This window comes from Muscardinus avellanarius (genome assembly GCF_963383645.1).
Source record: "Muscardinus avellanarius genome assembly, chromosome: X".
Classification (NCBI taxonomy): domain Eukaryota; kingdom Metazoa; phylum Chordata; class Mammalia; order Rodentia; family Gliridae; genus Muscardinus; species Muscardinus avellanarius.
In genome coordinates this window covers 81,310,686-81,454,864 of record NC_137792.1, presented here as the reverse complement: position 1 = coordinate 81,454,864, position 144,179 = coordinate 81,310,686, and the positions used below count along the sequence as shown (strand labels likewise).

Genomic DNA, 144,179 nt, shown 5'->3' with positions numbered 1-144,179 from the left:
GCATCCAATAGCAATCAAAGAGGTTGAAATAGCAATAAAGAGCTTACCATCAAAGAAAAGCCCAGGGCCAGATGGTTTTCCAAGTGAATTCTATAAAACCTTTATAGAAGAGCTAATCCAAGTATAAAAATATGGGACTCTCCCAAATACATTCTATGAAGATAACATCACATTAATACCAAAACCAAATGAAGACATTTCAAGGAAGAAAAACTACATACCTATATATTTGATGAAGTTGGATGCAAAACTACTAAACAAAATACTAGCAACATGCATTCAAAACCACATCAAGAAAATCATACACCATGACCAGGTAGGGTTCATCCCAGGGATGTAAGGCTGGTTCAACATACGAAAATCAATCCATGTAATTCATCACATAAACAGAACCAAAGACAAAAATCACATGATCTTTTCAATAGATGCTAAAAAATCATTTGATAAAATCCAACATCTATTTATGCTAAAAGCACTGCAGAGAATTGGAATAGAAGGAACATATTTCAACATCATAAAGGCAATCTACAATAAACCCATAGCCATCATCATATTAAATGGGGAAAAACTTCTAGAATTCCCACTAAAAACAGGAATAAGACAAGGTTGTTCATTATCTCCATTTCTCTTCAATGTAGTATTTGATATTTTAGCCAAAGCCATTACATTTTGGTTGTCACTGCCTTAGGATGCTTCTGTTGTTGAAGGAGCTGTGGAACCACATGTTCTGTACTGGGAAATTGGCAGTAGGAACCACATTGGCTACTGCCCTTGGTTCTGGCACCTGTGAAAAACCATATGTGGTTGGCTACTCCTCAGGTCTCAGAGGCAGGCTCCCAAATCTCCTGGTTCTAGAGGGTAGCACCCTTCACGTTGTATCTCTTGTTCTCCTTGTGTAGCACTGTCAGTGGGGTTTTCCTCACAGTCACTTTTCAAACCATTATCAGTCTCATGAGGCAGCTACTCACTGAGGCAGTGCATTAGAATGTCTTCAGAGACCCAGAGGTGAGGATATGTAGGGAACTCAAACCCACAGAGGACTCTAAACTTACTTGATATGTTCTTTTTCAAGTTGGTTCCTGGCTATAGTACCCTGGGAGTTTGTTGGAAGCCAGCTCACTATGCACAGCCTGGGATTCTTATCCATTGAAGTTTTAGGCCTGCAAGGTGCTAGCATCTGTGCTGACAGACTGTGCCAGGATGTTTTATTTCACCTTCTTGCCACAGAGGGAAGACTCCCTCCTCCTCCATCTGGAGGTGGCAAGTGCTGGGACATTTGGTATTTCTTGCTATGCTGTTATCTCAGAGCTCTGGATTTTATCAGGTTTTTGCCTTTCTACTGTTGAATTCTAGTGTTCTCCCATGATTGCTCATGTCATCATGCAGTTACTCACTATTGCTTTGGTTCTTTCCCAGAGAGGAACAGATGAGTGCTACATGCCTCTATTTTTTTGGTGATATTGGGGTTCCTGGAAGATCTTCTACCTCCAGGCTACACTCCTAGACCTATTTTATACTTTTTTATTTTTGGAAATGGGGTCTTAAGTCAGCGTGGTGGCTGGCCTCGAACCTGCGTGATCCTCCTGTCTCTGCCTCCCAAGCACAGCGATTATAAGTGTGCACCACCACACCCAGCTACGTGCCTCTATTTTATCATCTTGCCCCCTCTCTTGGTCAGATCTCCTGTTTAAGAAAAATATAATCACCAGAGTTTGTGTTCTTGCTCATTTACATATGAAACTGAGTAGCTTATGACAAAAACTGATATCTGCATGCTTCCTATAAAATATAGGTTTTAGTTTACTTATAGTCTTTACTTTTCCTTCTTTCAGTGAAAAATATAATAGGGTGCACGCAGTTTTTCCCTCCACTTTTTAGCAGAGCACCATGTGGATTTGACATCTCTAGACTCCAATGCATCAGCTACAGTGGGGGCAAGATAGAAGATAGAAGGAGATGTCTGGCAGGGGGAAAGTGATGCCTGCCTGATGCCATGATGCTCAGCTAAGAAAGTAGAGTACAGAGGTGAAAACAGAAGAAAGGAAACATCAGAAATCTCATGGTAGCTGACTGGAAGGCTGGTTAGCTTATGCTAAAAGTAATAAATTCATTCTCTAGGAATCCTAGAAACTCTCTGTAAGGGCATTAAAAGAAGAAGCTGGGGCTTTGGGATACTGAATGCAAACACTGGTAACATTTGATTATATTTAATAGTACCCATATAGTATTCAAAGGTTAGATGCCTGAAGAAATTTGGGTTCCAAAGCTCCTTTTTCTTTGTGGGAGTGATGTCCATCATTTTAGGCTTATTATTACTTTCTATATAAAAAAGAAAAAAGTGAGTTTTTCTTTTCATGTTCAATATTTCATTTATTAAATGTCCTGTACATGTGTCTACAGAAATATTCTGTTACCTAAGAATAACTTTGGAGGTTGAGAGCATATTTCTCTCAGCATTTGCTTCAGATCTCACTTGAGTAATTGGCTCCCAAGCTTCCAGAGCAAATCTCTTTTTAAAATATTATCTTCTGACATTCACTGATGTATATTTGAATGGAAAAAGTGCCAGATGTTTTAACTTATTCTCAACAAGTTTACAACTAAGCTGTCAGTGGTTTTCCCTTGGTTTAGAAAAAATTGTTTTATGTGCAGAAATGTGGTCCCATAACCCTTGAATGGAGTTGTGCTACTGAAAATGCTGTGACAAAAATGTTAAGTTTACCATCAATTGTGCCCATTGAGACTTATCAATCATTAATTGAGGTTCCTTGCATTATAAGTGCAGAGTATTCTTAAAGTTGGTCACAATACTCAATAAATGGTACATGACAAATGCCTAGAGTAGTGCTTGTTGGCACAGATTAAGTATTTGATAAGTGCTACTATCATATGTGGGTAGAGAGGCAGGGAAAAGAAATAATTACAGAGACAAAGAAAATATACTTTGTTGGGTGCTGGCTTTCATGGTTGCAATATTTCCTTTTCTTTTTATTATTATTATTATTTTTTTGGTGGTACTGGGCTTCCTGGAAGCCCTTCTAACTCCAGGCTACACTCCCAGACACCTATTTTTTATATTTTTATTTGAAAACAGGGTATCTCAAGCCAGCAAGTCTGGCTTCAAACCTGCGTGATCCTCCTGTCTCTGCCTCCCAAGCACGAGAATTACAAGCGTGTACCACCACGCCTGGCTGGTTGCATATTTAAATGGAAAGGAGATAAACAAAAAGTTTGGCTTGGTAAAGGCTTAATGTCTCACTCAACATTCTCACTGCTGTAATCCAAAATGATTAACCACACAACTTAGAAGAATGATTTATTTGCTCACAATATTTTTGGAGATCTTGGAATTTTGGTCCATATCAGGCTGGATTATATCAGCAGAGCTCATGGCATGGCAATGGAAAGCAGAGGGAGAGAGCCAAGGCTCTGCTCTCATATCATGGAGGCCAGAAGCAAGAGAGAAAACAAGCAAGCAAAGGGATTCAAAAGCTAAATCACAATCCTAAAACCATACCCTCAGGGACCCACCTTCTCCAGCAATACCCTACCTGCCTAGATTTCCACTCAGAAAACTCATCACAAAGGATTTATCTGATGAAATTACAATCCTCATACTTAATTATATCAACTCTGAACCTTAATACATGAGCTCTTCAGGATACATTCTATATCTAACCATAACCCCTCAAACCCTTTCTATGGAAAATTAGCCCTGTAAGATCCCTTGAATAAAAGGCACTTGTCAAATATATTTATAAAATTCTTCCTCTTCATTACCTTGGAGGATCACATGTCCTTAAGCACAATAAGTAAGCTGTGCATTCCCAAAGGCCTTGGAAGGAACTTCCAGTTCTTTTTTTCTGAAATGTGAAGTAAGAGGAAACAGAATAAAGCAGAAAGGGGGCCCTTTTTAAGGCCTACTTTCGGGAAATAATGTTAACAAAAAGTTAAAGAGAGGTCTATTTGGTGGGTTGGCCCTGGTATGCTCAGTAAAAAGGAAGGAAGGGGATTATGGTGAGAATGACTATGTAATTTGAAGTACCCAGGACAAAATGAAAATGTGGTGACCTTTAGTAAAAATTATGGAGAATTCAAGAAAGCAATAGTAGAACATTAAACCAAGGGTGAAACTATAAAATTTTATACACTTGGGTCTAGCCCTGGATATGGATTTGGTTTTCTGAGGCTGTGCACAAAAGAACTGTTCTGGACTTGGCAAAGGTAGAGTTGCCTTAAGTCCTAAGAAAATAATTGGGTGTGAACTGAAATAGCTGGCCATTAAGCTCTAAAAAGATGCATTGAGGTCAGTTTTTTCCTATAAATACTTAATTTATTAAAAGAATTGTGCTTTTAACCCGTTTATGGGGCAACGATCTATGTGAAAAGTACAAAACCATTTGTCAAATGTAATACTGAGAGTGATTTTGACATAGTTCACTGGTTTATCATCTCGATCAGTATATACTGTGCAATGGGCAAGACTAGAATTTATGAACCAAGCTTCAGGAGAGTCTGTAAACACTGTGGGGGAAGCATCACTGATGGTGGTGAATAGGTCTGAAGTTTGTCTAATAGTTTGGATTTGGAAACTGTCCCTTTGCTGTCCCATTCTGCTTTTGCTCGTAGGTCTTCTGCATGGATATACATCAGATACCCAGTAAGTACATGAATATGCTCTGTATTGTATTTCAGTGGCATCAAATCACAGCAGAACTTGAAGTGCCTCCAGGACCTTGTCATCCTCTAGATATTTCAGAAACTTCTGCTGCAGTAGCAAAAACTTCATCCTCACAATAGCATGAAGAGAGTACACTAAAGGTCTTGGCTCATTCAGGTTACTTTCTGCCTTATCCCAATCACCTTCCATGACATGATTTTGGAATTTAGTAGCAGAAGGATGTTATAAATGACATCCTAACTCTTGCATGAGGAGATAAACAGTTTGGTCGAACCCTAAGCCATTCAAGTGCTGTCTTATTAGCATAATTTTGTCCTCCTCGGACTGGGAAATCCACTTCTTCTTGAAGCTGCTGCCCAGTTCTGTGGTGCCCAGGGAAGAGGAGGTGATGGTGGTGGTGGAGACTGGGGTGGCTGCCCCACCGGGAACCCTGTTATTGACATTCAGGCTGTTTTTATTGTTGCTGCCTGTGATGAGGGAGATGATTGTCCGTTCTGGGCCAACAAGCACACGAGTTCCTAGGTCTGTCCCTGGCCTTCACTGCTGCCTTCTCCTCCTCCTCCTCCTCCTCCTCCTCTTCCTCTTCCTCTTCCTCCTTCTTCTCTTCCTCCTCCCCTATTGGCCTGCATGCACGATGCTGCTATTGATCAGGCTGTGGCGGCTACTTCGGTGGGGTTTGTGTGAAAGGGACAGCAGCCCAAGGGCAGGGGAATCCCACTACCACCACCACAGATGAGGAAGAGGAGGATGAGGATGAGGATGATGATAATGAGGATGAGGACAGAGGGGAGAGGAGTGCTCTGGTGGACAAAGGTCACTTTGTTCTGGGTTCTCCGGTTCCCTCTTCAGCTGAGGCTTGGGAATTCTTCTGTGGAGCTGGTAAGTCGGAGGAGGATGAAGAAGCTGAGGTCAGAGTTTCCTCACTGAGACAGGCCATGGTGGGAGGCTGAGTGAGCAGGTGGGGTATGGGGGTTACCAGCAGGGCAGATGGTAAGGAAAAGGGGGAGAAGAAGGACCTAGGCCCTTTCTCCCAACTCCTGGGGCAGCTTGCTGGCAGCTGGAGGTTGAGCCAAAGCGCTATGGCCTGGGCTGAGGTGGTGGTGGTGGCAGTAGCATCAGAGGTCAGTTTCTTTGCAATAATGAATCAGTTTTCTTTCTCTCTCTCTCTCTCTCTCTCTCTCTCTCTCTCTCTCTCTCTCTCTCTCTTCTCTCTCTTCTCTCTCTTCTCTCTCTTCTCTCTTTTCTTTCTCTTTTTGCAGGTCTAGGGATGGAGCCCAGGCGCATTCAACCTCTGAGCTACACCCTCAGCCCTATTTTTTATTCATTATTTTGAAACCGTGTCTTACTGAGTTGCAAAGAGCATCATTAAGTAGCATCATTAAGTAGCTGAGGCTGTCCGCAAATTGCTATCTTCTGGTCTCAGCCTCTGAAATGCTGGGATTACAAGCATGTGCCACGATGCCTGGCTACCAGTTTTCTTTTTCTCTTTTGTTGCTGCTGTAACAAATTACCATAAACTTAGTGGCTTAGGACAACATAAATTTATTATCTTATAGTTCTGTAGTTCACAAGTTTGAAATATATCTAGTGGGCCAAAATCAAGGTATTGAGAAGCTTACTGTAAAGAAGAATCCAGTATCTTACCTTTCCCATCTTCTAGAGGCTTCCTGCATTCCTTAGATCATTGTTATAATATTGTTAGATATAAATAATAATTGTTAGATATAAATCATAAACATTGCAATATTGTCAGTAGATAAATTCATTTGATTTATCTAGGTAGTAACCTAGGCCAGTGAGGTGTGTCTGGAGAACATGCGTCCCTGGGGATATAGCCTCAAGGACTGTGGCTTTTATTTTTGAATCCCCTTTGTTTACTTGTTCTCCTGCTTCTCTAGGATGTGAGAGCAGAACCCTCACTTTCTCCTCTTTTTACTTGCTATGGTTCTGAGCTCTGAAGGCCTGGTCTAACATAGAATAAATTCTGAGATACCAAAAAACTGTGAGCTAATAAGCTTCCTTTCTCTAAGTTGTGTGGTCAATTGTTTGGATATTGGTGAGAATGTTGATGGAGAAGGTGCTCCAAGAAAATCTCATGTGTTGGAAACACATCAAAGTTCAGAGGTAAAATCATGAGGGCTCTGACATCATCAGTGAATTAACTCATTTTCTGGATTAATAATTTGGACTAAAAATTGCACTACTGGTGGTAATTTGGGTGTGTGTGTGGTTGGAGAAAGTAGGGCAGTGAGGATGTGACCTTGGACTGTATCTGTCCTTAACCTAATCGCCTCTCTCTGCCATGAGTTGAGCAGCTTTCCTCTGACATGCCTTACCACATAATTTTTTCTGTTTTGGAACTATGGACTGAACCTCAGAAACCATATGCCAAATAAACCTTTCATCCTCTAAACTGATCTTGTTGGGTATCTTGGTCATGGTGATGTAAAATAAAACACTCATGGTCACTTTCTATCTTCTACCTTTCATTCAAGAAAAATGTTACATTTTTCTGGGTTTGCAATCACATCTTTTGATTCTATTCTTTTGCCTCCTGTTTCTATTTTTAAGGATAGTGGGTCCACCTGGATAATCCAAGATAAATCCCTTTCTAGTGATTAGCAACATTAATTTCATCTCAATATTATTTTCCCCTTTCCACATTACCTAACATATTTTCTGGTTCTAAGAGTTGGGGACTGTTTTCTTGTCGATCACATTAAGAAAGAACCAAACCAAACTGGACTTGTCTTTAAAACATATTATTGGAGTATTACATGCAAAATATTCCTAAAACTTAAGTGTACAGCTCGATACATTTTTACATAAAGATATACTTCTTTAGTTTGTAAATATACATTTGTGTATATTATTTATGTGGTATATCCAGCACCACAGAAGGCTCTCACATTCTTCTCATTCAATATCCTCACCCTAAAGGTAACCATTATTCTGCCTTCTATCATTGTTTAAATTATCTATTAAGCCATACCCAAACTTGGCAGTTCATACCAGCTATACCACACCTGGGTATATTTCCAAAAGAACTGAAGTCAGAATATTGTAGTGATGCATTCATATTCATGTTTATAGCAGCACAATTCACAATAGCCAAATTATGGAACCAGCCTAGGTGTCCATTAGCGGATGAGTAGATTATGAGACAGTTATATATGCACAATGGAAATCTACTTAGCTATAAAGAACAAAATTATGTCATTTGCAGAAAAATGGACAGGACTAGAGAATATTATGCTAAGTGAGATTAGCCAATCTCAGTAAGTGAAGGATTTTGTATGTTTTCTTTCATATGTAGACGATAGAGAGATACTGAGAAACAATATGGACTTCAGAAAAAGGAGAAGCCCAGTACAGTGATGGGGAAGGAGGTTAGGGGAGGGAAATGGGGGGACTTGATGAAGAAAATAGTTCAAATAATGGTATGCACATGTCTGATGATTGGTGTTGGGTATCAGGCAGGCCTCTCTCTGTCTCTCTTCACATATATCTAATCTTCAAGGAGCATTAGACTGGATTCCTTTATATACAGATTTCTGAGCAGCAAGACAGCAACAGCAGCATGCACAGGAGTTAAACAGTATCATTCCTGCTGCACTCTATTGGTCAAATAAGGCAAAATTAACATATGTAATTTCTATGAATTTATTTCCTACCCCTAGAATCTATCTGAAATGGATAGGTCCATTTGGTTGATGGTGTTCTTTATGTCTGAGGTATGTTTACTAACCTTGCCCAGCCTCCCACCACTGCCTGTCTCAGTGAGGAAAACTCTGGCCTCAGCTTATTCCTCCAATGTGATGCCCCTTCAGAAGAAACCCCAAGCCTCAGCTGCAGAAGGAGCAGGAGAACCCAGGGCTTTGGCTACCATAGCAGGCCTCTCTCCTCCATCCTCTTTGTGATATTAAGTCACACATAAGTCTCAATACAGTAAAACTGGGAGACTTTAACACCCCTCTCAAACCATTAGACCCATCTTCTAGACTAAAGGTGAATTTTAAAAATGGCAACAAACTTTCTTTCCTGCAGGCCAAAAAGGCAGGAGGAAGAAGAGGAGACAGCAGCAACAGTGGAGGTCATGGACATACCTAGGAACTCACCTGCTTGTTGGCCCAGAACGGGGAGTTGTCAACCGTCTGGTTGAGCCCTAAACTATTCAAGTGCTATCCTATTAGCCTAATGATGTCCTCCTTGGACTAGGAAAGCCACTTCTTCTTGAGGCTGCTGCCCAGTTCTGTGGTGCCCAGGGAAGAGGAGACGGCAGTGGTGGTAGAGGCTGCAGTGGTTGCCCCACTGAGAACCCTGTTATTGACATTCAGGTTGTTGCTATTGTTGCTGGCAGTGGAGAGGGTGGAAGACAGGAGCCCATTGGTGTGGACCAGGTCTTCCAAGGATGACAAGGACTATTGTTATTTCCTCTTATTAGATTGTTCCTTTCACCAGTAAAAAATGACCAACTTTGTCTCTTCTAATAAGCTTGGGCCTGAAGTCTAACTTTTCTGATATCATAGTTGCTACCCCTGCTTGTCTTCAAGTTCTATAGACAAGGATTACCTTGTTTCAGCCCTTTACCTTTAGTTTGTTACTATCTTTACTTGTAAGGTTTATTTCTTGCAGGCAGCAGATAGATGAATTCTGGTTTTTAATCCATTTTGCCACCTTATGTCTTTTGATTGGGAAGTTGAAGTCATTAGAATTTTGATTACTAACATTTCAATTTTTAACTTCTGTTTGAGGTATTGTTTGTTCTTCTTTGCTTAGTTGTTTGCTTGATGGAAATTCTTGTTTCTCTGGTTCTGGCATGTACTACTTACTTATTTTTTCCAGTTAATATTTTTGAGTATTTTCGCTAGTGCTGGTTTGGAAGATGTAAATTCTTTCATCTTCTGTTTGTTGTGGAAGATTTTTATTTCTCCATCTAATTTGAGGGATAGTTTTTCTGGGTAGGAAATTTGAGGCTGGAAGTTGTTTTCTTTCAGAGTTTGGAATATGTTACTTCAGGCCATTCTGGCTTTTATGACTTGGTTTGGGAAATCTGGAGTGATTCTAATTTGTTTACCTCTGAATGTCACTTGGTCTTTTGTTTTTGTTGCCTTTAAGTTTCTCTCCTTGGCTTCTACATTGGTCAGTTTGGCTATTATGTGGCATGGTGAACCTCTTCTCTGATGTTGTCTAAAGAGGGTTCTATAAGCTTCCTGTACCTGTGTTTCAACCTCTTTTACTATGATTGAAAATTTTCTGATATTACTTCTTTGAAAAGACTGAACTCTTTGGTTTCATCTTTTATTCTCTCTTCTATGCCTATTATTCTTAGGTTAGATCTTTTAAGATGAACGCATATCTCTTCCATGTCCAATTAATGCTGCCAAATTGTTTTTTCTAAATTATATGTTATGTGTTCATTTTTGGAGTGATTATCTTCTAAGAGCGAGCTTCTATTCTCCATGTAGTCTAATCAATTTTTTATAGTTTGTATTGATGCCTTTACTTCAATGACTTCATTCTTAATTTCTTTCAGGCTCTCTCTAAATTTTTTCAGAAATCCTGTATCATTTCTACTGTTAAATTTCTGATTTGTCCTTCTGGTGATCTCTGCAAATCTCTGTTGTCGGGTTTTGTTATTGTGGGTTTTTGTGAACTCATTGATTTCTTGTTATTCTTCCTTCTTATGATTTCATAAGTTTGTATTTGTTACTTTTGATAGATTTTCCTCAGTCTGTAGGTGTCAGCTGGTACAAGGGCAAGTTGTGTTGTATTCAATGGTAAAGTTTGAATGAGGAGGGAAGTGAAGTCGTCAGTGCAAGAATAGACTAAAGCCACAGATAGGATCAAATAGAGTGAGAGTATGAGTTTGAGTTTGGCAAGATAGTATATAGTAGAGATTAGAGATAGTGAATATATAGTAGGATTCTAGTAACCAATGTAGAGTATTTAGTATAGTGATATGAAGTGAATTTAATTCAGGACAAAGAAGAGAAAAGAAAAAAAGGAGTGAAGAAAAGAAAGTAGGTATGTATAGGGGAAGAGGCTTGTGAAGGGGGTGGGGAAGAGAACAAGCAAACATACACACACACACCCAAAAGAACAAAACAACCACAAAAATAATGCATCCCTTCAAATAATACTTAGTAGACTTGGCCTTTGTAGTCTCTCTCTGTGCAGATGCCAAATACCACCAGCACCTTTCCTGTCGTAAACCTTGTTTTCTGATTCTCTCTCAGTGTATGCAGATGGCCAGTATCAATGGAGCTGGATTCCATGTTAAGTGTAGGTCTCTATGCTTTCTATTGATGCAGAATCTGAGTTTCTTCCTGCCTGTGTAGGTGGTGGATGCTTCTGAGATAAAACCCAGTAGGAGTCCCTGTTCTCCATAGCTAGGGCTGGGTTGGTATGACTTCTCCCCATTCACCATGATTAAGGGGTCTGTGGTGATCTCAGAGGTTCTACTAGGGCTCTGAGCCTTGAGGACTGTAAGCCTTTTTGTCTCATTGTTCCTAGGTGCTGTTTGCTAATCAGAGCCTCTGCTATGTCCAACAGCAGACTCTATCCCCACTTTTTCTGGGTTGAACTACAAAATCTCAGGCCCTGTCAGTTTATTGCTGGCTGTGTGAGTCCCTGAAACTGTGCTGAATAGTCTCCCTCAGGGAGAGTGGGTTCACTTACAGTGTTGCTGAGCACTGCTCTGGATCTCTAAAGAGCATGGTAAGCATGGCTGCCACTGCTGCAAGTTGTAGCTGGTGTATGTGCAGGAAGAACTGATGGCTTACAAGTCCAGTGAGCTGCAGCAGCTTATATCAATCCATTGCTTTTATTCCTGTGGATCTCTGGCAGTCCAGCACAGTGAGGCAAGATGGTGCAGCCTTGGTGCCCACAACTGCAGCCATTGGAGGCAGGTGGAGGCAATTTTCTGATCTCTGATCAGCCTTCTGCCTTTTTTTGCCACCTTTCATTTGTTGTGCTCTTTTAAAATTTATGCTGTTTTCTTTCTTTTGTCATAACACTTTTTTTCATAGCAGTAGAGACCAAGTGTCAGTAGGACTGATAAGTGGTGCTTCTCTCCATCGCCATGTTCCTGGAAGTTCCCTTATCTGGTTTTGAATACTGGTTTCATAGAATGAATTTGTAAGTGTTCCCTTCTTCCTATATAATGAAATAATTTCAGGAACATTAGTATTAAGTCTTCTTTAAAGTCGCCTACAATTTGCCCGAGAGCTCATTTATTCTTGGGTCTTTTTATGTTGTCTTTTTATTAGTGCTTCAGTCCCATTGCTTGTTATTTGTCTGTTTATGGTTTCCATATACTTTTTGTTCAATTTTGGAATGTAGTATATGTCTAGGACTTTGTCCATTTCTTCTAGATTTTTAAATTTGTTGGAACAGAAATTTTCAAAAATAGTTCCTAATGATCCTCTGGATTTCAGTAGTGGCTGATTTAATCTCTTTTTTTTTTCCTCTAGTTTTATTTGTTTGGGATTTTTCTTTTGATTAGTTTGGCTAAAGGATTATCTACCTTGTTCATATCATCATCATCATCATCATCATCATCATCATCATCATCACCATCATTATTGTCCTGGGGATGGAACTCAGGGGTATTCCACCTCTGAGTTACATCCCCAGCTCTTTTATTAAATTTTATTTTATTAATTGGAAGCAGGGTCCAACTAAGATGCTGACAGCCTTATTAAATTTCTGAAGCTGGCTTCAAAACTGCGATCTTCCTCTCTCAGTCTCCCAAGAACTGTGATCACAATCATGTGCCATCATACCCGGCTTGTTTACCTTTTTCAAAGAACCAATTAGCTGGGCGTGGTGGTGCATTCTTGTAATCCCCGCACTTGAGAAGCTGAGACAGGAGGATTGCGCAGGTTTGAAGCCAGCCTCAGCTGACTCAAGGGACCCTGTTTCCAAAGAAAATATGAAATAGGTCTGGGCTATAGCCTGGAGGTAGAAGGCCCTTGGGTTCTATCCTTAGTACTACACACACACACACACACAAAGAACCAATTATTTTTTCACTGATCCTTTGTATTGTTTTTATTCATTGTTTCATTATTTTTTACTCTGATCTTTATTATTTCCTTCTTTCTATTGGCTTTGGAATTGGCTTGATTTTGTGGGACCTTGACATGCATCATTAGGTAATTTGTGACCTTTTTAATTTTTTATGTAATCACCCATATATTTCCTCTTAGAACTACCTTCATAGTGATCTTGAAGTTATGCTTTGTTGACCTATTTGAAATGGAGAAAATTCTTAGGCTTTATACCTGTGGATTCTATAAGATATTGGGATACATAGTTGATATTGGAGTCTCTGGTACAGAACTTGTGTCTTTGGGCATGGAAGTTGCAACCACAGTGGCCCATTCAGCATTATATTTAGTTTTTGATCTGTCTTGCTCAGTCTTCTGCTTCAGGCACTGTCCCAAATTCAGGTTTCTATTCCTTCCTACACTGGTTTCCATTTGTCCACTTCTTGTGTGAGCCTGTGTGGCTTCCATGTTTCTATGGAATTTAGTTGGTATGGCTGCTTTGGGATTTCTGTCTGCAATGTCTCAGCAACTCTATCAGACATACCAGGCTTATGGGGTGGTTGGGTGTGTCTAAAAGTCCCATATGCTGAATTCTATAAACTGTGGCAGCTATCCCACTCTTCTCTAGGCAGTTGGGAAACTCCAAAAGTCCATTAGGATGAATTACAGCAATGGAGTGAGTGGGTGTACACTTGTATATGCATCATAGCTTAAAAGTAGTTATCTCTCTCAGTGTTTATTCTGTGCAGTCAAGGTTTGCAGTCTAAAAAGTACTACGACAAGTTCCACTACTTGAGACCTGAACAGTTTAAACTATGTTAGACTACAGCTGGTGTGCATGGTCCCATGTAGCAATAAATCACTTATTGTAAGAGTCCTGCTGTCTGCCTATTGCAATCTAGAGCTCACAGTGGGTTTATGCCACGACTCATTCCTGATCCCCGGATGAGTTTGTTCCAGGTATCTGTTAACCAAGTGAAAAAAGAACACCAAAATAAGTATTGTTTCATGGGGATTTTAAAATAAGAGATAAAAAGAGAAGATAAAAGAAAAATGTGCAGAGATTTCTGATCTGCACAAAGAGCCTGGAAAATGGTATTCCTTTTAAGATGGTTCTACTTCCTGAATCCTGAAGGAAGAGATATTTAATGATGCTAGATTATTACATTGTATTTAAATGTCCTTTCTGCTCAATATGCCTGCCTTCCTAATAGTAGAATCTGTATTTTTTGAAATATTTGACTCCTTTATTCAGCTTTCAGGTGGGAAACATCCCCTCCCCCACCAAGTAGCTATATACCCAGCACTGGTGAAGTCTATTTCTCTGGATTCTTTATTATTCTACAAAATCACTATTACTGTGCTTCACCTAGTGTCTGACTCTGAGTTGGATTCCAGTGCTTTTCCTCTGTTCCCCCATCTCATTGTGCAGGTGTACAACTATTGATTTAATTCAATTTCAGTGAACAGCCAGTATGTGTTGGCTGCTATTTCTCTACCAGTTTTCAACCCCTAAATTTAGATTGTTTTGATGTTATAGTTTCTCATTATTAGATTTGGGTTATGGAATTTTGGAAAGAATACCATAAAGAAAGCCATATCATTGGATAAAATCAGGAGATAGATAATTTCAACATAACTTATCATTGGTGTTTTAGTCAGCTTTGTGTTCTTGAGACCAAAACACCTGACAAGAATAGAATAAGAAAGATTTGTTTTGTATCACAGTTTCATAGGATTCAGTTCATGGTTAGCTGATTTCATCGCTCTACGCCAGAGGTGATGCAGAACATAATGGCCAAACGGCATAATGGAGGAAAGCTGCTCAGCTTATGGTAGATGGGAAGAGAGAGAAAGTGGGGGGGGGAGTGGGGGAGGGAGGAGGAGATAAGGGAGGAGAGATAAAAGAATCCAGAAGAAGATAAATCTGTTATGGTATATCCTCAGTGACCCATTTTTTCAAACTAGGTCCCACCTCCCAGTATTCCATTTAGCTATCAATGGGTTAATCCACCAAATGGATTAATCATTAATCCATTGATGAGGTCACAGCCCTCATATTCCAATCATTACCTAGAAGACCTACCTCTGAACCTGTTGAATGGGGGACATTACAATGGGTAAATGATTTCCCCTAAGGTTGTTCTTTTATTATCTGGCTGTTCTTAGCAAATTTACGTAGCTAAAAAGTATTTTCTTAAATCAATTATGAATTTTAACATAGAACTCAAGAAAATGAAAAAAAATTGTGTAATTTCCACCTTTCCCTTTCCCAAAAATCTATAATTTTTTATGACAGCCCTTAGTAAATACAAATAGTATATAGTAATGGGTAAAAGGGAACAGCTAATGAAAGCACATTTGTTGTTCTCTAATCGTCTAATATGGATTCCCAAAGTCCGTAATACTGCCCTGGAGGATGCTGGACCCATCTTGTGGGGGGGGTGGTAGTAGACTTGGGTACAATTGGGGAAAATAAAGAGGAGATAGAAGTGCTCAGGGGGGTGCTGAGTAATTTTTCTGAAAAGGAAGTAATAATTCAATATTGACATTTGGGAATCTATGGCTGTAATATATAGTTAAACATGAGAAAAAAGTCTGGCATACTCTCTGGTCATAATATGGCTGAGACCAGTGGTCTACAAACTCTGGTTTAGAGATCAATTGCATAAGGATTACCTGGTGAGCATTTTGAAGTGTTATGTTTAGAAGGTTTGATTCACTCAGTCTGTGATCATGCATGGAAATTGGCATTAAATAAGCCCATTGGATGGTTTTCATGAACATTTATGCTTAGGAACCACTATCTTGCACTATCTCTCCTTCAGTATCAGTTGTCTTACTGTGCTGTCATTTTTTGGGGGGTACTGGGGATTTAACTGTTGTTTCAAAGTTCACTCTGAATGTGCATTTCGGTTATTTCCAGGTTTTTTCACCATTAGCAAGAGTTACAATTAACAATATTATACATATCTGGTGTACATATCTGGTGTCTACTTAAAAGTGGAATTTTCCCATGCTGGTCTCTGTAATTTTATTAGATAATTTTATTAGATAATTTTATTCCTCCCCATAATGGTCTTATAAGTTTATGCTTCAGTCTGTTACATAGAGTTTCAGTATTCCAGAATCTTACTGAAGAGGGTCATCTTAAATGTGACAGCACAGGTCCTATGTAGTGGTAGGTACTTGTAATCAGAATTCTTGGGAGGTTAACATAGGAGAATCACAGGTTCAAGACCAGTCTCAGAAACTTTGTGAGGCCCTGTGTAACTTAGATCCTGTTTCAAAGTTTTGTTTTGTTTGTGTTTTTAATGGGGCTAGGGATGTAGGTTGGAGGTAGAAGCCCTTGGTTTCAAATGAACAGATGTAATATGGGAAGTTATCAACATAGGAAGATTTAGAAAGCATCATGTCAAGGGAAAAATGCACATTTGTTTATTTTATGTGGTACTGGGGATGGAACCCAGGGGCTTTCTACCTCAGGATTACACTCCCAGACCAATATATTTTATATTTTATTTGGAAACAGAGTCTCACTAAGTTGCTGAGAACCTCACTAAGTAGCTGAGGCTGGCTTTGAAACTGTGTGATCCTCCTGTCTCAGCCTCCCAAGTACTGGGATTACAAGTGTGTGCCACCGTGCCCGGCGAAAAATGCACATTTGAAAAAAAGCTGATACTGTTTATTACAGAGATGATACTGCATATATTTATATGTAAATACATAACTATAAAATCACACAAGAAGATATATACCAATCTTGGACTACTTTGGGGGAGGAAAGGAGAAAGAAGGCAAGAAGTGGAGGTGATGGAGGAGAGCTTTAGTTGTATCACTAACATTATATGTCTTTAAAGAAAAAGATCTAAAATAAGTATTACAAGGTATATTCACAAATGTATTATGTCTATTGCTTCCTAGCTATGTGATATTAGTCAAATTATTTAACCTTCTTGACCCCCACTGACCCTGTCTGTAGTCTAATAATTGTATCTTTAAGTTGTTTTAAGAAGAATTATATATAAATTATATAATTTATATTTATGCATAACAGACACATAGCAAGCATCCCTAAATGGTAGCTGCTGTTATGAGAAGCAAGAAAATGTCAAAAGCATTTATTCAGCTGTGGTTCAGTAAAGGTACATTCCAGAGAGAGATGATATCTAGTACTTTAGAGCAAAAGCACCTTTGATTTGTACAGGGTTCTGAGTCTGCCATTGAGCAGAGAGCAGGGCTGAAATGTTGGATTTTTATTGTGCTGCTGTATTAGTGCAGGGTTTGTCTCCCTGTGTGTTTCTGTGTGAGAAAATCTGTTTATTTAGGTTTTTTGTAACAAGTGCCCTTACCTGGTATAGGTCGCCATGTGATTTGTATTCTTCTGAGCTCTAACCAATCCCATTTCTCAGAAAGCAGTCTGCCATCTTCCTAACTACCTTGTGAAAAGCAGGATTGTAGCAGAATACAGAACGTAGGTACTGGCAGACTTAGTGAAGAGGTCACCAGTCCTCTCTTCTCAGCCTTTAGCTAAATCTGGAAGAAAAATAGATTTTTCCTGTGAATGGTTTTATGGGTCATTATCAGCTTAGGAACACTTGAATAAAGTCTTACTGAGTCTCCCTGTTGCCTGTCTATTTCTAGTAGCAATATGCAGTTCATTTTTCAAAATCCAAGAGAGTGATAAAAAAATCACAAGGATGGCGTAAGTGGCATTTTAGAAAGAGACTATGGAGTACATGGGGCTAGGCTTGCTGGTACTACCCTCACAAGTGAAAAATAGTCACCTCTTCCTGTTTATTCAATCACCAGATATGGCCTGTTGACCTTCAGGTATCCAGTGTCCTCAAAAATCTTCCTCTTGTAATCAGAACTATAGTAGTAGTTATTTTATCCTCTAGCATATATGCAGTTATATTAGTAATATAGACATATTTTGAATGTAGCATTATTGATAAGCTGTTTCTAAGAATTGTTGGGGCCTGGCAATTTCTTCCAATTCTGATCTAGTGATTCTGTACCAGTCAGTCTGTGCTTGCCTGGAGGTAACTAGCTGCTCATAGATCTGCAACCTAGTTGGTTCTGATCCTTCTGCAATAGTCTCTTACATTCTGCTCCAACCTCTTTATTTCATGGAGATTCATGGCCCATTCTCCTTCATTTCTCAGCACCACATTTGGCTGATGACTCAACTGTCACTGCCTTCCCCTCTAAATATTGTGATCCAAGCATAACTTAGCAGCTAATTAGAGATTTATTTATTTTTTGTGATACTGAAGATTGAACCCAGGGGAATATTACCTCTGAGCTACATCTCCAGCCTGATTTTATTCTTTATTTTGAAACAGGGTCTCACTAAGCTGTGGAGGGCCTCACTAAGTAGCTGAGGCTGTCTGTGAACCTGGATCCTCCTGTCTCAGCCTCCCAAGTACTAGAATTACAAGTTTGTGCCACTATGCCTGGCTAGGTAGAGATTTAATGCCCAGAGTCCCTGCTTCCTTGAGCCTCCACAGAATTTTAGAATGTGAGTAGACATAAGAGATTGTGTGTTTGTAGTGGAGGTGCAGGTAAGACAACATAAATTTGTGAATGATTTCAGTGAAAATATTCAATAGCGATGTTATAAAGGTATTGGAAAACCAACAAGAAGAAAGAAAATACAAAAATCCATTTAGCATGAAAGATATTCATGTCTGCCTATTCTTTTTACTTATTATTTTTTTGCAGTACTGGGAATGGAACCCAAGGGCATTCTACCTCTGAGTGATACCCCCAGCCTTATCCTTTATTATTTATTTTGAAACAGGGTCTTAGTGAGTTGTAAAGGGCCTCACTAAGTAGCTGAGTCTGTCTGCAAACCATGATCCTCCTGTCTCAGCCTCCCAAATGCTAGGATTACAAGCACACCACCATGCCGGGCTCTGCTTATTCTTTATGGCTAATTTTTGCCATACATACAATAATAATTATGCATGTTACCAATATGAGTCAGATGAAATTGTAAATTTTATTGGTTTGTAATACTTATGTTGATTATAGACTATGTGCTTCTGCTCATGTATTCTGCTCTCATGGAAAAAATTCAGGGAATGTCACTCTAGCATTTCTGATATTAAATTCTTAGCTGCTTCTAATTTTTTGGCATCTGTTGGGCAGCTATACTGAAGAGTTAAGCGTGGGTCCAAAGTACAGGAATAATAATTATATGTAGTAAAAGGTATAGATTCTCCTAATGCAGTATCAAAACTATTTCTCAGTAATCAGCATATGTAGCTTACACTTACTGTATATGCCTTTTCACTATTATATTTACCACCATTGATTCCTGGGAGATAAAATCTGCACAAGTGTAGACATATACTAATATGATGAACTTTAAAATGTTTTCCTCCTTAGCCGGCGTGGTGGCGCACGCTTGTAATCCCCCGCTTGGGAGGCAGAGACAGGAGGATCGCGCAGGTTCGAAGCCAGCCGCGCGGGCTGGTTTAGGAGACCCTGTTTCCAAATAAAAATGTAAAAATAGGTCTGGGAGTGTAGCCCGGAGGTAGAAGGGCTTCCAGGAACCACAGTACCACCAAAAAAAAATATGTAAAATTATCTATGTTTTAAATGTGGTTTCTCAGATTGATTAATTTATGCAATTGAATTGTTCTACTCTCTTGTAAACATTCATTAACACTTTGAAAACTTGCTCACCTGCAAAGAAAAGTGTGTTGGTATTTGTAATATTATTGTTGTTTCATCAAGAATGGTAACTTAGTCAAGTTACCTTTTAAACCTTACTTTATACGCCATTATATATCAGCTTCCTTTTTCAATACAGTGGAAATGGATTACATGTATTTCAAAGGCTAAAAATATATTAAATTTAATATGTTTAAAATACCTTTGTATTCACAAGGTGTTGTCACATTAATTTGGAAAGTTTTTTAAAAATTATTATTATTATTATTTTTGGTGGTACTGGGGTTCCTAGAAGCCCTTCTACCTCCAGGCTACACTCCCAGACCTATTTTATACTTTTTTATTTTTGGAAACGGGGTCTCTTTTTTTTTTTTTTTTTTTTTCTTTTTTTTTTTTTTATTGGTGCACTGTATTCATACATCATAGTAGGATACATACTTTTGTAGACATACATGCACACTTTTCCCAGTCAGCCCCCACCCAATCCCCACCCCATTCTCTCCCTATCCCTCCCTCCCATGCTTGGCTTAGTAGTTGACATCTAGTATTATGGCAATTTATCTAAAATTAAAAATGATAATCTCACATAACAGTTTCATTTGTCTGATACCAAGCTTTTGATGACTTAAAGATAACATTTCAATATTTCTTTTTGCTTTCTTTCTTACCAGAGAATATTTTTTTCTATTTTTTTTAGGTGAAACTATCATATATTTATAAATTTATTTTTCAGAAAAAAATCTATCCTAATATGGAATATGGAGTCTAGGTACCCAAAACGATCTTGAAAAAGAACAAAGCTAGAAGATATATATTTTCTGATTTCAAACCATATAAAGCTACAATAATTGAAACAGTGTAGTACTATTCTAAAAGCAGCTCTATAAACCATTGGAGTTAAATAAAAGCCTAGAGCTAAATTCTTCCCTATATTGTCAAGTTATTTTTGACAAGGTTTCCACGAACATTTGGTGGTGGAAATGATAATCTTTTAACTAAATATTGTTAAAAAATAATAATTACATGGAAAAGAATAAAATTGGACCCTTATCTAATCCCATATACAAATATTAACTCAAAATAGATAATAGACCTAAATATAAATCTTAAGACTATAAACTTTTAGGAGAAAATCTGGGTCATAAAACCTCACAACATTGAAATTGGCAGTGATTTCTTGGTTATGATTTCAATGGCACAGGCAACAGAGGAGTATACAGACTCCCTAAAAAATAAAAAAATAAAAAATTTTATATCCAAAGACAATGAAACAGAGTTAAAAGTTACTAATAGAATGGGATAAAATATTTCCAATTGCTATATCTGAAGGTATATTAATATTCCAACTAGAAATCCTAAAAATTAACAACAATAAAGGCAAACAATACCATTTAGAGATAGGTAAAAGACTAACATAAATAATGAATCTCCACAGATAACCAATCTTAATTGTCTGTTGGATGGAAACTCTTGTTTCTCTGGTTCTGGTGTGTGTTACCTATTTCTTCTTTGTAGTTAATCTCTTTGAGTATTTTCTCTAGTGCTGGTTTTGAAGACATAAATTCCTTCAGTTTCTGTTTGTCATGGAAGCTTCTTATTTCTCCATCTAATTTGATAGAAAGTTTTGCTGGGTAGGAAATTTTTGGCTGGAAGTTGTTTTCTTTCAGAGTTTGGAATATGTTACTCCAAGCCCTTCTGGCTCTCATGACTTGGTTTGGGAAGTCTGGAGTGATTCTAATTGGTTTGCCTCTGAATGTCACTTGGCCCTTTGTTTTTGTTGCCTTTAAGATTCTCTGCTTGGCTTCCACATTGGTCATTTTGACAATTATGTGGCGTGGGGATCCTCTTCTCCGATCCTGTCTAAAGGGAGTTCTATAAGTTTCCTGGACCTTTGTATCAACCTCTTGCTCTATGTTTGGAAAATTTTCTGCTATTACTTCTTTGAAGAGATTGTTGATCCCTTTGGTTTCACTTTCTTTTCCCTCCTCTATTCCAATTAGTCTTAGGTTAGCTCTCTTAAAATGGGCCCATATTTCTTCAATATCAGATTCCTGCTGTTGGATATTTTTTTCTATATTAGAAACTATGAGTTCATTTTTGGATTGCTCATCTTCTAAGAGCGAGATTCTGTTCTCCATGTGTTTTAATCGGTTGTTTGTGCTTTGAATTGAGGCCTTTACTTCATTAATTGCATCCTTTATCTCTTTTTGGCTCTCTCTGAGTTCTTTTTGAAGCACCTCTATTATTTCTACAGTTATTTTCCTGATTTGATCTTCTAGAAATCTCTGATTTTCTGTTTTATCGGGTTCTGATGTTGTGGGGTTGTGGACATTAATTGCTCCAGTATTATTCCTCTTTCCCATGATTTCCGATGTTTGTGCCTTCTCTGGGTTCTTCCCTTGGGTCACTATGACTTCACTTAAGGTGTTCTGGATCTCGAGTCAGTAGTATCTCAGACCCCACTACTCCTTTACTGGGTTTTATCACAGAGTCTCCAACCCAGAGAGTCGATAGAGGCTGCTTTAGACTGTGGGGGGGTGCCAGACTGCACGTTCTCCTATGGTGTGATATCTCTGCCACCGCCCCTCCCCCACTGGGTCAAGTCCCAGGGAGTACAGTACTGGGATTTCTCCTCTGTGGCCCGCAATTTGACTCACTGTTCTTGAGTACGCAGATGTAGCTGTACTGGCCTCGCTGAATTCGCTGCTGCTGCCGCCGGTGGCAATATGGCGCCGCTGCTACACCCTCGGCTATGGGGCTGGCGTTTTTCTTCTTGATTTTGATTTCTACTCTGAATCCCTGCAGCATGTGCTGAGCTCGGCCACTGGGAGCTTTAGATGCTCTCTGCGCGGAGAAATCCTGCCTAGCTGTTCCGCAGTGGCTCACCTTGGCTTGCTGTAGCCGTCCCGTGAATTTGCCAGTGCCTCCGGCAGTATGGCGCTGCTGCCGCGTCTGCTGCGTCCTCGGGCGCGAGGCCGGTGTATCTCCTCTGTGGCTCTGTTCTCAGTCCGCTTTCTCTCTGGAGCCTAGTGATTTTTTGTTTCACTGGTGATGGTGTTTTCTGGCTATGAAAGGCACTGATTTTGTGTTAATGGAGATTTGTTGTTAGCCGGGCTCTTAAGCCCCGCTTTTCTCGGTCGCCATCTTCCCGGAAGTCTGCCGAAACGGGGTCTCTTAAACTGGCTTCAAACCTGCGCAATCCTCCTGTCTCCGCCTCCCAAGCGCGGAGATTAAAAGCGCCAGCACGCTTGGCTAATTTGGAAAGGTTTTGAAGTTGTTATAAAATTTAACAGTATGTGAAAGTACTTTCCTGATAGATGCATCAGGATGGGTATGGTAAAATTTTTTTAGGAGTGTATATGTCTTTAAAGAAATTCCTTTTCTCTAGATTAAAACCATGCCATGGATATGACCTATGTTTCAGTTTGAATTTTAACCAAGACTATAGGTATCATGGGTAGCCTTTGTTTCTCTTTTTATTTCCTTCCCCGAATCTTCCTAAATTCCTTTATTTCTTCTTTTTGGCATTGTAAGCACTATATGTAACAGAAACCATGTCAGGGTTTAGAAATCTATAGATAAAAGGACATAATCTCTGCTCTCAAGGACTAATTGGTCCTTGAGAAATAAGAATAAAATCTAGTTACAGTATTGGTGGTTTAGTGGTCAATGAAGGCTTCCTGGAAGAGGTAGTGGTTAAGCAGGAAGGATGAGAGATAGCTGATTAGGAGATGAAACTTATCTGCCTGGGATATTAATAGTTTTGAGGTATGACATCTCTTTGTACAAAAATGGCAGTTTAGGGAATTCCAGGGTTCTAAGTTTCTGTAAACACAAGTAATAAGCCAGCAAAAAGGGTCAGAATTGACTTTTATGGAAATCAGGTAAAAAAAAAAAACTAGGAGAAAGCTTGATGAAGAAAGAAACTGCGGCATTGCAATAAGTGAGCTCTCAGGCACTTTAAGCTGCCTGACTACCAATTCGTTAACTACCACATTGGAGGTAGCCATGAAGGCAGCAGCCTATGCTCCTGGTACAAGTTGTTAGGTGCCCAAGGTAACAACATGATACCTAATAACTTTCATTAAGAATTGAGATTATGTGTTTTTATCTCTCTGGTAGCTCCCTGAAGGAATGATACAAGGGATTATCTTTTTCTTTGCCTGTCCAAATCAAACAATTTCAAGCACTGGGGCAGCTTCCTAGGTGCCATTGAAAAAAACAGTCTATAGCAGCCTGGGGCAGTAGGTAGAAGTTGGCCAAGCAACAGATAGACCAAAAAGGAGAGAAATCTTAAGAAAAGAGAGAAATTTCTTAAGAAATTAAGGCTTTTATAAACTTCAGCATGCACAACTATACCCAATTATGGAACCAACCCAGGTATCCAAGAGCAGATCAGGGCATCATAAAATTGTGGGATATAAGCTGGGCATGGTAGCACACGCTTGTAATCCTAGCATTTGGGAGGCTGAGACCAGAGGATTGCGGTTCAAGGACGGTCTCAGCTACTTAGTAAGGTTCTTTGCAACTCAGTGAGACCCTGTTTCAAAATAAAGGATAAAAAGTAGGCCAGGGGGTGTAGCTTGGAGTTAGAATGCCCCTGGGTTTCATCCCCAGACCCGCAAAAAATGATACAACAAAAGATAAAATTGTGGGATATATACATAATGGAATTCTACTCAGCAATAAAGAAGAACAAAATTATGTAATTTGAAGGAAAATGGAGGGACCTAGAATACACTGTGTTAAGAATGATTAGCCAGTCATTAGAAAGTGAAGGCCCATATGTTTTCTCTCATATATTAGAATCTAGGGATTACTTTGGATATAGAAGGACTTGAAATAATGGAGGAGAAACTGGAGCCAGGGAGGTGATCTTAGGGAGTTGAGGGGAAAGGGATAATTAATGAAGAAAACATTTCTACTGACATTATATACATATGTAAGAATACCAATGCCAATCTCAATATCTTGTATAGGGAAGGGTAAAGGGGGGAATGGGGAGGAGATCAGGGGAAAGCTCACCAAGTACTGTGTGCATGTAGGTGACTATTACTATGAATTACATTATGAGATGAGCTATAATGTACCAAATAAAAGTATAAAAAATGAAAAGCTCTTGTACAAATTAGGGACTTGAAAAGGCCATGCATTTGCTAAAAAACTGGGCACATGTGTAGAAAAGGCATGTGAGAAGACCCTAAGCTTCTATCTCTAGCTGATTTGAGGTTGTGAAGGCAACATTATACATAACCTGGGTAAGCATTAAAGCCCTCAAAATAGAGCCAATCTTCAAAGTGTGGGAGATTTTTAAAAATTTTTATAGTTTTTAAAAATTGTTTTGGGCTTCACATGCTTATGGAAACTGTCAATATACACTAGCTGACCACTAAGCTAATGGAATATTAGTGGCCACATATGACAAGTAGAAACAAATATAACAACTGGCTCAAGCAAGCAGCAATAAGAATATAACAAAACTGAGTTAATTTTTAAAATGTGGGTTGAAGTAGTGGTCTACTTTCATTCTTTTAAATGTGTATATCCAGTGGTCTCAGTCAAAATTCCCAATGCTGTAATCCAAACAAGGACCACACAAGTTAGAGGAAGGAATATTTATTTTTTCACAGTTTTTGGAGATTTTGGGTTCAGTCTATGTCAGGATGGGTATACAGAACATAGGGCATGGAGGTGAGAAGCAAAGAGAGGGAGAGAGCAAGAATAATCCACTTTCCCATCGTGAAGGCTAGAAGCAGGAAAATAAGTAAGCAAAGGGTTGAAAAGCAAAAGCAGAGTCCCCATGGCCACACACCTAGAGCCCTACCTTCTCCAGCCACACTCTACTTGCCCAGGTTACCACCCAGTAAATCCCTTACAATGGATTTATCCATTTGAGATTACAGCCCTTATGACTTAATTATATCAACTTTGAACATTTATACATAAGCTCTTCAGGGGACAGTGTATATCTAAACATAACAGTTATCCTAGAGCAATTTGTTAAAGATACTATTCTTTCCCCCATCGAATTATTTTGATATATTTGTCAAAAATCAATTTATCATCAATGTATGGGTTTAATTTTGGACTCTCAATTTTATCTTATTAACCAATATATATATCTATCCTTATGCCAGTATCTCTCTGTTCAGATACTCTTCATATAGCTGTATCAGAGAAGTAAATTTTATTCTAATTTTTACTTAAGAGAGATATTTTCTAAATTACAATATCAATTTTGTAGAGTCTTTAGAATTTTTTAATATTGTATACAAAGAAAGAATAGGTAATTTATATTAAGTAAATGTGTGTTTGTATTATTTCTAATAATATCAATGAATGGGTCCCAAATTGATAATGCACACAAATGTATTTGTTGAAAATTTCACTTGTTTACAGCATACATATTTTTAATTAAAAATATATAGCCCAAAACTATAAATAACCTTAATACCCATCAATTGATAAATGGATGAAAAGTTTTGATTTATGCTACAATACTTACTGTTTTTTGTGTCCACCAGTCTGGATCTCTGGAGCGCATAGTGAGCTTGGCTGCCACTCCTGCAAGTTGTAGTCTGTGTTTGCGTAGGAGGAACTGATGACTTACAATTGCAATGATCTGTAGCTCCTTACTCCAGGCCCTTGGATGTTTTCCTGATTGTCTGTGAAGTTGGGTGCAGTGAGGCAAGATGGCACTGCTGAGGCACCCTTGCCCATGAGATGAGTGAGTTTCTTTTCTGGTTTTGAGTTCTGCTCTAGATCCCTGGAGGGAGTGGTGAGCTCAGCTGCCACTGCTGGAATTTGTAGCTGGCGTTTGCACAAGAAGAACTGATGGCTTAGAACCCTGATGGTTTGCAGCTGTGTGCTTCAGATCTTTAATTTTCCTTTTTGTCTCTGGAATCTAGTGCTATGAGGCAAGATGGCGCCACTGTGGTACCCACCGCCACAAGAGGAACCGATTTCTTTTCTATTGTCTGATTGTTCTTCTGTTCTTTTTTTCCCTGTCCCTTGTATCTATTGTTTTCATTTCTCTACTGATATAATTTTCTGGCTTTGTAGAATGCTGTTTTTGAGGCAATGGAGATCAGGTATCAGCAGGACTGGTATGTGCTGCTTCCCTTGTTTGCCATCTCCCCTGATAAGTTTTAGCTTAGTCTATTATGTCAGATATGATTGTTGCTAACCCTGATTCTTTTTGGTTTCCATTTGCATGGTATATCTTTTTCAATTTGTTCATCTTTAGCCTGAGGATATATTTGCCTGTAAGGTGAGTTTCTTGCAAGCGGCATATAGTTGGATTAGGTCTCTGAGAGCTTCTGGTTCCCAGTAGCCATCAGCCTTGACATGGGCTTGCCAAGATGCTGTTCCCTCCATTCTTGCTCACCAGATTAGAAGTCTGGAGCTCTTTTCAGTCCTATCCTGTTTTAGTTGCCTCCAGTTCAACCACATATCAACTGTCTTTCTCTGTTTAGTTCTGACTACTTTTCTTGCGAAGAAGCAGTCTTCCTGCTTCTTGAGTTCTAAGTCTCAGAGCAATCAAAATGCTCTGTCTTCCTCCATTCTGCCATTTTAATCCTCTTATTTTTAATAATATATATTCATAGCTACAAATTTTCTTCATAAAACTACTTTTGATGAATCCCATTAGTTTTGGTATGTTATGTTTTTGTTTTCATTAATTTCAACATATTTTAAAATTTCTCTATTCAAAAATCAGCTGGCTGCCACTCTTTAGATTTATGTCTGTACTTTCTATTCAATTGGTATATGAGTCTGTTTTTATGCCAATACTATGCTGGTTTTATTACTATAGCTCTGTAGTATAATTTGAAATTGGGTATTGTGAGACCTATGGTTCTTATTTCTCAAGCTTTTATTATTTTGGGTATTTGGTTCTTACATATTAATTTTAGGACCATTTTTCCCATTTTGTGAAAAATTATATTGGTGTTTTCATAGGGGTGACATTGAATCTGTAGTTTACTTTTATGGCAATATGGCTATTTTGACAATATTCTGACCATCCTAAAACAAAGGTGACAAACACTTTAGAGAAAAGTGTATATCCTTTTCAACCAATGGTGTTAGTAAAACTGAATATCCTCATGTTCAACATGAACTGGCTCTTTTGACATGGTCTTATCAATCCAAAATGCCTGTACTTAAGTAACTTTTGATAACAAGCTTTTCAACTTTTACATTTGTGAAAATAAATACTGAAATCCTAGGAAACATTCCTGCAGTGGTACAAAATGTTTCTGGATTGTCATCAGTGATAATTTTCAGATGGATGTTTTTCAACACTTGATGTACCTAAAATCACTTCAGTTCTTTTATAACTTGAACAGAGATCTACTTTTCTCATCTTTCAAAAAAATTTTTTTGGGGCAATGTAGTCATACATCTTAATGGGATAAAATATGGTGGAGACATACATGCATACATCACCCAATTAGCCCTTACCCAATTCCCACCACATTTCCTCCCTATCTCTCCTTCCCATGCTTGGCTTAGTGATTGTACTTTTCTCATCTTGAAGTGTTCAGTGTGCAAACTGTTTCAAGGGACCAGCTGCGGGCTCTCCTCCGCATATCTTTCTCTGGGTACAACATTGGCCAGTTTCACTTGGCCCAGGGGCTTGATGTACCCTGGGGACTCACCCTTGCATAGCAGTTTCAGTCAATAATTCCTTTTAAAATTAACTCACAGAAGGGCTCAAGATGGTGGATGGGATATAAATAAAACCTGGCACTCTGTAAGAAAATTGACCTGATGGAATTTTCCCTTAGCCTTTCTGAGGTATGCGAGCAGTTCAGGAACAAGTAACAACTTCTTATCATCTATAACAGAGTAAACAATCTCTGATCCACAGAAATAATGCATTTAGATAAATGAAGCAGCAAGCAGGGATGGGTATGGGCTGGTAGAGCTTGGCTTTATAACTGGGGGCTATTACAGAACTTTTTCCCCAATCATTTTCTGGGCCACTGAGCTTTGCAATCACAACCTAAAGTAGTGCACAGCCTGGCAGCATCAGAGTCAGTGGGGCAGACATAGCTTATGCACATATCCATCTCAGCTTCCTCCCAAAGCCACAAGTGTGTACTGTTGCCCAGGCTCGGGACAGAAACACCTGCACCCCAGACTGGTGTGGCACTCACTTCCCAACAACCCCACAAAAGCAGCTTCACCAGAAGTGGCTTTAGCCCAGCACCAGCACTCCTTGGAAGATATAGCACACCTGGATCTACTGCCCTGAGCAAACAAGTATGGAGCTAGTCACCCCCACCCACACTCCCAGTGACTGCAGAAGGAGCTTGTACCCTGTGCTGGTCCCTGCATGCTGCCTGAGTGTGAATCATTTCAGTTGGAAAAAGCAGCACACACTTGGTGGTCTGGTAAGGGCTATGTGCTATCTAGTGAAGCACATGTTTTCCTTACCAGGATTCTTGACTACAAAGTCTGTACAACATTTGCAGACAATGGAAAGGCGAGTGGAGAGTTTATTGTAAAGAGAATGGGGAAATGGGAAAAAGAGGCAGAGAACACTGTGGGCATTGAGGACCCTGGTGTCTAGCAGCTGCCTTCTGGATATAGATGTGTCCTAGAGAGGCAGTTTCCTAGGATTTAGATAGTGGTATTTTTTTTTTTTGTCTGTGTCTCCTTTTTCTGGTTGGGGTCCCAGATGCTGTTTCCTGGAATCTCTTGGGATCGTTTATCAGCAGGTACCACTAGAGTTTTGTAATTCTTTGGACACTATCAGGAGGCTTTTAGACTCATTAGCACTCAACATGTAGGAGGTCTGGTATTTTAGAAGTTTGGGAATTTAGTGTGTATATGTCTCTCAGGAAATTAAATCTTTCTATCATGGCCCTCTGGCTCTATCTATCCTTTTCTTTCTGCCTTCTCAGTAGCCTACTCCATTTGATTCAAAGAAGTGGACTTGCTGACACACAAGGGCGTCCTTCCTTCTCCCCCAACCAGGCCCCTGCTGAAACAGTTTGGACCATCCAGGTTCCTGCGTACACTGTGGAGCCCTGCCCCTTCCCAAGCAGCAGGTTCCAACAGAGCATTGAAGAGCTCCTCTGGCTCCTGGAGTGTTCTTGTGGTTAAAATGGAAACCCCATCTCTTCCCCAGAGCCAGCACCAGTGTTTTATGTACCTTTAGTGGTGTTGAAAAAGCTTCACTCGCTCCAACTGCATGGTACCAGAGAACAGCCCATACAGTCCAGATCCCAAACTGCTTCAGGGAGCACATACTACCAAATATCACCCCTGGCACAGCTTAGTCACAGCTGCCAATTCAGAGCCAAAGGTCTGGCTTAAGCCAGAGAGTACCCTCCAGAGGCAGCACAGGGGGAAGCTCCAGCTGGGCCTAGGGACTGCTAGGTGGACCAGGAACTGCTAGCAGGACCTCCTTGAAAGTGGTACAGCTTCTGATATAGACCCAGTGGCAGCAACAGGAGCCTAAGCTACAAGGGCCCAACTCAGGTTGTGGAGAGACTGAGAACCACTCAATCAATATGGCCCACCCCACCACAGATCCTACCTTGATGGGATTTCTACACTGAGTAGCATCTGCAGCACACTGCTCCTGAACAAAAGAGGGGAGTGGACCCATAAAAAGCACTGAACAAAAGGTGTTCTTAGGTCATGTAATCAGGATCGCTGGGTCTATTGACAAGGAGAGGATCTCTTCCTCCCCCACCCAATAAATTATCAAAGCTACCTGGTACAAGGAAGAATTCCAACTGGAAACTGAACTAGAAAGAAGTTGAGAGAAGACTCAAAGCTCAAATTGACCTACCAGATCCTCTTCACTAAAGGACAAAGGAACCATATATTCTCTCAAGTAGGGGCAATAATAGCCCATAACCATTTAGAACAGAAGAAGATTCCTTTTTTGCAACATCACCATCAACAAAATCAAGTCTCTATTCTAAGAATATAATAAAAGAATGATTAATCATCCTTAAAAGTTGTGTTAATTTCAAAAATCTCTCCAAGTCTTTTTTTTTTTTTTTTGTGGTACTGGGGTTCCTGGAAACCCTTCTAACTCCAGGCTACACTCCCAGACTCCCAGACCTATTTTATATTTTTATTTGGAAACAGGGTCTTTTAAGCCAGTGTGGCTGGTTTCGACCCTGTGTGATCCCCCTGTCTCCGCCTCCCAAGCATGGGGATTACAAGTGTGCGCCACCACGCCCAGCATCTCCAAGTCTTTTGTAAAGACTTTTTTCATCTATTTTTCATTTTTCTCTTAATTTTAAAATTTTTCTTTGTAGTAAATACTTTCTTTTTAACAATTTTTATTGGTGCATTGTAGTCATACATCTTAATGGAGTACAAAATGGTAGAGGAATATATGTACACATCACTCAATTAGCCCTTTCCTAATTCCCACCCCATTCTCTCCCCCTCCCTCCTTTTCATGTTTGGCTCAGTGATTGATTTGATTTGTTTATGATTGTACATCATGTATATTAGGGAATTTCCCACTACTACCTCCAATACTCCTCTGGTAAATACTTTCTTTTATTTGTCTGTTATTGGTGGTGTTTTGGTGGTCTCTCTTCTGGTTTCATTTTGTTTGATTTCTTCCCCTCTTTCCTATATTTTATCATTATCTAATATTCATTTTTTAATTCATTTAGTTTAGCTTTGAGTTTTAAATTTTTTTCCTGTTTGTTTACGTGCTACTAGTCTTGTCCTTTCTAAATAGGGCCATCTCTCCATGTGGGTGTATTTGTCTATAGGCTAGTTTGTGGTTTGGTTCCATCTAAGTCTACCTTTTCTTATACTTTTGTTCTATCGCATTCTCCTCTTCTTGAGCATTCATTTCTTTATAGATAATACCACAGTATTTTTCTTCCCCCTTCTTGATTTGGATTATCCCCATTACACTATCTTCTCCTTAACCCTCATCTAAAATGTAATAGTGTACACCTGGACATAAACTTCTTAATCTGGAGTGAAAACTGAATTCCAAAGACAGAACATCAAGAAACAAATTATCTGCTGCTAGTTCCACCAGGTGCAGAACAGGCTGGAGGATAACCCACCAAATCCCATCCACATACTCCCACTATATTGACAGCAAGCACTGGGAGGAGAGGAGCCTCTCCCTACAAATTGGAATGAAATCTAAAAAAAGTGGGTGCTTTAGATAGCATTCCTAGTATTAGCAGAATCAATAAATCCTGTCTACTTCACTTGGCAGCCGAGAGGAGGTAATTAGGCAAAGTAGACTCTGAAATAACCCATTTGTGCCAGATGAAACATGAAAATATTATACTAAGTGAGTATACCTAGTTCCAAAGAACTAGTATATATGTATGTTCTCTCTTATATGTGTAAGATAAAGAGATATTGGGAAAAAGGGCAGCATCAGATAGAAGAGCAGAGATTCCAGGAGAATGACTGAGGGTGATTATAGGAAAGGAAGGACAAGGGGAAAAAGTCATCATACAAAATTGTCAATTCCAATCTCAAAGACTTGTGGGGTGAAGGGGGGGTTTGCGGGGAGGGCAAGAAATGTCATGTGCATGTATTTTTCTAACACACTGTACTCCAAAATGATGTAAAATTACAGCATATCCAATAAAATTTAATTCATATTTCATACATAAGGAAGAAATTCTGACATTTTGCTACTTGAATTTTAATGTATAATTTCCCATTTTCTCCATTAATAATGTCTTTTTGTGTTTCAATAATTTCTTATACCATTTTGATTTTCTTCTAATTTCATTTTTATATGCTATTTTAGTTATTTTTTGGTAGTTACCCTGGGGATTATAATTAACATGTAAATTAATGACAATATAGTTGTTATTACCAACTATGTTAATACCAACTTAATTTGAATAGTCTATCAAAAATCTTTGATCCTGCCAGACATGGTGGCACACACTTATAATCCCAGCATTTGGGAGGTAGAGCCTGGAGGATCATGGTTCATGGATAGCCTCAGCTACTTAGTGAGGCCCTCGGCAATTTAGTGAGACCCTGTTTGAAGAAGATAAAGAATAAAAAATAGGGCAGGGGTGTAGATCGGAGGTCGAATGCCCCTGCGTTCCGTCCCCAGACCCTCAAAAAAAAAAAAAAAGATCCTATATATCTTCATCCCCTTTAATGTGTTGTCACAAATTATGTCTTTATATATCTTATGTCCATCAATATAGATTTATATTGTTTATGCAGTATGTATATGTGCACGTTTGTGACTGACAATTGTGGGATTGAACCCAGGGTTATCTCCGAGCTACAGGCAAAGTCCTTTTTTATTTTAAAATAGGGTCTCTCTAGGTTTCCCAGACTTTTGCTCTGTTGTCAAGACTTAAACTGCAATCTTCCTGTCTCAGCCTCCCAAGTGCTGGGATTATTGGCAAGTGCCACCAGGCCATGACTGGCTATGCAAGTATTTGGATTACAAGTATGTGCCAACATGCCTGGCTTCAATCACTTGATTTTCTTTCTTTTTTCTTTCTTTTTTTTTGTGTGGATGGAACCCAGGGGCATTTTACCTCCGAGCTACACCCCCTGCCCTATTTTTTATTCTTTATTTTGAAACCGGGTCTCACTGAGTTGCAGAGGGCCTCATTAAGTAGCTGAGGCTGTCCGCGAACTGTGATCCTCTGGTCTCAGCCTCCCGAATGCTGGGATTACAAGCATGCGCCACCACACCTAGCTACTTGATTTTCTTAATGATGGAGATTTAAGTTCATCTGCTCAGGATGAGGAAGGAGGTGTGCAGATGGCATGACTGACCCCCAGGAAGGTTTGAAGTACTGAGAGTAGAAGAGAGAGAACTGGGACTAGATCAGTCCTCATGAATTTACCTATTCAATCGCAATATGTGGCTAGGAATTCATTCAGCCCGGGTAAGTATAGTTCTTCCCAAGCTCTTGGAAACAAAGTTTCTGTTGGTGCACTGTAGCTCCCACTGCAGCTGTCTTGTCTGTTCTTCCTGTAGGTGGCGCTGTGTGAGGGAGGCTGGCTCTAGTAGGTTTACGGAAGTATGACTCAGAGCTTTTTTCTGTGACGTGTCACGCCATCGTCGTCGCCGCCATTACCATAGCCGCCATTACCGTCGCCATTACCGGGCAGAGGCTGGCGTGGTGAGACTACCGGCTTTGCGGTTTGTGAGACTAAGGGGCTAAAGGAGGCCGGGGTGGGCAAAGACTGAAATAGGACTGATACAGAAGTGAGGGGAGGACAGATTGGTGGCCCCGATCTAGATCAGTGGTTCCGATCGGCGGCGTCACAGTGCGGCAACTCCGTGAGGCAGTCGCCTCAACTTGCTATAGCAGCCATGGCTTTGGACTTTGGGGACCATGCTAATGGCTTTCGCCATGATGAGGTGATCAGATTCATTAATAATGAGGTCCTCATGAACGGGGGCAGCTCAGACTTTTACACAACCTTCCGCTCGCGGCCGTGGAATGAGGTAGAGGACCACCTTCGAACCATTGTGGTCGATCCTCAGGTATCCCGCAGGCTCAAGAGGGCCTGCACCTGGAGCGCGCTGGCCCTGGGGGTGCGAGTAATCGCGAGGCAGCGGGAGCAGCATGTGCGTCGGGTGCGGCGGCTGCAGGAGCAGATGGAGGAGCGTGACGTGACTTCCTGGTCTATGGCTTCTGAGCTGCAGCGATTGCGTGAGGAACGTGATGAGGCAGTCTCACAATTGCTCTTTACCCGGGCTGCTCTCCAGCAGGTGCTGAATGAGTGTGATGTGCTGCGTGGGAGGCTGTCCCAGGTTGAAAGATCAGCACAGGTCACCCCGCTGGCCCCTGATATAGTACCTGCGCTGCGAGCTGAGCAGCTTGGGGCTGCAGTGTGGCCCCTAAATGCAGAGCCGCAGAGAGAGGTGGGGGCTGTGGGAGGCTGTGGCAGACCGTATTTCGAGACACAGATACCGTCCTCTACGGCTCTTCTTTATATGTCGGGACCCCAGAGTTCCTGGGCCCCAGCCATGCAGCAAACTCTGCCAATCTCAATGCCAAACCCAATCCCATTCCATCCACCATCATCAATGGGATTCCCACAATTGCCACCTCTACAACCAGCAGTAGTCACAGAAGCAGGAGCAGGAGTAGTTCCATTTCAGATGCCTCCTGTGGGCATCTATCCACCTGTTCCTTGGGCTGCAGCAGGCTGTCAGGATGGGATGGCTCCTCCATGCGACCAGAGATACTATGTCCAGGCAGAAGGTCCCCAGATCCTTCAGGGTTCCGTACTCCTAGGGGACGACAGAAGGCTCAGCCTGCAAGAAGGTCCAGAGAGGCCCCAGTTGATGCCTCCCCCAGTCAATGTCGGAAACCATAGCCAGGAAGAAGGTCCTCAGAGATCCCAAGGTATACCTCCCCTGGTCAACACAGGAAACACCAATCAGGATGAAGATCCACAGAGTTCCCAGGTTATACCTCCCTTGCTTAACACTGGGAACCACAGCCAGGAAGAATGTCCTCAGAGATCCAAAGATATACCTCCCCTGGTTAACACTGGTAGTCACAGCCAGGAAGAAGCTCCACAGAGGCCCCAAGGAATGACCCTTCCAGGGGATAGTGAGTGCCATAGCCAAGAGGAAGACCTAGAGAGTTCCCAGGAGATAGCCCCCATGGGGGGCGAACAGAGCCACATCCAGGAAGAAGGTCCAGAAATACCACAGGGGATGGCCCTCCTGGGGGACACAGGAGATCACACTCAGGAAGAATGTCCACAAAGTCCTCAAGGGATGGCCTCCCTGATCAGCAGTTGGAACCACAGCCAGGAAGAAAGTACACAGAGGCCACAGGGAGAAAGTAAGCACAACAACCAAGAAGATCAAGAGAAGTGCCAACCGATAGATATCCTGGGGGATAATAGAAGCCTCAGCCAGGAAGAAAGTCCAGGGAGAGCCCAGTTCATGTTACCCCTGGAGTATAAAAGGAGCCAAAGCCAAAAAACATGTCTAGAGAGGGCCCAGGGATTAACACCACAGGGGTTCAGCAGGAGCTACAGCCCCGAAGAAGAGGATCCAGAGAGAGTGCATGGCCTGGCACCCCCAGTGCCCAGCAGGAGCCCAAACCAAGAAGGCGCTGAGAAGCCCCAGGCAGCACCTGTGTGGGAGAGCTGGAGTCAAGCTGTGAGAGGAAGCCCAAAAAATCAGCAGTCTCAACGACAGAAGGTCAAGAATCCACAAGGAAAAAAATCTGTGGAATCCCAGCAACAAGAAAAGTCAGCTTCACACAGTAGTCGAGTGAATTGGTTCTGCTCCTGTAAAGCGATGAATTTTTCATGGCGCACTGCCTGCTATAAATGCAAGAAAGTCTTTGTATCAAGTGAGAGTGGAGGTATTGACCCAGGACAAACTCACTGATTTCAGTAAGGTAAGAATGGAAATACTTCCAAGAGAAACCAATTTCTGATAAAAAGTAACTTACCAAAATTATCATAGAGAAAATTAAGTAACATAACCTGTTATCTCATAGCAAATTAACTTTTTAAAAAAAGTTAATTTTGGTTTGTTGATAATTTGAAGAAAAAATTATAAAGAAAAGCAAATAAAATAACCTGTTATAACCAATTAACTTTTTTCTATTACAGACATGCATACACGCAGATGCATATTATATTCTTATTTAAAACTTAAACAACAACAAAGTCTTCAATAAAAGGGACTGTTGAGTATCACACTAATTCTTTAAATTAGGAATTTGTCATAATTGCATTTAAATTTTCCAGATGGTAGAATTTAGGTGGCAGTTACTAACTCTTTGATACCCTGGATAAACTGGGGGAACCATTCCTTTCTATCCTTTTCTTGAAAATGCCATCTATTTAATTGGGAGCAGCCATATGATTTTATAGTTATAGGCTATGTTTAATTTTAGGGATGCTACTTTTTTTTGAAAATGTTCTTGTTCCTTTGGAAACTATTGCAGTATTCATATTTGCTTCTTTTATGTTTTTAAGTCTTTTAGGTGTGGCCCTGTTTTTGTGTCTTAGCTGCACTGAATTTACTTGTTGCTGAAAAAGCTGAACCTGTCCCATTAGAAGATCTCCCCAAAGCTGAAAGAAATAACACCTTGTTTATGATGGAGCTGTACTTCAGTGAGACCCCACTGCTGCTGGAGTCAAGAAGAGTGAGAGGAAATCAAGGAAGAAGAGGTTCTTTGGCAGTAATTAGAGGACAATAGAAAACAAAATAGTTTTTTTAGAAATTAATTTCTCCATTGGGAAAAAGAATTAACTTGGAAAAGCTTATGGGGGTTAAGGTGTTAAATTCTATATATGATAACAAGCTTGCTTAATTTCATTCAAATTATTGATTGCTTAGTGTTTGTTAGTAGTTGTAACTATACAGTATTATCAGCTGCATGTATCACAATCTTTAAAAGATTTTTTTGTGTTACTTGGGATTGAACCCAGGGGCATTCTACTGATGAGCTATGGTCCAGCCTTATTTTATTTTTATTTTTTTGAAAAGGGGGTCTTAGTAAGTTGTGGATGGTGGATTTTTTTTTTTTTTGTTTTTTGATTAGAGGATGAACCCAGGGGCATCTATCTCTGAGCCACACCTCCAGCCCTATTTTATTTTTTATTTTGAAACAGGGTCTCACTAAGTTGCTGAGGCTGGCCTCCAACTGCAATCCTCCTATCTCTGCCTCCCAAGTACTGGGATTACAGGCAAGAGCCACCATTTTAGCTCAGTTTATGCCCAGTTTAGCATAATATATTTGATGAGTTTGTTTAGATAATAAGAAAACATAATTTAGGATATAAATTGGATCAAGAGTGTCTTCTTTGCCTTGCATGTTATGTGGCCTTGGGTAAAACCAATTGAAATAACATTATGATCCATTTTTGTATTTCTTAGGGTGGCATGAAAGATAATTTTATGAAAGGACTTGAGTGATCAAACTTCTCATTTCCTTGGTCCCAAGTGAGACAGATAAGCAGTGACAAAGATCAGTAAAATGGCTTCATGAAAGTCATTTCATGACTTGAGGCCCTTGAGAGTCACAGCTGTTTTCCTGGCTGCCCACCAGCTTGCCTGAAAGATCACTGGGTTGTCCTTAAAAAGACAATGCTTGGGAGAATGTTGGTTATACAGACTCATTTTCAGTCTGGGTTGCCCCATCCCAAGTCCTTGGTGCTCCTCTTGGAAGGACTAATTGGGTTAAAAATAGAACTGGACCAGGGCAAGCACTCTTGAGAATGCTCCTGGGGCCCTTCCACTATGTATGTGAAAGGTTCTCTCTTCTTCTAAGGCAGCTGCTGAAAAGCAAGGAGGAGCCAGGGTAGAGCCCAGGGTTGGGGGTTACTCCGGCCCAACAAGATCAACCTTTGTCAAGAGTTTTATGATCCTGTTAATAAAGAGTGTGCACTTACCTGATATGTCTTTGTGTAGTTTGTACCTGAGAAGTAGCAGCTTAAATACTCATTTTTTAAATTTATCTCACAGAAGTGAAGGGAAATCCAATTTCATTCTGCTTGGATTTCCTTTCCTCTTATTGTGAATCACCAAGGAATTGGGACCACCTCTTTGTGGCCTTCTAGCCATCAAGATTTTCCCTGTTACTCTAACACTATCCAAGTCCAGATGAAAGTGGGCATGTCTGCTTCAACAGGGATGGTAGGGCAGTTTAGGGGGAAGAGATGAATAAGTTGATGCTTCTGCTTAGGATGGAGCCCTAGTGCCTGGGGTCCAGCCTCCAATTGTACCAAGAAGCCATTTTCCTAAGACCTTGTTCCCCCAAGTTTCATGAGCAGAATTTTCCCTCTTGTTTTTCTTCCCTCCAAGGTACTGTCATCTCCCTTCTACACAATCATTTTAAGGTGCTCAGGATTCTAGTAAAGCAGATAGAATGTAGGCTCTGCTTTGAATGTAAATATTTTATGACACTAAGGAGGCTGGCTACTTGCTTGGTATAGGGACTGAAAAGGCAGTAGAGGATTAAAGTTACCCTGCCTCATCAGTATTCTCATTATCCTCAGAGTTGTGAGTATTAGGAGGGCCTTGGCTCTATTTTTAACCCCTTGGAGGGGGGCACTTGAGAGGAAGGGGTCCATCAGGGTCATCAAACACAAATGGGTTGGGGCAGTATTTTAGTCAGCATTTTTACTGCTGTGACCAAACACCCAATAAGCAAAACTTCAGAGGAAATAAGATTAATTTGCTAACTGTTCTGGAGATTTCAGTCCATGTTAGAACAGCTTCTTATCAGAAATCAGGGCTATAGGTCCTCAAGACGTAATATTAGGGAGCAGATAGGAGGAGAGATTGTGTCACCTCATGGTGGCAGGGAAGGGAGGAAAGCAGGAAACTGCAGCAGCCTTGGAAAACCTATCATTGACTATGGTCTTCCTATGGACTATGGACCCTTCCCTAGCAACCAAGTCCTACCTCTAACACGGGTACCTCTAGCACATGAGGTCTGGAGACAGTTTAATTCCAAACTGTAAGAGTCAGGTTTTATTTTTTTATTATTTTTTTATTTTTTGCGGGTCTGGGGATGGAACCCAGGGGCATCCGACCTCCGAGCTACACCCCCTGCCCTATTTTTTAATTTTGAAACCAGGTCTCACTGAGTTGCAGAGGGCCTCACTTAGTAGCTGAGGCTGTCCGCGAACCGCGATACTCCGGTCTCAGCCTCCCAAATGCTGGGATTACAAGCATGCACCACCATGCCCAGCGAAGAGTCAGATTTTTTGATACTCATGTGCTGATAGCACCTGGAAATTTTGGAATATAGGACACAGATGAGAGTTGGGAATGTTCCAGCATGATTTATTTTCAAGTACCAGTGGGTCATTTTAGATTTCACTATAATTGCTTATTTTAATGGCTTTTTAAGAGACTTCTATCTATTGGCATACATTTAAGTCTATATGAAAATAGACTCACCCTTTATTCAGGTTTTATATATTTTATTTTTTATTTTTTTGGCGGTACTGGGGGTGGAACCTAGAGGCTTTTTACCTCCGGGCTATACTCCCAGACCTTTTTTATATTTTATTTGGAAACAGGGTCTCACTAAGTTGCTGAAAGCCTCACTAAGTATCTGAGGCTGGCTTCGAACCCATGCGATCCTCCTGTCTCAGCCTCCCAAGTGCGGGGATTACAAGCGTGCGCCACCACGCCCGGCTGGTTTTATATATTTTAAATGATTATGGGACTGACTTTTTCAAAGCAACCTGAATCATGAAGGCAACTAAATCACTATTTTCTTCTAGGCTGCATACAGTAAAGAAAGGGCAGTAGATTTCTATGGCAAGAGCCCGGGCTTTAGATCCAGAGAAAACTGAGTTCAGATACTTGCTCTATTACTCAGCTGTGTGACCTAAAATTAGTGAGCTTCTCTGAGCCCAGAAAAGTATTAGTTGCCTCTCCCTCCCATTGTAGTTATGTTCTTGATGCTATGCTATGGTAGTGAATATAAGGGTTTATGCTAAGAGCTACTCTTAAGAGCTTATTGCTAGATTCTCTTAAGTGTATATATATATATATATATATATATATATATATATATATACATATATATATATCCCTATACACACACATATATATATATATGTGTGTGTGTGTGTAGTGATATATATATATATACATATATATATATGTATATGTGTGTGTGTGTGTGTGTGTGTGTGTGTATACAGTAACAGTTCTTCAAAAGGGTAGTTTTACAGATGTGTTAGGTTAATTGTTGAGGCCTGACTTCAAAATGAAATTGTACTTGTTCTAGTATCTGCTCACTTTAACCTTTTCCTCTACTGAGTAACTTTTGCACATTAACAGGAATCATCACTTCCTACATTTGATTAAGTGACTATAATGGAGGCACTTTGAGACCTAATTGGCAGTCTTTTGGTCCTGGATCTGCTTTTAGAATTTCTCAAGGTGTGGTATATGTGACAAATAAGGCTGTTAGTGAGTAGAGCCATTCATTATTTTAGACACAAGAACTAGAAAAGAATCTACATAGTAGCCAGGCATGGTGGCACATGCTTATAATCCCAGCATTCAGGAGGCTGAGACCAGAGGATCATATTTCACAAGCAGCCTCAGCTACTTAGTGAGGTCTTCTGCAACTTAGTGAGACCCTGTTTCAAAAATAAAGAATAAAATATAGGGCTGGGGGGTCTAGCTCAGAGGTAGAAAGTCCCTGGTTTCTATCCCCAGTACTGCAAAAAAAAAAAAAAAAAAAAAGTAAAAGAAAACAATCTACATAGTGAGAGTGCCTTGTGTTTGATTCAGTAGACCACTCTTATGAAATATTTATATCCATATTTAGTGTGATAAAGACAGACTATATCTTGACTAAATATATCTAAAGTCTGTATGAACTACTGAGTTTTTTCTTTTTTGTGGTACTGGGGATGGAACTCAGTAGCATTCTACCTCTGAGCTAAACCTCCAGCCCTATTTTTTAGTCTTTATTTTGAAACAGGGTTTCGCTGAGTTGCAAAGGTCCTCACTAAGTATTAGCTGAAGCTGTCTGTGAACCCGGATCCTCCTGTCTCAGCTTCCCAAATGCTGGGATTACCAGCATGTGCCACCATCCCTGGCTGTACTCAGTTTTGGTTTTAAAGGGATAAGGTGCCAGGCTATAAATGTCTAATGTATGTTTATGCATTTTTTGGTGAGTAAGGAGAGGGGAAAAGAGACTTCAAAAGTTTCAGACTCTACAGGGCGTGGTGGCGCACACTTGTAATCCCCACGCTTGGGAGGTGGAGACAGGAGGATCGTGCAGGTTCGAAGCCAGCCGCGCTGGCTTAAGAGACCCTGTTTCCAAATTAAAAAAAAAACACAACTAAAAAATAGGTCTGGGAGTGTAGCCCGGAGGTACAAGGGCTTCCAGAAACCCCAGTACCACCACCAAAAAAAGTTTCAGACTCATGTTACAAAATAGGTAATGGCTATGATACATTTTTTGGGGGAGGGGTTACTGGGGATAGAAGCCAGGGAATCCTACCTCAGCCCTGTACCCCCAACCCTATTTTATTTTATTTTTAATACATGCATATACATGTTTATAGCAGCACAATTTACAATAGCCAAATTATGGAACAAGGTTAGGCATCCATCAACAGATGAATGGATTGCAAAATTATGGGATATACACACAATTGAATTCCACTCAGCAATCAAGAAGAACAAAATAATGTCATTTGCAGGAACATGGATGGACCTGGAGAATATTATGTTAAGTGAGATTAGCCAGTCACAGGAAGTGAAGGGTCATATATTTTCTCTGTTATATGGAAGCTAGGAAGGAATAGCCAGGGAGGTGGTCTAGGGGAAGGGGAGGGGAGAGAGGGAGGATCAATGAAGAAATCACTTCTATGAAGAAATCACTTCTATGAACATCATGCACATATGTGAGAATGCCAGTGTCAACCTCAATACCCTGTGTGGGGAAGGGGGGAAGAATGGGGAAAGAGCTGAAGGAAGCCCTCCAACTGCTGTGAGCATGTGTATCACTATCGCTGCGAACTAGATATGATGTGAGACTGTAAAGCACCAATAAAAGTATCATGATATAGCCAGGCATGGTGGCGCACGCTTGTAATCCCAGCATTCGGGAGGCTGAGACCTGGAAAATCGTGGTTCACGGACAGCCTCAGCTACTTAGTGAGGCCCTCTGTAACTCAGTGAGACCCGGTTTCAAAATAAAAAGAATAAAAAAAATAGGGCAGGGGGTGTAGCTCGGAGGTCAAATGCCCCTGGGTTCCATCCCCAGAACCACCAAAAAAAAAAAGTATGATAAAAATAATTAAAAAAAATAGAGCTTGGGGTGCAGCTTAGAGGAAGAATGCCCCCAGGTTCCATCCCCAGTACTGCAAAATATAATAATAATAATAATAATAATAATAATAATAATAATAATAATAAAAATAATGATGATGAACATTTTTAAAGAAAAAATCTATATCCAGAAGGTAAATGCTTTCACGAAAACTTTAGCAGATGCATTCTTCCTTAGATAACATCCTTCCCTGAGCATAGAAAACCAAGATTTTTTGGTTTCTTTTATTTACTTTTTGCAGTACTGGGGATTGAACCCAGAGTCACTCTACCTCCAAGCTACACCCTAGCCCATCCTTCATATTTATTTTGAAACAAGATCTCATTAAGTTGCAGAAGGCCTCACTAAGTAGCTATCCTCCTGTCTCAGCCTCCCAAATGCTGGGATTACAAGCGTGCATCACCACGCCTGGCCATAAGAGAGACTTTTAATCTCACCAATCCAACAACGCCCTCTGTGACAGGTTAGGGACCACCTCTTTGAACTCTCCTAACTTTGTCACCTTCTGAGATATCTCCAAAGATTCTCATCGAAGGCTGGGCTTCCACATAGGAACTGGGAGGGGATGTGATTCTAACATGCCTCACATCTACCGCTCCCAATTTTATGGTAGTTTGCTGGCCTGCCCATCACTGTGGCTTGGTGGATCAGATACACTAGGTAATGACAGATTGTGTTGGGTGGTCTCTTAGTGAACTCTAAAGAGATATACTCTCTGTGAGAAGTGATGAGAAAGTCAGAAATGGTTGTTCCAGGGGAACAGCTGCCTGTCGGTGAGGAGCCAGCAAGCCTTGGTCATCCTATTGTGGTTGACACACAATGTTCCTACACTGCACCGACACTTGGAGCATCTGCCTCTGGCCTCCTAGATTTCATGGCCAACTCACAATGCAAAATGCATTTAGTCCATAATCTTTACAGTTCCAGCATCACTCAAAATTCAAAGTCATAGCCAGATATAGTGGTGTACACTTGTAATCCCAGTATTTGTAAGGCAGAGACAAAAGAATTGCAGATACATGGCCAGCTCCAGCAACTTAGTGAGACCCTCCACAATTTATTGAGACCCTATTTACAAATGAAAAATAGTGGTGGAGATATAGCTCAGAAGTAGAATGCCCCTGGGTTCAATCCCTAATAATACACACACACACACACACACACACACACACACACACACACACACACAGATCAAAGTCCATTATCTCCTCCGAGATTCAAACTCTTCGCTGTGAACCCCTGAAAAAAAATTACATGCATACAATGTACAATGGTATAAACACTTGCATTCCAAAAGGGAGAAATAGGGCCATAGAAAAAAGGAAAGGACCAAAACAGTACTGAAATCCAGCAAGGCAAATAGATGGACATTTGCTGAACACAGACATTTGATCCTGCAACTCCACTTGTGGCATCCAGGGCACATGGGCAGTCTTATCCCTATGGCCTGGTTGATTGCACTGGCTCTTCTAGCCTGTCTCCATGGGTTGCAGATTGCAGCATTTCCTTGTGTTCATTCCATATTTCTGGCATTTCTAAATCTCAAGGATTTTCCTTGCAATCTTGGCTTCACCCTCACAGCCTCATAAATTGCCCAATTTAGACCTGTTAGCTGGGATTCTGATTCTGCCACACATTGCCTGGCTTCCAAGGCCTTCCTTTGATATATGGGCTAAGATTCCAATAACCCTTTTTTCCAGCAAAGCCAGCATTACATGAGTGCTGAGATCAACTGACTATAGGAAAGGTAATTTTGTCCTCTTTATTCACTGCCACTGGGCCTTTCTTAAAAATCCTAGCTGTCATTGGCCTGCCTCCCTCCTGGATATCACTTCCTCCTTCCTTACATCCATCTTGTGTCCCTCCACAACAACTTTTTGGGCTCCAATTTTTTTTTGTGCTTTTACTGGTGCATTATAGTCTCACATCATAATGTAAATCATGTTGACAATGACATACATGTACATGCTTTTGGTGCCCTCCTCCCCATTTTCCTACCTTCCAATATACTGGGCTTCAATTTGACACTTATCTTTCTGGCCAAACTGCAAATCTATAAAGTCTCTCTGCATTACTTTCTACTCTCAAGGTTTGGTGTACATTTGCTGAACGCAGACATCAATATATTCAGTTTGGATACTTTGCTGTTTAGAGATTTCCTCTACCAGCTTACGCTATGTCAGTCCATCATCTTTAAATTTGGCCTTACACAAAATTTCAGGACATAGGCCAAATGTCAATAAGATCTTTGCCAGAATGTAACAGGGGTAGCCTCTACTCAGTTTTCCTATGGAGTTCTCTTTGCCCTCCAAAATCTCCTGGGCATAGTCTCTACCATTTGCCTTTCTAGCTACATTCTGGCCCTTCCAATTTCCCTCTCACAAAACAGTTACAAACACAATCCATATGGTCAGATTAGATATAGCTGTGACCCCACTCTCCTGGTACAATTTTCTATCTTAGCACTATCACTGCTATAATCCAAAATCTGACCACCCATACAACTTAGAGGAAGGAAGGTTTATTTGCTCATGGTTTCCTTGAAATTTCTGAATTCAGTCCATATGAGGCTCAAGCAGGAAGGAGAGAAAGAGAGGAGAGAGAGAGAGAGAGAGAGAGAGAGAGAGAGAGAGCGAGCGCAAGCGAGCACACACAAGGCTTCACTCTCACATCATGGAGGCCAGAAGCAAGAGGCAGAGCAGGGGGAGGAGGACCCAATATATACTCTCCAAGGCCACACTCCAAAGAACCCTCTCTTTAGCAATCAAGCCCTGCTTCTAACATTGCTGCCTTATTTACATGAGGGCTAGAGGACATTCCAAATCCAAACCATTACACTTACCATTTTAGCATAAGATATTTGTGAGGATTGAGTGATTTATTTTGTTGTTACTTTTATTGTTTCTTGTATCTAAATCATAGCCACATGGATCATTTTACTAGGCTCTTTCTAAGATTATACCTCAGAATCCATCAATATTTCCTTCTTAAACATCTATGATATTTTGGGATCACAAGTTAGAAATGACTTCTGTGGAAAGCTAGTAGTTTTAATATATACTAAATACTGGTAAGTGCTAAAGCAGTTTAGATGAATCTAAAGTCAGTATATACCATTTTTTGGTCACAAGCCTTCCATGGTAGCTGGTTGGTTTCAAATTATGCTCCTAGTCTATCAAATAATTCTAGGAAAATTGATCTGATTTATTTAAAATAATATGCAGCATTACAGATTCACTTATTCTCCAAGTCTTTGTTTTTATGTTTATATCTACTAGTTTAGAATTTATTTCTCATTCTGCACAACATTACAAAAATAATTGCACATAAGGCAGAAATATATGATTACTTTTGTGGTAGGCAGCATTAAATCATAGCCTAGTTTTTATAAAATGATGACGAAGAGCACTCCGAGGGTTTTATCTGTAAGTAAAAGACTTAGGAGAGTTGATATCATTTACTTTTTGCTTGATACATATTTATTTTGATAATTTTGATAAACTATTAATACCAGGAGGGAAAAGAAATGAGCAAGTATTGAAAATTTTATTCTATCCCTACTAAAATTCCTCATATTGCTTAGAAAGTTTTGAAACTTCAGAACATATATGTCCTGCTTTATAAAAGACTCATACAAATTCTCTAAAACACACAATGTACTTAAACATATCAAAGCCAACCACTAAGCCAAGCAAAGGAAGGAAGGATGGGGAGGGAATGGGGTGGGAATTGCATAGGGGTTAAATCAGTGATGTGTACATGTATGTACACACAAATTTTTTACCCCAATATGATGTATGAATATAATGTGCCAATAAAAATAAAAATAAAAAAGACTCATACTATTGAACACCCTATGGATAGAAGATTTTTGCATTTTTTCATGAAATATTTACTACTAAGAAGGAAAATAAAGGCAGTATTTTATTATGTAACTATATAAAGAAAAAGAAAACAAAGAGCTGCTTTGTTTAGATTATAATATTTCATTAGTATTTACAAAGCTGCTTAGAAAAATATTTAGAGTACATTTCCATTCCTTTGCCAAATTTTGATATTTGTGATGCATAGATCAAAGTGATAATTCAGACTTTAAAACATCAGAAGTTTCTTTAAAATATTCAGAAAAAATATATTGATAAAATAAGTCTCTTGGATGTTAATCTCTTAGATTAAGCTTCAGTGGTGGAATTTATTCTATAGCTTCCAAGAAAGGGAACAAATTTTTAGATGGTAAATTGAGCAAGCAAGTGATATTTACTTGTGCTGATATCATGCCCTGAGGATTCCCACCCAGGATGAAGGGAAGCAGAAGGATAATTTAGTCATGATCCAAAGTTGAATGGTTTGAAGAGGCCAAAAGAACTACATGATGATTCATTTCTTTGTTAGGTGCCAAGGTGAGGAATGTGAAGAGTTGTTTTTAAAAACTATAATGAAGATCTAGGTTGGTTCCATATTTTGGCTATAATGAATTGTGCTGTTATGAACATGAGTGTGCATATGTTCCTGTAGTTCTCTGATTTCAATCCCTTTGGAGTTGAAACCCTTTGGAGTTCAACCCAGGAGTGGTATAGCCAGATAATATGGTGGATTCATTCCTAGTTTTCTAAGGAATCTCCACACTGATCTCCATAGCAGCTGAACTAGTTTGCACTCCCACCAACAGTGTAAAAGAGTTCCTCTTTCCCTACATCCTCACCATCATTTGTTGTTATTTGACTTCTTTATCTTTCCCACTCTGATTGGGGTTAGATGGAATCTCGGCATAGTTTTGATTTGCATCTCCCTGATGGCTAATGATGTTGAACATCTTTTCATGTATCTATTGACCATTTGTATCTCTTCTTTTGTGTCTATTCAATTCAGTTGCCCATTTCTTGATTGGGTTGTTTTGCTAGTGTAGAGTCTTTTGAGCTCTTTGTATATTCTGGATATTAGCCCTCTATCAGAATGGCGACTGGTAAAGATCTCCCATTCTCTAGGCAAAATTATGGTAAATACAATGGAATTCTACTAAAAAATAAAGAAGAATAAAAACATGTCATGCGCAAGAAGAGGGAAACACCTGGAGAACATTATATTGAGATCAGCCAAGCACAGAAAGAGAAGTGACATTTCTCTAATATGCTCAAACTAGGGAGTATTAGGGATAGCAGTGGGACTGCAGATAATGGAGCAGAAGGTTGATTAATGGAGGAGCTACATTCAAATATGTGTATAAGCGTGAATGTAGCATGGTCAACTTTGACACTCATTGTGATGTCTAGATGTCAGATCTGTTATAAGATGTCTAGATCTGTTATAAGGCATCTGAAAAATAGATTATATAGACTGTTTTAGATTGGGTATCATTGGTAACTATGTCTTGAGAGACTGTGGTTTGAGAGTCAAGGTCTTTTTTCTAGGCTTACTGGCCTGGGATGTAAATGATCAGTATATCCCTACAAAGTAACGAACACTGAGTAGTTTGGGTTTTGTATTGTTCTGTTATTAAAGTGATCTAGTGGTGCACAATAACACATGCCTATACTCCTACTAACTAGGGAGGATTGTTCAATCTCAGGAGTTTCAGTTCAACCTGAGCAACATAGCAAGATTCCATTTCTTTAAAAAAAATCAAAAGTGATCTAGGCATCTTCTATTCTGAGAAGATCTGAATACACAAATGAATTCTTATTGCTAAATTCTATTTTTCCCTTTGCAAGATCAAATGAAACCAATTACTTGACTGTTTATACTTGTCTCTCTTCAAAAGGATAACTGAGATGACATGCAAAATGTACCTGGAACCTAATAGATGTTCAAGATTCTTTTTCCTACTATTTTGTGACCCCTAGAAGACAGGGTTAATGTCACATTTCTCCTAGCATGCTTAGATCCTAGCACAGTATGGAATCTAGTTATCACCCTCTCTTCCCTCTCCTCTTTCTCTTTGGGAGAACTTTCTGCATAAAGTAGTGTGTTTGTGTGTGTTCGTTACTTTGTAGGGATATACTGATCATTTACATCCCAGGCCAGTAAGCCTAGAAAAAAGACCTTGACTCTCAAACCACAGTCTCTCAAGACATAGTTACCAATGATACCCAATCTAAAACAGTCTATATAATCTATTTTTCAGATGCCTTATAACAGATCTAGACATATTAGACTGTTATATAGACATTCTACAAGTCAGGGCACAGGATATAGTTGACAGTTGAGAAGTGTAAGAACATTCTAAAACTCAAAATTACAGTTGTTAGAGAGGAGATTGAAGCCCAAGCAATGCAATTCAGTGATCTCAGAATTAGTGTAGGGAGGCAGAAGAGGTTAGTGGTAAAATGCACAGGCTCTGCAATCAGTGGCATGTGTTTAAATCCTGGGCCAGATCCTGATCAGTTAAGCTGGCTACCTAGGCTCTTTTTTTTTTTGGTGGTGGTGGTACTGGGGATGGAACCTAGGGGCCTTATACCTCCAGGCTACACTCCCAGACCTATTTTTTATATATTTGGAAACAGGGTCTCTTAAACCAGCTGAGGCTGGCTTTGAACCTGCGTGATCCTCCTGTCTCAGTCTCCCAAGCGCGGGGATTACAAGCGTGCGCCACCATGTCTGGCTTACCTAGGCTCTTTGATGATAAAATGAGGATAATAATAGCATTTGCTTCATAAGCTCTTTGATAGAAATAATACATTTAAAGTGCTTAGCAGGATACCTAGAATATGGTATGTGTTTAATAAATATTATCTATTATTGTTATTAAAAAATAAAACCTCAGAAACAGAGTTTTAGCTATAATTAGGGGCCTTCCTTTGAGTCATGAAGGGGGTAAAATTAGGAAAAGTAAAAAGAGACTATACATGCCAGGCATGGTGGCGCACGTTTGTAATCCCCGCACTTGGGAGGTGGAGACAGGAGGATCGTGCAGGTTTGAAGCCAGCTGTGCTGGCTTAAGAGACCCTGTTTCCAAATAAAAATATAAAGTAGGTCTGGGAGTGTAGCCCGGAGGTAGAAAAGCTTCCAGGTACCACCAGTTCCACCAAAAAAAAAAAAAACCCAAAATGAGAGAATATACATAGAAGACAAAAAGATGAAGAATTTGCCATCTCAAATAGATTGTGCAGGTACAAAATATATAGATTGAGTTTCATGAGCCGAGCATGGTGGTGTACACTTGTAATCCCAGTACTTGGGAGGCTGAGACATGAATATTACCAGTTCACAGCCATTCTCATCTACTTAGGCCCTCCACAATTTAGTGAGACCCTGTTTCAAAATAAAGAATGAAAAATAGGACTGGAGGTGTAGTTTGGAGGTAGAATGCCCCTGGGTTCAATCCTCAGTACCACAATAAATAAATGAAAGAATAAAAATTAAAAATTGAATTTGATGTATTGTAGGGATACTGGGGAAATAACCCCCTCATATTATAGAATTAAGGTAGGATCCTTATAGAAGTAAGATATTAGAATATAGAGTTAAGATATAGAAGTAAGGTAAGATTGGAAACAGAATGAAGATCTGTAAGCCCAGATGCCCAGAAGGCCCCCTCCAGCTTGTCGGACAAGGTCTCTGTCCTCCCCGTGCTGCCCCCCACCACAGCTGTGAGCAACATGGGCCCCGATCCCCATATCTCTGAGCTAGATCAACCCTCTCCCTCCGGCCTCCCGGAACAAGGCCATTCTAATTTGCTCTCCAGGCAGGTTCCTCAGCGCAGAGATAAGCCTGGCCCAGCCAAGGTAAATGGGAAAGGTAGCCCCTCCTCGGACCAGGATTTTCCAGTCCAAAGAACATTCTACAAGCACTTCCACTCAGGCCGGGTCTGGTTTATGCGGGGAATTCAGACTGAGCATAGGAGGCCACATGTGTGCCTTCCTCGCCCGCTCTCATCCTTGTAATGTTCTGCAGGTCCCCTGCAGGTCCCCGCGGGAAGGCCAGGGGCTTCGGACACTCACACCATTGCGCACGGCCTTGTGTGGGGACAGAGCGGCTCCCGGCCGGGCCCAGGGTGGCTGCAGGGCAGTGTTTGGAGAGGTCCTCCTCCATCCCCCCCAACCCTGCGGTGCCAGGGCCGGGGCCAGGGCCCGAGCGGACCCTCTGGAGGGGATCTGGATGCCGAGGCCTGTGTGGGCAGTGGCATGGATACCGAATATTCCTGGCTCACAGGAACGGAGTCCAGACCCCGGCTGCAGGGCAAGTCTGGGGGGTCAGGAAGAGAAGGGGCAGAAGGGAAGGGCTAGGCGGGTCTAGGACAGCGGGCCTGTAGGAGTCCATGGAGTAGAGCAGGCTGCGGGTCAGGACCGCCTGGCCTCGCCCTTCCACTACCCCTCTGATGGCACAAGACAGGGACCCCTGCGGTCCACCATGGGCTACAGCCTCAGGCCTGAACCCTGACCTCTGGCCAGGCTTCCCTGGTACTGTTAAGAATGGCTTTAGAGAATTAAGACATTGGGATTTAGGATTCAGAATCTAGTTAACTTGTAAGTCCCTGTCTTTCATTAATAACTGCCTGCTCAAGTTTTGGCTTCTGTACTTTCTTTCTTACCAGAGAATATTTTTTTCTATTTTTTTTGGTGAAACTATCATATATTTATATATTTATTTTTCAGAAAAAAAATCTATCCTAATATGGAATATGGACTCTAGATACCCACAACGATCTTGAAAAAGAACAAAGCTAGAAGATATATATTTTCTGATTTCAAAGCATATAAAGCTACAATAATTGAAACAGTGTAGTACTGTTCTAAAGGCAGATATATAAACCATTGGAGTTAAATACAAGCCTAGAGCTAAACTCTTCCCTATATTGTTGTTATTTTTGACAAGGTTTCCACGAACATTTGGTGGTGGAAATAATAATCTTTTAACTAAATATTGTTGAAAGATAACAATTACGTGGAAAAGAATAAAATTGGACCCTTACCTAATCCCATATACAAATATTAACTCAAAATAGATAAAAGACCTAAATATAAATCTTAAGACTATAAACTTTTAGGAGAAAATCTGGGTCATAAAACCTCACAACATTGAAATTGGCAGTGATTTCTTGGTTATGATTTCAATGGCACAGGCAACAGAAGAGTATACAAACTCCCTAAAAAATAAAAAAAAATATTGTATATCCAAAGACAATGTAAACAGAGTTAACAGTTACTAATAGAATGGGATAAAATATTTCCAAATGCTATATCTGAAGGTACATTAATATTCCAACTAGAAATCCTAAAAATTAACAACAATAAAGGCAAACAATACAATTTAGAGATAGGTAAAAGACTAACATAAATAATGAATCTCCACAGATAACCAATCTTAGTTGTCTGTTGGATGGAAAAATCTTGTTTCTCTGGTTCTGGTGTGTGTTACCTATTTCTTCTTTGTAGTTAATCTCTTTGAGTATTTTCTCTAGCGCTGCTTTTGAAGACATAAATTCCTTCAGTTTCTGTTTGTCATGGAAGCTTCTTATTTCCCCATCTAATTTGATAGAAAGTTTTGCTGGGTAGGAAACTTTTGGCTGGAAGTTGTTTTCTTTCAGAGTTTGGAATATGTTACTCCAAGCCCTTCTGGCTCTCATGACTTTGTTTGGGAAGTCTGGAGTGATTCTAATTGGTTTGCCTCTGAATGTCACTTGGCCCTTTGTTTTTGTTACCTTTAAGATTCTCTGCTTGGCTTCCACATTGGTCATTTTGACTATTATGTGGCGTGGGGATCCTCTTCTCTGATCCTGTCTAAAGGGAGTTCTATAAGTTTCCTGGACCTGTGTATCAACCTCTTGCTCTATGTTTGGAAAATTTTTTGCTATTACTTCCTTGAAGAGAATGTTGATCCCTTTGGTTTCACTTTCTTTTCCCTCCTCTATTCCAATTATTCTTAGGTTAGCTCTCTTAAAATGGGCCCATATTTCTTCAATGTCAGATTCCTGCTGTCAGATATTTTTTTCTAGATTAGAAACTATGCATTCATTTTTGGATTGCTCATCTTCTAAGAGCGAGATTCTGTTCTCCATATGGTCTAATCGGTTTTTTGTGCTTTGAATTGAGGCCTTTACTTCATTGATTGCATCCTTTATCTCTTTTTGGCTCTCTCTGAATTCTTTTAGAGGCACCTCTATTATTTCTATAGTTATTTTCCTGATTTGATCTAGAAATCTTTGATTTTCTGTTTTACCGGGTTCTGATGTTGTAGGGTTGTGGGCATTCATTGCTCCAGTATTATTCCTCTTTCCCATGATTTCGGAAGTTTGTGCCTTCTCTGGGTTCTTCCCTTGGGTCACTATGACTTCACTTAAGATGCTCTGGATCTTGAGTCTGTAGTATCTCAGACCCCACTACTCCTTTACTGGGTTGTATCACAGAGTCTTCGACCCAAGGAGTCGATAGAGGCTGCTTTAAACTATGGGGGGTGCCAGGTTGCACGTTCTCCTATGGTGTGATATCTCTGCCACCGCCACTCCCCCACTGGGTCAAGTCCCAGGGAGTACAGTACTGGGGTTTCTCCTCTGTGGCCCGCAATTTGACTCACTGTTCTTGAGTACGCAGATGTAGCTGTACTGGACTCGGTGAATTCGCTGCTGTTGCTGCCGGTGGCAATAAGGCGCTGCTGTTATGCCTTCGGCCGTGAGGCTGGTGTATTTCTTCTTGGTTTTGAGTTCCACTCTTAGTCCCTGCAGCATGTGCTGAGCTCAGCCACTGGGAGCTTTAGATGCTCCCTGCGCCGAGAAATCCTACCTGGCTGTTCTGTAGCAGCTCACCTAGGCTTGCTGTAGCTGCCCTGTGAATTCGCCGCTGCCGCCGGCAGTAAAGCGCTGCTGCCGCGTCCTCGGGCGTGAGGCCGGTGTATCTCCTCTGTGGCTCTGAGCTCTGTTCTCAGTCTGCTTTCTCTCTGGAGCCTGGTGATTTTTTTGTTTCTCTGGCGATGGTGTTTTCTGGCTATAAAAGGCGCTGATTTTGTGGTAATGGTGATTGGTTGTTAGCGGGGCTCTTAAGCCCCGCTTTTCTCGGTTGCCATCTTCCTGGAAGTCCCTGTATTCCTCTCGAACTGTATTAATCTGTTTGCTTGTCATCTTTACTTAATTGTGATCTACTTGAGGGCAGGTCCTATGCTCTTCTCTCTAACCTAAGTGGGTGGCATATAGTTGATGCTCATAAATGCTTGAAGGAGTAAATGTATTTAAAACAGTCTCAATAAATACACTAAACTGCTCTGTTTCTGGCTTCTCACAGAAGGGTATTTAGAAAATATAACTTCATAGGTAACCCAGATATAATTTAAAGGTGGTACTTTTATTTTAAAAACATTTCTTTTGTAAAGGAAATAAATTTTAGTAAGTGCTGAGAGAATCTGTAAACTCACCACAGGTGACAATATCAATACTGTCAGAGGAGAATTCACACTTATAGATAAGCTAGTGGAAGAAGAAATTTAGTTTTAAAAGTTTAGAAAAAAAGATTTTAAAATGTCAGATCCACTCTATAAGGCCACTGTTGACATCATTCTTTTAATCTACATGGGTTTGAGATAGCCTAGGGCATTTGAAATGAATACAATTAGCACTTCACACAGAGCAACAACATGCAAAATTCTGTCACCTCCCAGAGACCCCAGGAGGCCACAAATTTAGATAAGAAGAGGCTTTCAACCTTGGTTGACAAATTTTCTAACTTCCAATGCTTTTATATTTTATTTACATGACATTGATATTCTTTTTTCTTTTCCTTTGCGGTAGTGGGGATGGAAACCATGGGCATTCCACCTCCCAGCTACACCCCAAGCCTTATCTTTTTTTTATTCTTTATTTTTGAAACAGGGTCTCACTAAGTAGCTGAGGCTGCAATCTTCAGATCCTCCTGTCTCAGCCTCCTGAATGCTGGAATTACAAGCATGCACCACCACACCGGGCTAGTATCTATATTCTAATTTTCTCTAAACTGTGAATCTCTTTCCTCCTCCCTATGATTTTTATTTCTTAGGTTATTTTAAATCAAGAACAAAAGTCTTCTCCTACTGAGTGAGAGTTAAGGAAATGGATCTTGCTTCACACAAATGAGTTCAATTTTCCTCTGATTCTCTCTAAAGAAGAACTTTTGACTTTCATTTAGACCACAGGATTTTAAGGCTGGAAGTGACATTAGGAATAATTTTGACCAACTGCATTCGACAGATGGAGAAAATGAGGCTCAGAGAGAAAAACTAATTTAGTGGCAAAACATAGAATATTATTTAAACTCTCATGATTACTAGACTAGTGCTCCTTTCAATTCATTTTGCTTCATCGTAGGTGAACCAGAGGTAAATAGAACCTGTGTGTGTGTGTATAAGTAAAAGACCTATTTAGTGTTTATTTTCTTAGGGGCATTAATTTCATTCATTCATTCATTCTCTCAATAAATATATTTAACATCTGCTATGTACCAGACACTGAGGATATAGTAGTGAATAAAGGTTACAAAATCCTGCCATTATGGACTTAAAAGTCAAATGCAGGAGATAGCCAGGAATGGTGGCACATGCTTTTAATCTCAGTACTTGGTAGGCTGAGACAGGAGGATTGGGGTTCTCGGCCAGTCTTAGCTACTTAGGCCCTCCACAACTTAGTGAGACCCTGTTTCAAAATAAAAAATAAAAATTTGGGCTGGAGGTGTAGCTCGGAGGTAGAAAGCCTCTGGGTTCAGCCTCTGGGTTCAGTTTCTAGTACCACAAAGAAAAAATGCAGGAGATGACAATAAACAGGTTATCTGTTCCTAAGTGATTTTTAAAAAATTTTTTGTGGTGCTGGGGATTGAACCCAGGGCCATTCTACCTTTGAGGCACATCTCCCACCATTTTTATTTTTTATTTTGAAAAAAGATAATGCTAACTTATTGTACCCTAGCATTGAACTTGTGATCCTCTTTGTCTTAGCCTCCCAAGTACTGGGATTACAGGTGTAGTAAACAGTGTCTAGTTCCTAAATTGTCTATACATGTTCGTGGGGCCCATTCTCTCATTCTTTATTGGTGTCTCTTCCATTTCGGTTGCTCCTCTGTCTGTTCTACCCCCTCTCTTTTCTTGTCTTGTGGAATGAAAGAGAGAAGGAAGAGATCCATTTCAATCCCTCTTGTCTCTATACTTTAAGCTCAGTGTGAAGTTTTGAATTTGTTAAAGTATGGTTTAGTACTGGTATAGCCCTAGAGTGAAGATATCATTACTTTTCATCAACACTGCACTGGTGGGTTGGCTCAGTTGTCAGCTTACTTGTGATTATGATAATAAGGTGCTGGATGTGAGAGTCGTATTATTACCTTATAATTTATCTGTTTTTTTTACATAATTTTAGTTGTGCTGCACCCATCTGTCCCTGGTTGCTTTGACAGGTATGCTCTTTTAGTAACACAGAACATTAAAACAAAGAAAGAAAAAAGAGCATGCACAGTACACTTGTCCTATCAGATCTGGGTTGCTGTGTTCTTACGTGTGTGGATGAGTTATTCAGACTTGTTCAGAGACAAAAGAAAGGTTAAGTTTTTTTTTAAAAATTTTAACCTAAAGCCGGGCGTGGTGGCGCACGCTTGTAATCCTCGCGCTTGGGAGGCAGAAACAGGAGGATCGCGCAGGTTCAAAGCTAGCCCCGCACGCTGGCTTAGGAGACCCTGTTTCCAAATAAAAATGTAAAAATAGGTCTGGGAGTGTAGCCCGGAGGTAGAAGGGCTTCCAGGAACCCCAGTACCACCAAAAAAAAAAAATTTTTAACCTATGCAGCACTGAATATTCTCATAGTTCACCTGACAGGAGGGGTGTTGCCCATATTGATCAATATAAGAGGATCCCCTTCTCTATCTTCTTTTCATATTTGATAGTGTTTCATATTTGATAGTATTATTATTGCAATTAATTTAGCTGGGCTAACCATTTGCTAGCTCAAAATAGAGTTCAGGGTAAACTGATTTCTTAAGGCCTTAATATTGGATGTTTTTTTCTTGACCCCAAACATGAAAAGTGGTGAGAGGGAATTGGTCAAAACACATGAAGTAGGAAGATAATTAGATAATCTTTTTTTTTTGTGGTACTGGGGATGGAACCCAGGGGCATTTTATCTCAAAACTGCACTCCCAACCCTTTTTTTGATTCTTTATTTTGAAAATAGGGTCCCACTGAGTTGTAAAGGGCCTCACTAAGTAGCTGAGGCTGTCCTCAAACCGTGATCATCTTGTCTCAGCCTCCCAAATGCTGAGATTACAAGTGTGCACCACCATGTCTGGCTATAATTAGATAATCTTGACCCAATTACCAAGAGCCATTCCTAAATGTCACATTGAATGCTCTTTATTTTAGCTTTTTTGGTATTAGGGATTGAATCCAGGGGCACATTCTACCTGCCAGCTATACCCCTATCTCTTTTTATATTTTATTTTGAATCAGGATCTCACTGAGTTGCTGAGGTAGATCTTAAACTTATAATCCTGCTGTCTCAGCCTCCCAAGTACTGGGATAAAAGAAGAATGCTGATTTTTAAGAAATTATTCTTGGTATTGAAGACAATTATAAGAGCTTTTATTTGCTCTTCAGCTACTAAGGTTGGGGACTCTTCAGTCAAGGAGAATTGCTACTGGCTGGCAACAAAATATTAGAGTATTTTCTTAACCCCATTAGGTAGAGAGTGAATATCTTTGGTGCAAGGCAGCTCTCTGTATCTGATCCTGTGAGGATCTAATATCAGTCTTTCTATTGAGATCCCAGCCTTGCATAATTCTTAAGGAACTAGGCTCTGAAGCTGCAGAAATGCTACATCAGACAAGATAGGTTTATAGCCATTTAAACACCAATTTAAAATTTATTTTACATAATCTAAAGGTATATGTATAAGATCATTCAGCTTCAGGCAGTAAACAAAGCCTGGTTCTGGTGAAAATGGAGAAAGCTTTTTGGAAAATATTACTTAGCACATTTTGAAATAGAAGCAACACTTCATTTTAGAGAAGGAAATGAAGGTTGAAAGTTTTTTTTTAAAATAATGACAGTTTAGCACTAATTATAGAAGAAACATTCTTTAGAAAGAACTGAGAATTAAAAATTATAATACATTTATTGACACTTGCAAAATGATTTCAAATGTTACATGGCCAAAGGGTAAAAACTGAGTCCTATACATCAAAGGCTACATACAAAACCACATAGTAACAAAGTATCAATTAAAATATTCATTTTTTCATATAAAGCCCATCACATAGATAAATCTGGAGCATTTTTGGACATACATTTTAATTTTTGTACCTTAGCCAGTATTTTGGGATCTTAGACAATGTGTTAGGAAAAATCAATTGATCGGGACCAAAATTGTTCAAGGAGTTGAAGATGTTGTTCAGTAGCAGGGTACTTGCCTAGTGTGTAACAGGCACTGGATTCCATCCTCAGCACTTCAACAAACAAACAAACAAACAAACAAAATCCCACAAACAACAAATAAAATGAACCCTCTGCTCCCACCCAAAAAGAAAAAAAAACACACAAGAAGCAGAATAGTAACAACAACAAAAACTGTTGATGGGTTATGAAGAATAAGAGGAAAAGCTTGTCCAAAGCCTATCCTTTACCTGTGCTTCTAATTATGTAGGAGCTTCATGGCCATGGTGGGTTGTAATATGCTAACAGTTGTTTGAAAAAAACAACTCTTCAACTACTAAGGTTGGTGTTTTGGTATCAAGGCTTTTGGGCGTGTGTGTGTGTGTGTGTGTGTGTGTGTGTGTGTGTGTGTGTGTGTGATACAGGGAATTGAACTCAGGGGTGTTTTACCTCTGAGCTACAGCCCTAACCTTGTTTTATTTTTAAACAGGGTCTCGCTGAGGGTCTCACTATTTGCTGAGACTAGCCCTGGACCTGAGATCCTCCTGTCTGACTAAAAGTACTGAGATTACAATTGTGTGTCAGCATGCTCAGCTGGGCCTTTCATTTTGTTTTTCTACCCCACATATTGATATGTAGAGTTTGCTTCTATCATCAACCCCTTTGGGGACAAGTCATCCCAGGTGGCATTCGGGCCATGAGTATTACCAAGTACTCTTGTGCACAAGGTTTACACTGGCAAGACAGCTCACATCCTCCAAGGTGCTGCTTCCAGTGTTCCTCCACAATTTGTATGAACCCTGTTTGGGGAGCGAGAAATCAAACCCGTGGCAAGTTTGATGGAAGCCAGCTGCTAAGCTGCTGAGCTGGTTTTAATTGAAGTGTGAGAAGGAGGTTTTCAGGTAGGTAGACAACATCCTGTTGTTCCGGGGCTTGTCCTTTTTGCACAACAGGAGTCAGGTAGCTGATTTGAGCTTGGCTGCAGCAGCAGTGGTGACATATCCCTGTTACCATCTCCTGCCTAGGCCTGAAGAAGAGTCCACCATGGATGCAGTGGCTGTGTATCATGGCAAAATCAGCCGGGAGACAGGGGAGAAGCTCTTGCTCGCCACAGGGCTGAATGGCAGCTATTTGCTGAGAGACAGTGAGAGTGTTCCAGGCGTGTACTGCCTGTGTGTGCTGTAAGTACGTTGTAGTGGTGGTGGCTATGCTATGTGCAGACCTGAGCCTGCCCAGGGTTCGGGAGGTGGTCACAGTGAGCTGTAGCTGAACTCACAGAGGCCTCTTTCAGGCCCACCCCATAGCTGTGAGTCTTCCTCAGGTTTGGCCCAGGGTTCCGGGGGACTATACTTTCACCTAGGTCCCTCCCTGGGCCTCCTGCTCTCCAGAAAGGCCTCACTGGGGTCACATGTGGCAGCTGCATTGCATGCCCTTTAGGGTGGGAAAACATCCTTCTTAGGATTCTGCTTTGCTCCTTGTCTAGGCATGTCTGTCTATTGCTCCATTTTGAATTGTATGCACCTGCATCTTTACTCCAGGGCTTCAGAGGCCAGCAGCTCTGAGATTGGAACCTGTGCTAGGCTTGTGACCTCAGCAAATTAATCCCTAAGTTCCTCCATTTTCTCAAATATTAAGTGGGTGTCACATTATGACCTGTGTCACAGGATTATGGAGATTAAATGCTATTATGCACATAAAAGTTGAGCAGATAACTCGAGACACAGTAATTACTCAGTAAATGTAAGCGATCGGTATTATTATATCCCTCTCTTTTCAGTTGATTTATTTTAGTACTCATGGGGCATTTCTGTGGAAGGACTTTATCCTGTTGTTAGCAGGATAAAACCTCAGTCCTGCACAGTAGGTTCTAGGACAGAAGCAAAGCAAAGGAAAATGCTGGGCAGCGAGTTCAGTACCAGATAATGTGCTGCAAGATTTTGGAGTATTTTCTGGGTTGAAGAAAGATTTGATTGAGGCTAGTATTAGAGGGTTTTCACTGTATATTGATTTTTTAAAATGGTGAAGTCTTGCTTGTGGCAGTTCTGAGGTCATGCTAAATACATATATCATGGCTTTAATGTAAGTACATAGAAGCTATTCGATCACTTGAACTCGGATTTTTATGTTTTGTTTCTATGATTGTTTTTCTCAAGTGGAACCCAGGGAAGGGTGATGAAAGCCAACTAGGATTTTTAGACCCATTTATCAAAAGAAAGTGGATGAGTGAGTTGCAGGTAAAGACTGACTTGGGAGGCCCACAAAGTAGGTAATGCATTCCTTATCCTAGAGGTAAAAATGAAAGTTCAAAATAAGCCCAAGCAGGGAGAGAGGAAGAAAGAGTGTGTGGCAAGATGCACCTAAGCTGCAACCTCACTGGTCACCTGTTTCACAAGCTTGCCAGACATGTACCTTACTTAGGGTTCTGTGCTTATGGTTCCTTTTGCCAAATATACATTTGATTCATGTGTTTCTTTTTATTTTTTATTTTTTAATTTGTGGTACTGGGGGTGGAACCCAATGACTTTCTACTCCGGGCTACACTCCTAGACCTACTTTATACTTTATTTGGAAATGGTCTCACTAGGTTGCTGAGAGCCTCACTAAGTAGCTGAGGCTGGCTTCGAACCTGTGCGATCCTCCTTTCTCAGTCTCCCAAGCGCGGGGGATTACAAGCGTGTGCCACCATGCCCAGCTTCATGTGTTTTTTTTTCTTCAACTGATTCTTTCCTCCTAAAAACTTCCTTGGTTCTAGAATAAGTGCTCTCTCCTTGTCACTGACACACTTTTTATTGAAGGAGCTTCAAGCAATATGATAGTTATTAATTTCTGGGCTCTCCTACAAAATTATAATCCCCAGGAGGGCAGGGACATGGGCTCTGATATCAAGAACACAGCCTGGTACATAGTAGGCACTCAGCAAACATTTTTGAATTAAGTTATTGAGCTGTTAAGATTGTTCTTTTTTTTTTAACTGCAGAGAGCTTTGAGTTGATATCAGGAGGACAGGGTGTAGAGCTTGGAGGAGTCACTCAAATTCCTCGGGTCTCAATTTGTCAAATAGAAATAGTACTTGGTGTTTTACATTCTGCAAATGAGTGCTGTAAGTGAAATATGCAAGATAAAAGGCCTTAGCTTTTTTTGTCATATAAGCCAAAACCACATAAAGAATTAACTTAGGTAAGTGGGACATTCTGAAACATTTAAGTTTCCATCCAAAGTGAATCTGGCTTAAATGGAGTTTTTGTGACTCTTAGTTCTCCATGAAAGCCTCCTCATGATGTAGCAGAAAATAGTAGGCAGGTTTGGAGTTCCCCTGCTGTGTCCTTTAAATGGTACACTGGGGCTTCAAAGCCTTCTGAGACTTTAGGGTGATAGCCAGACTGCTGCAGAGGGAAGACACAGGGGTACACTGACTTTTATCAGAGTTTTTCAACCTTTTTGAGTTGAGTGTCCCTTTTGATAAATACAAACATTTTATTCTCTCTTTTGGATATTCTACTGTAATTACAAAATCAAAATTTATTTTGAATAAATGCTATACTCATTTATTTACTTATTTTTTTTTTTTGTAGTACTGGGGATGGAACCCAGGGGCATTCTACCCCTGAGCTACACCCCCAGTCCTATTTTTCATTCTTTATTTGGAAACAGAGTCTCACTGAGTTGCAAAGGGCCTAAGTAGCTGAGGCTGGTTGTGAACCTGGATCCTCTTGTCTCAGCCTCCCAAATGCTGGGATTACAAACGTATGTAATCATGCCCAGCTTGATGTACTCATTTTTTTTTTTTTTTTTTTTGTGGTACTGGGGTTCCTGGAAGCCCTTCTACCTCCAGGCTACACTCTCAGACCTATTTTATACTTTTTTATTTTTGGAAACAGGGTCTCTTAAGCCAGCGCAGCTGGCTTCGAACCTGCGCAATCCTCCTGTCTCCGCCTCCCAGGCGCAGGTATTACAAGCGTGTGCCACCACGCCCGGCTCGATGTACTCATTTTAAACCAAAACACTGGTGTCTATCATACACAGTAGAAATGACAATATAAGTTGTGTTTTATATACATAAAGAACATGACCAAACTAACAAACATCACTGATCAAAGAGGTTACTCAGAATTGTTCTCCATTCTATCTTTTGCTTATTTCCTTTCAACAAGAAGGTTTGGTTGAATTTCAGTTTCTGTATTTTTATTGTAGAAATACATTTCATATGTCTTTCTTTTTTGTGGTACTAGGGATTGAACCTAGAGGTGTTCTACCATTGAGCTATACCTCAGCCACTTTAAAAAATTTTTATTTTGAAACAGGGTCCTGCTTAGTTGTTAAGGGTCTCACTATATTGCTGAGACTGGTCACAAACCTAAAATTTTCATGTCCCAGCCTCTCAAGTACTGGGATTACAGGTGTGTGCCACCATGCCCAGGTTCTTATAACTTTTAAACTTTAAACTGTACTTTTTTTTAGACTTTTTATTTTATTTTTTAAACAAAATTTTTATTGCACATAAATGGTATACATTTAAACTATATTTGGTGCCCTTTTAAACTATCCGTGTCCCTTTTCCCAGTTATAAAACCCTCAGTCATGGCTTTCAGATATGGCCTCCTTTTCTGTTCAGTTCTGTTCAGTTTTTAAGATGCTATGAAAATAATTTTTTTCCTATTTTGCTCATCTCATTTAAAATGAGAAGTTTTTTCCAACTACTTTCTCCAAATAAGTCTAGATTTTTGTATAAGTCTATTAAAATAGTTCCTTAAATTATTCTCAATAGAGCCGGGTGTGGTGTGATCCCAGTACCTAGGAGGCTGAGACAGGAGAATCTGGGTTCACAGCCAGCCTTAGCTAATTAGTGAGGCCCTCCACAACTTAGTAAGACCCTGTTTCAAAGTAAAGAATAAAAATTTGGCTAGGTGTGTAGCGTGGAGGTAGAATACCCTTGGGTTCAATCCCCAGTAACACACACACACAAAATTATTCACAATAGAAAATTTAAAAATAGTGTAACTGAGGGATTTATAAAGACAACTTATAAAAATTGAGTTTTTTCTATATTTGAATAAGATGGTTTGCTTTTTAAGCATATTATGCACATATTTTTTATTATGGTCTTTTTTTTAACTATACAGCATTTTATTTATTTATTTATTTATTTATTTATTTTTCGTTACTGGGGATGGAACCCAGGGTCATTCTACCTCTCAGCTACACCCCCAGTCATATATATATATATATATATATATATATATATATATATATATATATTGCAGTACTGGAAATGGAACCCAGGGGTATTCTACCTCCAAGCTACACCCCCAGCCTTTTTTTAAGTCTTTATTTTGAAACAGGGTCTCACTGAGTTGCAAAGAGCATTAAGTAGCTAAGGCTGGCTGTGAACCACCATCCTCCTGTCTTAGCCTCCCAAATGCTCAGATTATATAAGTGTGCACCACAATGCCCGGCTCAGCATTTTATTTTTATGTTAAAATAAACATGTTTATTTTCTTTTTTAATATTGGACTTTTTTATTGGTGCACTGTAGTCATACATCAAAATGGGATAAAAAAATTTTTGTAGACATACATGCACATATCGCCCAGTTAGCCCCTACCTGATCCCCACCCCCCTCCCTCCTCATCTCTCCTTCCCATGCTTGGCTTAGTGGTTGACATCTAGTATTATAGCAATTTATCCAAAATTAACAATGATAATCTCACATAACAGTTTCATTTGTCTGATACCAAGCTTTTGATGACTTAAAGATAGCATTTCAATATTTGTTTTTCCTTTCTTTCTTACCATAAAATATTTTTTTCTTTTTTTTTAGGTGAAACTATCATACATTTATTTATTTATTTTTCAGAAAAAATCTATCCTAATATGGAATATGGAGTCTAGATACCCAAAACAATCTTGAAAAAGAACAAAGCTAGAAGATGTATATTTTCTGATTTCAAACCTTATAAAAAGCTACAATAATTGAAACAGTGTAGTACTGTTAAAAAGGCAGATATATAAACCACTGGAGTTAAATAAAAGCCTAGAGCTAAATTCTTCCCTATATTGTCAAGTTATTTTTGACAAGGTTTCCATGAACATTTAGTGGTGGAAATAATAATATTTTAACTAATATTGTTCAAAAATAATAATTATATGAAAAAGAATGAAATTGGACCCTTACCCAACACCATATACAAATATACCATATATATACACCATATACCATATACCATATATATTAACTCAAAACATATACAAATATACCATATATATACCATATATCATATATATTAACTCAAAACAGATAAAAAAACCTAAATATAAATCTTAAGACTATAAACTTTTAGAAGAAAATCTGGGTCATAAAACCTCACAACAATGAAATTGGTAGTGATTTCTTGAATATGATTTTAATGGCACAGGCAACAGAAGGGTAAACAAACTCCCTAAAAAATAAAAAAAATATTGTATATCCAAAGACAATGTAAACAGAGTTAAAAGTTACTGATAGAATGGGACAAAATACTTCCAAATGCTATATCTGAAGGTATATTAATATTCCAACTAGACATCCTAAAAATTAACAACAATAAAGGCAAACAATACAATTTAGAGATAGGTAAAAGACTAACATAAATAATGAATCTCCACAGATAACCAATCTTAGTTGTCTGTTGGATGGAAAATCTTGTTTCTCTGGTTCTGGTGTGTGTTACCTATTTCTTCTTTGTAGTTAATCTTTTTGAGTATTTTCTCTAGCGCTGGTTTTGAAGACATAAATTCCTTCAGTTTCTGTTTGTCATGGAAGCTTCTTATTTCCCCATCTAATTTGACAGAAAGTTTTGCTGGGTAGGAAATTTTTGGCTGGAAGTTGTTTTCTTTCAGAGTTTGGAAAATGTTACTCCAAGCCCTTCTGGCTCTAGGGGCTGACTGGGTGATGTGTGCATGTATGTCTACAGATTATTTTTATCCCATTATGATGTATGAATACAGTGCACCAATAAAAAAATAAAAAAAATGAGGGAAAAAAGCCCAGGCCCTAATGGTTTCCAGATGAATTCTGTAAAACCTTCAGTGAAGAACTAATACCAATACTTCACAAATTGTTCCAGAAAATTGAAAGAGATGGAATTCACCCAGACTCCTTCTATAAGACCAATATCACTAAAATTAAAACCAAATAAAGATACCTCAAAAAATTTAAAACAAAATACTAGCTATATGCATTCAAAACCATATCAAGAGAATTGTACACCATGATGAAATTGGTTTCATCCCAGAAAAGCAAGGCTGGTTTGACATGTGTAAATCAATACATGTTTTTTTTTTGTGGTACTGGGGTTCCTGGAAGCCCTTCTAACTCCGGGCTACCCTCCCAGACCTATTTTTACATTTTTAAAAATTTGGAAACAGGGTCTCCTAAGCCAGCGCACGCGGCTGGCTTCGAACCTGCGCGATCCTCCTGTCTTCGCCTCCCAAGCGCGGGGATTACAAGCGTGCGCCACCACGCCCGGCAAATCAATACATGTTATTCGCTGCATAAACATAACTGAGAACAAAAATCAATGATTATATCAATAGATGCTAAAGAAGCATTTGACAAAATTCAGTACCCATTCATGTTAAAAATACTGCAGAAAATTGGAATAGAAGAAACATATTTCAGCATCATTAAGGCAATATACAACAAACCCAAAGCCAACATCCTATTGAATGGAGAAAAACTGCAGAATTTCCTCTAAATTCATGAACAAGGATGCTAACTATAACCAATCCTTTTCTTTTTTTTCAAGATAGATTTCATATTTAATTAAGAGAGATTATTTTTTAAAACATGTATGTTAAATTTTGTAGTTAGAAGATTGTCTAGATCAACATTCTACTAAGGGAAATCAACATTTTGCTATATTCCTGTCAGTCATTTAAATTTTACTTGAATATTTAAATTAAATGATGTATTATGTTTTACCATAGAGGTTTATCTTTTTTATATTTTTATTTTTATTTTTTCCATATTCTATTTTATTTATAAGTTGAACATATTGAAAATGGTGTACATTTAGATTGTGTTTCGTGCCCTCTCCCCACCCATTACCCTTCCTGCTTCCCAATAAAGAGTGTCCAGGTTAACCATGTTATATTTATACCATTATACGTATTCTTATGTAGCTCCTCCATTGAACAACCTTGGCTTTATTCCTCTCCTATCCTTCCATTCTAGCTTTGCAGAAATTTCCCCTCCATCATCTGGAGTCCCTCTGGTAATACCAATACTCCCTAGCTTGGGCATATTAGAGAAAACATATGTCCCTTCTCTTTCTGTGCTGGACTAATCTCACTTAACATAATGTTCTCCAGTTCCTTCCATCTTCTTGCAAATGCTATTATTTTATTCTTCTTTATAGCTGAATAGAATTCCATTGTGTGTATTTCCCATAATTTTGCAATCCATTTATCTGTTGATGGAGATCTAGGTTGGTTCCATATTTTGGCTATTACAAACTGTGCTGCTATGAACATGGGTATGCATATGTTAATGTAGTTCTCTGATTTCAAGCCCTTTGGAAAGATACCCAGGAGTGGTATAGCCAGATCAAATGGTGGATCTATTCCCAGTTTTGTAAGGAATCTCCACACTGATCTCCATAGTGGCTGAACTACTCTGCACTCCCACCAACAGTGTAAAAGAGTTCCTCTTTCCCCACATCCTCGCCAGCAATTGTTGTTGTTTGATTTCTTTATGTTTGCCACTCTGACTGGGGTTAGATGGAATCTCAGCGTTGTTTTGATTTGTGTCTCCCTGATTGCTAGTGATGTTGAACATCTTTTCATGTTTCTATTGGACATTTGTATCTCTTCTTTTGTGAAATGTCTATTCAGGTCAGTTGCCCATTTCTTGATTGGGTTGTTTGTTTTGCTAGTGTAGAGTCTTTTGAGGTCTTTGTATATTCTGGATATTAGCCCCCTATAAGAGTAGTGGCTGGTAAAGATCTTCTCCCATTCTGTAGGCTTCTTCTTTAGGTTCTTGATGGTTTCCTTTGATGAGAAGAAACTTTTTAGTTTGTTGAGATCCCACTTATTTTTGCTTTAATTTCCAGCTCTTTGGAAGTCTTGTTGAGAAAGTTACTGCCTGTGCCTATATTTTGGAGTGTTGATCCTATGCCTTTCTCTAATAACTTCACAGTCTTTGGTCTAATTTCTAAGTCTCTGATCCATCTCGAGTTGATTCCTGTGCATGGTGAGAAGTAAGGATTCAGATCCAACTTTCTCCCAGAACCATTTGTTGAAAAGGCTGTCTTTTCTCCAGCATATGAGTTTGGCCCCTTTGTCAAAGATCAAATGACTATAGATGTGTGGGTTTGTTTCTATATATATATATATATTCTGTTCCACTGGTCAGTCTGCCTATTGTGCCAATGCCATGCTATTTTTACTACTATTGCTCTATAGTATAATTTGAAGTTTGGAATTGTGATTCCTCCTGCCTGGTTCTTGTTGCTGATAATTACTTTGGCTATTCTGGGTCTTTTCTTTCTCTATACAAAATTCATAACTGATTTTTCCAGGTCTATGAGAAATGTTTTTGGTATTGTAATGGGGACTGCATTGAATCTCTAGATCACTTTTGGCAGAATAGCCATTTTGATGATATTTATTCTGTCTATCCATGAGCAAGGGAGATCTTTCCATCTTCCAAGGTCTTCTTCAGTTTCTTTCTTTAATGTTTTGTAGTGTTCTTTGTAGAGGTCTTTTACATCTTTGGTTAGGTTTATTCCTAGGTATATTATTGGTTTAGAGGTTATAGTAAATGGGATAGTTTTCTCTATTTCTTTCGTTTTGGATTCATTTTTGGCACAAAGAAGAGCAACTGATTTCTTTATGTTGATTTTGTATCCTGCAACTTTGCTGAATTGATCAATCAGCTCTAGAAGTCTTTTGGTTGAGTTCATTGGATCTTCTAGATAAAGAATCATATCATCTGCAAATAAGGATAGTTTTAGCACCTCTCTTCCTATTCGAATTCCTTTATTTCCTTCTCTTGTCTTATTGCTGTGGAAAGAGTCTCAGGGATTATATTGAAAATGAGAGATCATAATGGGCATCCTTGTCTTGTGCCTGATTTTAAAGGGAATTCTTGCAGTTTTTCTCCATTCAATATGATGTTGACTTTGGGCTTATTGTATATAGCCTTAATGATGTTGAAATATGTTCCTTCTATTCCAATTTTCTGCAGTGTTTTTAACATAAATGGGTGTTGGATTTTGTCGAAAGTGTTTTCAGCATCTATTGATATAGTCATGTGGGTTTTTTTCTTAGTTCTATTTATGTAGTGAATAACATATATTCATTTACATATGTTGAACCAGCCTTACTTTTCTGGGATTAAACCAACTTGCTGATGGTGTAAAATTCTCTTGATATGGTTTTGAATGCATATAAATAGTATTTTGTTTAGAATTTTTGCATCTATTTTTATTAAGGATATTGGTCTATAATTTTCCTTTCGTGAAGTATCTTTATTTGGTTTGGGGGTTTAATGTGATGCTGGCCTCATAGAAGGAATTAGGGAGAATTCCATCTTTTTCAATTTCCCAGAACAAGTTGTGAAGTATTGGTATTAGTTCTTCACTGAAAGTTTTGTAGAATTCAGCTGGGAACCCATCAGGACCTGGGCTTTTCTTTGATGGCAGAATTTTTTTTTAATTTTTTATTTATTTATTTTTTTATTGGTGCACTGTATTCATACATCATAGTGGGATACAAACTTTTGTAGACATACATGCACACATCGCCCAGTCAGCCCCCACCCGGTCCCCACCCCATTCTCTCCCCATCTCTCCCTCCCATGCTTGGCTTAGTGGTTGACATCTAGTATTATAGCAATTTATCCAAACTTAAAAATGATAATCTCACATAACAGTTTCATTTGTCTGATACCAAGCTTTTGATGACTTAAAGATAACATTTCAATATTTCTTTTTACTTTCTTTCTTACCAGAGAATATTTTTTTTCTATTTTTTTTGCTTTTTTATTTTTTATTTTTATTTATTTTTTATTGGTGCACTGTATTCATACATCATAGTGGGATACAAACTTTTGTAGACATACATGCACACATCGCCCAGTCAGCCCCCTCCCAATCCCCACCCCATTTTCTCCCCATCCCTCCTTCCCATGCTTGGCTTAGTGGTTGACATCTAGTATTATAGCAATCTATCCAAAATTAAAAATGATAATCTCACATAACAGTTTCATTTGTCTGATACCAAGCTTTTGATGACTTAAAGATAACATTTCAATATTTCTTTTTACTTTCTTTCTTACCAGAGAATATTTTTTTTATTTTTTTAGGTGAAACTATCATATATTTATATATTTATTTTTCAGAAAAAAAATCTATCCTAATATGGAATATGGACTCTAGATACCCAAAACGATCTTGAAAAAGAACAAAGCTAGAAGATATATATTTTCTGATTTCAAACCATATAAAGCTACAATAATTGAACCTGTGTAGTACTATTCTAAAGGCAGATATATAAACCATTGGAGTTAAATAAAAGCCTAGAGCTAAATTCTTCCCTATATTGTCAAGTTATTTTTGACAAGGTTTCCACGAACATTTGGTGGTGGAAATAATAATCTTTTAACTAAATATTGTTGTAACATAATAATTACATGGAAAAGAATAAAGTTGGACCCTTACCTAATCCCATATGCAAATATTAACTCAAAATAGATAAAAGACCTAAATATAAATCTTAAGACTATAAACTTTTAGGAGAAAATCTGGGTCATAAAACCTCACAACACTGAAATTGGCAGTGATTTCTTGGATATTATTTCAATGGCACAGGCAACAGAAGAGTATACAAACTCCCTAAAAAATAAAAAAAAATATTGTATATCCAAAGACAATGTAAACAGAGTTAACAGTTACTAATAGAATGGGATAAAATATTTCCAAATGCTATATCTGAAGGTATATTAATATTCCAACTAGAAATCCTAAAAATTAACAACAATAAAGGCAAACAATACAATTTAGAGATAGGTAAAAGACTAACATAAATAATGAATCTCCACAGATAACCAATCTTAGTTGTCTGTTGGATGAAAAATCTTGTTTCTCTGGTTCTGGTGTGTGTTACCTATTTCTTCTTTGTAGTTAATCTCTTTGAGTATTTTCTCTAGCGCTGGTTTTGAAGACATAAATTCCTTCAGTTTCTGTTTGTCATGGAAGCTTCTTATTTCTCCATCTAATTTGATAGAAAATTTTGCTGGGTAGGAAATTTTTGGCTGGAAGTTGTTTTCTTTCAGAGTTTGGAATATGTTACTCCAAGCCCTTCTGGCTCTCATGACTTGGTTTGGGAAGTCTGGAGTGATTCTAATTGGTTTGCCTCTGAATGTCACTTGGCCCTTTGTTTTTGTTGCCTTTAAGATTCTCTGCTTGGCTTCCACATTGGTCATTTTGACAATTATATGGCGTGGAGATCCTCTTCTCCGATCCTGTCTAAAGGGAGTTCTATAAGTTTCTTAGACCTGTGTATCAACCTCTTGCTCTATGTTTGGAAAATTTTCTGCTATTACTTCCTTGAAGAGATTGTTGATCCCTTTGGTTTCACTTTCTTTTCCCTCCTCTATTCCAATTATTCTTAGGTTAGCTCTCTTAAAATGGGCCCATATTTCTTCAATATCAGATTTCTGCTGTCGGATATTTTTTCCTAGATTAGAAACTATGTGTTCATTTTTGGAATTATCATCTTCTAAGAGCGAGATTCTGTTCTCCATGTGGTCTAATTGGTTGTTTGTGCTTTGAATTGAGGCCTTTACTTCATTAATTGCATCCTTTATCTCTTTTTGGCTCTCTCTGAGTTCTTTTCGAAGCACCTCTATTATTTCTACAGTTATTTTCCTGATTTGATCTTCTAGAAATCTCTGATTTTCTGTTTTATCGGGTTCTGATGTTGTGGGGTTGTGGGCATTAATTGCTCCAGTATTATTCCTCTTTCCCATGATTTCGGAAGTTTGTGCCTTCTCTGGGTTCTTCCCTTGGGTCACTATGACTTTGCTTAAGGTGTTCTGGATCTCGAGTCAGTAGTATCTCAGACCCCAGTACTCCTTTACTGGGTTGTATCACAGAGTCTCCAACCCAGAGAGTCGATAGAGGCTGCTTTACACTGTGGGGGGTGCCAGGTTGCACGTTCTCCTATGGTGTGATATCTCTGCCACTGCCCTTCCCCCTCTGGGTCAAGTCCCAGGGAGTACAGTACTGGGATTTCTCCTCTGTGGCCCGCAATTTGACTCACTGTTCTTGAGTACGCAGATGTAGCTGTATTGGACTCGGTGAATTCGGTGAATTCGCTGCTGCTGCCGCTGGTGGCAATATGGCGCTGCTGCTACGCCCTCGGCCATGAGGCTGCTGTATTTCTTCTTGATTTGATTTCCACTCTGAATCCCTGCAGCGTGTGCTGAGCTCAGCCACTGGGAGCTTTAGATTTTACCTGCGGCGAGAAATCCCGTCTGGCTGTTCCGCAGCGGCTCACCTCGGCTTGCTGTAGCCGTCCGGTGAAGTCGCCGCTGCCACCGGCAGTATGGCGCTGCTGCCGCGGCCTAGGGCGTGAGGCCGGTGTATCTCCTCTGTGGCTCTGAGCTCTGTTCTCAGTCCGCTTTCTCTCTGGAGCCTGGTGATTTTTTTGTTTCTCTGGTGATGGTGTTTTCTGGCTATGAAAGGCGCTGATTTTGTGGCAATGGAGATTAGTTGTTAGCGGGGCTCTTAAGCCCCGCTTTTCTTGGTCGCCATCTTCCCGGAAGTCGCTGATGGCAGAATTTTGATTGCTGTTTCTATTTCTTTGTTTGCTGTTGGTTGGTTAAGGCTTGCTATGTTCTCTTGGTTCAGTTTAGGTATGTTATATGTGCTTAGAAATCTATCGATTTCTTCCATGTTTTCCAGTCTGTTGGAGTATAAATTCTCAAAATAGTTTTTGATAATCCTTTGAATTTACCTTTTGTCTGTGGTGATGTCTCCTTTTTCATTTATGATTTTAATAATTTGAGTTGATTCCTTCTTTTGATTAGGTTGGCCAGGGGTTTGTCAATCCTATTAATCTTATCAAAGAACCAGCTTTTTGTTTTGTTGATTCTTTGAATTTTATTTTTGTTGTCTATTTCATTTATTTCTGCTCTGAATTTAATAATTTCCTGCCTTCTGGTGGCTTTGGGGTTAGACTGTTGCAGTCTTTCTAGGTCCTTGAATTGTGTCATTAGGTTGTTTGTTTGGTAACTTTCTATTCTTTTTATATGGGCACTCAATGCTATGAACTTTCCTCTCAGCACTGCCTCCAAAGTGTCCCATAGATTTTGGTAAGTTGTTTCTCTATTTTCATTTAATTCCAGAAATTTCTTCATTTCTCCCCTAATTTCCTATCTTACCCACTCCTCATTCAATAGTGCATCGTTCAATCTCCATGTATTTAAAAAGTTTATTTTGGGTTTCCTGTTGTCGATTTCTACTTTCATTCCATTATGGTCTGAAAAGATGCAGGGAAATACATTACTTCTTTTGAATTTGCTAGTGCTTTCTTTGTGTCCCAGAATGTGGTCCATTTTGGAGAAGGGGCCATGGGCTGCTGAGAATAATGTGTATTCTGTTGTTCCTGGTTGAAATATTCTGTATATGTCTATTAAGTCCATTTGGTTTATAGTTTTTATTAGTTCTGAAGAGTCTTTACTCATCTTTTACTTTGAAGGTCCATCCAGTGTCTAGGGTTATGGGCGGCACAGACAACTAGCAGTGGTCCTGGGGCATGGGCAGGGTGCACGAGGAGAGTGGTGGGTCCTGGGATGGGGGATAGGCACCCAAAGCTAGTGCCGGACCTGGGGCGCAGGCTAAGACCCAGAGCTTCTCTGGATGCACTCAGATACCTGGCTTCCTTGATCCAGGTGTCTGGAGGACTTGCTGTGCTACTGTGGTCCTGTCTTTGGTGAGCACACAGGCTTCTGGCTCGGTTGCTGTTCACTGCTTAAGATGTTGGAGCTCTATGTCCTTTTTTAAACTCTTGGATTATTTTGCTACAGTGGTGTCAGTCGACTCCAGGGATTGCGGTTTGGTCCAGCAACCCGTGCTGGCGCTGGTGGGTGGCCCTGTTTTCTCTGCAGCAGATCCGATGCCTGAATTTAAAAAAAATTTTTTTGTGTGGATCTTGTAGTTCAGGGTTTCTGGATTCCTTATGCTGAGGTTCCTGGATCTGTTTTGGTTCCTGAGATATATCTATTTTGTTGGTTAAGACTCTGCCTTTTAGGTAGTTGAACTTTATTTTTATGAACTACTGAGAAGTGCTGTGTCCCACAGTCACCATTTTTTTTACCACTCCTTTTCAGTATAGTCCTTAAGACTCTTACCTCAGCAATAAGACAAGAGAAGGATATCAAAGAAAATCAAATAGGAAAAGAGGAATTAAAATTATCCTTGTTTGCAAATGACATGGTCCTTTACCTAGAAGTCTCAAAGACTGAACAAAAATACTACTGGAGCTGATTAACCAATTTAGCAAAGTTACAGGATACAAAATCAACATAAAGAAATAAGTTACTTCTCTCTATGCGAACAATGAATCCACAATAAAAGAAATAAAGAAAACAATTCCATTCACAATAACCTCAAAACCAATAAAATACTTAAGAGTAAACCTAACCAAAGATGTAAAAGACCTCTACAATGAAAATTATGAAACATTAAAAGAAGAAATTGAAGAAGGCATTGGAAGATGGAAAGATTTCCCTTGCTCATGGATAGGTAGAATAAATATCATCAAAATGGCCATTCTCCCAAAAGTAATCTACAGATTTAGTGCAATTCCTATCAAAATACCAATAACATTCTTCATAGATGTAGAAAAAATTTTATATGGAGACATAATTTTATATGGAGATAAAAAGACCCAGAATAGCCAAAGCAATTATCAGCAATAAGAATCATGCAGGAAGCATCACAATCCCTGACTTTAAATTATACTTCAGAGCAACAGTGGTAAAAACAGCATGGTATTGGCACAACAACAGGCATACAGACCAATGAAACAGAATAGGAAATACAGAAACAAATAATTGATCTTTGACAAAGGGGCCAAACTCATATGCTGGAGGAAAGACAGCCTTTTCAACAAATAGTTCTGAGAGAACTGGCTATCCTTTTGTAGAAAGATGGAACTAATTCCTTATCTTTCACCATGCACGGGAATCAACTTGAGATGGATCAAAGACTTGAAAATTAGACCAGAGACTGTGAAGCTATTAGAGGAAGGCATAGGCTCAACACTCCAACATATAGGCACAGGCAGTAACATTCTCAACAAGACCTCCAAAGCACAGGAAATTAAAGCAAGAATTAACAGGTGAGATGGCATCAAAATAAAAAAAAATTCTTCTCATCAAAGGAAACTATCAAGAACCTAAATAGAAAGCCTACAGAATAGGAGAAGATCTTTACCAGCCACCATTCTGATAGAGGGCTAATATCCAGAATATACAAAGAGCTCAAAAGACTCTACACTAGGAAAACAAATAACCCAATCCAGAAATGGGCAACTGAATTGAATAGATGCTTCACAAAAGAAGAGATAAAAATGGCCAGTAGATATGTGAAAAAATGTTCAACATCATTAGCTATCAGAGAGATACAAATCAAAACTATGCTGAGATTTCATCTAACCCCAGAGTGGCAAGCATAAAGAAATCAAATAACAACACATGCCGGTGAGGATGTGGGGAAAGAGGAACTCTTTTACACTGTTGGTGGGAGTGCAAACTAGTTCAGCCACTATGGAGATCAGTGTGGAGATTCCTTAGAAAACTAGGAATGAACCCATAATATGATCTGGCTATACCACTCCTTGGTATCTTTCCAAAGGGATTGAAACCAGAGAACTACATTAACATATGCATACCCATGTTCATAGCAGCACAATTCATAATAGTCAAAATATGGAACCAACCTAGATCTCCATCAACAGATGAATGGATTTCTAATTTATGGGAAAAACACATAATGGAATTCTACTCAGCAATAAAGATGAACAAAATTATGTCATTCGCAAGAAGATGGAAAGATCCGGAGAACATTATGTTAAGTGAGATTAGTCCAGCACAGAAAGAGAAGGGACATATGTTTTCTCTAATATGCCCAAACTAGGGAGTATTGTGGTACCAGAGGGACTCCAGATAATGGAGGGGAAACTTCAGCAAAGCCAAAAAGGACGAGTAGTTGTGGAAGAAAGCTGAGGTTGATTAACTGGTGGGGTTACATTTGAATATGTGTATAATTGTGAATGTAGCATGGTCAACTTGGACACTCATTGTTGGAAGCAGGGTAAAGAGGAAGCTGGGGGAGGCACCAAGCACTATGTGAATGTATGCCATTTTCAATATGATCCACATAAAAACATAAATAAAAATGAAATAAAAACTCAACCATTAACTCATTGCCTCTAATATCAGAGCAAGGCATCATAGAACATTAAAGAGCCCAGATCTTCCAGTCAGATTATCTGAGTATCTCAGCTCTGACCCTTCTTGTACTTTGAGCAAGTGACTCTTTCTTTGCCACAAATTTCTTTCTTTCTTTTTTTTTTTTTTGTTGTACTGGGGTTCCTGGAAGCCCTTCTACCTCCAGTATACACTCCCACGGGCTACAATCCCAGACCTATTTTTTAACATTTTTATGTGGAAACAGAGTCTCTTAAGCCAGCAAGGCTGGCTCCGAACCAGCACGATCCTCCTGTCTTCGCCTCCCAAGCGCAGGGATTACAAGAGTTCGCCACCATGCCTGGCCACAAATTTCTTATCTATAAAGCAGAGGATGGTGGTAATAATTGTACTTACCTCATCGGATTGTTATAGGGATAATTATATGGGTTTATATTTCTAAGGTTAACATCTGTGTTTGATACTATAAATAAATTATCTATTTATTGCAATACAAATTTAGGTCATCAAAAATTTACATAAATATTTTTGTGGAAGGTCAGGGGAATAAAAGATATATTTATTGTTATGAATCATCAAAATTGGTATTACATAGCTTTCCCATCAGTCTTGAAGCTAAATGAGATTGTTCTAAAACTTCAAATTCATTCTAAAAGAATATTTGGGCTCTAAGACATTCAGAAACCTCTTGAATTTAAATAGTGTCAAACACAATGGCTCTTTATAGGATGCCATTCCTCTGGATATAAAATATTTGCTTAAAAATTAGTCACAGTCAGGAATAGTAGCATTCATCTATAATCTTAGTATTTGGGAGGCTGAGAGAGGAGGATAGCAGATTCAAGGCCAGCTTTAGAAACTTTGCAAGACCTTTATCAACTTAGTGAGACACTGTTTCAAAATAAAAAAAATAAAAGGGTGAGGGCCATAGCTTTGAAGTAGAATGTCTCTGGGTTCAGTCTCCCGTACCATAGAAAACAGTCATACAATTCACTAAAATTAGTCTTGAATTTTGTACCTAGCACTACTCTGTTTAGACATAGAGGGTACAGGAACTCACTTGTTTTATTTGGATTGTCATGAAGAAGTCAAATATAGTTAACCATCATCTTTTGTGTAATCCTTGAAGTAGTATAGAGAAGGCATTGATGTGTTTTCTTAGTTCTGATCTCACACTGACTCACGGAGAAAATTAGAAATAAATAGGGTGGATTCATCCTGTGCATTTCAAATTTGAATACTTTTTGAAGGGTTGGGAACAGGTTTTGATGAGGTTAACATAAATTTTAATATTAGGAAGGATGAGATAAATGCTTACTTTGTTGTCATTAAAATGCAAAATATTTATTATGAAAAGAAAGTAATGGCAGCAATTAAAAATCTTCATGGTTCTCTACCAATCATTTATTTTCTGGATTTTGTTCATGATAAATTCCAGTCTTATCAGCAAGTCCAAAAGTCATTTAATGGTAGAAGGAAGTTAAAATTATACTAAATTCTTGATTTTTCTGTATTAATAGAGGGAGTTAGAGGGAAATATAATTCAAAAATGAATGTAACAGTTTAGACAAATGAAGTTATAATTTCTTTTTTTGTGGTACTGGGGGTGGAACCCAGAGGTTTTTCTACCTCTGGGCTATACTCCTAGACCTATTCTATACTTTATTTGGAAACAGGGTCTCACTAAGTTGCTGAGAGCCTCACTCAGTAGCTGAGGCTGGCTTCGAACCTGTTATGATCCTCCTGTCTAAGCCTCCCAAACACTGGGATTACAAGCATGCGCCACCATACTGGCTAAGTTATAATTTCTGATTTGTAAAGTTTCACATTGTGTTTTTGCTTTTTTCTTTTAAAATAATATTAGTCACTTAAATAAATCAATAAGGAAAATTAATATGCAAGAACACATTTACATTAGTTTAAATTTATTTTTAGTTTGTACACATAACAGGACAATTTTGAACAGTTGTAGTAAGTGTGGTGCCTCCTTGTGCCCATTTTTTATACATAATATCATTTTGTCTCAATATGGTTCATGTATTTTAAAATATTGGAAAGCTGGGTGTGATGGTGCACGCTTGTAATCCCAGTGCTTGGGAGGAGGAGACAGGAGGATCGCGCAGGTTCGAAGCCAGCCTCACTGGATTTAAGAGACCCTGTTTCCAAATAAAAAAATATAAAATAGGCCTGGGAGTGTAGCCTGGAGGTAGAAGGGTTTCCAGGAACCCCAGTACCACAAAAATATTGGGAAAATATAGGACTCTAATACCTTTGAATTTGAGTATAACTCTTTGAGTTATGACTCTCTTATATTCTTTTTATGTGGTGCTAGGGATTGAACCCAGCGGCATTCTTCCTCTGAGCTACACCCTCAAACCTATTTTATTTTTTATTTTGAAACAGGGTCCCACTAAGTTGCTGGGGGCCTCTTTAAATTCTGAGGTTGGCTTCAAATCTGTAATCTTCCCATTTCAGCCTCCCAAGGACTGTGATTATAGGCATGTATCACTCGAACTTGTTTTTCATTATTTTTACTTTTTAATTGGGAAATAAAAGATATATATGTATATATACTTATAGTATACAACATGTTTTGAAATATGTATGCATTGCACAATGGCTAAATTGAATTAATTAACATGCATTTCCACACATACTAATTTTCTGTGATGACAAGACTTAAAATCTACTCTTTACGTCGGGTATTGTGGCACATGCTTGTAATCCCAGTACTTGGGAAGCTGAGATAGGATGATGCAGTTTCAAAAAAACTTCAGAAATTTAGCAAGGCCCTTATCAACTTAGTGAAGTTCTGTTTCTAAATAAAATAGCTCATAGGTAGAAGACCCCTAAGTTCAATACCCATTGCAATTTTCAAGCATACAATTCAATGTTATTAACTATAGTCACCATGTTGTACAATTCAGCTCTTGAAATTATTTCTTCCAACAAATTTTATGCCCTTTGACCAAATTATTCCCAGCCTCTGGGAACCCCTATTTTATTCTAAACTTCTATGAGTTCAACTTTTTAGATTCCATGCATAAGTGAGATCATGTGATACTTGTCTTATTTCATATAACATAATGATGTACAGGTTTATCCATGTTGTCCAAATGATAGGATATCATTCTTAAGACTGAATAATAATAATATTCCACTGTGCATATATATCAAATTTCCTTTGTCCATTAATCAGTTAGTGGACATTTAGATTGTTTTATTTCTTGGCTATTGTGAATAGCACTGAAATGAACAAGGGAACGTGAATTTCTCATTGACATACTGATTTCCTTTCCTTCAATTTCTTTTAGAAAACTGGATTATTTTTCAAAATGGCTATACTCAATTACATTCCCAGCAAAAGTGGGCAATAGTTCACTTTACATCACATATATGCCAACTTATCTTCTCGCTTTTTGATCATAGCCATCCTAAGAGGTGTGAGGTGATATCTCATTTTGGCATTTACTTGCATCTCCTTGCTAAGTAGGGATGTTGAACATTTTTTTCATATACTATTTGAATATCTTAATTTGAATAATGTCTATTAAACCTATTAAATCAGGCCATTTGTTTTTGTACTGTTAAGTTTTTTGAGCTTCTTATGTATTTTAGATACTAGCTTCTTATCAGATGTGTGGTTTGAAAGTATTTTCTCCCATTCAGTAGTAGTCTCTTAATTCTCTTGGCCTTGCAGAAGATTTTTATTTTAAAATTTTTTTAAAAAATATTTTTTGCAGTACTGAGGATTGAACTTAGGGGTAGTTTACCCCTGACCTACACCTCCAGCACTATTTTTTATGCTTTATTTTGAAACAGGGTCTCACTAAGTGGTGGAAGGCCTCACTAAATAGCTAAGGCTGGCTATGAACCTATAATCCAGTCTCGGCCTCCCAAGTACTGGGATTACAGACATGCGCCACCATGCTCGGCTTTTATTTTTTATGTAATCCCATTTGTCTGTTTTCACTTTTGTTGCTTGTGCTTTATGGGTCATATCAAAGAATGAGTCTCTTATTTGAAGTAATCATTCCTTATTTAGGGTTACTGGGGTTAGTTTTATTTTTTCAGTATTACATATTGAATCCAGAGGCATTCTTCCTCTGAAACTCTTTTTAAATTTTGTTTTTAATTTTTTTTTTTTTGGTGGTACTGGGGGTGGAACCCAGAGGCTTTCTACCTCTGGGCTATACTCCCAGACCCATTTTATATTTTATTTGGAAACAAGGTCTCACTAAGTTGCTGATAGCCTCACTAAGTAGCTGAGGCTGGCTTCGAACCTGAGCGATCCTCCTGTCTCAGCCTCCCAAGCACAGGGATTACAAGTGTGCGCCACCACGCCCGGCTATATTTTGTTTTTAATTTTGAGAGTGGGTCTCACTAAGTTAAGTTGAGGGTGACCTCTAACATGTGATCCTCCTGTCTAAGCCTCTCAAGTACTGAGACTGCTGCCGTGTGCCACCGTACCTTGCTAATTTTTTTCACTATTAAAATTAAACTACCTAGTATTTGGGGGCTGATATAGGAGTATCACAGGCTTGAGGCCAGTCTCAGTAACTTAACAAGACTTCCAACAAATTAGTGTGACCTATTTCAAAATAATAAAGAGAAGGAGCCAGGTGTGGTGGTGCATGTTGTTAATCCCAGTACTTGGGAAGCTGAGACAGGAGGATCGCAGGTTCACAACCAGCCTCAGCTACTTAGTGAGGCCTTCTGCAACTTAGTGAGACCCTGTTTAAACATAAAAAAAATAAGGCTGGGGGTATGCTCAGAGGTAGAATGCCCCTGGGTTTCATCCTCAGTACTGCAAAAAAAAAAGAAAAAAAAATAGAATTGGGGGGCATAGATCAGAGTTAGAGTGTCCTTGGGTTCAATTCCCAGTAACACACACACACAAGCACACACACACACACACACACACACACACTGTACACACACTAAAAGAAAACTATGAAAATTGTTGAAATTGTCAAATTGCGTTTTCATTTTGATTTGTTTCCTTGGAGTGTATGGAGATAAACAACATTGTTTTGGTCAAAAATATGCAATTTTACAGTGCTTATTACAACTTGCAAATTTGTTTTCTGGAACAGTGATTTTCTACAATAAGGGAGAGGGTTTGTGTACTTTGAAAAAGAATAATTTTTTTAGTTTAATTTTATATTATAAAATTACTGTTTTATGCTATAAGCTGTAGAAATAAAATTGAAATTTTGTTTGGGAATAAGGGGGGAAATGCTTCAGAAGCACTGGTCTATAAAGACTGAAACAGTTGACAAAATTTCAGCTTGTATTAAAATAAAATTGCATTTTTTGGGGGCGTGTGTGGTTCTGGAGGCTGATCTCAGGGACGTTGTACCTCCAATCTACACACACACACACACACACACACACACACATATATATATATATATTTTTTTTTTAAATTGGTGCATAGTAGTCATATATCAATCACATTGGAGTACAAGACTTGAGAGGATATACAAGCACACATCATCCAATTAGCCCTCATCCAGCCCCCATCCCATTCCTTCCCCCTCCCTCGATCCCATGCTTGTTTGGTGATTAACTTTGATACATTTGTTTACGTACCTCCTGCGTTTTAAAGAGGCTCCATCCTCCCCTATTCCATACCCTCTGATTGGTCACCTTAGTTGCTTCACTATAGGGCCCTCTCTATAGCTCGACCTCTTCCTGTTGCTCCTTTCCTCCTAGTTATTGCTGATTAGGGGAGGCATCTGATTTATATTTTCTGCAATACTTCTATGTGCATGCCGCGTTGCAATACCAATCCCACTCTTGACGGCCCCAGTAGTGGCCTGGCTACCCGGTGGACTGATCCAGACCTCGCTGGCTCAAGCAGCAGCCTTGCCTCATGGGAGGCCTCGATTATGGTCTCGCTGGCCCCGACACCAGCCAACCCCTCAGCTGGCTCCGATCCCGGCCTCGGAGGCCCTAGTAGTGGCCTTGCCTCATGGCAGGCTCCGATGCCGGACATTGGCCCCGGCACCGGCCTAACCCCTCGGCAGGCTCTGATCCCAGCCTTGGAAGCCCCAGCACCAGCCTAGCCTCACAGCAGGCTCCGATTCTGGCCTAGCTGGTCCCGGCACTGGCTTATCCCCTTGGCAGTCTCCAATTCCGGCCTTGGAGGCTCCAGCACTGGCCTTGCCTCACGGCAGGCTCCGATGATGACCTCGCTGGCCCCAGCACCGGTCTAACCTCTTGGCAGGCTCTGATCCAGCCTGAGAGGCCTCAGTAGCGGCCTTGCCTCATGGAAGGCTCCGATGCCGGCTGCTAGTCCCGGCACCGGCCTAACCCCTTGGCAGGCTCCGATCCCGGCAATGGAGGCCTCGGCACTGGCCTTCCCTCACGGCAGGCTCCAATGCCGGCCATTGGCCCTGGCACCAGCCTAACCCCTTGGCAGGCTCTTATCCTGGCCTTGGAGGCCCCAGCAACGGCCTTGCCTCACAGCAGGCTCCGATGCTGGCCACTGGCTCCGGCATCAGCCTAACCCCTTGGCAGGCTCCGATCCCGGCCTTGGAGGCCTCAGTAGCAGCCTTGCCTCACTGCAGGCTCTGATGCTGGCCACTGGCCCTGGCATCAGCCTAACCCCTTGACAGGCTCTTATCCTGGCCTCGGAGGCCCCAGCACCAGCCTTGCCTAATGGCAGGCTCCGATGCCAGCCTTGCTGGCCCCAGCACCGGCCTCACCCCTTGACAGGCTCCGATCCCGGCCTCGGAGGCCCCAGCACTGGCCTTGCCTCACAGCAGGCTCCAATGCTGGCCTCGATGGCCCCAGCACCGGTCTAACCCCTCGGCAGGCTCCAATCCCAGCCTCAGAGGCCTCAGTAACGGCCTTGCCTCATGGAAGGCTCCGATGCCGGCCATTGGCCCCAGCACCGGCCTAACCCCTCGTCAGGCTCTTATCCCAGCCTTGGAGGCCCCAGCACTGGCCTTGCCTCATGGCAGGCTTTGCTGCTGGCCGCTGGCCCCGGCATCGGCCTAACCCCTTGGCAGGCTCCGATCCCAGCCTTGGAGGCCCCAGTAGCAGCCTTGCCTCACGGCAGGCTCCAATGCCGGCCATTAGCCTTGGCACTGGCCTAACCCATCGGTAGGCTCTTATCCTGGCCTCAAAGGCCCCAGCACTGGCCTTGCCTCACAGCAAACTTTGATGTCGGCCTCGCTGGCCCCAGCACCGGCCTAACCCCTTGTCAGGCTCCGATCCTGGCCTCAGATGCCTCAGTAGCGGCCTTGCCTCACAGAAGGCTCCGATGCCGGCCGCTGGCCCCGGTACCGGCCTAACCCCTCAGCAGGCTCCAATCCAGGCCTCGGAGGCCCCAGCACCAGCCTTTCCTCATGGTGAGCTCCGATCCTGGCCTTGCTGGCCCTGGCACTAGCCTAACCCCTCGGCAGGCTCCAATCCCGGCCTTGAAGGCCCCAGCACCGGCCTTGCCTCACGGCAGGCTCCGATCACGGCCTCACTGGCCCCAGCATCAGCCTAACCCCTCGGCAGGCTCCGATCTTGGCCTCAGAGGCCCCAGTAGTGGCCTTGCCTCATGGCAGGCTCCAATGTCAGCCATTGGCTCCGGCACTGGCCTAACCCCTCAGCAGGGTCCAATCACTGTCTCAAAGCTCCAGCACCGGCCTTGCCTCACGGCAGGCTCCGATCCCGGCCTTGCTGGCCCTGGCACCAGCCTAACTCCTCGGTAGGCTCCAATCCTGGCCTTGAAGATCTCAGCACTGGCCTTGCCTCATGGCAGGCTCCAATCCTGGCCTCACTGGCCCCAGCACTGGCCTAACCCCTCGGCAGGCTCCAATCCCGGCCTCGGAGGCTCCAGCATCGGCCTTGCCTCACAGCAGGCTCCAATCCCAGCTTTGCTGTGTCCGTCGCCAGCCTCACCCCTCGGCAGGCTCCAATCCGAGCACCCTCTTCGCCCAACCAATTGTCCCACGTTCTTGAGGGTGCGTGTTGGTAACATTCTGCCTCTGGGGTTATTATTTCAAAGGTTTCAGGTGTAATGCATCAGATCTCTGCCTCCCCTGAGTACTGGCCACTGCCATTGCCACTGTCTCCACCATTTCAAATCCTTCCCAGGCTCTTTTTCCACTCTGAATTTTGTCCAGTGTTCCTAAGCATGTGTGATGGTAGCATTCGACATTTGGTATAATTTCTCCAAAAAAAATAAGGTTGGTAGGATCCAATTTATGCTTCTCCTGAATACAAGTCTCCACCACCATCGCAGAGACCGCTTTCAACACTGCCTTTCTCCTTGGTCTCCGCTAAACTCTCTCCTTACAGTTGATGTCCAAGATTCTTAACAATATAGAGAAACAGCAGTCCTCCTTCACGGGGAATTTTTCCATAAGTTCCAATGCATTTGGATAATTTTGTCTGCATCTCCAGTGTCCTGGCATCTGCCACGGCTTTCTTAACTCCTCTTCAATAGTTCTCCTTTTTCTTTTTCTTTTTCTTTTTCTTTTCCTTTTTTTTTTTTTTTAATAAGAGAAGACAGTGTATGTGGTTTGAGGAGGTAGTGGGATCAGGCACTCAGTAGCACTGTGACCCGGTCGGTTTCCCCATGGGTCCAGTGTGCTCTGCACTACTCTGCCTGGGGCCCAGAGTCCTGTGACCCGGGCCCCTGATGGCGTGCCCCACGTGACCCCCACCCGGGACCCAGGGTACTGGGCCCGGTTTCTCCAGGGGTCTGGCGTGCTATGCACGGTCTGGCCCGGGGCCTGGAGTCCCGCGACTAAGGCCCCGGCTGGCATGCCCTGTGCAACCCCCGCCAGGGACCCAGAGTCTTACTGTGCCCTGCTTCTCCAGGGGTCTGGCATGTTACACGCGGTCCAGCCCGGGGCCCAGAGTCCCGCGACCTGGGCCCCGGCTGGCGTGCCCTGCGTGACCCCCGCCCGGGACCCAGGGTACTGGGCCCGTTTTCTCCAGGGGTATGGCGTGCTACACGCGGTCCAGACCAGGGCCCAGAGTCCAACCCGGGCCCTGGCTGGTATATATATATATATATATATATATATTTTTTTTTTTTTTTAATGGGTTCTCACTAGGTTGCTGAGAGCCTTGCTAAGTTGATGAGATTGGCCTCAAACCTGTGATTCTCCTAACTTGGCCTCCCAAGTACTGGAATGACAGGTGTGTGCCACCACACCTTGCTAAAATCACAATCTATGCTTTGCATAGATTAGGTGAATATTGGGGAGGTGGTTCAGAAGTGCCCTGGGTGGGTAAAATAATCTGGCTTGAGTTTGGGGAAGCTGCCATCAATATTCCCAGTGAGGTTTGAGCATGCTTTTTGCATTTCAATCAGTCCTGTTACTTTAATGTTTATACAAATATTCTGGTAATATTAAAATGCAAGATGCTGATTCAGCAAGTCTGGGCTGGGCCTGAGAGTCTACATTTCTCACAAGGTCCCAGGTCAGGCCAAGGGTGCTTACCCTAGTATTGCAATTTGAACCATGCTGTTTTAGATCTCTTCTATTCATGACATACGATGATGAACATTGGCTACATGGAATTTTTGGTTAGTTACTTTAGCAGTGTAAAAATGAAAGTCATAAACCGCTGGTTTATATGAGGGACAAAACAATTTGGATCATTCAGAAATTCAAAGGTCTCAGGCTGGGAAGGAAATTGTTAATATAACTGTGTTAATCATGTAAAATTTCATATGCTATTGACACCAGGTTGCTCAGAGAATGAAGGAGGTAAAAACTTTTGAAGTGGTACTCAGGTTCCTGCTGCTTAACTGAAAGTGAGATAAGATCAGAATCGTTAGGAAACGGTTTTCAAAATAGAGTCATTTGTTTTGACTAAATGAGACTGAATGATGGTAGGGTGATAGATTTCATTGTTTTTATTTTTTTTTGAGACCCACTACTTTAGAATGTGAAAAACAGGTTGCTTACCAATTTATTTGCATTTTTCCTATATTTTAAATAATGCATTTCAACATTGTCCTTAATGTTACTGAATTATTGCCATTAATTGCTTTCCATAGGGAAAATGGAATTGAGGTTCTCATGCTTTCATCTCCATCTGGTTGTATAGATTTAAGAAAGTAAATTCAAGTCTATGTTTCAATTTCAATGAAGAAACATGGAAACTAAATTTCTTGTTTTATGTAGAGTACTTAATGAAATCAATGGGTTTTAAGGTTGATTTTAGTTGATTTAAAAAAGATTTTAACAGTGTAATATTTGTATTCAGAATATTATATTTGTACATATAACAAGATAATGTATCTATAATCTAAATACTATGGCAAATCTTTATAACAAAAATGAAACATTTTATGTAGTAACACCCAAGGTAAATTGATATTTCCTTCAGCGTCTGAAAGCAAATAAAACTGATTAGAGTATTTTAGATGTATATCTTTCATTCTCTAGATAATATGTACTGATAAATATTGATTAAATGTATAGTAATGTAATCCACATATTAACGGATTTTTTTTTTGGACTTCCAACATGCATTTTATTTTCCTCAACTCCTCTGACAATTCAAACTTAAAGACCTTATTTACAGGCTCTTAGTTTCCTGGGGAAAAAAAGTCCAGATAGGGTATTTGAACATATTTATAGTAACTCTTTGTCTCCTTCTTCACCATTCAGACTGATTCCTTCTTGACAGCATTTGTTCTTTTTCAGAAAATCTAGGAATGTAATAGGAATTAGATATCTGAGCTTATCATTAGCAAATCATGTACTATTCACTCATTGTCTATCTCAAATATACCTAAAGCTGTGTGTGTGTGGTTCAAGTCAGAACATTCCCAGTAGTAGGGTGAGATATCTTGGTCAGTGTATTTGTATCATCCTCTTTAATCATGCACAGCTGTCTAGCAGATTAAAAAAAAAACAATAAAATAATTCATCCTTAAAACCCTGTACCTAGCCGGATGTAGTGGCACATTCTTGTAATCCCCACGCTTGGGAGGCTGAGACAGGAGGATCGCACAGGTTCGAAGCCAGCCTCAGCTACTTAGTGAGGCTCTCAGCAACTTAGTGAGACTCTGTTTCCAAATATAAAATATAAAATATAGGTCTGGGAGTATAGCCCGGAGGTAGAAAGCCCCTGGGTTCCACCCACAGTACCACCAAAAAATCAAAAACAAACAAAACAAAACAAAAAAAACCCTGTACTTGAAGATAAAATACCCTATGCTAAAAGCACAACTAGATATTTAAAAGAACTCAGAATAAGTTTATCAAAATCAGAAAATTGGAAATATGCCATATTGGAACTTTTAAAAAGTATTTAAGATTGATTTCACATGAAAAATACATATTGTATTTTCTTCCTGAATATCTAGAATGCAGGGCCACATGGATGATAAATTAAGATGGGCCATTTCAACTGTGTTCCCTCATCATCTGTTTCCCCAATCTTGTTTTCATAATTAGTGTCCTCCTTTATACATTAGATTCTTTTAAGTGTATATTCTCCCCTCCTCCAAGCTGTTTGAGTAACTTCTTACAAGTTTGAACAAAAGAAGATTGGTGTGGGTAGTGATAAGTACAGAAAAGTAATTCTTTAGGATAAAAAGGTGTCAGGATATAACACCTTAAAACTCTTTAGGGCTTCAGTAAAAACATGATAGAGTGCTGCTTTGGAAATGGAAATACTTGAAGTACACTGTCATGCTGTAAATGGTTTGTGATTCCAGTCTCAATATATGAACTTGACCTCTAGTGGACAGGTGCAGGATTACTCTTCATTCCACAATGAATGAAGAGTCTCACAGGATATTCAGTGGGTACTGTGCTGTCTCTTGTGGTATGGGCACAAAGCTGTTCATCTAGGAAGCTTTTAAAAAGAGACAAAGAGCTAAATAATAAGATGACCTTCTTATGGAGAATGGAAAATGGAGAAGCCGTGGGTAATACACGGAACAAGTGACTGGTGGGAAACAGCAGGGCAGATCTAAATTTTGTATGGGGTTTTGAGATTCCAGGGAGTCAGAGTAAGAGACAGAGGCTCAGGTTTGGGGTCTCATACTCCTGTCATCTTGGTGATATCACAGTTACTCTTGACCCTTGTTTCTTCCCGTCACTAAGAAAATAATGTATGTTTATCTCATAGAATCATATTTTGAAAATCATCTCACATGAAAAATGGCAGAAAGCACCAATCATTAATTTTCAGAACTGTGTGGCACTTAGGTATGTGAGTATAAGAGCAGATGTACTTGAGAGAGAGAGAGAGAGAGAGAGAGAGAGAGAGAGAGAGAGAGAGAGAGAGAGAGAGAGAGAGAGAGAGTGTTTGTTTTGCCAGGAATTACACCCAGGATTACATACATGCTAGGCAAATCCTCACCCACTGAGCTACATTCTCAGTCCTGAAAATAAGATTTACTCTAACAAGCTACTCTTGAAGCCAGGCATAGTGGCACACACCTGTAAATTTAATACTTGGGAGACTGAGACAGGAAGATCAAAGTTTCCAGGGCAGTCTCTCGGAAACCTAGTGAGACCCCATTTCAAAACAAAAAATAAAAAGGGGCTAGTGGTGTAGCTCAGAGGTAGAATACCCCTAGGTTCAATCCCAGTACTATCACTACCAAAAAGAAAAAAAAAGAAGAAGGAAGCTTCTCTATACGACATTTTTTTCCAAAGAACTCAAATTTATTTCTTAGCTGTGTAACTTGTCAGACTGCCTGGGTCCTAACTCAGCTCAGTAACCTATTAACTGGTAACTCTTCTCAGGATTGATTTCTTCATCTACCTACTTCATTGGGGTGTGGGCATATGAAGTGGAATAATCTTTGAGAAGTGTATACATAGCACTGTGCGTGTCACATAGTTAAGTGCCCAATAAATGATTTTTATTTTCTTTGTCCATTCATGAAAATACAGTACTGAAATATAGTTTCTGGCCAAAAGTATATAGTCTTTTTTTTCTTTAGAAGGCTTCACTGAAATGTAAGTTTAGCCGGCAGTTCTACTATGTAGTTTGTTTAATGTGGAGTTTTTTTTTATTGCTTAATTCTTTTTTTAATTTTTTTATTGGTGCATTATATTCATACAACTTATTGGGGTAAAAAACTTGTGTGTACAAATATGTACTCATCGCTGATTTAACCCCTACCCAAATCCCACCCCATTCCCTCCCCGTCCCTCCCTCCCTTGCTTGGCTTAGTGATTGACTTTGACATGTTTAAGTACATTGTGTGCTTTAGAGATTTTCCTCTTCCCCCCTCCTTTCTCCTCCTTTAGGTTGTCTTGTTTGCTCCTCTTTTCTCCCTAACTCTCACATATTAGGGAAAGCATCTGATTTCTTATTTTTTGTGCCTGACTAATCTCACTTAGCATAATGTCCTCCAGTTCCATCCATTTCCCTGAAAATGACGTAATTGAGTTTTTTTTGATGGCTGAGTAAAATTCCATTGTGTACATATCCCACAGTTTTGTAATCCATTCATCTGTTGATGGACATCTTGGCTGGTTCCATAGTTTGGCTATGGTGAATTGTGCAGCTATGAACATAGATACACATGCATTAGTTTGGTAGTTTGGTTTCTTTTCTTTTGGGTAGATACCCAACAGTGGTATTGCTGGATCAAATGGTAGATTTGTTCCCATTCTTCTGAGGATTCTCCATACTGTTTTCCAAAGTGGTTGCACTAATTTGCAATCCCACTAACAATGTCTTAGAGTTCCCACTTCTCCACATCCTCGCCAGCATCTGTTGTGTTTTGAATGATTGCCATTCTAGTTGGAGTTAGGTGAAATCTCAGGGTAGTTTTGATTTGCATCTCTCTGATTGCCAGTGATGTTGAGCATTTTTTCATGCATTTATTGGCCATTTGAATTTCTTCTTTTGTGAAGTGTCTATTTAGTTCGTTTGCCCATTTTGTTATTGGATGCTTTGTTTTCTTAGTGTTGAGTTTCTTGAGTTCTCTGTATATTCTAGATATTAGTCGTCTATCAGTGGTGTAGGTGGCAAAAATCTTCTCCCATTCTGTTGGCTCTCGATTGAGGTTCTTGATAGTTTCCTTTGCTGAACAGAAGCTCTTCAGTTTCATGCAATCCCATGTATTGATTCTCTTTTTAATTTGTTGTGCCTTTGGGGTCTTGTTGAGGAAATGTTTGTCTGTGCCTATGTGTTGTAGTGTTGGACCTATGCTCTCTTCAAGGAGCTTCAAAGTCTCTGGTTTAATTTCCAAGTCTTTGATCCATCATGAATTGACTTTTGTACAGGGTGAAAAAGTGGGATTAACATCCAATTTTCTGCATATGGTTAACCAGTTTTGCCAACACCATTTGTTGAAGAGGCTATCTTTTTTCCAGTGTATGATTTTGGCCCCTTTGTCAAAAATCAATTGCCTGAAAGTGTGTGGACTTGTTTCTGGGTCTTCTATTCTGCTCCATTGGTCTATATATCTGTTCTTTTGTCAGTACCATGCTGTTTTTATTACAATGGCTTTGTAGTATAGTTTAAAGTCAGGTATTGTGATTTCTCCTGCACAGCTTTTGTTGCTGAGAACTACCTTGGCTATTCTGGGCTTTTTGTTATTCCAGATAAATTTAAGGACTGATTTTTCTATGTCTGTGAGGAATGATCTTGGTAGTTTAATGGGCATTGCATTAAATCTGTAGATCACTTTTGGGAGGATGGCCATTTTAATGATATTTATTCTGCCAATCCATGAACATGGAAGATCTTTCCATCTTCTAAGATCTTCTTTGATTTCTTTTTTCAGTGTTTTATAATTTTCTTTGTAGAGATCTTTTACCTCCTTGGTCAAGTTTATTCCTAGGTATTTTATTTTTTTTTGTGGGAGATCCTGAGTGGAAGTGTTTTCTGAATTTCTTTTTCAGTGGATTTATGGTTGGTGTACAGGAAAGCTTCTGATTTTTTTTTTTTTAATTTATTTTTTATTGGTGCAATGTATTCATACATCATAGTGGTATAAAGAAAATACTTTTGTAGACATACATGCACATATCGCCCAGTTAGCCCCTACCCAATCCCCACCCCATTCCCTCCCCATCCCTCCTTCCCATGCTTGGCTTAGTAGTTGACATCTAGTATTATAGCAATTTATACAATATTAACATTGATAATCTCACATAACAGTTTCATTTGTCTGGTACCAAACTCTTGATGACTTAAAGATAACATTTCAATATTTCTTTTTGCTTTCTTTCTTACCAGAGAATATTTTTTTCTTTTTTTTTTTTTAGGTAAAACTATCATACATTTATTAATTTATTTTTCAGAAAAAATCTATCCTGATATGGAATATGGACTCTAGATACCCAAAACAATCTCAAAGAAGAACAAAGCTAGAAGATGTATATTTTCTGATTTCAAACCATATAAAGCTACAATAATTGAAACAGTGTAGTACTGTTCTAAAGGCAGATATATAAACCATTGGAGCTAAATAAAAGCCTAGAGATAAATTCTTCCAAACATTGACAAGTTATTTTTGACAAGGTTTCCATGAAGTTTTGGTGGAGGAAATACTAGTCTTTTAACCAAATATTGTTGAAAAATAATAATAAATGAAAAAGAATAAAATTGGACCGTTACCTAACACATATACAAATATTAACTCAAAATAGATAAAAGACCTAAATATAAATCTTAATACTATAAGCTTTTAGAAGAAAATCTGGGTTATAAAACCTCACAACATTGAAATTGGAAGTGATTTCTTGGATATGATTTCAATTGCACAGGCAACAAAAGGGTAAATAAACTCCCTAAAAAATAAAAAAAATATTGTATATCCAAAGACAATGTAAACAGAGTTAAAAGTATGACCCATTTCTCCCTAACTCTCACATATTAGGGAAAGCATCTGATTTCTTATTTTTTGTGCCTGACTAATCTCACTTAGCATAATGTCCTCCAGTTCCATCCATTTCCCTGAAAATGATGTAATTGAGTTTTTTTTGATGGCTGAGTAAAATTCCATTGTGTACATATCCCACAGTTTTGTAATCCATTCGTCTGTTGATGGACATCTTGGCTGGTTCCATAGTTTGGCTATGGTGAATTGTGCAGCTATGAACATAGATACACATGGATTAGTTTGGTAGTTTGGTTTCTTTTCTTTTGGGTAGATACCCAACAGTGGTATTGCTGGATCAAATGGTAGATTTGTTCCCATTCTTCTGAGGATTCTCCATACTGTTTTCCAAAGTGGTTGCACTAATTTGCAATCCCACCAACAATGTCTTAGAGTTCCCACTTCTCCACATCCTCGCCAGCATCTGTTGTTGTTCGTGTTTTGAATGATGGCCATTCTAGTTGGAGTTAGGTGAAATCTCAGGGTAGTTTTGATTTGCATCTCTCTGATTGCCAGTGATGTTGAGCATTTTTTCATGCATTTATTGGCCATTTGAATTTCTTCTTTTGTGAAGTGTCTATTTAGTTCATTTGCCCATTTTGTTATTGGATGTTTTGTTTTCTTAGTGTTGAGTTTCTTGAGTTCTCTGTATATTCTAGATATTAGTCCTCTATCAGTGGTGTAGGTGGCAAAAATCTTCTCCCATTCTGTTGGCTCTCGATTGAGATTCTTGATAGTTTCCTTTGCTGAACAGAAGCTCTTCAGTTTCATGCAATCCCATGTATTGATTCTCCTTTTAATTTGCTGTGCCTTTGGGGTCTTGTTGAGGAAATGTTTGTCTGTGCCTATGTGTTGTAGTGTTGGACCTATGCCCTCTTCAAGGAGCTTCAAAGTCTCTGGTTTAATTTCCAAGTCTTTGATCCATCGTGAGTTGACTTTTGTACAGGGTGAAAAAGTGGGATTAACATCCAATTTTCTGCATATGGTTAACCAGTTTTGCCAACACCATTTGTTGAAGAGGCTATCTTTTTTCCAGTGTATGTTTTTGGCCTCTTTGTCAAAAATCAATTGGCTGAAAGTGTGTGGACTTGTTTCTGGGTCTTCTATTCTGCTCCACTGGTCTATATATCTGTTCTTTTGCCAGTACCATGCTGTTTTTATTACAATGGCTTTGTAGTATAGTTTAAAGTCAGGTATTGTGATTCCTCCTGCATGGTTTTTGTTGCTGAGAACTACCTTGGCTATTCTGGGCTTTTTGTTATTCCAGATAAATTTAAGGACTGATTTTTCTATGTCTGTGAGGAATGATCTTGGTAGTTTAATGGGCATTGCATTAAATCTGTAGATCACTTTTGGGAGGATGGCCATTTTAATGATATTTATTCTGCCAATCCATGAACATGGAAGGTCTTTCCATCTTCTAAGATCTTCTTCGATTTCTTTTTTCAGTGTTTTATAATTTTCTTTGTAGAGATCTTTTACCTCCTTGGTCAAGTTTATTCCTAGGTATTTTATTTTTTTGTGGGAGATCCTGAGTGGAAGTGTTTTCTGAATTTCTTTTTCAGTGGATTTATGGTTGGTGTACAGGAAAGCTTCTGATTTTTTAAGATTGATTTTGTATCCAGATACTTTGCTGAATTTGTTGATCAGTTCTATAAGCCTTTTGGTTGAGTTTGTTGGGTTTTCTAAATATAGTATCATGTCATCTGCAAATAGTGAAAGCTTAAGTTCTTCTTTTCCTATTTGTACTCCTTTGATTTCCTTTTCTTGCCTTATTGCTCTGGCTAGAGTCTCTAGTACTATATTGAAGAGAAGTGGTGATAGTGGACATCCTTGTCTCGTTCCAGTTTTTAGGGGGAATTCTTGAAGTTTTTCCCCATTTAATATGATGTTGGCAGTGGGCTTATTGTAGATTGCCTTAATAATGTTGAGATATGTTCCTTCTATTCCAATTCTCTGCAGTGTTTTTATCATAAATGGATGTTGAATTTTATCAAATGCTTTTTCAGCATCTATTGAGATGATCATGTGGTTTTTGTCTTTGATTCTGTTTATATGATGAATTACATGGATTGATTTTCGTATATTGAACCAGCCTTGCATCCCTGGGATGAACCCTACCTGGTCATGGTGAATGATTTTCTTGATGTGGTTTTGAATGCGTGTTGCTAGTATTTTGTTTAATAGTTTTGCATCCAAGTTCATCAGAGATATAGGCCTGTAGTTTTCCTTCCTTGAACTGTCTTTATTCGGTTTGGGTATTAGTGTGATGTTGGCTTCATAGAATGTATTTGGGAGAGTCCCGGTTTTTTCTATTTCCCGAAATAGTTTGAGTAGTATTGGGATTAGTTCTCCTATAAAGGTTTTATAGAATTCACTTGGGAAACCATCTGGTCCTGGGCTTTTCTTTGATGGTAAGCTCTTTATTGCTATTTCAATCTCTTTGATTGTTATTGGTTGGTTTAAGTGTTCTATATCTTCTTGACTCAGTTTAGGAAGGTTGTATTTATCTAGGAAGTTGTCGATTTCCTCCAGATTTTCCATTTTGTTGGAGTATAGTTTTTCAAAGTAGTTTCTGATAATCCTCTGGATTTCTACGCTGTCAGTAGTAATGTCTCCTTTTTCATCCCTTATCTTCATAATTTGGGTTGATTCTCTCTTTTTCTTAGTTAGGTTGGCTAGTGGTTTATCAATCTTGTTAATTTTTTCAAGAAACCAGCTTTTGGTTTTGTTGATTTTCTGTATTGTTTTTTTATTCTCTATTTCGTTAATTTCTGCTCTAATTTTAATAATTTCCCGACTTCTGCTGGCTTTGGGGTTCAATTGTTCCTGCTTTTCAAGGGCTTTGAGGTGTGTCATAAGGCTATTTATTTGAGAATTTTCTGTTTTTCTTATGTGAGCACTCAGTGCTATAAATTTTCCTCTTAATACTGCCTTCAAAGTGTCCCAGAGGTTTTGATATGTTGTTTCTTTATTTTCATTTGTTTCTAGAAATTTCTTGATTTCACCTCTTACATCTTCTATGACCCATTCTTCATTCAGAAGTGTGGTGTTCAGTCTCCACATGTTTATGTTGTTTCTCTGGGTCTTCTTATAGTTGATTTCTAGTTTCATTCCATTATGGTCTGAAATGACACAGGGAAGTATGTAACATTTTTTAAATTTGCTAGTGCTCATTTTGTGTCCCAGGATGTGATCTATTTTGGAGAAGGTTCCATGAGCAGCTGAGAAAAATGTAAACTCTGCTGTAGTTGGGTGAAATATTCTATATGTGTCCAACAGGTCCATTTGGTTAATGGTGTTCTTTAGTTCTGAGACATCTTTACTGACCCTTTGTCTGGACGATCGGTCTAGTATTGTGAGAGGTGTGTTGAAGTCTCCCAGTATTATTGTGTTGGGATTTATGTGTGACTTCATATCACAGAGAGTTTGATTTATGAAAGTAACTGCCCCTATGTTTGGGGCATAGATGTTGATTATTGTTATTTCCTCTTGCTGGACTATTCCTTTTACCAGTAAGATGTGACCTTCTTTGTCTCTTCTAATAAGTTTGGGTTTGAAGTCTAACTTGTCTGATATCATAGTTGCTAATCCTGCTTGTCTTCGAGTGCCATTAGCATGGATTACCTTGCTCCAGCCCTTTACCTTGAGTTTGTTCCTATCTTTACTTGTAAGGTGTGTTTCTTGTAAGCAGCAGATGGATGGATTCTGGCTTTTAATCCATTTTGCCACTTTATGTCTTTTTATTGGGGAGTTGAGGCCGTTTACATTCAGTGTGATTATAGAGAGATAATTTTTAATTCCCAAAATGTTAAGATCTTATTTCTGTTTAAGATACTGTTTATTCTTCTTTGCTTAGTTGTCAGCTGGATGGGAATTCTTGTTTCTTTGGTTCTGGCGTGTATTACCCATTTCCTCTTTGCAGTTAATCTCCTTGAGTATTTTCTCTAGCGCTGGTTTTGAAGACATAAATTCCTTCAGTTGCTGTTTGTCATGGAAGCTTCTTATTTCCCCATCTAATTTGATGGATAGTTTTGCTGGGTAGGAAATTTTTGGCTGGAAGTTGTTTTCTTTCAGAGTTTGGAATATGTTACTCCAAGCCCTTCTGGCTTTCATAACTTGGTTTGGGAAGTCTGGAGTGATTCTAATTGGTTTGCCTCTGAATGTCACGTGGCCTTTTGTTTTTGTTGCCTTTAAGATTCTCTGCTTGGCTTCCACATTAGTCATTTTGACAATTATGTGGCGTGGGGATCCTCTTCTCTGATCCTGTCTAAAGGGAGTTCTATAAGTTTCCTGGACCTGTGTATCGACCTCTTGCTCTATGTTTGGAAAATTTTCTGCTATTACTTCCTTGAAGAGATTGTTGATCCCTTTGGTTTCACCTTCTTTTCCCTCCTCTATTCCAATTATTCTTAGGTTAGCTCTCTTGAAATGGGCCCATATTTCTTCAATGTCAGATTCCTGCTGTCGGGTTTTTTTTTCTAAATTAGAAACTATGCGTTCATTTTTAGAATGATCATCTTCAAGAAGCGAGATTCTATTCTCCATGTGGTCTAATCTGTTGTTTATACTTTGAATTGAGGCCTTTACTTCATTAATTGCATCCTTTATCTCTTTTTGACTCTCTCTAAATTCTTTTCGAAAGTCCTCTATTATTTCTAAAGTTATTTTCCTAATTTGATCTTCTAGAGATCTTTGGGTTTCTGTGTTATCGGATTCTGATGTTGTGGGGTTGTTGGCATTCACTGCTCCATTGTTATTTCTCTTTCCCATGATTTTGGAAATTTGTGCCTTCTCTGGGTTCTTCCCTGAGTCACTACGAGTTCACTTAAGATGCTCTGGATCTCGTGTCTGTGGTATCTCTGTCACCACTACTCCTTAACTAGGTTGTATCACAAAGTCTCAGACCCAGGGAGTCAATTAAGGCTGCTTAGACCGTGGGGAGTGCCAATTTGGGCGTTCTCCAGTGGGGAGTTGTGACTATGGTATGATATCTCTGCCACTGCCACTCCCCCACTGGGCTGCACTGCTAAAATCTCCGACCCAGGGAGACTATCTGCGCGAGTCCCTGGGAGTGCAGAACTGGGATTTCTCCCCTAGGGGCCGCAATTTGACTCACGGTTATTGAGTGCGCTGATGGAGCTGTAGTGAACTCGATGGATTCGCTGCTGCCGCCACTGGCAATTTGGCACCACTGCCACGCCCTCGGCCGTGATATGGCGTATTTCTTCTCTGGTTTTGAACTCCGCTCTGAGTCCTTGCCAGTTGTGCTGTGCCCGGCCCTTGGGAGTTTTAGATGTTCCCTGCACCAACAAAACTGCTGACTGCCGCCCGGCTGTTCAGCACCTGCTCACCTCGGCTCGCTGTCCACCCCTCCTCTCAGGCGCCTGGTGGCTGGTTGAGTGGATTGGTCTAGGGTCGTCAGGTGAACTCACCGCTGCCGCCAGCAGTAAGACACTGCTTCTGCGTCCTAGGCCGCGAGGCCAAAGTACCTCCTCTCTGGATTTGAGCTCTGTTTTGAGTCTCCCTCCTCTCTGGATTCTGGTGCTGCTAGGGGAGATGTAGGCCGCGCCGCTCCGGCCGCTCTGCGCCGCGGCTCTGGCTGCTCTGCACCGCGGGTCTGGCCACTCCGGCCGCTCCGGCCGTTCCGCGACGCGACTCTGGCTGCTCCGGCTGTTCTGGCCACTCCGCTCCGGCTGTTCTGGCCGCTCTGCTCGGCTGCTCTGGCCGCTCAGCTCAGCTGTTCTGGCCGCTCCGCTCCGACTGCTCCAGCCGCTCTACTCCGCGGCTCCGGCCACTCCGCGCCGCCGCTCCAGCCAATCCGGGCTGCGGCTCTGGCTGCTCCGGCTGTTCTGGCCACTCCGCTTGGCTGTTCTGGCCGCTCCGCTTGGCTGTTCTGGCCGCTCTGCTCGGCTGCTCTGAACCGTGGCTTCGGCTGCTCTGCACCGCGGGTCTGGTCACTCCAGCCGCTCTGGCGGTTCCACTACGCGGCAGGCCGCTCCACTCTGCGGCTCCCCCCAATCCGCGCTGCGGCTCTGGCCGCTCCGCGCCGCGCGGGCGTGGCACTTCGGGCTGGTTTTTCTCTGGTGTCTTGTTTTTCCAGCCCTTTTTCTCTGTCCCTTGTAGTTACCGTTTTTATTTTTTTGCTGGTGGTGTTTTCTGGCTCTGAAAGGCGCTGGTTTTGTGGTAGTAGAGTTGGATTGTTAGCAGGACTTGTAAGTGCCGCTTTCCTCCGTCGCCATCTTCCCGGAAGTCTCCTGATTTTTTAAGATTGATTTTGTATCCAGATACCTTGCTGAATTTGTTGATCAGTTCTATAAGCCTTTTGGTTGAGTTTGTTGGGTTTTCTAAATATAGTATCATGTCATCTGCAAATAGTGAAAGCTTAAGTTCTTCTTTTCCTATTTGTACTCCTTTGATTTCCTTTTCTTGCCTTATTGCTCTGGCTAGAGTCTCTAGTACTATATTGAAGAGAAGTGGTGATTGTGGACATCCTTGTCTCGTTCCAGTTTTTAGGGGGAATTCTTGAAGTTTTTCCCCATTTAATATGATGTTGGCAGTGGGCTTATTGTAGATTGCCTTAATAATGTTGAGATATGTTCCTTCTATTCCAATTCTCTGCAGTGTTTTTTTTTTTATCATAAATGGATGTTAAATTTTATCAAATGCTTTTTCAGCATCTATTGAGATGATCATGTGGTTTTTGTCTTTGATTCTGTTTATATGATGAATTACATGGATTGATTTTCGTATATTGAACCAGCCTTGCATCCCTGGGATGAACCCTACCTGGTCATGGTGAATGATTTTCTTGATGTAGTTTTGAATGCGTGTTGCTAGTATTTTGTTTAATAGTTTTGCATCCAAGTTCATCAGAGATATAGGCCTGTAGTTTTCCTTCCTTGAACTGTCTTTATTCGGTTTGGGTATTAGTGTGATGTTGGCTTCATAGAATGTATTTGGGAGAGTCCCGGTTTTTTCTAATTCCCAAAATAGTTTGAGTAGTATTGGGATTAACTCTTCTATAAAGGTTTTATAGAATTCGAATACTTGGGAAACCATCTGGTCCTGGGCTTTTCTTTGATGGTAAATTCTTTATTGCTGTTTCAATCTCTTTGATTGTTATTGGTTGGTTTAAGTGTTGTATATCTTCTTGACTCAGTTTAGGAAGGTTGTATTTATCTAGGAAGTTGTCGATTTCCTCCAGATTTTCCATTTTGTTGGAGTATAGTTTTTCAAAGTAGTTTCTGATAATCCTCTGGATTTCTACGCTGTCAGTAGTAATGTCTCCTTTTTCATCCCTTATCTTCATAATTTGGGTTGATTCTCTCTTTTTTTTAGTTAGGTTGGCTAGTGGTTTATCAATCTTGTTAATTTTTTCAAGAAACCAGCTTTTGGTTTTGTTGATTTTCTGTACTGTTTTTTTTTTTTTTCATTCTCTATTTAGTTAATTTCTGCTCTAATTTTAATAATTTCCCATTTTCTGCTGGCTTTGGGGTTCAGTTGTTCCTGCTTTTCAAGGGCTTTGAGGTGTGTCATAAGGCTATTTATTTGAAGATTTTCTGTTTTTCTTATGTGAGCACTCAGTGCTATAAATTTTCCTCTTAATACTGCCTTCAAAGTGTCTCAGAGGTTTTGATATGTTGTTTCTTTATTTTCATTTGTTTCTAGAAATTTCTTGATTTCACCTCTTACATCTTCTATGACCCATTCTTCATTCAGAAGTGTGGTGTTCAGTCTCCACATGTTTATGTTGTTTCTCTGGGTCTTCTTATAGTTGATTTCTAGTTTCATTCCATTATGGTCTGAAATGACACAGGGAAGTATGTAACATTTTTTAAATTTGCTAGTGCTCATTTTGTGTCCCAGTATGTGATGTATTTTGGAGAAGGTTCCGTGAGCAGCTGAGAAAAATGTAAACTCTGCTGTAGTTGGGTGAAATATTCTATATGTGTCCAACAGGTCCATTTGGTTAATGGTGTTCCTTAGTTCTGAGGCATCTTTACTGACCCTTTGTCTGGAAATTGGTCTAGTATTGTGAGAGGTGTGTTGAAGTCTCCCAGTATTATTGTGTTAGGATTTATGTGTGACTTCATGTCACAAAGAGTTTGATTTATGAAAGTAGCTTCCCATATGTTTGAGGCATAGATGTTGATTATTGTTATTTCCTCTTGCTGGACTATTCCTTTTACCAGTAAAATGTGACCTTCTTTGTCTATTCTAATAAGTTTGGGTTTGAAGTCTAACTTGTCTGATATCATAGTTGCTACTCCTGCTTCTCTTTGAGTACCATTAGCATAGCTTAATTTGATCCAGCCGTATACCTTGAGTTTGTTCCTATCTTTACTTGTAAGGTGTGTTTCTTGTAAGCAGCAGATGGATGGATCCTGTCTTTTAATCCATTTTGCCACTTTATGACTTTTTATTGGGGAGTTGAGGCCGTTTACATTCAGTGTGATTATAGAGAGATAATTTTTAATTCCCAACATATAAAGATCTTATTTCTGTTTGAGATACTGTTTATTCTTCTTTGCTTAGTTGTCTGCTGGATGGGAATTCTTGTTTCTTTGGTTCTGGCGTGTATTACCCATTTCCTCTTTGCAGTTAATCTCCTTGAGTATTTTCTCTAGCGCTGGTTTTGAAGACATAAATTCCTGCAGTTGCTGTTTGTCATGGAAGCTTCTTATTTCCCCATCTAATTTGATGGATAGTTTTTCTGGGTAGGAAATTTTTGGCTGGAAGTTGTTTTCTTTCAGAGTTTGGAATATGTTACTCCATGCCCTTCTGGCTTTCATAACTTGGTTTGGGAAGTCTGGAGTGATTCTAATTGTTTTGCCTCTGTATGTCACATGGCCTTTTGTTTTTGTTGCCTTTAAGATTCTATCCTTGGCTTCCACATTAGTCATTTTGACAATTATGTGGCGTGGGGATCCTCTTCTCTGATCCTGTCTAAAGGGAGTTCTATAAGTTTCCTGGACCTGTGTATCAACCTCTTGCTCTATGTTTGGAAAATTTTCTGCTATTACTTCCTTGAAGAGATTGTTGATCCCTTTGGTTTCACCTTCTTTTCCCTCCTCTATTCCAATTATTCTTAGGTTAGCTCTCTTGAAATGGGCCCATATTTCTTCAATGTCAGATTCCTGCTGTCTGTTTTTTTTTTTTTTTTTCTAAATTAGAACCTATGCGTTCCTTTTTGGATAGATCATCTTCAAGAAGCGAGATTCTATTCTCCATGTGGTCTAATATGTTGTTTATACTTTGAATTGAGGCCTTTACTTCATTAATTGCATCCTTTATCTCTTTTTGACTCTCCCGAAATTCTTTTCAAAAGTCCTCTATTATTTCTAAAGTTATTTTCCTAATTTGATCTTCTAGAGATCTTTGGATTTCTGTGTTATCAGATTCTGATATTGTGGGGTTGTGGGCATTCACTGCTCCATTGTTATTTCTCTTTCCCATGATTTTGGAAGTTTGTGCCTTCTCTGGGTTCTTCCCTGAGTCACTACAAGTTTACTTAAGATGCTCTGGATCTCGAGTCTGTGGTATCTCAGTCACCACTACTCCTTTACTGGGTTGTATCACAAAGTCTCAGACCCAGGGAGTCAATCGAGGCTGCTTAGACCGTGGGGGGTGCCAAGTTGGGCGTTCTCCAGTGGGGAGTTGTGACTATGGTATGATATCTCTGCCACTGCCACTCCCCCACTGGGCTGCACTGCTAAAATCTCCGACCCAGGGAGACTATCTGCGCAAGTCCCTGGGAGTGCAGTACTGGGATTTCTCCCCTAGGGGCCGCAATTTGACTCACGGTTGTTGAGTGCGCTGATGAAGCTGTAGATAACTCGGCGGATTCCCTGCTGCTGCCACTGGCAATATTGCACCACTGCCACGCCCTCGTCCATGATGCGGCGTATTTCCTCTCTGGTTTTGAGCTCTGCTCTGAGTCCCTGCCAGGTGTGCTGTGCCCGGCCCTTGGGAGCTTTAGATGTTCCCTGCGCCAACAAAACTGCTGACTGCCGCCCAGCTGTTCAGCACCTGCTCACCTCGGCTCGCTGTCCACCCCTCCTCTCTGGAGTCTGGTGGCTGGTTGAGTGCATTGGTCTTCAGCTGTCTGGTGAACTTGCCGCTGCTGCTGCCAGTAAGACGCTGCTGTCGCGTCCTCGGCTGTGAGGTTGGTGTAGTTCTTCTCTGGTTTTGAGCTCCACTGAGTCCCTGCGGGGTGTGCTGATCCCAGCCCTTGGGAGCTTTAGATGCTCCTTGCACCAGAGAAACTACTGACTGCCGTCCGGCTGTTCAGCAGCGACTCACCTCGGCTCGCTGTCCACCCCTCCTCTCAGGCGCCTGGTGGCTGGTTGAGTGGATTGGTCTAGGGCCGTCCGGTGAGCTCGCCACTGCCGCCAGCAGTAAGATGCTGCTTCTGCATCTTAGGCCGCAAGGGCAGAGTACCTCCTCTCTGGATTTGAGCTCTGTTTTGAGTCTCTCTCTTCTCTGGAGCCTGGTGCTGCTAGGGGAGATGTAGGCCGCGCCGCTCCGGCCGCTCTGCGCCTTGGCTCCAGCTGCTCCGCACCACAGCTCTGGCTGCTCTGCACCGCGAGTCTGGCCACTCCGGCCGCTCCGGCTGTTCCGCGACGTGGCTCTGGCTGCTCCGGTTTTTCAGACCGCTCCGCTCCGGCTGCTCTGGCCGCTCTGCTCCGGCTGCTCCAGCCGCTCCGCTCCGCGGCTCCGGCCAATCCGCGCTGCGGCTCTGGCCACTCCGGCTGCTCCGGCTGCTCCACGCGGCGGCGAGCGCGGCACTTCGGGCTGTTTTTTTTTTCTGGTGTCTTGTTTTTCCAGCCCTTTTTCTCTGTCCCTTGTATTTGCCGTTTTTATTTCTTTGCTGGTGGTGTTTTCTGGCTCTGAAAGGCGCTGGTTTTGTGGTAATAGAGTACGATTGTTAGCGGGACTTGTAAGTGCCGCTTTCCTCTGTCGCCATCTTCCCGGAAGTCTTAACGGATTTTTTTATGGTACTAGGGATGGAACCCAGGGTCATTTTACCACCAAGCTACATTCCAGCCCTATTTTTTATCCTTTATTTTGAAACAGGGTCTCACTGAGTTGCAAATGGTCTCACTAAGTAGCTGAGGCTTACCTCCAACCGAACCAAGATCCTCCTGTCTAAGCCTCCCAAATGTTGGGATTACAAGGGCACACCATCATGCCCAGCTTGAATTCACATATTAAAGGACTTAATTATAAAGGGAGTTAAGGCTAATGTGACAGTGACTCAAGTATTAACCTCTCTTTTTCATACTTTAGCATTATCTGTTCAAGTTTAAACATATTGATTTAAACTAGAGTTCAGCATGTGACCTAACCAAAGATCTTTCTCAACAGTAGCAACTAGAAAATGTATTAAATAAAACCATTTTAATTCATATTTAGATTCAAAATTTAAAATAATTCAGTACAAAGCTTAATTTACTTTTCTATGAGTTAAAATTTTATAAGGCAAATTATGATAAACTGCTCAATGTTACTAAATAATCAGGAAGATGCAAATCAAAATCAAATGAGAGACCACTTCATGCCAGTAAGAATGGTTATTATGAAAAAGACTAGATAACAAGTGCTGGTGAGGATATAGAGGAAGGGGAACTCATGTAGACAATGGGTAGAAGTATAAGTTAGTACAGCCTTTGTAGAAAACAGCATTGAGGTACCTCAAAAAATTAAACATTGGACTATCATATGGTCCACTACTAGGCATCTATCTAAAGAAACAAAATCAGTTTGTTGAAGATACATCTTTACTCTTGTGTTCATTGCAATAGTATTCATAATATATAAGAAATGAAAATATCCTAAGTGCCCATCAACTGATGAATGGATAAAAATATGTGTTTCACATGGAATGCTATTCAGCTATAATAAAACACGAGATCCTATTATTTGCAACAATATAGATGGAACTGGAGGTCATTAAGTGAAATATGTCAGGCACAGAAAGACAAGATGACCTCATGCATAGAGGTATCTGAAAAAGTTGATCTCATAGAAGTTGAGGATAGAATGATGGTTACGAGTGGCTGGGGAGACAAGAGGAGGATGGGGAAAGCTTCATTAGTGAGTATTAAATTATAGTTGGATAGCACTGAGAAGTTCTGGTATGCTATTCCACAGTAGAGTGACTATAGATAACAACAATGTACTGTACATTTCAGAAAACTACAGGAGAGGATTTTGGAAGCCTTTACCATAAATAAATGAAAAATGTTTGAGAAGATATATTTAAACTGATTTAAACATTATCCAATATATACATATACCAAAATATCACATTATCCCATTTATATGTATAACTTTAATGTTTTAATAAACCAGCACATTTAATAGCATTATTATATATACTAATATAAATATAAGTATAAAATGTATTTATATTCTTTGCAGGATGAGGATCAATAGCTCTAGAGCCAAATGGGTCTGATTCAAGTTCCATTTTTGGCTCTTGATTTCTGGCCTGGCTTTAGTTACTTAACTTCTCAAAATCTGTTAGCTTCTTCATCTCTACAATGAATTTCATAATATGAAGCTCATAAAATTTTTGTAGGGTCCAAAGGAGATAATGTATGTGTTATGGACTAAATTATTGTCTTCTAAAATTCATATTTAATCTATTGCCCTAATGTGTCTGTATTTGCATATAAAATCTACCTTGATGGCACCTTGTTCTTGGGATTTTAAGCCTCAAGAACTGCAAAAAATAACTTTATATTGTTTAAGCCACCCATACTATGGTATTTTGTTATGGTAGCCTGAATAAACAGATATTGGTGCTGAGAAGTGGGGTGCTGCTCTAACAAATACCTAAATATGTGGAAATGACTTTGAAACTAGATAATGGGTAGAGGAAGGAGGAATTTAGAGGTACAGGCTAAAAATAAAGCCTAAAATGTCTTGAGCAGAATTTTGTTAAAACTATGGATGACAAAGGTCATTCTGGTGTCTCAGAAATGAAGAATGTATTATTAGAAACTAAAAGAAGGAGCCGGGCATGGTGGCGAATGCTTGTAATCCCTGCACTTGGGAGACTGAGACAGGAGGATTGCACAGGTTCAAAGCCAGCCTCAGCTACTTAGTGAGGCTCTCAGCAACTTAGTGAGACCCTGTTTCCAAATAAAATATAAAATAGGTCTGGGAGTATATCCCAGAGGTAGAAGGCCTCTAGGTTTCATCCTCAGCATCACACACACACACACACACACACACACACACACACACACACTAAAAGAAAGATGACTTTTGTTATAAATAGGCTGAACTGTGTTCTCATAGTTTGTGCAAGATAGAATTTTTAAGCAATGAAATTGGATATTAAGCTGAGGGTCCTTCCTTCCTTCCTTCCTTCCTTCCTTCCTTCCTTCCTTCCTTTCCTCCTTCCTTCCTTCCTTCCTTCTTTCCTACCTTCCCTCCCTCCCACTTTCCTTCCCTTCCTCCCTTGCTCTCTCCCTTCTTTCTCTATTTCTTTATTTCTCTCTCATGTTGGGGATGGAACACAGGGCATCACAATGTTCGGTAATAGCTCTACCAGTGATCTACCCTAGTCTACCCCAAAGCTAAGGAGATTTTTTTTGCCACTTTTACATACTTTATTTACTTGATTATGAGCTTTTTTATTGTGCATGAAATGTTTTGTGTAGTTGATCCTGACATTCAACTTCAGTGAGTCCTTTTGGATTTCCATGCTTGTGGTTGCTCAATTGCTGCTGTTGTTGTTGGTTTGTTTTCTTTCAAGAAAAAGGTAGGTGCTTTCATATAAAATATTAGTTTTAAGCCGGGCGTAGTGGTGCACACTTGTAATCCCAGTTCTTGGGAGGCTGAGACAGGAGGACTGTACAAGCTCAAAGCCAGCCTCAGCTACATAGTGAGTGTCTCAAAAACTTAGTGATAGCCTGTTTCCAAATAAAGTTTAAAATAGGTCTGAGAGTATATCCCAGAGATAGAAAGCCCCTGGGTTCTACCCCGAGTACCACAAAAATTAGTTTTAATTAGTCCTCTGGCAAAATTTTTCTGGTTGCTTTTCTTTGCATAATTATACTTACAGTGGAACTAATCATTCCAAGGTCACCAAGATAAATCCTGCTACTCCAACATCATATAATCCTCTTGTTCTAATAGTTAATGATAAATTTCCAGGCGCAGCTACAGCAGATCCTAATAAACCACATAATATCAAATTTTATATACAGGGAAAATTTTCAGTATCTAAAATTCCTAGGTGATTAAAGGACTAGAAAGAATAAAATAAAACAGAACTCCTTCCCTGGCTAGCTGGGCTTCAGTGTGGCAGTTATTGGGACCAGTTGGTGCCTCCAGATATGACCTTTGTCCTCCTAGGACTTCTAGGCCAGAAGCTAAGCTAAGGAGATTTCTAAACAAAGTTTTGAAGGAGTGCTGCAGTGACTCCAAATTGCTTATAGTAAAATGCAAAAGAAGAAAGATGAATTGAACAAAGGAGTTGTTAAGTAAAAAGGAAGTAGAATGTAACAATTTGGAGAATTCTCAGCTTATTTATATTGCAAAAAATGAGAAGCTTGTTCTGAGGACTCTTTAAGGGATAACCCATCATGTTAATCAGCTCTCTCAGCAGAAACCAGCAATAAAGTTGCACCAAAGCAATAGAGACACTGTCAGTTTGTACCAACGGGAATAAGACAGTGTAGTAGAGGTATTTGGCTACAAATATGCTTTGCTCTTCAAGATAGGAAGAAATGACCTGGAGACAATTCAGGAATCATCAGAGCTACCATTCCTATGGCAGGTATAGAGTGCACAGGTCTAGTGGGCCAAGGTTGCTGTTCTTTGGTTTCAAAGAATGGAACTGAGGTTCAAAAGAGCTGCATGGATATGGCTGTCTCTCCAAGATCTGTGAGGGTGACACTGATATCCCTATGGGCCTCAAGTGCAAAGCATTGAACCAAAGGAGATTTTTTTGGAGCCTTAAGAGCTAATGAAATCTACCTTGCTCGGTTTTAGACTTGCTTGGGGCCTTTTTATTTCTTCTGATTTCTACCTATTGGAAATATCTATCTTATACCTATACTAGCATTGTATTTTAAAAGCAAAACTTGTCTAGTTTCATAGGTTTAAAGCTGAAGAGGAATTTTGCCTAAAGATGAATGGTACCTACCTTAAGTCTCATGAATATGACTAGGTGATATTTAATAAGACTTTGGAATTCAGACTTAAGAGTTAAGACTTTGAGGGCTAGTGGGGTGAAGTGAATGTTTTTCCTATGAGAAGGATATGAATTTTGAGAGGTCAGGGATGGAATACTATATACTGAATTGTGTACCCCCCAAAATATTTGAAGCCTTACCCACAATGTGGCTGTATTTGGAGATCTAGATGGTAATTAGGGTTAAATGAGATCATAAGAGTGAAGCCCTAACATAATAGGATTGGTGCCCTTATAAGAAGAGGAAAAGAGAGATCTTTCTCTTTTTTTCTATGCTCATGCACTAAGGGAAGGCCATGTTAGCACACAGTGAGAAGTTAGCTACTCACAAGTCAAGGGACAAGACCTCAGAATGGCAATTTTCTTATTGGTAGCTTGGTGTTGGTCTTTTAGCCTCCAGAGCTAAGAAAAATACATTTCTTTTGTTTAAGCCATCTAGTTTCTGGTATTTTTATGACAGCTGAGCAGACTAATACAACATGCAAAATTCTTGGTATATAGTGGAAATTAATTGTACAGATATGTGATATGCATATAAACTGAGAAAATGGGTGAGAATATTCGCTGTATTTTTAATTTAATTTTTTTGCGCTATTGGGGATGGAACCCAGTTGCATTCTTCCTCCGAGTTACACCTTCAATCATTTTTTTTTTTTTTTTTGCGGGCCTGGGATAGAACCCAGTTTTATTCAACATCCGAGCTATACCTCCTGCCCTATTTATCATTCTTTTATTTTGAAACAGGGTCTCACTGAGTTGCAGAAGGCCTCACTAAGTAGCTGAACCGCGAACCATGATCCTCCTGTCTCAGCCTCCCAAACGCTGAAATTACAAGCATGTGCCACCATGTCTGGCTGAGAATGTTCACAGTATTTAAAAGGACAAGCTGATTTGGATGTAGTGGTGCACACTTGTAATTCCAGTACTTGGGCGGCTGAGATGGAAGGATGGCAAATTTGAGGACAGTCTCAGGAACATAGTGAGGCCCTTCACAACTTAGTGAGACCCTGTTTTAAAATAAAAAATAAAATAGCAATGGGGGTGTAGTTTGTATGGAGAATGCCCTTGGGTTCAGTCCCCAGCATCCAAAATAAATAAATGAATAAATAAGACAAACTATTTGCAAGTACATTACCAGACCACTTGTAATTTAAAACTTTTTTACTTTAAACAAAAGTTTCCTTATTTATGGGATATTTTAATGCATGCATAGAGTAGGTAATGATCATAGGATAACTGGCATATCTTTCACCTCAAACATTTATCCCTTATTTGTGCTGAGAATATTCAAATCCTCTGTACTAGCTATTTTGTAATATATAATTATACTTATTTCCAGCCATAGAACATTATGTTCTAATGTTGCTATAGAACATTATAATTTATCCTTCATATCCAGTGCCACTCCTGTTTCAATTAATGACCCTCTTTCCCTCCTCCATACCCTTCCAGGCCTCTGGTAACCACTATTCAAGTCTGTGCTTCTTTGAGATCAACTTTTTAGCTTCCACATATGAATGAGAAGACAAGGCATTTGTCTTTCTGTGCTTGACTTATTTCACTTACTGTCATGTTCTCCTTTGCCATCCATTTGTCTGCAAAGGACAGAATTTCTCCTTCCTTCCTTCCTTCCTTCCTTCCTTCCTTCCTTCCTTCCTTCCTTCCTTTGTTTTTTCTTCCTTTGTTTTTTTCTTCCTGTTTTTCTTTCCTTCTTTCTTCCCTTTCTTTCTTTTTTTGGCTACTGGGGATTGGACTCATGGGTATTCTACCTTTGAGTTACGCCCCCCAATCCTTTTTATTTTGAAACATCATCTCACCAGGTTTCTGAGAGTTTTGTTAAATTACTGAGGCTGGTCTCAAAATTGCAATCCTACTTTTTCAGCCTCCCAAATACTGGAATTACAGGTGTGAACCACCACATCCATCTTTCATTATTTTTTAAAGTCTGAAAAGTGCTGCAGTACTCTTTTGAAATTCAAACCATTATTACTACTATATATAATATGTTATAGAATAATATAAAAATGTTATATTATAGTATTTATGATAAGATTATAAGAAGTCTCATAGTATTATATGCTTATAATATTATGATTGTAATAGTTTTATAATTAATATCAATATTACTGTTAATTGAAGTGGACCTCGTAGTGCCTTATACCAGTAAAAATTTTATTTTGAGGCTTTGTGTATACTTACAAATAGTAAGGCTATGGTTTGTTGAAAGTATTTAATAATTTATAGTTTTTATCAGTTACAAAACATCTCTAGTTTCTCTCCACTCAAACGATATCTCAATCAGACATATCCTTAGAAGTATGAATTCCCACATTAAAAAAATTGAATAGACTGCTGGGCATGGTGGTATACATCTGTAATCCCAGTATTTGAGAGGCTGAGACAGGAGGATTGTAAGTTCAAGGATGGATTCAGCAATTTAGCGAGACCTTGTTTCAAAATAAAAAGGGCTGGGAGTATAGGTTAGAGGTAGAAGGCTTCAATTTCCATTACCAAAAAATCCCACCCCCCTCCCAAAAAAGAAGAAAAGATAAAAATCACTGGAAACTGTGATTAGTCAGATATAACATTCAAGCAAGATAGATTCACTGGTCTTTGCTTCCTATGAATAGAATGATACACCCTAGTATATATAACATTTATATATAATGATAAGAACAAATTTAGAGCATCCATTGTTCTTTTGGAAATTTTCAATAATGTAAATTTATTCTTTCACAGGTATCAAGGTTATATTTATACATACCGAGTGTCCCAGACAGACACAGGTTCTTGGAGTGCTGAGGTATAGCTCTTTTATTTATTTTGCTTCTGTGGGTATCAGGGAAATGTTTGAAATTTAGTTTGGTTTTATAAAAGAGATGGCACATCATACATAATCAGAATATTTGTAAGATTTAAATCACTAAATCTCCTATCCAGAATTGTCTATGGATCATTAAGATGCCTTTAGAGAATTTCACTTTTAGTTCTTTTTAGCCACCAGTGTGTGGAGTTTTTTGATTTTGGAGAAAGATAAAAATGTTGAAAGACAATGTCAAATTTTTTGCCTATATGAGGTTTTAGAAAGTATATAAAAATAGAAAGATATTGGATTTATTTACTAAATGACCTTAATATGAGTATTGATGCCATTGGAAATTTTTTTAATTTATTCATTGCTATTGGGAATTTTTAAAACATAATTCTGTTTTTTTCTTTTCTGAAAGTCTATACTATTTTTGGAGATATACAACATGAAATTAAAGAGGTGTATAAAATCCTGGGCTTTGCTGTCAAGTGGATCTAGGTTCCAGGTCTGATTCCCCCTCTTTATCAACAGGTATATGACTTTGGGCAGTCTACTTAACTGTTTTGTGAACTAGTTTATTCATCTATATTGTGAACCAGTTTATTCAACTATAAATGAGCCTGACAATAGTCACTCACAGGGCTCATATGGAGGAGTAAATAGTGTAAAGCATGTAAAGAATCTCTTAATCACAACTGAATATGCAAAAAATGTGAAATCCTAAAAGCTGATGAACAAAGTGATTGCATATAGTCTAGCATTATTATCTAGAACAAAAGTTGTAAGGAGGGAGGATTTCTCAGATGTATTCAATAATGTTCTATGTGAGGAAACAGATCTCCCAGTTCAGTAATACTGGAAGGCTATGGATTGTTGGAATAGAGAAGAGGGAATGAACCCTTGTGCCTTTCCATCTGGGACTTTCATATTGCTGGAGGCTGGAGTAGGGGTTGGAGAAGAAGAGGAGGTAAGTGGGCATATTTCTGGGTGCCTACCTACCATCTCTGGTTCTGAAATTTTTTTCTTTTTTTCTTTTTTATTATTTTTTCTTTATTTTCTCTAGTACTGGCTAAGTATGCATACATTTTTAAGATTCTGCTTATCTTAAAATATTTTATTTCTCCATCAATTTTAAATAATAACCTTGCTGGATATAGCAGGCTTGATTGGAAGTTGTTTTCTTCCAGGGTCTGGATTACATCATACTAGTCTCTCCTGGCATTCATGATGTGGGTTGTGAAGTCTGGAGTGTTTTTATTGTTTTGCCTCTGAATGTCACCCATTTTTTTTTTTTTTGGTGGTACTGAGGTTCCTGGAAACTCTTTTACCTCCAGGCTACACTCCCAGAGACCTACTTTTTATATTTTTATTTGGAAACAGGGTCTTTGAAGCTAGCGAGGCTGGCTTCGAATCTGCGCAGTCTTCCTGTCTTGCCTCCCAAGCATGGGGATTACAAGTGTGCACCACTACGCTCGGCTTCACCCATTCTTTTTTTTTTTCTCACTGTTTTTAAGATTTTTTCCTTTGCCTCTATGTTGGTCATTTTGATTTTGTCTTAATGATGTTCTGTATGTTTCCTGTATGTGGATGTCCAAGTCCTTTTCTATGTTTGGAAAATTCCCTAAAAATATTTCTCTGAAGAGATTGTGAATACCCTTTGTCTGTGCCTCTATCCCTTCTTCAATGCCTTTTATCCACAAGTTAGAATATTCTATATTGTCCCATAGTTGTTGGATCTTTAGTTCTATTGTTGTAATGTCTTCTTTATACTGTTGACTGTGCTTTTGGTTTTGAATGAACTGTCTTCTAATAGTGATATTCTGTTTTCCATTTCCTCTAATCTTCCAGAATTTCTTTCTGTTGTCTTCATTTCATTTATTGACTCCTTCATTTCATTCCAGGTCTCTTTCTGATTCATTTTTAAGGTCTCAATTTTGTCTTTCATTTCTTGTACACTTACTGTGAGGCCTTTCCTCATACTGAAGATCAGGATTCAGAATTTTCCTTCTTGCATTTTTTGTAGATCAGTATTCGTGAGTTTGAGTTGTGGAGATTTATTATTTCCTCACTGTTCCTGGTTCTCATATTTTCAGAATTCTCAGGTTTCTATTTCTTTTGTTTTGGCATCTTCTTTTTCTTTGGGAGTCATTTTTGATAGGTGCTGTTCCAGATCGCTTACAGTCCTGTGGGTCCGGGTCTCTGGAGGGCACAGTGTGAGGTGCAGGATTCTGGTGAGTGCACAGGCTTTTGGATCTTTCCTTCCCCATCCATGAAGCATGGTGCTGTGCTTATTGCTTAAGATGTTGGAGTTCTTCCACTGCTTTTTTTCACCTCAAGTCCTAAACTTCCTTGCTGAGGATTTCTTGGGGCCACAAAACTGACAGACCTGGCTCAGGCAGGCAGTCCAAGATGGTGTGGGCCACTGCAGTGGTGGAAATATACAAATTTGAATAAAAGCTGAGTTCAGTAAAAGGATGAGATGTCAGTGGTACAATTATTGTGGTAAATGTATTTTCAAAATGGGGTAGATGAGCCAGGCATGGTGGCGCATGCTTGTAATCCCTGCACTTGGGAGGTGGAATCAGGAGTACCACACAGGTTCGAAGCCAGCTTCGCTGGCTTAAGAGACCCTGTTTCCAAATAAAATATAAAATAGGTCTGGGAGTGTAGCCCGGAGGTAGAAGGGTTCCATGCCCAGTACCACCAAAAAATGGGGTAGATGATATGTATTTATACTGATTTGAAGAAAAAATTTTAGTGTGCCACATTATAGGAAAAATCATGGCAGTAGCATTCCATCCTCTATGCAAAGATTGTGATAGAAATATTAGTAAATCTGAGATTTGTTTTGAAGAATGGCATGAAATTAAACCTGAATCCATATTTGTCTTAAGAAAGACAAATATCATTTGTAGCTTTCATTTTAGGTAGATTTTTTAGGTTACATGATTGCCTGGTATATTAGCTTAATTCATGTGGTTCAGGCTAAATTTTTTCTGAATTCTTAGCTTAAAGATTTCTACACTCAATTATCATGTATTAATTTATGAATTGTCAATTAAGAAGCACTCCCTTACCACTCGGGTACCCCCATGCCTGCCTGACTTTCACTCTGGAATGCTCTGGCCAGGTGCCCAGAGGAGTGCTATGTCTAGTGCAAACCTCCAGAGATAGTTGTATGCAGCATTGGGAGCAAGAGTGAAACACAAGATCGGTTAGCAGATAGTTTTGGCTTCTTAAGAGAGTGTGCAGTAGCAGGCAGCCAGATGGTGACTGAGGGAAACGGTATATCTTAGTCGTAGGTACTCACTTGGCAAGTGATAGACTTGTGGGGCCTGAGTCTTGGAGGTTCACCCTTGCAGAGATGGGGGTGGAAGTTTCTGTCACACACAGCAGAGACAGAGATTAGCAGACAGCTTCCAGGGCTACTTGAGTGGGAGAGGTCTACAGTCCATAGGATGCAGTACCCTTGCAGGGCTTCCAGAAATTGCCACAGGACACCCAGTCGTGGTGTCTGGGGAGAAATCAGACCAACCCAACCCTCTCTTTGGATAATATGTTTACACTGGGTCTGGTCTCAATGGTACTCACCATTTGTGTAGGCAGAGAGAGATCCAGAGATTCCAGGTCTGTGGAAAGTGTGGAGACCCGTGCTTACATTGTGTCCAGCCCCAGTGACACCTGCAGCCTGCATAGACAGAAAGAGACATAGGGACAGGGACAATGGGGAGCTCAGAGACTCAGGCTTGCAGAAGGAAAGGTACCAGTAACACTCAGTGCCTGCACTGACAGAGAGGCACACCAGGCTAGGGTCCCAATTGTTAAAGGAGACCAAAAATTGGGCCTGTAAACTGACATAATTGTTATAGGTTACTGAGCAAATGAGAACACTTGGAGCATTCTTGAGAAACTACTAAAGTAAATGGACCTTAAATGGCTGAAAGTATCCACGCAGACCCAGGAAGACTGCAGAGGCCAAGTCTGCTCTGTACGCATATATTTGTAGGGTTTTTTTTTGGTATGTTATTTTGTGCTTGTTTGCTCTCTTCCACGTCCCCTTTACAAGATTCTTCCTTTTCCCCTATCTACTCTATTCTCTCATTCCTTTTTTCTTTGTCTTGTATTAAATGCATTTTATTTATTTATTTTAATTTTTTATTGGTGCATTATATTCATACATCATATTGGGGTAAAAAACTTGTGTGTACATACATGTACACATCACTGATTTAACCCCTACTCAATTCCCACCCCATTCCCTCCCCATCCTTCCCTCCCTTGCTTGGCTTAGTCGTTGACTTCGATATGTTTAAGTACACTGTGTTTTAGAGATTTTCCTTCTTCCCTCCTCCTTTCTCCTCCTTTAGGTTGTCTTGTTTGCTCCTCTATAGGATTTCCTTTTTCATCTAGAGTTCCTCCTATGACACATTTCTCCTTAGCTCTCACATATTAGGGAAAGCATCTGATTTCTTATTTTTTGTGACTGACTAATCTCACTTAGCATAATGTCCTCCAGTTCCATCCATTTCCCTAAAAATGATGTAATTGAGTTTTTTTAATGGCTGAGTAAAATTTGATGTCACTATACCTAAACACTCTATAGTGGCTGCTAGAATCTTCCTATATATTCACTATCTCTAATCTCTATTACCTTACTATACTCTATATATTACCTCTCTATATTACCTTATATCTCTTACCTTATATTCTCTATATATTACCTTACTACACTCAAACTCTCATTCTTTTTCATCCTTTCCTCGACATTACCCTATTCAGGCACTCATTACTCCAGTTCCTTCCTCCTCATTCAACCTTTACCATTGAATACAACACAACTTGCCCTTGTATATACCAGGTGATACATCTAAATCCCTACTACTGAGATTAGACCAGATTGGTGAACCTCCAGAAAGTAAAGGACTGGCAAATACTAAGAACAAACAAACCATGGATGACAGAAGTAACTGCTCAATAGCCTGAACATTGAAGTTTAAAAATGCATAGGGCACAAACTGTTCTGCTTGACTTCTGACCTGACTTTCTATAATGGAGATGACAAACAGGTCCCTGGACCTTAAGAACTTAAACCCATCCATGTCAATATTGTAGTGGGTAGAGGAGACCCAGAGTAACTTCAACTCAGTACTGATGAAGTGCAGGCAGAACAATAGTGGGGTGATACAGGACACAGTTTTCAAGGTTGGTACCAAAGGGTGATAAATATACAACAGAGAGCTGAGAATACCCATACAGTAGAGGCTATTCAATTTTAAGGCTTACATAGTGGTAAATATCTGCCTCCAGAATAAGATACTATAGGAGAAAACAGACATAGGAAACCTACAAAGTGAGAGAAAGTTACCAAAAGCAAAAATGATATAAGCTTAATAAACCTGAGGTCACTGGACTTCCAGGAAGATGGTGACTGAGGGAAGCAGCACATTTAAGTTGAGCTGAGACTCAAGTCTCTTTTACCATAAAACCAGCATCTTGACAAGAGAAAGAAAAACAGCAAAAATTTGAAAAGAGCAATGAAAAATTGAAAGGTGGTGAAAACAAAGCCAGAACACAAAACATAGGACAGACAAGTACCCTGCCTGTCTCTCCTGGGGAAGAGCTGTGACTGGTGGTTGAGGCAGCACTATCTTGTCTAATAGAACCAGGACTTTCAGCCTCCAGAGACCCCCCCAGAAAAAGTCAATAACTTGATGTGAAGTGAGCAGTTACAGCTCATTAGAATTTTAAGCAGTTAGGGCCAGATGTGGTGGCACATGCTTGTAATCCCAGCATTCAGGAGACAGAGACCTCAGGATCACACTTCATGGATAGCCTCAGCTACATAGCAAGGCTCTTTGCAACTCAGTGAGACCCTGTTTCAAAAAATAAAAAATACTGAAAAATAGAACTGACTGAGTTGTAGCTCAGAGGTACAATTCCCCTGGGTTCCATACCCAGTACCACACACACACACACACACACACACACACACACACACACACACACACGCACAAATACACCCAAAAAACAACAAAAAAAGAATTGCATGTGGTTGGAACCTTTCTCCATGCTCCACAGAGATGCTACGATACTACTGCCTGGATGACTGGCTAGAACCTGTGGCAGTGGCAGCCGAGCCCACTACATCCTCCAGAGATCCAAAGCTGTACTCATCAACATTGTAAGCAAACTAGCCATCCCAGAGGGAGACCCCCCCTCCGCAAGCAGGGCCACAGAAACTTGTTTGGCAAGCAAAAGACTGGCAAGTTCTGAGACTTTGTGGTTCACTCTGTTGAAGGTGGGAGTTGAGCCTGCTGTCGGACACAGTAGAGACATGGATTAGCTGACAGCCCCCAGGGCCAATCAGATAGAGTTGAGCGAGAGAAGCCAGACCAACACAGCCCTATCTGTGGAGAACATAGACCCCTACATATACACTGTGTCTCATCCCAGTGGCACCCAATACTGACACAGATGGTGAGAGATGCAGGCTCAGGGTCTGTGGAAAGTGTGAAAACCCACATTTACATCAGGCTCCAGTGATACTGGCCACCTGCATAGACAGAGAGAGACTCAAGGATAGGCCCTATGGAGAGCTCAGAGACCCAGGCTTGCAATGGGAGAGGCACAAGTGGCAAATAGTACCTGCACAAACAGAGAGAGACACCAGAGTAGGGTCACAATCACTAAAGGAGATAAAAAAGTGGGACTACAAACTGAGATTATTGCAATAGGTTACAGAATAAATGAGAGCACCCATGCAGGACCAGGAGGATTCTGGAGGCTAACTCTGCTGTAGGTTTTTTTTGTAGGGCTGGTTTGTTTTGTTGTTGTTGTTTTTATTTTTTGTATGTGTGCTTGTTTGTTTGCTCTCTTCCTCACCCCTTTTATAAGCTTCTTCCCTCTTTCATATAGACTTTCTTCTCTCCATCCCCCTTTTTATTTTTCTTTGTCTTGTATTCAATTCACATCATATCACTATACCTAAATAATCTATATTGGTTACTAGAATCCTCCTATATATTCACTATCTCTAATCTCTACTCAAAATCTCATTCTACTTGATCCTATGTGCTACTTTATTCTTGCATTTACTACTATTGCAACTTAATCCTCACTTTCTTCACCATAGAAAACAACACAACTTTCCCTTGTATATACCAGGTGACATGTATAGAGTAAGAGAAAGGTATCAAAAGCAACAATGAAGCTGGGAGTAGTGTCCCGCACTTGTAATTTAAGTACTTGGGAGGCTGATACAGGAAGATCTGGGTTCATGGCCAGTCTCAGCTACTTAGTGAGGCCCTTCACAACTTAGTGAGACCCTGTTTCAAAATAAAGAATAAAAAATTGGGCTGGAGGTGTAGCTCAGAGGTCAAATTCCCCTGGGTTCAATCCCCAGTAACACACACACACACACATACACACACACACACACACACACACACACACACACACACACACACCAACAAAGATACAAACTAAAGAAATATGAAATCATGAAAAGGAAAAATATCAAGGAAGCAGTGGGTTCCCACAACCCCACAATAACAGAACCCACCAACACAGAATTGTATAGATTGCTAGAAAAAAATCAGAACCTTAATAGTAGAAATGATAGAGGATTTCTGAAAAGAACTTAAAGAGAGTCTGAAAGAAATAAAGCAACAAGTAAACAAAGAAACTGTTACTCTCAACAGGAATCAGAAAGAAGCTCTGAAGGAAGTGAAGGATGTAATCATTGAAGAGAAGGCATCAATACAAACTATAAAGAGTAGAACAGACCACATGAAAAAAAGAATCACACTCTTAGAAGATGACTCCTCAAAAAATGAATGCATACTATATAACTTAGAAAAACAATTTGACACATGAATCAGACATTGAAAAGATATGGGCCAATTTTAAAATGAGCTAACCTAAGAATGATAGGCAAGAAGAGGGAATAGAAGGTGGAACCATGTGTTAACAATCTTTTAAAAAATGTAATATCATAAAATTTTCCAAACAGAAAAAGAAGTCAATATTCAGGAACAGAAAATATAGAATGCCCAATAGACAAGATCAGAGAAAAGGTTCACCACATCACATAATAATCAAATTGACTAATATAGAGGCCCAAGAAAAGATTCTGAATGGCAATAAAAGTAAAAGATTAAATGCTAGATTAAATGCTAGATTAGAGTATTGCTTTTAGAGGCAAAGCAATAAGAAACACAACAGACTTCCCAAACCAAGTCATGAAAGCAAGGAGGGCCTGAGAAACATATTCCAAACTCTGAAAGAAAACAACTTGCAGTCAAGAATTTCCCACCCAGCAAAAAATATCTCAAATTTAACAGCGAAATAAAAACCTTCCACTACAATCAGAAGCTGAAATAAATTGTCTTCTAAACCATCATTATAGAAAATATTCAGAGATTATTTACAAAGATAAATTAATTAACAAATACCAGGACCAGAGAAAAAGTGTTTTACATTGAACATACAACTAACAAATAAGAACAAACACTACCTTAAAGAAAAGTTAAAACTCAAAATGTTGGGAATTAAAAATCATCTCTCAATAATCACACTGAATAATAAATGGCTTAAATTCCCCAACCAAAAGATATAAGTTGGCAAAGTGGATTAAAAACCATAATCCATCTATACATTGCCTGCAAGAAACACATCTTACAAGTAAAGATACCTACTAACTGGAGGTGAAGGCCTGAAGCAAGATAATCTATGCTAATTGAATTAGAAGACAAACAAAAATAGCAAATATGATATCAGACAAATTAGACTTCAATCTTAAACTTATCAGAAGAGACAAAGTAGGTCATTTTTTACTGGTCAAAGGAACAATTCAACAAGAGTATTTAATGATAGTCAACATTTTTGCCCCAAACATGGGTGCAATCAATGAACAAAGTCTTCATGACATTAAGTCACACACAAATCTCAATACAATAATATTAGGAGACCTCAACATTCTTCTCACACCTCTAGATCCATCTTCTACAAAAAAAGTCAGTAAGATGCCTCAGACCTAAATAGCACTATAAGCCAAATGGACCTATTAAAAACGTACAGAATATTTCACCCAACTCTAGCTGAATTCACATTCTTTTCAGCTGCTCATGGAATCTTCTCCTAAATAGGGAATATCCTGGGCCATAAATAGAGCACTAGCAAATTAAAAAAAAAGTGTCAATCCTCTGTGTCTTTATAGACCATAATGGAATGAAACTAGAAATCAACTATAAGAAGACTCAGAAAAACCATATAAACACATGGAGACTGAACACCACACTGCTGAATGAGGAATGGGACCTAGAAGAAATAAAGGGAAAAATTAAGAAATTCCTAGAAATGAACAAAAACAAAGGAGCAACATATCAAAATATCTGGGACACCTTGAAGGCAGTATTAGGAGGAAAATTCATAGAACTGAGTGCTTACATAAGAAGAACAGAAAATCACCAAGTAAGTAATCTAATGACATACCTCAAAACCCGTGAAAAACAGAAACAGACTAACCCCAAAGTGAGGAGACCACAGAAAATTATCGCAATCAGAGAAGAAATCAATGAAGTAGAGAATAAAAAATACCAAAAATCAACAAAACCAAAGCCTTGCTTTTGAAAAAAATAAACAAGATAGATAAACCACTAGCAGCCAACCTAACCTAAAGAAAGAATCAACCCAATTTACCAAAATAAGAGATGCAAAGAGTGATATGAGTATTGGTGGTACCAATAGGGCATAAATCCAGAGGATTGTCAGAAACTACTTTGAAAAACTATACTCAACAGAATGAAAAACCTAGAAGAAATCAACAAATTTATAGATACCTACAAGCTTCCTAAATTGAGAAGATATAGAAAATTTAAACCAACCAATAGTGATCAAAGAGATTTATGTAGCAATAAAGAGCCTACCATAAAAAATTCCAGGTCCATTTGGTTTCCTAGGTGAATTTTAGAAAACTTTTATTCAAGAGCTAACCCAAGTACTTCTCAATTTACCCCATGAAATAGAAACATGGCACTCTCAAATACATTCTGTGAAGAATATATTATTAAAATACACATTAATACCAAAACCAAATAAAGACTACTCAAGGAAAGAAAACGACAGGCCTATATTGTTGATAAATTTAGATGTAAAACTTTTAAACAAAATACTAGCAACATGCATTCAGAACTATATCAAGAAAATCATACTCCATTACCAAGTTGGGTTCATCCCAGGGATGGTTTAACATATGAAAAACAATCCATGTAATTCACCACATAAACATAACTAAAGACAAAAATCACATGACCATTTCAATAGATGCTCAAAAAGCATTAGATAAAATCCAATATCCATTTATGCTAAAAGCACTGCAGAGAATTGGAATAGAAGGAACAAAACTGAACATCAGAAAGACAATATACAGCCAGGCATGGTGGCGCACGCTTGTAATCCCCGCGCTTGGGAGGCGGAGACAGGAGGATCATGCTGGTTCGGAGCCAGCCTCGCTGGCTTAAGAGACTCTGTTTCCACATAAAAATGTTAAAAAATAGGTCTGGGAGTGTAGCCCGTGGGAGTGTATACCGGAGGTAGAAGGGCTTCCAGGAACCCCAGTACCACCAAAAAAAAAAAAAAAAAAGAAAGACAATATACAATAGGCCCACAGCCAGCATCATATTAATTGGGGAAAAATTGCAAGAACTCCTCGTAAAAACAGGAACAAAACAAGGATGTTCGTTATCACCACTTCTTTTCAATGTAGTATTTGAGACTCTAGCCAGAGCAATAAGGCAAGAGAAGAAAATCAAAGGAATACAAAAAATTAATAAAATTGAAATTTCTTTTTTTTTTTTTTTGTGGTACTGGGGTTCCTGGAAGCCCTTCTACTCGGGCTACAATCCCAGACCTATTTTATACATTTTATTTTTGGAAACAGGGTCTCAAGCCAGCAGGGCTGCCTTCGAACTAGCACGATCCTTCTGTCTCCGCCTCCCAAGCGCAGGGATTACAAACATGTGCAACCAGGCCTGGCAAAAAAGGAGTACCTTTTAATTTATTTTTTAAAATTTATTTTTATTTTTTTATTGGTGCACTGTAGTCATACATCATAGTGGTATAAAGAAAATACTTTTGTAGACATACATGCACACATCGCCCAGTTAGCCCCTACCCAATCCCCACCCCGTTCCCTCCCCATCCCTCCTTCCCATGCTTGGCTTAGTGGTTGACAACTAGTTTTATAGCAATTTATCCAATATTAATGATGATAATCTCACATAACAGTTTCATTTGTCTGATACCAAGCTTTTGATGACTTAAAGATAACATTTCAATATTTTTTTTGCTTTCTTTCTTACCAGAGACCTTTTATCTTTTTTTTTTTTAGGTGAAACTATCATACATTTATTTATTTATTTTTTAAAAATCTATCCTGATATGTAATATGGACTTTAGATACCCAAAACAATCTCGAAGAAGGACAAAGCTAGAAGATGTATATTTTCTGATTTCAAACCATATAAAGCTACAATAATTGAAACAGTGTAGTACTGTTCTAAAGGTAGATATATAAACCATTGGAGTTGAATAAAAACCTAGAGATAAATTCTTCCATATATTGTCAAGTTACTTTTGACAAGGTTTCCACGAACATTTGGTGGAAGAAATACTAATCTTTTAACTAAATAACTAAATATTGTTGAAAAATAATAGTTACATGAAAAAGAATAAAATTGGACCCTTACCTAACACCATATACAAATATTAACTCAAAATAGATAAAAGACCTAAATATAAATTTTAATACTATAAACTTTTAGAAGAAAATCTGGGTCATAAAACCTCACAACACTGAAATTGGCAGTGATTTCTTGGATATGATTTCAATGGCACAGGCAACAAAAGGGTAAACAAGCTCCCTAAAAAATAAAAAAATATTCTATATCCAAAGACAATGTACACAGAGTTAAAAGTTACTGATAGAATGGGATAAAATATTTCCAAATGCTATATCTGAAGGTATATTAATATTCCAACTAGAAATCCTAAAAATTATCAACAATAAAAACAAACAATACAATTTAGAGATAGGTAAAAGACTAGCATAAATAATGAATCTCCACAGATAACCAATCTTAGTTGTCTGTTGGATGGAAAATCTTGTTTCTCTGGTTCTGGTGTGTGTTACCTATTTCTTCTTTGTAGTTAATCTCTTTGAGTATTTTCTCTAGCACTGGTTTTGAAGACATAAATTCCTTCAGTTTCTGTTTGTCATGGAAGCTTTTTATTTCTCCATCTAATTTGATAGAAAGTTTTGCTGGGTAGGAAATTTTTGGCTGGAAGTTGTTTTCTTTCAGAGTTTGGAATATGTTACTCCAAGCCCTTCTGGCTCTCATGACCTGGTTTGGGAAATCTGGAGTGATTCAAATTGATTTGCCTCTGAATGTCACTTGGCCCTTTGTTTTTGTTGCCTTTAAGATTCTGGCTTCCACATTGGTCATTTTGACAATTATGTGGCGTGGGAATCCTCTTCTCTGATCCTGTCTAAGGGGAGTTCTATAAGTTTCCTGGACCTGTGTATGGACCTCTTGCTCTATGTTTGGAAAATTTTCTGCTATTACTTCCTTGAAGAGATTGTTGATCCCTTTGGTTTCACTTTCTTTTCCCTCCTCTATTCCAATTCTTCTTAGGTTAGCTTTCTTAAAATGGGCCCATATTTCTTCAATGTCAGATTCCTGCTGTCGTATTTTTTTCTAAATTAGAAACTATGCATTCATTTTTTGAACGATCATCTTCTAAGAGCGAGATTCTATTCTCCATGTGGTCTAATCGGTTGTTTGTACTTTGAATTGAGGCCTTTACTTCATTAATTGCATCCTTTATCTCTTTTTGGCTCTCTCTGAATCCTTTTTGAAACAGCTCTATTATTTCTACAGTTATTTTCCTGATTTGATCTTAGAAATCTCTGAATTTCTGTTTTATCGGGTTCTAACGTTGTGCGGTTGTGGGCATTCCTTGCTCCATTGTTATTCCTCTTTCCCATGATTTCGGGAGTTTGTGCCTTCTCTGGGTTCTTCCCTTGTGTCACTATGACTTCACTTAAGGTGCTCTGGATCTCGAGTCTGTGGTATCTCAGTCACCACTACTCCTTTACTGGGTTGTATTGCAGAGTCTCAGACCCTGGGAATCAATTGAGGCTGCTTTAGACCATGGGGGGTGCCAGGTTGGGCGTTCTCCTATGGTGTGATATCTCTGCCACCGCCACTCTCCCACTGAGTCAAGTCCCTGGGAGTACAGTACTGGGATTTCTCCTCTAGGGGCCACAATTTGACTCACTGTTGTTGAGTGCGCAGATGGAGCTGTAGTGGACTCGGTGAATTCGTTGCTGCTGCCGCCGGTGGCAACATGGCGCCACTGCTGCGCCCTTGGCCGTGAGGCTGGCATATTTCTTCTCTGGTTTTGAGATATGCTTTGAGTCTCTGCAGGGTGTGCTGAGCCCAGTCTCTGGGAGCTTAAGATGCTCCCTGTGCCGAGAAATATGCCGATTTCCTCCCGGCTGATCCGCAGCAGCTCACCTCGGCTCGCTGTCCGCCACTCCTCTCTGGAGCCTGGTGGGCTGTAGAGTGCATTGGTCTGGTGCCGTCTGGTGAGCTCGCCGCTGCTGCCGGCAGTAAGGCACTGCTGCCGCGTCCTCGGGCGTGAGGTCGGCTTATCTCCTCTCTGGTTCTGAGCTCCATTCTGAGTCCCCCTCCTCTCTGGGGCCTGGTGCTGCAAGGGAAAATGGCGCCTGCCTCTTCGCGCCGTGGCTCCGGCTGCAGCACTGCAGTCTGGTTTCTTTTTGGTGTCTCGTTTTTCCAGCCCTCTTTTTCTCTGTCCCTTGTAATTACATTTTTTGTTTCTCTGCTGATGGTGTTTTCTGGCTATGAAAGGCACTGATTTTGGTAATAGAGATTGGTTGTTAGTGGGGCTCGTAAGCCCCACTTTTCTCCTTCGCCATTTTCCCGGAAGTCCTCAAGGAGTACTTTTTTAATAACTAAAACTAAGACCCATGAAACTCAACCAAAATGCTCATAGAATTGACCAACAAATTCAGCAAAGTGTCTAGATACAAAATCAATCTTTAAAAATCAGAAGCTTTTCTGTATACCAACCATAAATTCACTGAGAAAGAGATCTAGAAAACATTTATTTTCATGATATCCTACCAAAAAATAAAATACTTAAAAACAAACCTAAGGAGGTAAAAGACCTTTACAAGGAAAATGACAAAACATTGGAAAAGAAATTGAAGAAGACCTTAAGAGATGGAAGGATCTTTCATGCTCTTGGATAGGCAGAATAAATATCATCAAAATGGCCATTATTCCAAAAGTGATCTACAGATTCAATGCAATATCCTTTAAATTACCAAAGTAATTCCTTACAGACATAAAAAAATCAGATCTTATTTTTAATTTTAGATAAATTGCCATAATACTAGATGTCAACTACTAAGCCAAGCATGGGAGGGAGGGATAGGGAGAGAATGGGGTGGGGATCGGGTGGGGGCTGACTGGAAAAAGTGTGCATGTATGTCTACAAAAGTATGTATCCTACTATGATGTATGAATACAGTGCACCAATAAAAAATAAAAAATAAAAAAAAGAAATATACAAATCAAAAAAAAAAATCAGATCTTAAATTCATTTGGCACAACAGCAACAACAAAAAACAGAATAGCCAAAGTAGTTCACAGTAACAAGAACAACGCAGGAAGCATCATAATACCCAACTTCAAACTATACTACAGAGCCATAGTAATAAAAACAGCATGGTGTTGGCACAAAAACAGACACATAGACCAATGGAGCAGAATAGAAGACTCAGAAACAAATTTGCACACTCACAGCCAACTGATTTTTGACAAAGGGGTCAAAAAACATACACTGAAAAAAAGCCTGTTCAACAAATGGTGTTGGTAAAATTGATTAGCCATATGCCAAAAAATGGAAATAAGCCTAACTTTCTTACCCTGCACAAGAGACTATTCAAGGTGTATCAAGAACTAGAAATTAGACCAGAGACCTTGCAGTTATTTATAGATGGCATAAGTCCAATACTTCAGCACATTAGCATGAAAAAAACCTTCCTCAACAAGAACCCAAAAGCACAAGAAATTAAAAGGAGTATAAAAATGTGGGATTGCATTAAACTGAAGAGCTTCTGTGCAGCAAAGTAAACTAACAAGAACCTCAACAAAGAGCTGACAGAATGGGAGATTTTTGCCAGCTACTCCTCTGACAGAGCATTAATATTTATAATATACAGAGAACTCAAGAAACTTACCACTAAAAAACTCTAAATAACCCAATTAAAAATGGGCAAGAGAAGTAAATAGACACTTTACATAAAGGAAATACAAGTGGCCAATAAATGTATAAAAAATTTTCAACAGCATTAGCAATCAGACAGAGAGATGCAAATCAAAACTACCCTGAGATTTCACCTAACCCCAATTAGTATGACAATCATTAAAAAAACACACAATAACAAATGCTGGTGAGAGTTTGGAGAAGTGTGAACTAGATCCAGTACATTGTTGGTGGGATTGCAAATTAATGCAACAACTTTGGAAAACTATGTGGAGGATCCTCAGAAGAGTGAAAATGGACCTTCCATATAATCTAGCAATACCACTTCTGAGTATCTACCCCAAAGACTGGAAACCAAACTACCAAACTAATGCATGCATATCTATGTTCATAGCTGCACAATTCACAATTGTCAAATTATGGAACCAGCCAAGATGTTCATCAACAGATGAATGGATTACAAAAACTATGGGATATGTACACAATGGAATTTTACTCAGCCATAATGAAAAAGAAAATTATGTTATTTACAAGGATATAGATGGAACTGGGTAGTATTATGCTAAGTGAGATTAATAAGTCATGAAAAGTAAAGTATTGAATGCTCTTCCTACTGTGCAAAAGCTAGAGAGAAAATGACAAAGAAGGAGAAACCATAGATGAACAAATAAGGTGACATAACTGAGGGAGATGGGAGGGAGGAAGAAGCAAACACCTCAATGGACATGATGTACATTCACAAACTTATCAATCACTATGCTGACCATGCAAATGTGGGAAGGGGGAGGTAATGGAGTGGGAATTGGGGAAGAGGTAAATGAGTGGTGTGTGCTTATATGCCTATATTATCCTGTGTCTCATTAACTTGTATGATTACAATGCACCAATAAATTGAGAAAATGTGAATTATCAGTAGTACATACTGACCTCTCCTTGTTAACTTCTGTGCCTCTGGGTTTTTCTTGGTGTTTGATCATCAGAAGATCAGTATATACTAAACCACTTATTAGTCTAAACAAAGAATAGCCATTTTCTAAGAAAATATTGCTACCCAAATTCAAATTGCTTCTTCATATCTGCTGTTATTATTCCTCTCTGTTAGCACAGAGAATCAAGTGCTAACTACATACCAGTCCCCATAAAAATGATGTTTCTGTTGATAAATGGTTTTTTAACCCACATTCCTATAAAGTTGTGTGTTTTGAAATCAAGAAGAGTATATACTTTCTTTTCTGGTAACTTCACTAGAACCTTCTTGTTCAAGTCTTAATGAGAAAGGGACAAAGAGCCAATTCTGCTGTCTCTGGTTGTCTGTGTAACCTTAGGTAAGTTGATTAATATCTTTGTATTTACATTTTCTTATCTGTCAAATGAAAATAACCCAATAAACCAATAACTGACATCTGAAGAAATAATGGGATCAAAATCTGGGAAAGTGTTTTAAAAACAACAACAAAACAGTGCTTTAAGTATGTATGAGAAAATTATTTTGTGCCTATCACCTGTTTTTGCAATTTAGAGATTCTGTCTTGGAGCCAAAAACTTTCTGTACCTCTGCAAGAATGGCTGTGTATTTTGGATGAGGTCCCAATAGAATTTTAAGAAGGTGTTTGACCATGGGGACGGAGCTGGGTGGGAGATTGTTCTCCTTTAAGTACATGAGTGGATACTAATTTAGAGCTAAAAAGAACTTTTTCAGTGTTTTCAATAAAAATGACTTACCCCAACGTAGGAAATGACTGAGAATTAGTATGGACAGTGTATTAGTTGACAGAAGCCTGAATGCCAGCTTTTGTGTTTTCTCATTGAACGCTAATAGATTTTTACCTCAAAAATTTTCCAGATGGAATAGCTGAAAAACATCTTTCTAAAAGAAGAAAAACCTAGTCATTGTTCAATTGCTCATAGGAATATTATTTTATTTTACGTTAAATGACAGTTTTGAGCTCATGCCTACAGCTTGGCTCATAAACTTTTGTGTGAAATTATTGATTTCAGGCACTGTCTTTGGAAGAGAATTGATGTCAGGGAAGAAATACATTTTCATAGTCACCTGCAAATGATGATCTCTTTAAAAATAAATACTTAAATAATTAAAAATGACCTTAGATTGTCTTTCATATTTGTGTCACAGAGAAATCTTTGTCATAGCGTGTTGCAGATGGAGAAAACAATTTGGGGGAGGAATAGGGAAGTTTCCAAGGAAGAAAAAATTTAATGTGAAGAATGAAGCAAAGAATCCTGTGATGCGAAAGAGTATGGGGACTAACTAGCCATGGGTTGTGTATATCATAACAGTCAATTTTAAATTTCCTGTATAGTAGTTTATATTGTGAAATGTTAGGGAAGATGGGTTGTTAGGATTTTTTTGATTCCTGAGGATGTAGAATGACCTACAGGATCTGTGATTTTTCTGTGTTTAACTGCATCCCCTCGGTTGCTGAATTCATTGTGGGTAATGGCCTGTATAACCTTAGAGGTTTGGCAGATATGATGAGTAGCAGGCAGGAAGAGCAGGGCAATGAGCAAGAGCTTGTACAAACTGATACTACCCTTGAGAGAACTGAAATGACAGCTCATTAGCTTCTCTTGCAGGGAAATTCAGCCAAAGTAAATTCTTCTGGAATGTTGTTTTTTCTTCTTTCTTATGTTTTCAAATATTTGACTAAGTTACACAAATGTTACTTCTCAAAGCAACCCTTGCACATTCTATAGGCCTCTTTGTAGTATAAAGAGGTAGGTAAATTATTTGCTTGGCCTTTTATTTTCCAGACAGCACCTGGGGTACATAAAAGATTTTTCCGGAAAATAAAAAATCTCATTTCGGCATTTCAGAAGCCAGATCAAGGCATTGTAATACCTCTTCAATATCCAGTTGAGAAGAAGTCCTCAACCAGAAGTACACAAGGTACTACAGGGATGGTTTGCTGTTCATTTTTGACAGTTTGGAAACTCAGGATTAGGAGTCAACCTATTTATAACCATATAATTGATTGAAAGTTCTGTAAGAAAAATGAAAAAAGAAAGTAGATGTAGCTAGCAAATCAAAACAGAGGTGAATATTTATATGCTATCATCTCGATATGCTATATTATGTTTTTAATAAAACTGCAAAAATCCTATGAGACACAACATTTTAATCTCTTTTGTTCTGTCTTATTCTTTCCAGTCCCTTTTGTAAATATATAAATATCATTTCATGCTGGGCATGGTGGCACACGCCTGTAATCCCTGTGCTTGGGAGGCTGAGACAGGAGGCTGGCGCAGGTTCGAAGCCAGCCTCTGCTGGCTTAAGAGACCCTGTTTCCAAATAAAAAATATATAAAATGGGTCTGGGAGTGTATGCTGGAGGTAGAAGGCCCGTGGGTTCCATCCCCAGTACCACACACACACACACACACACACACACACACTATATGTAATTTCACTTCACTAATCCAAACATAAATGATTTGAACTATGGAATAATTCCAAGAACACCTAGGCTGTCCTTTACCTTTGCTTGATATACTATTTATCTTTCTGGTATGTAAAGATTTTTTTTTTCAGTACTGAGGATTGGACCCAGAGGAATTGCACTTCCAAGCTATACACCCACCCAACTTCTTATTCTTTATTTTGAAACAGGATCTCACTAAGTTATGGAGGGCCTCACTAAGTAGCTGAGGTTGGCAGTGAACCTGTGATCCTTCTTTCTCAGCCTCCTAAGTACTGCGATTACAAGCGTGTGCCACCACACCTGGCTTATATGTAAATGTTTTAAGCCTTGTCCATGTAATTCTGATTTCTGAATTCCTGATGTTTGAATTAATGATAGTTTATTATAGAAAGGAAACTAGTCAATTTTTTTTGTATTACTGGTGCCAATTGTACATTTCCTGAACAAAGCTGTTTTAGTGTGTCATGCTTAAGTGTGACCACCAGCCAATGTATGTAGCTATCTGACACAGGACTGTTTATCTCTCTGTTGAAATGGGTTAATAATTTGTTTAGAGTGAGAGGATAAGCCTTGATTGAAACAATAAATACTTGTAATAAAAGTAAATTAGTTTTTATATTCCTTTTTGACAGGGACCTAGGCTCAAGCATAAAGGGACAATTATTGAACTCAAGTAGTGAATGAAATTAATGAATATAACTCTGTTTTACAAATTGGTAAATTGTTCTTTTATGCCCAGTATTCCATTCTTGATAACTTAGTTTCAAATAATAGTTAACTGTGGTATATCATTGTGTTATATCATTCTGAATTTCAGGATGTTGGAAATTTTACAAGTTTAAGTTAACCTATAATTTTAATACTTTGTGAATTTGTCCCTTTTGATTTTTGTTATTCTTTTTTATTAGGGAGAAGAGCTTCTGATATTTATCTGAAAACACCATGAAAAGAATAAAACATTTTCTACTATATTTTCGATAACTTAAATATATGTTGTTTTGTATAGTGTAGATAATACAGTTCAATGAGCATTCTTAACACCATTGTAGTCCTATAATGGAAACAATTAGTCTGATGATAAAGCTGAAATGGATATTGGAAATAGTGGGAAGTTTTGAAATGAGGATTAGGAAAAATAATTTCTTAGATTATTTTCAGTTATTATATTGCAAATAGGGGGGTGATGAACACTTTATTGAAGAGCTATGCCAATTCTTGCCAAATATAAATGAAAGCACTCCTCATTTTTTGTCAAAAGCACCATTTTTAGTGAAATGTTATTTGATAGCTTCTGATTTTTAAATGTCTTGAGTGATTGTGTGGTGAGAAGGTGGTTGGTGTTCCCATCTTTGTCATGTGCAATTATCCATTAGCTGTGGTGTCATGGATTCTTGGGATTTGTAAAGCAGTGTGTAAAACAATTATTAGAAAAAAGGTGAAGAATTTCTGTTTAAATATGAAAGCAACTTTGCTGTCTTCTGATGGTCTAGAGTAAATTTTTCAAGTCAATTTGCAGTTTTAAATTATATACTTTAAACACTTATTTTATCTGATGCTACAGGTTTTGAGATTATATTAACAATCTGATGAAGCAGATTTTTCTTCTTTTAATTTCTTTCTGCCCCGGTTGTTTCTACTGCATTTAAAACCTCATTTGATGGAGTGGGGATTGGGTAAGGGCTAACTGGGTGATGTGTGCATGTATATCTCCACCATCTTTTATCCCATTAAGATGTATGACTACAATGCACCAATAAAAAAATTAAAAATAGCCGGGTGTGGTGGAGCACGCTTGTAATCCCCGCACTTGGAAGGCGGAGACAGGAGGATCGCGCTGGTTCGCAGCCAGCCATGCTGGCTTAAGAGACCCTGTTTCCAAATAAAAATATAAAAAATAAATAGTTCTGGGAGTGTAGCCCAGAGGTAGAAGGGATTCCAGGAACCCCAGTACCACCAAAAAAATTAAAAATAGATATTTCACATGTAAAAATTCCTCATTTGAAAGCGAATCTTCATCAGCTGTGGCTCATGATTAACTGATGTGTAAGCAATTAGGTAACCCTATAAACCATTGGAATGCTTAGGGTTACATTAATTTTTAACAATTTTGAGTAATTGAAGCCTAAGTGAGAGAATTTTATGCAGTATTTTCTTCTCACATTTATATTTTCATGGCTTTTGTGATTGACTATATGCAAGATTGCTTTATGGTTCACAGAATTCATTCACTCAACAAACATAATTATACAAGGAGGGTAGAAAAGTAAAAACATCTGGTTGCTGCCCTCACTGTCTAGTTCACTATCTAGTTGGGCAGGAAGACAATAATAATGAAAGACAGTAAAATAGCATAAAAGGACAAGAAATCAACAACATTAAAAGTTAATAAGCACCTAAGAGATGTTCTAGTGTGTAGGCAGATCTGTCTTTAGAGGTGGAAAGAATCAACACATTTCTAGGGTCCTTGGTCCATAGGAAAAGGCAGTTTCATTGTTACCTAGTATATAGGAAGTCTGGCTTGTACATGAATGTTGTGGCCTTAGTTAATAATTAGTTAACTGCTGAGAGAGCTACTCTTTGTGTGCCACCAAGATCTGATTTCTGCACATTTAACATGGACTCTATGGGAGTGCAAATGTTGAGTAATGCCCTGTGGTGGTTCACCATTTCTGGAAGTAAGAACATCACTTTAACTTGTAATGGAATTCAGAAAGCTTAGCTTCATAATAAAATGTGTATGTTTAAGTAGTTTTTTTTATTTTCTGTAGACTGAGTTTACATTTTAATACATGTAACTAATTTTACTTTCTCTAACTTGTTCATTCTGGAATAATTCCAGCTGTTATGAATAAACTAAATAAATCATTGCTGAAGACTCTCTTAATATCTTATTGGGCTAATTCCCTGGAAAGGTTGAGTTTTTTAAATTTTACTGTTGTCAAGTTTTCTTGTTGTTGAACCTATTCCCATCGTTGGCTGCACTCTTATTCAAGATTTTTTTCACTTTTTTTTTTATCAACATGAGCATACTTGTTATTTCCCAGGACTTAATAGGTTATACTTTTAAAGCAAGATATTATTCTTGCCATGTATAAAATATTGCCATGCTTACATATACCTGTAAGATGCTGAATCAAGATCGAAAAATGAAAATATATCTCCAATCATACGCTTCTTTTCAGAAAAAAAGAAATGTGTCAGCAGGCCCATAAGGAACATGACAGTGTATCAAATACTTGTTCATTTTCTCTAAAATTTGTTCTTAAGATATAACAAGCATAGGTAATTGTCTTTTTGACTGTTACAGGCAGGGAACCTTGCAGTAGTGCATTGGTAGAATAAGTCTGCAGAGAATAGTTCTGATTAATTCCTCTAGTATAAATAAAGGGCTGAAATGATGTATTCATTGTGGGTAGAATGGGTAAAACATTTAAATGTGAGAAACACTTTAAAATCTATTAAGAATTCTTGACATCAACAATTTAATTTACATTATTGAGCTCAGACTCCAAAGTCAATTAATAATAAAACTCAGATTTGTCCTTAAGAATTTCAGCATTATAGGTTCACTGATTTTCCTGTTAGTGTTTTACTTGCCACTTATGTTTGCCCTTGCAGTAAAAAGGACACCATTATTTCTCAGTTTGTAGTTAGGGGTAAACTTAAACTACCTAGGTTGGACACTTTTATGACTTAGGGCCACTGGCCAAACTTATAGTAAAAGGCTGAGTTCTTATCATTAAGTCATTTGGTTCTTAGGTAAAGACATCTTTCTTTTTGGTACCAGAGTTTGAACCCAGGGACACTGGCACTGAGCTACACCTTCATATAATTTTATTTTTAATTTTGAAACAGTGACTTGCTAGGTTTCTGTTTCTCTCAGTTGCTGAGTCTTACCTTAAATCTTTGATCTTGCTGTCTCATCCTTCCAAGTACTATGATTACAGATGTGTGCCAACATGCCCAGCTTAAATGAAGATATTTTAAAGTAGGAATATATAACAGACATGACAAATTGTCTGGATAGAGCCCATCAACATAACATATATGAAATAAATACACACACACACACACACCCCACCCCCCCCCACATATATATATATATATATATATATATATATATATATATATGTATATATGTATATACATATATGTATCTTTTTTGTGTGTGGTACTGGGGATTGACCCCATGGGTATTCTATCTCTGATCTATACCCCCAGCCCTCTTTTTTTAGCTTTGGTTTGAAACAGGGTCTCACTAGGTTGCTGAGAGTCTCACTAAATTGCTGAGGCTGGTCTTGAACCTGCAATCCTCTGTGTTAGGCTCCCAAGTACTGGGATTACAGGCATGTGGCACTGTGCCCAGTTCACATATGTATTTTGATTGTATATCTCCCCAGAAACTGAATCATTTTCTCACAAGATGATAGGAGATGGCACTATATTTGGTGTTGAACAGAGATAGCAAAAGCAGGAATATATGAGACCATTTTCAGTTCTGTTACTTATTACCCACATGACTTTAGGTAGGTCAGTCTTTAACTGTACTGCATTTTCAATGTAGGAATAATTCTTACCTCTCAGTATTATTGCAGCGTGAGATTTATATAACTTCAAGGTAGTAATATTACTAAATGTTTTATTACATTGATATTCTAAGACCTCTAAAAGAGAGAGTGAATAGGAAAAGAATATGGAGAAAGCTCTCATTTTCTTCAATAATTCTGTCAAAGTAGGAGCTCCTGCCTTCTTTTAAATATATTTTGAGGGACAGGTGGGATGAGTATCTTGGGGAAAAAAAGTCCCCAGGTGATACTAACACCACCTCCATTTTTGCTGATAGGTTGTGTTGAGAATATCAAGGTTGTCTTCTGTTTCATGAATATTTTCACTGCATGTACACACAAACACATCCATATTAATATATATGTGAATAAAGAAGCATCAGGATATTTTGGACTGATATAAATCTCAGTAAATGGATATTTGAATTCTCTTTGCCTTAGTAGTATCAAGTGGAATTTTTGAAAATCTTTTGGTCGACTTCCCTAAAGTTGCCTGGAAATATCTTTTCTTAAAAAGTAAATAAACAAATGGTGATTTTAATTACTATGGTGTGGAACTTCAGAAGAGTTGTTGTAGTTTTTAGTTTTTTATGGTGGTCCCATTTTTTGCCAGCACATTTGGCCACCCTCATCTCCTAGCTCTCCCTCACCCCTATTGCAAGAAAGTCACCAAAAGAAGAGTGTAAAACCTTTAAAAATGTCACAGCATAGAGGTATTTAAATTCAGTAGATACTTTTTTGTTTATTAGTGGCCATTTGTGTCAGAAATCCTATTTTTATGAAAAATAAAAAATGAAGAGACTTCTGCCTAGAATTAGTGCCTTTTTTTATTTCTGCACTTACATTTCCATGATGATGTGGTTTTTATTGTTTCCTTTCAGGGAGTCACTTTCCCTATCTCAGGTGCCCAGACTGACTTGAAAATGCAGTTTGACGCATGAATAAAAGAGACAGTGTTCATTTGCAATTTTATTTTTTAAAAAGGAAATATTCAAAGTACTTTTCTTTCAAATATTGACACATAATGTTTAACTTTAAATATTTACAGCATGTTGTTGTGATGCTTTTGTAGAAAATGCATGCTTCTGGCTTGAAAGCCAGAGCAAAATGCAAAAGACCATTTAACTGCAACCAGAGAACATGAACCTATACAGTATCCAGTCACTTTTCAGCACAGGAGTGAGAGCAGGAATACAAAATTGGAACCTATTGTTTCCTAGCAACATGGCTCAGGCCATTATAACAAAATTTTCAGTATGATTAGAACCTTTAACTGTTGTTATATAGAAACTGAAAATCTTGGTATACACTGTAAACATCTTTACTTTTCATGAGAAAGTAAGCAGCTAAAAAGAATATTTTTCCGACATAAAGGCTATACTTCTCTTTTTTTAACCTTTTCTCTTATTGACACTTTCACCAGAAGAATAGTAAAGATTCAGACATTGCCATGATTCATACAAGTAAAATATTTTCAATGACACAATCTGATATACTAACAGTTATTTAAGAGGTTAAAGTCCACCACTAAATCTAAGGAAAGATTTTTAATTGCCAAACACACTTCCGTTGACAAATAATGTAAGGTGACAACTGCCAAGACAAAAATCCACAGCAAGTTTAACGCTAAGTATTCTCAGTTACTGTTCAGAAAGTAATTTCTTCTTATATATAGTAATATATTTGGTCCTTAATAGCTTTCACATGAAGGACACACTGAACTAATAGTCACTATTTTGTGGTTCAATTGTTTGTTGTTGTTGGTTTTCTGGTTTTTTTGTTTTTCTTTTCTTTTCTTTTTTTTGGTTTTGTTTTCTTTGCAGAATAAAGAACTTCACAGAAGGCTGTGGAAAAGCAGTCTGAGATCTGAAGTACTCGTCAGGTCAGCTATGTGTACATGGCTTCTTCCAAGAAAACAATGTTGCATTCAATCTTTAGACTTCCCACAGCTCAATACACTCCAATCTCCCCAAAGTTTAATATTTGATTACTGTACTTTTGCTTCCATTACCACTGAACTACAATAAATTGCCTTTAACATGAGCACATTTTTATAAGCACAAAAGCTTTGCCCTTAGGTGATATTAGAGTAGGGTCTGGTTTGGTTAAAAATATGGTTTGAAAAGAGCAAAGAAAGAAAAAAATAAGGAGCATAAAAATAAAATAATGGAATGCCTCAAACCGTGTCAACAGTGATGAAAAAGAAAAGTCTTATAAATTATAACTTAATTTTCTACATCTTTATGCAGGTATCATATGAATTCCAAATTATATATTGTCATGTTTTCATACATTTAGCTATGTTGTATATATTATATTATATATGTAGTCTATATATACTATAGATCTTCTAGATAAATTGACAATAAATGACACTTATTTTATACATTATTTTGTTGGGTTAAAAATCACATGTACTTATTTCTATGGTAAATGTTTTGTGAAAAATGAGTGTGAATTGAGCTTTAATTCCCTTTACTTTCTAGTCACAATTCTAATCAATAGTGATCAGAATGACAGCTCAAAATAAAAATATTTTAATATCTCCTTGAACTTTTCAGCTCATTTGGATCTCTAGATAAGAATAAAAACAAATGAAACAAACAAACAAAGAACACAAATAAAATGTGCCTTACAAAGAAAAAGAAACAAGCATAGAGTATTCCCTGTTTCCAGCCCAAAATGTTCTTCATAAGAGAGCCCAATTATTGTGCTATCACTTAACTTGGATGGTGTGTGGCTACATAGCATCAGCCACCTTGTCTTCTGGGGGTGAGAAATTCATAGAGTTCTCTTAATAGTGTTTTTACTTTCATCAGAAAATGCAAACTAGTTTTTCTTTTACAAATTTAAACTTCAGAACTATAACTCAGTGAACGCATTCTATTTGCCTGAATAGGAAGCAGTGTACTTGGTATCTCCATGAACTGCCAAAATGTTTCTCTTAGATTTATTACTCATTAGTACTAACCTTTTGGTTTTATCCTTTTCTCCACAAAACTTTAGGTGTTGTAAAGAGAACAATAATAATTTAAGGCAGTATTAAAACCACAGCTGTAAGTGATAAAAAGAGCATTTCCTGAATATAATACAAATATAACATTAAGAAACTAAAGTACAAACCAACTAAATATGTATTACAAACTAGAAATGCACACTTCAAGGTAATTACTATTAAGTAAAAGCTTCAAATACTTGCTTCTAATGAACATTTAAAGTAGTTTGAAAATGATACATCATCAACGAATTGTAAAAAGTATAATCACTTAAAATAAGTAAGTAAAATAGACTAATATTGACATCTTGGATTAGTGATGCACTCCTTATATACAGTTCACAAATTATTTTCCCACTGATTTAAAAGTGCATCAGAGGTTCTACAAACTTAAGGTCTCTTTTTAGGTTGGTGTGGAGGTATTCAAATTTTCAACAAGTTGTGTGAATAATTTTAGAATTATATCATGAATAACCAATAACATTTTACCAATAACATGGGCCTGATTTATGAAAAATCCAATGATACAATTTTAGTATGGATTATCAGTATCTTGATCTGGTACAATTCCAGTTACAAAGAGAGACAAGTTTATCATTAATTCTCTCTCTTCTCTCTCTGTCTTAATATATGTGCAAAAGCCGGGTGTGGTGGCACACACTTGTCATCCCAGCATTCCAATGTCTGAGACCGGAGGATCGCAGTTCGCGGACAGCCTCAGCTATTTAGTGAGGCCCTCCACAATTTAGTGAGACTCTGTTTCAAAATAAAGAATACAAAGTAGGGCAGGGGGTGTAGCTCTGAGGTCGAATGCCTCTGGGTTCCTTCTCTAGACCCCCACAAAAAAGAAGTAAATATATGTGTAATAGTGTGGTAATCCCAACCTGAAGCTTTTGAAAATAAAATGATGGGGTCCTTTCCTTTCTCTTGCTTTCTTTTGTGTAGTAGGAAGCAGACTCCTTAAAAGCCTTAACATGAGCTGGGGTTCTGATTTTACATATCTTCAAAGAAACTGTCATCACAAAGCAAGGCAATGACCCTCTACTGCATTTAGGCAGTAGCTGGAAAGAATCCAAATGAACATTCCATCATACATTCTCTTTCAGACAGAGCAAATGTTCAGGCTCAGTGATGAAAGTGCAGAAGCTGACTCAAAGAAATTTTCTATAGGCCACATTGTACTGGCATGTATTTTCATTTGTGGCAACTTACAATTATGTAGCATTTTACAAACCATCTCTTTGTCACTAGGCACAAATCTCCCAGCTCACAGAGGGGCTTATTTTAATGCTGGATTCATAGAGATTGAGAAACTGTGGCTGATATTAACACCAATCCTGACTTTAAATTTTAAATGATTATGAAAGAAATAACTGATCCTGGAAGATAAGTTTTCCTAGGTTGAAGAATAAGTAAAAACAAATGGGCAAAGACAGAAAACTCAAATAACCATATAAATTATGCTAGTACAAACTAGTCTGCCTCTGTATAATTAGTTGAAATTCTTTAGGTTGAAATCAGTTTACTGAATTCAATTTTCAGAATATGGCTGGGAGAAGTTCAATACAGAACTGAACTAAGTGAGAGAAAACAATGTGGCAGCACCTACTGTGATGTTTTGTTTGGTCTTCCCTTTGTACTTTCCTTTCACTTTAGTACTAGGTCTATTTTTTAAGGTTTTTGTCTCTTATGAATTTCTGTACTAATCCCAGGCACATATGCCTGCTAAAGCCTCTTTTTTTGTACCAGAAAAACGCTTTTTAGTAAATTGCCTTTCATGTGCACAAAAGCATTGGATTAATGTATAAATATTAAATCACTAATATGAAACTATGACCAAAACACACCTTATATATAAATGAGAAATTTCTACCCAAGTTAATAAAAACTAGGTTTACATGACACCAATACAGCTAGACACCAAATTGGTAAAAAATATTGAGTCAAAACAGGTGATGTGACAGGTCACATTGGCCAGCTGCTTTGATATCATGTACATACAAGCAAATAGTGGCTATTTGGTCTTCTTCCCCCCTACCCCCTTGGAGAGGTATGGTTGGCAGAGTCCAGCCACCACACACCAAAACACAGCACAACAACATGGCATTTACTTTAACAAGCAAGGAGGAATAACCAGGAAGTGAGGGAAAATAGGTCCTGACTCTAGGAGATGGTGGCTGAGGACATTTTACACTCTTTGTAAGTTTCCTACAACAGATCCGGAAAATGCAAAAGGGCTGGCAGTCTCTTGAGATGCAAGGTTTATTCAGATACTATTGCACCACCTTTGCAAACAGTTTGCTGGCTCTGCTAAGAGTTAAATATGAAACTTGGTGTCACAACTGAGATAGAGAACCTTGGGTTCTTTCTATATTGTTGAATGTACTCATGGTTCAACAAATTTAAAGTGGTGCTCCTGAAAACAGTTTTTAGCTGTTTGACTTTTGCTTGTGTTATTTTGAATACTGCCACATGAGAACTAAAAATCTTTGTTATTTCTTAAAGAGTTTAAACAAACAATATTAAAATACCATCTTACGTCACATTGAAAGGCAGTTGGATATGTTTTCCCTCCATATTTACATATACAGAGTTCTGATCTAGAAAACCAATACAATAAACCATTTTATGTTTTAAAAACAGGCAGTCTTTGGTGACGCAAAGGCAGATAATTTTTTTTTGTTACCTCCTGCCTATTTCGCTCTGTCTCATAAAGTGAATATTGTTGGCACTGTCAGAAAGTTCTAAATACTGCTCAACAGACAAAACAAAATACCCATCATAACCTTGTACCCTCCCAGTGCTCAGAAGCTGCTGCTTTTCCCCCTCTGTCCATGCCCGGATCCCTTCTTCCCCTTCTTGCAGCCTTCTTTGTTCCTTAGTCCAGGCCTGAGCAACAGCGCGCTGTCTGGCAATCTCCAACACGTGATTCTTTTCCTCTTCGACAGTTGTCCCATATCGGATGTTGAAACACAGGGCTCCGTGCTGGAGTTGAATATCTGCAAAGCGTCTAGTCCTCCCATTTAACACCGAAGTCATCTGGGACACAGTAACATTGACACCGTTCTCTAGAATCCGCCTCCCCCCAGTGTTACCAATGAGCACCAGATCTTCCTCTAGAGACCCAAGCTTAATGAAGTAGTGAGTGTCCCTTCCCTCTATGGTAAAATGTAGGTTTTCCAGGTAATAAGCATTATTGAGAATGGCAGCAAGCCGTCTGCTATCTTCATTGGCTACTCCTATGATATCAGCAGTTACCATGCCATTTTTGATGGCAAACTTTATACCTTTTCCAAAGACAGAAGGAACTGCAGCAAACCTTGGTTGCTTTCCTCCTTCAAGACATCGTCCCTCATTGTACTGGGGAGTCATAGGAAGTTGGTCCAAGGAAATGAAATTCCTGAGCTGTTTCTGGAGCTCACACTGAATGCCTAGGATTGTCTACAAAAGAAGGCACAGTGCAAAGGTAGCAGAGGTTAGAAACCTGCTATATATTTGGTGATTGTCAAAAGGAAGGGCTAGAAAGGCTGCTTCTTTTTCTGTCCTTTGGTGGTGATTCATTATTAAAAATCAAGCCAAGATTGGAACCTCTTCATCAGAAATTAGGAAAAGAAAATACTAACACGTGACGGATTACCTAGCATTCCTATATCTTGGTTGGGTTGAGTATAAGAAAATACGTTCAAATTTGAGGTCGTGAAATTTCAGAGCCAGAAGGTACTTTTAGTCCAACACCTCCAAAATAGTAATTTTATTTTTATTTATTTATTTATTTATTTATTTATTTATTTATTTATTTATGGGTCTGGGTCTGGAACCCAGGGGCATCCGACCTCCGAGCTACACCCCCTGCCCTATTTTTATTCTTTATTTTGAAACCGGGTCTCATTGAGTTGCAGAGGGCCTCACTAAGTAGCTGAGGCTGTCCGCAAACCGCGATCCTCCAGTCTCAGCCTCTCGAATGCTGGGATTACAGGCATGCGCCACCACGCCCAGCTTATTTTCATCAATTTAAATAACACTAACTACATGTTATAAATTCATGTAGAATAAAACATGAGGTAGAGTGAGATATAAAGAAATGCATAAGTCATAGTTCTTGCTTTCAACAGACTATATGACTATAAATAACTACAGACAAACAGATAGTCACCGATATTTTTAAGTGTGATTTAAAAACCCTTTTAATCAGAGCAATTTTCAAATATGCTAATAAAGAGAAAAAGCTAAAGAACCTCAAAGTATTTATTATAAAGCTTCAGCCATTTTTAACCTTATGCTAAACTTTTTTGTTGTTGTTCTTGTTGCAATTCTGGTGATTGAATCCAGGGGGAATTCTATAACTACACTAAATCTCCAGCCCCTCTTAAAAATTTTTTTAAGGCAGTTGCCTCAGCTAAGGGGCAACCCTTAGTTGTCCAGGCAGGCCCAGAGGACTCTGATCCTCTTGCTTGATCCTCCCCTGGCTAAAATGTGAGTGTGTGTGTGTGTGTGTGTGTGTGTGTGTGTGTGTGTGTTATTAGGAATTGAATGCAGAGGAGTTCTACTTCTGAGCTATACCCTCAGTTCTATTTTATTTTTAATTTGGAAACAGGGCCTAAGTTGCTGAGGGCCTCAGTAAGTTATGGAGGCTTTTCTCAAATCTGCGATCTTCTTGTCTCAGCCTCCCAAGTACTGGGATCACAGGCATGTGCCTGGCTGTGCTAAATTTTTAATTTTAATTTTTACTTTTAATTTTTGTGGCACTGTCAGTTGAACCCAGGGACATTCTATCGCTGAATGACATCCCACAACCCTATTTTATTTTTTATTTTGAAACACAGGGCCTCACTACATTGCAGAGGGCTTCACTAAGTAGCTAAGTCTGGCTATGAACTTGTGATCCTCCTGTTTCAGCCTTCTAAGTACTGGGATTGTAAGTGTGTACCACTATGCCCAGCTCTTTGATAAACTTTTTAAAGAATAACTTTCAAAAGGTTGTGGATTTAGCTTTGTAGGGGAGCACTTTCCCAACACACATAAGTCCCTGGATTTAGTCCCTAGCATAGGGTGGGGGTAATTGGAAGAAAAGACTTTTAATTATAAAAAGCATTTACATATTATATGCTTTTTACAAAAATAGATTAACCTACAGTACCTATTTAGAATTGTTTTTTCCTTATAAAATTTTCACTTAAATTTTAAGTCTTTCTACGGAAATTTCAGTTTTATTTTGTTAAAGCCATTTTTTGAAATTACAGATATTACTAGCTCATTTTTAATTTTTGTACCTTATACTCCTGATTAAATCATCTACTAAATCTGGAATGTTTTGGTATTCCTATTTTTCCAGAGACTTTATCCCTGTAATATTTGTTATTTTGATTATTATGCTTGTATATATTTTATTCATCACAATAATTTTATTCTGTTGTTTTTTGTGTGGTATTGGAGATTGAACCCAGGGGTGTTCTGCCTCTGAGCTACACCCTCACAGCCCTTTTGTATTTTTACTTTTTGTTTTGAAACAAGGTCTTGCTAGGTTGCTGAAAGTCTATTCTCATGCTCTTAAGGCACCATACCCTAAATTATTTGATAGTTGGAATTCTGATGTTTTCATATCTCTTTGTAAACAAATCTATATTTTCCCTTGGGAGCCCATTTCAGAATTTTAAGAGTTCAATTCTTCTTTCCTCTTGTTTACTGCAGCAGGCATCAAGCACCTGTTAGTTTTTCCTATTCCAAATGCTCTAATCCCCTTATCTTTTCTCATGGAAACCTCTTCATAAGTCACACACATTTTAGTGAATATTCCAAAAATCTCAAAAATATTTACGAGCAAATGCATGTTAACACCATATCATAGAGTTAGATGCATATCTGTTTATTCAGCTAAATAGAGATGGTAAAACTTTTACTAACCTTTCCAGAATCCCACTCTTGAGTTTTTGTCTGAAGCTGTAGAAGCTCATAAGTCAATTCCAAATTTTCTAATTCTGGTTTGGGAAACCCAGGTAGTACATTGTGTAACTGGAAACCAAATAGCTCCAACCAACTTCCGATGTCTGTAAGATACACAATTTAGTAGAAAAAAGTTCAAAAAGCACATTCTTTACAACTATTGTTAAAAACTTGAAAGATGCCCCCTCCTGCCTTTGATATGTTTAGGCAATGGGAAAGTAAAATTCCCCCTTGTATGATTCAATCTAAAACATACTATCTTCCCTCCCTAGGAAAACCTTTTGATTTGTGGATAATCCCAGAGACAAGATCAGTTTTTGCTGTGCTACAACTCTTAATGTGCTAGTGGTTCTAGGACTTCATGGACTGTGATATTAGATATATTTCATGCAACACAATCCTTTTTCTTTTATAAAATTACTTTCATAAGCTTTTAAGAGTGAAACTAACGAACAGCTTAAAGGGAAAAAGGTACTGGGATGCAAAAGCATCACGTTTGATGTTAACTTGTGTGTTGTCTCACTCTAAAAACTAAGGAAGAGGTTGAACGCACAGTAACTTGTGGGCTAACTGGCAGAAAGAGGAAACACATTTACAAATAAGATGATCTGATAAGATACATAGCACTGAGTTATCTCAAGATTATCTTAAAGTTTTACACCATTTAAATACCTGTGGTATACTTTGTGACATCTTGAATTTTGCCAACTGGGTAGTTATTTTCAAAGGAGTAGAGGTTGAATGGTTTAGGAAGGAGGTTCAACTGTTTCCATATGTGATGATTAGGTGTTGTCCATCTACCAGCGACAACATCATAATCCCTTTGTCCCAGGTGCACTAATTTAGTAAGGAAATCATAGAGTCCTCCATGAAAGCCAATGATGACCTGAAAGTCTGGGTAAGTATCATGATAGATATCACCATAAGGTGTGTATAATATCTCTTTTATGACTTGCCCTCGACTGCTGAACACAGCTAGTGGGGTGCCGGTATTATCACAGGCAACATAATATTCCTCACCACTGCTTAACTCCATGGCAATAAGGTGACCTTGGAGATCATAATACAAAGATGTAATCTCTGAGCTTGTGTGGTTGTACAGATGAGTAACTCTTATGGGGTTGGCAAGGTCTGCATAAAAGAACTGCAGGTTCTGCCCCAGGCTGGACTTACTGGCCACACGTCGCCCAAGCCCATCATAATAATATTGCACAGTCCAGCCAGAAACCTTATTGTAGGCTTTCTGCAGCAGACCATTAGAATTATATTCAAATATGTCATTTCCCCTTTGCCTCAGAAACCCATCTTCATCCATTTTATACTGAATCTCTCCAAGTCTGGTGATGCGGTCTCGCAGGTCATATCGGAGAGGGGTGAGACGAGCACTATTCCCATGGCTCAAGAGGTTGATGTTTCCGTTCAGATCATAACTGTAACGCCACTGGGTTTTGTCATTTACAGAAACAGTTTGAAGTTGCCCGTCAGCATCATATTCATAGAAGTACCTAGTTATATTGGCATCTACTCCTACCCTTATATCACATATTACCATACGGCCCATATTATCATATTGAATAGTCATCCAGTATGCAATTGCCTTCAGGATTTCATATTGGACTTCGATAACTTGTCCATTGGCACTGAAGATCTTGGTGTGTTTCATCACTGTAGTAGTTATGACCTGATTTAAATCATAATTAATGACACTGAATTTCCCAAACTGCTCTGTTCTACCAGAGACATCAACATATCGGTACAGATCTATAGGCAAAGGGGTTTCATTGATCACAGCTTGCATGCTGGTGACACGGAAGTTGTTGTAGCTGTAGTCAAATCTTGCATTCACAAGACCTTCTTCACTGAACCTGAAAATCTGGCGTCCAATAAGAGGTCCTGTAGGAACCAAAGTAAAAATAATGAGAAAAAAAGTTAAGAGTTAAACGTAGAAAAACCAAAAAGGTCTAGTGTTATTTAGTATTGATGTTTTTACATTCAAAGTGAAATGTTATAAATTGACCTCTGATGTCTTAGGCCTGGGCATATCATTTCATAGATATATATTAATTTAGTGGTAATCACCAATTGTGGAAAATACTGTATAGAATGGTTATAGAATAATTTAATTATCTGGGTGATAAAAATGGCATTATGAGCATGCTTTATTGCTATAATCACTGACAAAATGCTCTCCTTTCATTTAACCTTTTCTACAAAGTTAAAGGGTCAGGTTTTCCATAACACCCAAACATTAAAATAACTGGATATGGGTATGTTATAAACCCAGAGGATGAAATACATTAGAAAGTTCTGACTTTTGTCATAAACCGAGGCATAGATGTTACAGCGGGCTTGAGCTAGTTTTACTGAGACTCAATTTTGCAGGTGCAAAATAGAAAGATATGATAGTGAGTAGGAACATGTATATGGTTAAACTAAGTAATTAGATTGCAACTTTCCTGAGAGCTGAGAAAAAGAAAGGGAAATATATGGTATTTCTATAAGGAATCAGTTTTCTGGAAGACCATAACATGTTTTAAGTTCTTGATAAAAGATAATTTGATAATTAAAGCCTAAGTTTGTGGCATCAGATGTATGTATGTATGTATGTATGTATGTATGTATGTATTTATTTATTTATTGCGGGTCTGGGGATGGAACCCAGGGGCATTCTACCTCTGAGCTACACCCCCTGCCCTATTTTTTATTCTTTATTTTGAAACCGGGTCTCACTGAGTTGCAGAGGGCCTCACTAAGTAGCTGAGGCTGTCCGTGAACTGCGATCCTCCGGTCTCAGCCTCCTGAATGCTGGGATTACAAGCGTGCGACACCACGCCCGGCTACATGTATTCAGATTACTGCTTCTATTTCCAAATGTGGTAATCTAAAATTTTATAAGAAAATTCTGATGGTTTACATATCACCTTTTATAACAAACCTGTTTGCCTGTATCTGATGGTGCAAATGAATCCATCATGCATCAGATGTATTGTCTTAATCACTCCAGAAGACTCTTCATATGTTAATGTGACCTGAGTGGTAT

At 39.1% G+C, this 144,179-nt stretch overlaps 2 protein-coding genes across 4 annotated transcripts in view; one reads left to right on the top strand and one right to left on the bottom strand.

Annotated features, from left to right (window-relative positions):
- Positions 1–58,568: 58,568 nt before the first annotated feature.
- SH2D1A (SH2 domain containing 1A) lies at positions 58,569–133,145 on the top strand (the record flags this gene model as incomplete). The annotated part of the gene is made up of 4 exons (XM_080718949.1): positions 58,569–58,705; positions 108,777–108,840; positions 126,973–127,122; positions 133,086–133,145. 4 exons carry the CDS (start codon positions 58,569–58,571, stop codon positions 133,143–133,145), a joined length of 411 nt encoding a protein of 136 aa, XP_080575075.1.
- A 4,736-nt stretch (positions 133,146–137,881) lies between these two features.
- TENM1 (teneurin transmembrane protein 1) overlaps positions 137,882–144,179 on the bottom strand; it is a gene marked incomplete at both ends in the record, with an annotated part of 892,332 nt that continues 886,034 nt past the window's right edge. For all 3 annotated transcript variants that reach the window (XM_080719098.1, XM_080719100.1, XM_080719099.1), the window contains 4 exons: positions 137,882–138,640; positions 141,101–141,243; positions 141,812–143,032; positions 144,075–144,179. The exon at positions 144,075–144,179 is cut by the window's right edge and continues 283 nt beyond it. In XM_080719098.1, coding sequence (XP_080575224.1) covers positions 137,882–138,640; positions 141,101–141,243; positions 141,812–143,032; positions 144,075–144,179 — 2,228 coding nt within the window. The remainder of the gene's footprint in view (positions 138,641–141,100; positions 141,244–141,811; positions 143,033–144,074) is intronic.